We start from the raw sequence: 133,655 nt of genomic DNA, 5'->3' as shown, positions 1-133,655 counted from the left end.
AGGTCTTTCATATGTACTGTAATTTACTTATTGTTGGATATTTTGGAAATCTCTGTCTTTTCCTTTGTTGTGTGTGTGCTATTGTAAATAACTGCTATGATGACTATCCTGTGCTTATCTCTGGATGTATCCACTGGCTACATTTAGAAACTTGGAAACACTACAGCATTAAAGGATATACAGGTTACCCCAAACCAGCCTCCTGAAATGCTGGTTATCATCTCACCTGGGGTGCATTTGAAGGTCCTACCATTGGGTACTGTCATGAAAAAAAATCTTTACCCAAAATTTTATAATTGGAAAAAAAAATGCAACTTTGTTTTATTTTGCATTTCTTTGGTTAACAGTAAGATTGAATAAATATTTTCACATCTCTTCATCAAAAATAAATAAATAGCGTGCATGGGTAGTTCAATGGTAGAATGCTCGCCTTCCATGCAAGACACCCGGGTTCAATTCCCGGACCATGCATCTAAAATAAACAAACAAACAAACCAAAACCTGTTAAGGGCTGGCCTGAGAAAAGCCCAGGGAGCAACCTTGCGCTGTTTCCGTCACACTGCCCCAGGAGAGGGCAACTTCCTCCCTGAAACTCCGATGGTAATAATAGCTAACACTTACACTTTTTTTTTTAACACTTTAGTATTATTTCATTTAATCCTATAACAGCCTCATGAAATGGGTCCTATTATGATCCTCATTTTACAGCAGAGGAAACTGAGGATCAGAGAGGGTAAGCAACTTGCCCAAGGTCATGCAGGAAGAACACAAGAAAAAGTCAAATTTGCAAAGCATCGGAGGATGTCTGGCCATTCCGGGAAAGACTTGGCTGGGAACGACTTGGCTGGGAACTGGGATGACTGCGTCCTTGCTGCTCCATTCGCAGGCTTCCCTGGCTTGTCTCTGCACGAGACCTCCCTCCGTAACCGCCATCCAGCCCTGCAGCATGTCTCCGCTTTACGGGGACAAAACGGCCACCGCCTCTGCTGCCTTCCTATGAACCGCAGGCCAAGCGGGACTCCCCTGCTGGGTGCTGGTCTCTCTCGCCCTGAGCCGGCGCCCGACCTTGGGCTTTGTCCTGGAGCGTGGGGCCCAAGTCTTTGTCATCTTGGGACCAGGAGCGCCTGGCACAGCATGGGTAGCCCTCGGGCCTCCCGCGCCCCTCACCTGCGCGCCCTCCGAGCTTTCCTAGGAGCTGTTCCCACCACCAGGTAACCCCCCCTCCTCCAGGTCTCCCTCATCATCCTCACTTTTTTCAACCGCTGTGTGGCAGGGTCACATTTCATTATTTTTCCATGTGAGTATCCCGTTTGGGCTGCACCATTTGTTGAATTTTGTTTGCTGCTTATTTGTTTGTTTGGAAAGTGATGGACCGGGAATCGATCCTGGGTCTCACGCATGTCAGGAGAGAGTTCTACCACTGAGCTACCCTGGTAACCAACCCCGGTCCTCACTTTTTTGTTTTTGCTTTTATCATGGAGAATTTCGCACAGAAGCAAAAGTAGGCAGAAAAGTACCTGTTAAAATGTACTTGGAAATTTATTGCTTTTTTTGTATGTTATATTTCACAATAAAAAAAAAGTAAAAAAAAAAAAAAAAATAGACAGAAAAGTGAACCCAAAACCCAGACCCAACAGCCATGAATTCATGGCGGTGCTATCTTACCCACAAGCACCGCCACTTCTCCAAGAACATTCTGGAGCAAATTCAGACAGCATATGATTTCACCCATAAATATTTTGGGGTTGTATCGAAAAGATAAGGACTCTTTTAAATATATATTTTAAAATACATCTGTGTTTATATATCTCTACACACACATATAATGGTAATATTGTTATATAAATATGTATTGTTTTACATATATACACTGATATATTATACATATATATGTGCATATAAAACAATATGGCCGGGCAGTGTGACGATGGCTCAGTGGCAGAGTTCTCGCCTGCCATGCCGGAGACCCGGGTTCGATTCCTGGTGACTGTCCATGCAAAAAAACCCCCCAAAAACCTGGGCCAGTATCATATTCTAAAGTATATTTAATAATAATTCTTCAGAATAATTAAATATCCAGTCAGAAAATGCCAATTCCTCTCAAATGTCATAATTTTAAAGAAGTCGGGACCTAATGAAAATCCACGTGCTACGGTGAGCTGTCTGTTAACTCTTTTTCATGCCCAGATCCACCTTCCTTTTCCTTGCTTTCCCACACAGGACACACGGTTTATTTGCTGAGGACCCTGTAGGTCCCGCAGCTGAGCCTTTGCCCTGTAGTTTTATGGGGTCCCTGTGCCCCTGTATTTCCTGGGACTTGGTGGTCGGGCCTAGAGGTTTGATTGGATTCATCCTTAAATGCCTCTTGTTCCAGAATATCCTCCAGGGCTGGGGGAGGCCTCTTTCCTTGGTGGCCCCCATGTCACTCTCCCACCCATCTCCCCCTCGACTCAGTACCCCGAGCTCTCCTCTGCCTCCGCCAGCAGGGACGAGGCACGTGCACTTCCTGGCTGGGTCCCCACACAGTGGGGTCTCAGAAGGTGTGTGGAATGAGCAAATGTCACACCCTGAGACCCAGAGAACCACCCTGCCCTTCAGCTGCCAGTGCTTGGGTTTCCAGAACACAGCCAGAGCCCAGACGGCGGGACACACCCCTCCCACGGCAGGAAGGGGGACCGCCCCAACCCTGCGCACAGCACGGGCACTATGAGAGGTGCAGCTGCTCAGGAAGGAGGGGCCCAGCCACCCAGGCGCCCAAACCTCCCCTCATCTTCCAGGGCTCTGCTCGGGGGGCCCACCCCCACGCCTTGCCACCATCCCTCACAGCTCTGGTAGACTTGCTTCTCACCTGCAGGCATCACCTGAAGCTCAGCCCAGGCCTTCTGGTCTCCTCATTTATATGCTTCCCCGTCAGGGTTTATTCCAGAGATCCTGTTGGAGACCCCCTTCCAACTCAACACGCCACGTCCCACACCAGCACCATGATGTCACAGAAGGAATGCCACGCTCCTTGGTGTGATTGCTAAGACTCTTGGCAATCCACCTTTCCCTCCTTTTCTTCTCTACACACACCCAGATCTGGGTTCGGATCCCACCCCCAGCCCCCATGAACTGGTGGTGTGGCCTGTGGCTCTGTGTTGAGTTAGCAGAGCTAAGCTGCACCACGGCACCCAGCGTGCCCTCCCTGCCTGGCTCTGGGCTGCCACTGGTCCGGGTGGCAGGAGGCGACGCTGCAGCTGGCCTTTGCTCCTGACACCCGTGCTGGGCACCAGCGCTGTGGCAACTCCTGCGTGTCGGTGCCCATCTGTGAGCTCTCCTCCTTCCGTTTGTCCAACTCCTGTCCACACGCGTATTTTAGCTCCACAGTGAATGACACCAGCTTCTCCTGCAGGTCACCTGCATCATCCAAGCTGGTGCTTGGCGGTGGCTGCCCGTTCATCCTCTAGGCCCCCAGCCCCTCCTCACTGGTTGTCTCAGCTTCCCAGGGCTGCCATAACAAGGACCCCTAAACTGGGTGGTTTAAAACAACAGAAGTTTATTGCCTCAGTTCTGGAGGCTGGGAGTCCAAAATCAAGATGCTTGCAGGGCCCTGCTTCCTCCAGAGTCCACGGGGAAGAATCATTCCTTGCCTCTCTCCTGGTTTCTGGTGGTTTGCTAGCAACCCATGGTATGCCACACGGCGTGCTCCCCTCTGTTTCTTTGTATGTTTTCAAATTTCCTTGTCTTACAAGAACACCAGTTATATTGGATTAAGGGCCCACCCTACTCCATTTTAACTTGCCTAATTCCATCTGTAATGACCCTATTTCCAAGTAAGGTCATATTCAGGAGGTATTGGGAGAGTAGGACTTCAGCATGTCTTTTTGGGGGGGACAAATCTGTAACACTGGCCCTGTTCATCCTCGCTGCCCCCCCACCCCCTTCCCCCTGGGCTGTCCGGCTGAATTTAGGCTCCAGAATCCTAGAGGGAAGCACTTACTCTTTAGGCAGCCACCCCCTACTTCCCGCAATTGTATAAATTCGATCTCTTATTCTATTATCACTCCTGGTTGTCCTGCTTCTCTGACTAAATCTGACCAATACACCTTGGGCCAGTAACTGAACTTCACTTTCCTCATCTGTGAAATGGGGACAATTCTAGTGCCAACCTCTGTAGTTGTTGTGGAGATTAAAAGGGTTAATAATATGTGGAAGGGCTTAGAGAAGGCCAAGGAGGGAATGTTGGCTATTGACATTTTTATTCCTGTGAGAAGCTCTTTGCTAAAGTTCTTGCCTGTTATGATCAATTAGTACCTTTTGCCTGGAATGTCTCCACTCTGTAAATAGCCTGTTCACCCCCTCCAAGAAGCTTTCCCTGGAATCCACCACTGGAAATTCTCCTCCCTCCTTAGAAACCCGTGTTCCTCTCTGTTTGCTTTTATCTATTCGGCCCCATTCATTAAGTCATGCATTCAGTTGACAAGTGTTTCTTGCACACCTACTATGTGTCAACACCATGTTAGGGGTTGTGGATTAAAACCAGCCCCATGCCCCTTAGCTCACAGCTTAATGAGGAAGTTGGGCCTGTAAACCACTAAAATATGATGTGATAAATGTTGTAAACAAGGGAGTCATGAACACCCAAAGGAAGGGCCATCAAACTGCAGAGGATGGAAGACAAGGGAGGCTTCCTAGCAGAAGTGACCTTAAAGAATGAAAGATGAGTCTGCGCTCCAGGGGACAAGGTAGGACAGGGTCTCCAAAGCAGAAGGAGCAGCATGTACAAGGGCTGTGTGCTTGAGCGCGCATGGCTGGACTGGGAAGAGTGAGGAGTCCAGCACATCTGGGGCTGGAGAAGGACAGGACATGCACATGACAGGACCCCAGGACCTGGGCTGGGTTGGCTTTGTCTGCTGAGCTGAGGGGCTTGCAAGCTCAGGGGAGCAGGTTCAGAGTTTTAAGCAGAAGAGCCCCTGATCTAAGGGGTGTGAACAGATCTCTTTCCAAGGGGGGCAACATCTCTGTTTCAGGGCTCTTTGGGTTCTGGCACAGAGAATGTTTTTGTCTATTTTTGGCCCTAGGGAGGATGGAAGAGCTTGGTTCCCTGGAGCCTAGAGAAGGGAAAGGAGGGAGGGAGTGACTCCCAAGCAGGAAGTGCACGGCTGGGCAGTCTTGTAACTGGAGGGGATGCTCTGGTCTGAAGAGGAGGGGGACTTTGCGTGAAGATCAGGCGGACTTGGGGCAGCAAGTGCATTTGGGGGTTGCCAGGAAGCAAGTGTCCAAATTTAGGACCTGGACACTGCAAATGTGTGTGTGTGTGGCAAGGTGTACATGTGTGTGCGGTATGGTATATACGTGTATGATAGGTGCTTGTGTATGTGGTATGATGTGCATGTGTGGTATGGTGCATATGTGTGGTATGGTGTGTGTGCATGTGTTAAATGGTGCATGTGTGTGTTGTATGATGCATGCTGTGTGGCATGGTGCTTGTGTGTATGTGGTATGGCATGTGTGTGTGTGTTGTATGGTGTGTGCATGTGTGGTATGGTGTGCATGTGTGAGGTGTGGTATGCATGTGTATGGTATGGTGCTTGTGTGTGTGTATGGTATGGTGCTTGTGTGTGTGGTAGGGTGCCTGTGTGTGTGTGGTTTGGTGTGCATGTGTTGTATGGTGTGTGCATGTGTGGTATTGTGTGTCTGTATGTGGTATGGGGTGTGTGTGGTATGGTGCATACTATGTGGCATGGTGCTTGTGTGTGTGTGGTATGGTGCGTGTGTGTGTGGCATGGTGCTTGTGTGTGTGGTATGGTGCATGTGTGTGGTATGGTGTGTGTGTGTGCTGTATGGTACGTGTGTGTGTGGCATGCTGTGTGTGTGTGTGGCATGGTGCGTGTGTGGGTAGTATGGTGTGTGTGTGTGGCATGGTGCGTGTGTGTGGCATGGTGCATGTGTGTGTGGTATGGTGTGTGTGTGGTATGTCGTGCATGCGTGTGTGCCATGATGCGTATCTGTGTGGTATGGTGAGTGTGCGGTGAATTGCACATTGGAGGAGAGCTCCACAGCTTCCTAAGGGGCAGTTTTTCCAGGGAAGTTGGAGGCGCCCCGGGGAGCCCTTCTCCCAGAAGGGGACAGGCTGGTGGGCTCCTGCGCGCCCCCTCTCCCCCGCCGTGCCCCAGCCGCAGCCAAGCATCTGCGCTGTAGGAGAGCTTAATGGCCTGGGACAGACAGGCCCACGAGCCGGGATGAGGTGGCCCCAGGGAAGAAGCGGCAGCTGGCTGAAACTTGTTTCTGCCGCCCTCATACCTCCCGGCACCCCTCAGCCCTGGATGTCTTCAGAGGTCCTGCTGGGGACGCCGACTGGGTGGTCACGTGGTGGGCGGGGCCGGCGCCACCCATGCCCCGGGAGGGCTGGGGTGGGCACCAGGCAGCAATCCCAGGCTCCAGGCTCGGAGGGAGAAAGTAGAAAACGCCGTCCTCCCTAGGGGACTAGAATCGCCTGTCCCCTCCCCAAAGCAGCCAGGAATTTCCACTCTGTCCTTCTGCTGGAAATTCAACCCTTTCTGCGCTCTCTTCTGGGAGAGCTTCATGCTGCTGGGTCCTGGGTGCCCTGCCGGGGTGGGGGTGGGGGTGGGGGGGCCAATCACCCCCAACCGCCAGCTGCAGGCACATTTTCCCCTTTCCCGGGAAGACTCTGTGTCCATCTGAGGGGTGTGACTATGAAGAGTCATGTGGCCCTGTGGGAAGTGCAGGGAAGCAGCTCACCCCTGCTCGGCCTGCGCTGGCCCAGCCGTGGGGCTGCTCCAAGGGCACAGGAGAGGCGGAAAGACGACAGAAAATGGGTGTCAGTCCTGATGTGGGTGGCAGGGAGGACGTCAGGGAAGAACATAAACAGCTCTTTCTTTGGCGTTTGGACTATCTGGTTTCAAAGTTGGCATTCTCAGGGATTGGGCAAGGCTTGTGCCAAGCCCTGGCACTCACCCCACGTTTCAAGAGGGACTCAAGGTCACCTGGGGCGGAGATGAGGCGGGGCCTGGGGAGGCGTCCTGGGAAAGTGGGAATTCAGAAGGGCGGCGCCCGTGAAACAACAGTGAGGGTGCCAGCAGGCTGGAGCCAGGGCCCTGAGGGGCTGGGAGATGGGTGACAGGAAGGATTAGGTTCCTGGGAGAGGAGAGGGGTCTGTCTGGGCAGGGAAGCGCTGGGAGGGAGCTAGCAAGGCCAGGCTGGGGCCCAGGAACCACGCCAATCTGTGCTGGAGGAGGCGCCCGAGTGCGGCCCACAAACAGCCTCACACCCAGCGCCAAGCTCCTTTTAGCTTCAAACAGCTGTGAGGCTTCCTCGAGGCCCTGAGAGCTAGGCCTCTGCAGCAGCTCAAGGGGAAAGCTGAGCTGCTGAGAGAGAATGGACGGGCTCCCAAGAGGTGGAGAGCAATTGCTTCCACACAGCCAGTGGCCTGGCCACCTCTCCCAAGACCCACCCCCATTCTTCCCTCTTTCCCCATATCATAGCGTACCTTCCCCCACTGCCCCATCTCCCCGCCTGCCAGTCCACCACTCACAGCCTCTCTTTGACACTAAGCTCCTCTTTTACATATTTCTAGGAGAGCTGTGATAAAACCAACCACAGGTAGGTCCACTAAAGCCCAGTCCTCCCAGAAAAGAGCCGCAGGATTCCTTCCTTGTGTTCCACCAGGTTTCTTCCTTCTTCCCAAATAGCCCCTGGGCTACGGGTTGGGAAAATAGGATAAAGGACCCTCAAACCTTCCCTGAGGCCTTAGTCTTTACGAGAGCCTGAGAGACTCAGGCTTATTTGTCTCTGTCCCCAGAAATTAGCACAGTAGCTGCAGGCCCTCCACAAATCTTCCCTGCAGAGGGAGCATTCTGAGATGTAGGAAGTGCTGCCCTTCCTCAGTTTCATTTTCGGTCACCTTCTCCACTCGGACCACCATCGGGCCCCGTCCCTGCCTCCACCCCACCCCCACGGGGACCTGCCCTGGGAGCCGGCACAGGCCCTTCGGTTTTCCACTTTTCTCGAGGCTCAGTGCTCCAATGTGAGGGAGCCCGTCTTCTCGTCACAACTGCATTCTCCTGCAGGGTAAACTAGGAAGAAGGCTGGCTGAAAGTTTGCTACTCTAGCCTCAGTTTCTCCATTCGTTTTGAGTGTCGCCTTCCTCTGGTCTACCTAAGTTTATGTTTCACTTGGAGTCATAGCCGACAGCCTACAAGGCCCAACACCCTGACCTCATTTCCACCACTCTCCCCCTCACTCAGGACTGGGCACTCTGGCCTCCTTTCTGCCCTCCAACCTGCCAGAAAAACTCCCACATCGAGGGTGTGCCTTCCACCCGGAACTCCTCCTCCGACGTCTGCACGGCTCACTCTCTCTGCTCTTTCAGATCTTTACTTAAATGGCACCATCAGTGAGGCCCTCCCACACCCCCACATCCTCCCCAGATTGCAGGATCACTACACATTTCCAGTTGCCTTCCCTGTTTTGTTTTCTCACTCATCACATTTTGGGGGGGGCATGCATGGTTCAGGAATCAAACCTGGGTCTTCTGCATGAAAGGCAAGCATTCCACCACTGAGCCACCTGTGCACCCACTTTTTAATATACTGATTTACTTTATTTATTTATTTTTTACATGGGCAGGCACCGGGAATCGAACCCGGGTCCTCGGGCATGGCAGGCAAGCACTCTTACCTGCTGAGCCACGGTGGCCCGCCCCTGATTTACTTTTTATGTTTATTGCCTGTTCCCACCCTCTCCACTAGAACGTCAGCTCCGCAAGACAGGTGTTTTTGTCTATTTTGTTTATAGCTATATCTCCAGTATCTACCAGGGTGCTGGGCACATAGCATTTGTTGAAGGGATCAAGAGGAATTTGTGCTTCCTGTCCCTTCTGAGCCCTCACCAGGAGCAGGAGCTCCAGCATGCCCAGCTTCGCTGCATAACCGAGACTCCTTTGCCTCTGGCCCCTGTTGGAACCCCCAGGTCCAAGCCTCCTGGATGGTGCAGCATCTCCCTAGCCCTGGCAGCCATGCTTTCCTTACAGCCTTGTTCATTTATTAAAAGTAGAGTGATAGGTCCCAAGAGGGGCTTGGGATTTTCCTTTATGGAACTTATTCCTGCAAAGGACAGACTAAGCCTACTTAAAATTAGGCCTAAGAGTCACCCCCAGAGAACCTCTTTTGTTGCTTAGATGTGGCCTCTCTCTCTCTAAGCCAACATGGCAAATGAACTCACTGACCCCCCCATCCCCTTCCCCACCCTGCTACGTGGGACACGACTCCCAGGGGTGTAAACCTCCCTGGCACGTGGAACAGAAATCCTGGGATGAGCCAGGACCTGGCATCAAGGGATTGAGGAAACCTTCTTGACCAAAAGGGGGAAGAGAGAAATGAGACAAAATAAAGTGTCAGTGGTTGAGAGATTTCAAACAGAGTCGAGAGGTTATCCTGGAGGTTACTCTTATGCATTATATAGATATCCCTTTTTAGCTTATGGTTTATTGGAGGGGCTGGAGGGAAGTACCCGAAACTGTAGAGCTGTGTTCTAGTAGCCTTGTTTCTTGAAGATGATTGTGTAAGGATGCAACTATTATAATGTGACTGTGTGATTTTGAAAACCTTCTGACTGTGTGATTTTGAAAACCTTGTGTCTGATTGCTCCTTTTATCTAGGTTATGGACCGATGACTAAAAAATGGATAAAAAATAAACAAATAATAGGATGTGGTAGTTAGAGTCAGTTGTCAACTTGGCCAGGTGAAGGCACCTGTTCTGTTGCTGTGGACATGAGCCAATGGTACATGAACCTCATCTGTTGCTGATTACATCTGCAGTCGGCTAGGAGGCATGCCTGCTGCAATGAATGACGTTTGACTTAATTGGCCGGTGCTCAAATGAGAGAGCGCAACATAGCACAGCCCAAGCAGCTCAGCATACCTCATCTCAGCACTCACAGCTCAGTCCAGGCCTTTGGAGATGCAGAAAGGAATCACCCTGGGGAAAGTTGTTGGAACCCAGAGGCCTGGAGACAAGGCCAGCAGAAATTACCATGAGCCTTCCCATGTAAGAAAGAACCTTATATGAAAGTTAGCTGCCTTTCCTCTGAAGAACTAATGAAATAAATTCCCTTTTATTAAAAGCCAGTCCGTCTCTGGTGTGTTGCATTCCAGCAGCTAGCAAACTAGAATAAGGGAGAACAAAGGTTAAAATAAATTGAGTGGACTGCAATACTAGTGGTCAATGAAAAGGAGGGGTAAAGGGTAGGGTATGTACAAGTTTTTTCTTTTTCATCTCTTTTGCAGGTGCAATCTGATGCAAATGTGCAAAAAAAATCATGGTGATGAATACACAACTATGTGATGATATTGTGAGCCATTGATTGTACACCATTGTGCTGGTTTGAAATGATGTATGTCCCCTAGAAAAGCCATGTTTTAATCAAAATCCCACTTTATAAAGATAGAATAATCCCTATTCAATACTGTATGTTTGAAACTGTAATCAGAACATCTTCTTGGATGATGTGATTTAGTCAAGAGTGGTTTTTAAAACGGTATGATTTCTAAATGTTGTGTTAATTTCTTTCTTTTTTTTTTCTTTTCTTTCTTTCCGTTAATAAAAAAATAAAAAAATTAAAAAATTAAAAAATAAAAAAGAGTGGTTTTTAAGCTGGATTAGGTGACATGTCTCCACCCATTGGGGTGGGTCTTCATAAGTCTCTGGAGTCCTATAAAGAGGAAACATTTTGGAGAATAAGAGATTCAGAGAGAGCAGAGCAGAACGACATAGTCACGAGAAGCAGAGTCCACCAGCCAGTGACCTTTGGAGATGAAAAAAGAAAATGTCTCCCGGGGAACTTCATGAAACAGGAAGCCAGGAGAAGAAGCTAGCTGATGATGCCGTGTTCACCAGGTGCGCTTCCAGATGAGAGACAAACTCTGTGTTCGCCATGTGCCCTTTGAGAGAGAAACCCTGAACTTCATCAGCCTTCTTGAGCCAAGGTATCTTTCCCTGGATGCCTTAGATTGGACACTTCTATAGACTTGTTTCAATCGGGACATTCTCTCGGCCTTAGAACTGTAAACTAGCAACTTATTAAATTCCCCTTTTTAAAAGTCATTCTGTTTCTGGTATATTGCATTCCGGCAGCTAGCAAACTAGAACAACCATATATAGAATGTTTGTATGTTGGTTTTACAATAAAAATATTTTTTAAAAAAGTAGAGTGGGAATTTACAACCTGGAGAGGTAAAAGAACTTAATATTGGATGCTACCTTCCTTGATATCTCTGTGAAAGTGTCACCTTCTTTAAAAAAAAATTATTGTGGTAATGTGAATACAACAGAAAATTTCCCATTTTAACCACTTTTAAGTACACAATTCAGTGGTATTAATTATTCATAATGTTGTGCTACAATCACCACTATTCATTGCCAAAACTTTTCCATCACCCCAAACAGAAACTCCACACCCATTAACCATTAGCCCCACATCCTCCACCCCGGATGACCTATAATCCACTTTCTGTCTCTATAAATATGCATATTCTAGTTATTTCATATAAGTGAGATCACACAATATTTGCCCCTTTGTGTCTGGCTTATTTCACTCACCATGCTGTCTTCAAGATTCATCAGTGTAGTAACATGTATCAGAATTTCATTCCTTTTTTACAGCTGAATAATATTCCATTGTACAGATACACCACATTTTCTCTATTCATTCATCTGTTGATGGATACCTGGTATATCAGTTTGTTAAAGCTGCTGGAAATGCAATATACCAGAAGTGGATTGGCTTTTATTAAGTGAATTTATTAAGTTACAAGTTTACAATTCCAAGGCCATAAAAATTTCCAAACTAAGGCATTCAGGAAAAGATACCTTGACTCAAGAAAGGGCCCATGATGTTCGAAGTTTCTCTGTCAGCTGGGAAGGCACATGGCTGGCATCTGCTGGTCCTTCGGCTTTTCACTTCAAGCAACTTCTCTGGGGATGTTTCTTTCTGCATTTCCAAACATTTGGGTCTCCTGTTGGCTCTAAAGTTTTTTCCAAAATGGTTCCCTCTTAAATGAATCCAGTAAATGCACTTTGAATGGGTGGAGACACATCTCCATGGAAACAGCCTAATCAAAAGGTCCCAACATAAACAATAATGAATCAGGATTAAAGAACGTGGCTTTTTTGGGATACAAAACAGTTTCAAACTGGCACACCTGGGTTTCTTCCACCTTTGGACTATTGTGACCAATGCTGAAATGAACATGGGTACTCTTAATATCTGTTCCTGTCCCTGCTTTCAAATTTTTGGAATATATCCTTAGAAGTGAGATTGTCTGGGCAGTGATATAGTCCAGTTCTATAGTTGAGGCTATCTTCTGTGGACTCCCCCAGCCTGGGAGAGAGCCACTCCTCAAACCCAATGCAGGCCAAACACCTCGCCCACTGCCCCGAGTATTCCATTATTTTTAGCCTGGAATGGTGGTTCCCAATCCTTGCTGTACATTGGAATCATCTTCTTCCCTAAAGTATTTTAATTCCAAGACCCCATCCCTAGAGATCCTTAGGCCCAGAGATTCTGGGCTGAAACCTGGGCTTTTTGTTTTTTGTTTTTTTTTTACATGGGCAGACACCGGGAATCGAACCCCGGGTTCTCTGGCATGGCAGGCAAGCATTCTTGCCTGCTGAGCCACCGTGGCCTGCCCTGTTTTTTTATTTTTAACTCCCTCAGTGATACTAATGTACAAGAAGGGTTGGGAAACAGAGATCTAGACAACGCCCTGGCTGGGTTACGGTGGCCCTTGGGTCCTAGAGTGAGGACACATGCCCCATGTACTCTTTTATCACAATGTCCTTGTCATGGTCAGGTTTATGTGTCAACTTGGCCAGGTGGTGGTACCTGTTTGTCTGGTTGGGCAAATGCTGGCCTGTCTGTTGCTATGAGGTCATTTCATAGAATTAAATCATGATCACATCAGCTGCATCCACAGCTGATTCCATTTGTAATCAGTCAAGGGGAGTGTCTTCTGCAATGAGTGATGCTCAATCTAATCAGTGGAAGTTTTTTAAGGATTCATAAGAGACAGGCTCTCTTCCTGCTTCAGCTGGCAAGCCTCTCCTGTGGAGTTCATCCAGACCCTCCGTCAGAATCGTCAGCTTCACAGCCTACCCTGTGGATTTTGGACTCGGCATTTCCACGGTTACATGAGACACTTTTATAAATTTTATATTTGTGAGTGTTTCCTGTTGATTCTGTTTCTCTAGAGAACCCTAACTAATACAACTTGGTACCAGGACTGGTTCTTAAGAAACAGAATCTTTTTATGAATGGTTTTCTACTCTGACTGGACTCAAAGGCATTAAGGACTCTGATTCCCATAATCAGAATGACACTCCCAATCCATGGAGTGAGTTGGCAAAAGAGATAGTCAAAATATCACCATTCGATTCTCCTAATGCTTCGCTTGTACGAAGCCAGGCTCTGGGGGATAATGTTTTTGACACCTTTACAGTGTTTTGTGGAAATAAGAGGTATAGACATGTTGGCTGGTTGTTGTTAGATACAGTAGATACATTAAAGAGTGAAAGGGATGGCTTAAGCGCCTTCCAACAGATGTAGAAGTTTCTTTGAGTATCCTGAAGGAAAATCTTATTTCCTGTAGCCGTAGACTTGAGATCTCCAAAAATCAGACTCAGAATCTTATTGTTAGAGTAGTAACTTTAAAACGTAAACTGAAATCTCAATGTTGCATGGTGTCTGCCATTAAAGTGAGGGCATTGATTGGAAAGGAGTGGGACCCTGAAAAATGGGATGGTGACATATGATTGATAATGATGTTGGGGGTGAGGTTGAAACCCTAGGTCATGCTGAGTATTCTCTAGATAACCCAGTAATAGTCTGCCCTGAGGACATATCTGCCCCACCTCCAGCCTGCCTTGAGCAGTTGGCCACCCAACCACTTTCTGAAGGGATTAGCCCTAGAGTAATTAATCCTATTTCAACAAATGAAAATGCAAATGAATGCTGAAGCAAATGGCTTGGAAGATATTTCTAATTCTTTTCATGACCCACTCCCACCACCCCTCATTTCTTCCAGAACTGTAACTAGACTAAAATCCCAACAGGCCCCTAAAGGTGAGGTACAAAATATCACACATGAGGAGGTACATTATACTCCAAAAGAACTGTGTGAGTTTTCCAATTTATATAGACAGAAATCAGGGGAATATGTGTGGCAATGGATTTTAAGGGTGTGGGATAATGGTGGGAGAAATATAAGGCTGGATCAGGCTGAATTTATTGATATGGGCCCACTAAGCAGAGATTCTGTATTCAATGTTGTAGTTTGAGGGGTTAGAAAAGGTATTAACAGTTTGTTTGGATGGTTGGTTGAAATATGGATCAAAAGGTGGTCGACATTACCTGAGGTTGAAATGCCAGAACTGCCCTGGTATAATGTAGATGAGGGAATCCAGAGGCTTAGAGATATTTGAATGTCAGAGTGGATTTATCATGCAAAGCCTGCTCATACACCCCAGGAATGTCTGAAGGATACACCTTTTACCAGAACAGTGAGAAATAAATTTGTGAGACTAGCGCCATCATTCCTGAGGAGCTCTATAGTTGCACTTCTCTGTAGGTCAGATATTACTGTAGGAACTGCTGTCCCTGAGCTGGACTCCTTAAACACAATGGAGATGACAGGATCCCGAGCTGGCAGAAGCCAGGTGGCAGCACTTAATCGCCAAAGACGGGGTAGATGAGCTATTATAATAGACAGCAAACTCAAAACAGGAGTCAAAATTATATGACTCGCAGAGATTTGTGGCATTGGCTAGTAAATCATGGGGTACCTAGAAATACAACAGAAGGACAGTTGACTAAATTCTTGTTCGAGCTGTATAAACAAAAGAGTTCTAGGTCAAGTGAACAGAAGTCTAACCTGAATTACAAAAACACAGAGTCATGGCCCTTTAATCAATTTCTAGACCTGAAGCAGTTTACAGACCCAGAGCCCTTGAATGAAGGGGAGGCCAGGTCCCTTTCGGGGAGAACCCTGTTACACTGCCACAGATTTATACTGTTAATCTTCCTCTAAGCCTTCCCCAAGGAGACCGATGGCCTTTTACCAGGGTAACTGTGCAATGGGGAAAAGGAAATGATCAGATATTTCCGGGATTATTAGACACTGGTTCAGAAGTGACATTAATTCCAGGGGACACAAAACGCCACTCTATACCACCAGTCAGAGTGGGGGTTTATGGAGGCCAGGTGATCAATGGAGTTTTCACTCAGGTCCATCTTATAGGTCCATCTGTAGTTATTTGCCCAGTTACAGAATGTATAATTGGAATAGACATACTGAACAACTGGCAGAATCCCCATGTTGGTTCTCTAACTATGTAGGGAGGGCTATTATGGTGGGAAAGGCCAAATGGAAGCCACTAGAACAGCCCCTACCTAGCAAAATAGTAAATCAGAAGCAATACAGGATTCCTGGAGGGATTGCAGAGATTACTGTCACTCTTAAAGACTTGAAGGATGCAGGGGTGGTGATTCCCACCACATCCCCATTCAACTCTCCTATTCGGCCTGTGCAGAAAACAGATGGGTCTTGAAGGATGACAGTGGATTATCACAAGCTCAACTAGGTGGTAACTCCAATTGCAGCTGCTGTTCCAGATGTGGTATCATTGCTTGAGTAAATCAATACATCCCCTGGTACCTGATATGGAGCTATTGATCTGGCAAAAGCTTTTTTCTCAATAGCTGTTAGTAAGGACCACCAGAAACAGTATGCTTTCAGCTGGCAAGATCAGCAATATACTTTCACTGTCCTACCTCAGGGATATATCAACTATCCAGCTCTATGTCATAATCTTGTCCGTAGGAACCTTGATCATTTCTTCCTCCCACAAGACATCACACTGGTCCGTTATATTATTGATACCATGTTGATTGGACCTAGTGAGCAAGAAGTAGCAACTACTCTAGACTTACTGGTAAGGCATTTGCGTGTCAGAGGATGGGAGATACATCCAACAAAAATACAGGGGCCTTCCACCTCAGTGAAATTTCTAGGTGTCCAGTGATGTGCAGCATGCCGAGATATCCCTTCTAAGGTGAAGGATACGTTGCTACATCTGGCCCCTCCTACAACCAAAAAAGAGGCACAATGCCTAGTTGGTCTCTTTTGATTTTGGATACAACATATTCCTCATTTGGGTGTGCTACTCCGGCCCATTTATCGAGTGACCAGAAAAGCTGCTAATTTTGAGTGGGGACCTGAACAAGAGGAGGCTCTGCGACAGGTCCAGGCTGCTGTGCAAGCTGCTCTGCCACTTGGGCCTTATGATCCAGCAGATCCAATGGTGCTGGAAGTGTCAGTGGCAAATAGAGATGTTGTCTGGAGCCTTTGGCAGGCCCCTATAGGAGAATCACAACGCAGACCCTTAGGATTTTGGAGCAAAGCCTTGCCATCTGCTGCAGATAACTACTCTCCTTTTGAGAAACAGCTTTTGGTCTGCTACAGGGCCTTAGTAGAGACTGAATGCTTAACCATAAGCCATAAGTTACCATGAGACCTGAGTTGCCTATCATGAGCTGGGTGTTGTCTGGCCCACCAAGCCATAAAGTTGGGCGTGTGCAGCAACACTCTATTGTAAAATGGAAATGGTATATACGAGATAGAGCCAGAGCAGGTCCTGAAGGCACAAGTAAGTTATGTGAGGAAGTGGCCCAAATGCCCATGGTCTCTGCTTCTGCCACATTACTTTCTCTTTCCCAGACCAGAGCTATGGCCTCTTGGGGAGTTCCTTACAGTAGATTGACTGAAGAAGAGAAAACTCAAGACTGATTTACATATAGTTCAGCATGATATGCAGGTACCACCCGAAATTGGACAGCTGCAGCACTACAACCCCTTTCTGGGGTGTCCCTGAAGGACAGTGGTGAGGGGAAATTCTCCCAGTGGGCAGAACTTTGAGCAGTGCACCTGGTGGTTCATTCTGCTTGGAAGGAAAACTGGCCAGAGGTGTGTTTGTATACTGACTCATGTGCTGTTACTAATGGTTTGGCTGGATGGTCAGGGGCTTGGAAAGACCATAATTGGAACATTGGTGACAAAGAGGTCTGGGGAAGAAGTATGTGGAAAGACCTTTCTGAGTGGGCTAAAAACATGAACATAATCATGTCCCATGTGAATGTGCACCAGAGGGTGACTTCAGCAGAGGAAGGTTTTAATAATCAAGTGGATAAGATGACCCGTTCTGTGGATACCCAGTCAGCCTCTTTCCCCAGCAACTCCTGTCATTGCCCAATGGGCTCATGAACAAAGTGGTCATGGTAGTAGGGATGGAGGTTATGCATGGGCTCAGCAACATGGACTTCCACTCACCAAGGCTGACTTGGCTACAGCCACTGCTGAGTGCCCAATCTGTCAGCAGTAGAGACCCACACTCAGCCCCCGATATGGTATCATTCCCCGAGGTGACCAGCCAGCTACTTGGTGGCAGGTTGATTACATTGGACCACTCCCTTCATGGAAGGGGCAGCGATTTGTTCTAATTCGAATAGACACAGACTCTGGATATGGGTTTGCCTTCCCTGCATGCAACGCTTCTGCCAAAACTACCATCCGTGGGCTTACAGAATACCTTATCCATCATCATGGTATTCCACATAGCATTGTTTCTGATGAAGGAACACACTTCACAGCAAATGAAGTGTAGAAATGGGCACATGCTCATGGAATTCTCTGTCTTACCATCTTCCCCATCATCCAGAAGCAGCTGGATTGATAGAACAGTGGAATGGCCTTTTGAAAACTCAATTACCATGCTAACTAGGTGGCAGTACCTCGAAGGGCTGGGGTAATATTCTCCAGGAAGCTGTATATGCTCTGAATCAGCGTTCGCTGTATGGTGCTGTTTCTCCCATAGCCAGGATCCATGGGTCGAGGAACCAAGGGGTGGAAATGGAAGTGGTACCACTCACTATTACCCCTAGTGATCCACTAGGAAAATTTCTGCTTCTTGTCCCTGTGTCCCTGAGCTCTGCTGGTCTACAGGTTTTAGTTCCAAAAGGGAAAGTGCTTCCACCGGGAGAAACAACAATGATTCCATTGAACTGGAATCTAAGACTACCACCTGGTCACTTTGGACTGCTCATGCCCCAGACATTATTGTCTGGGGTGACTGACCCTGACTATCAGGGACTAAAATAGGACTACAACTACACAATGGGGGTAAAGAAGCGATTTCTTGGAATACAGGAGATCCCCTAGGGTGTCTTTTAGTACTACCATGCCCGTGATTAAAATCATTGGAAAACTGCAACAACCCAAGACTGGCAGGACTACCAATGGGTCTGAAACTTCAGGAATTAAGGTTTGGGTCACCCCACCAGGCAAAGAACCATGGTCAGCTGAAGTGCTTACTGAGAGTAAAGGGAACATGGAAAGGGTACTGGAAGAAGGTAGTGATAAATATGAACTACGACCATGTGATCAGTTACAGAAATGAGGACTATAATGCTGTTTTGTTCATGTTATACTATTTAAGTTGTAAAATATCAAGTTTAAGAATGAATATTACCCAAGGACTTGCACCCTAGTCTGGAGAGATTTAATGTGTTTCCAGTTATATGCAGGACAGTTGAGTATTGTTAGGTGAAAGAAAAAAAAATGTGCATTTTATTGTTTTTTATTTAGAAATTAGATATGGTTTAAGGTGATATGTATAGCTGCCAAGTTGACAAGGGGTGGACTGTCATGGTCAGGTTCATGTGCCAACTTGGCCAAGTGGTGGTGCCTGTTTGTCTGGTTGGGCAAGTGCTGGCCTGCCTGTTGCAATGAGGACATTTCATAGAATTAAATCATGATCATGTCAGCTGCATCCACATCTGATTCCATTTGTAATCAGTCAAGGGGAGTGTCTTCTGCAATGAGTGATGCTCAATCTAATCACGGGAAGCCTTTTAAGGAGGATTCAGAAGAGAAAGGCTCTCTTCCTGCTTTGTGGAGTTTGTCCATACCCTCCATAAGAATCGTTGGCTTCACAGCCTGCCCTTTGGATTTCAGACTCTGCGTTCCCACAGTTAGTGAGACACTTTTATAAATGTTATATTTGTGAGTGTTTCCTGTTGATTCTGTTTCTCTAGAGAACCCTAACTAATACAGTTCTTTCTTCTGTGTGTTTGCCTTCATTTGTAACGTACTTCCCAACCCACCCCCCTTAAAGTTTATTTCAGATTGCTCTATTACCTCAAGTTCTCAGGAATATTAATTCTCCTATTTTGCTCATTCACTTCCATGATGGAATGTGTCCTTAAGTGGTTTGTAGTTGTTTTTATTTATTTTCTTCTTCCTTTTGACGTCCCTGAGACTCCTGGGTTGTGGAAACATAACTATAATGCAGTTTTACATTTGCTTCTGTTGGGTACCGTAGGGGCTTAACTGATTTAGGATCTATTTTTACTTTAATTTCTCTGCTTGGGGAGATTGTTCAATCATTTTAAAAATAATTTACTGAACATTCACTTTATGTATATCCCTATATTTGGTACTGTGGGAGATACAAAATAAAAGAAGACAATACAAAATGGCTGCCTTCATGGACCCACGGTCTTAAAATGCTAAACATATACAGCATATTAGGTGACCATGTGGGGTAGAGTAAAAGGCTTAAGGTGGATAAGTTCAGAAGGAAAAACTGACAGCCAGAGAGACAACTGGAGAGGAAAAACCCAGAGAAGGAAAAGGCTTTGTGTGAGGAAGTTTCAGAGTAAGGTGAGGTTACCCCCACTCCCCAACCCCCCAACCCCCCAACCCCCCAAGAAGCTGGACACCTATGGCCTGTGGGGATAGAGTTACCATGGTGCTGTGTGTTGGATGAAGCTGTGGGTGGACTTGACTGAATATTTTCAGGCCCCTACTGAGAAAGCTAAACCAGAACCCAGGTAAAAGAAGCCATGGAAAGCACGGCTGGGGGATGGAAAGGGGTGGGGAGGCTGGGAGGCTTTGAGTGATGCCTGGGCAAGCCTGGGTTAGGAAGTCTACTTTGGGGTAGGAAGAGCCGAGTGTGGGAGCGTGGGAAGAAGACTGGCAGGATTTGGATGTGGAAAGTGTACAGAGTACTTGTCAGGAGCCGCGAGGGCAAGAAGAGGCTTTTTAGAGGGCAAGGCAAGGGCGTCAGAAAGGGTGGACTGGGGAAACTTGGACTAAGACTAAAAAGGGTTAGAAGACAGATGTCTATTCTGCTAAAGAACTTTCTCACAGTGAGCTGGCAAAAGGATAAGCGCAGTCAGAGGGAACAGGTCCCCCACTGCTGTGGCCCTGCAATCTCTGGGATGCTCTATTCGTTCCTATTTAAACGGAAACTTTTATTGCGCACCCTCACAGCAGCATAGCACTGTGCCACGGGTTATTGCAGGGGACCGGGCACATTTACAAACGGGAACAGGGCTTGCTGTAGTAAGTACCCTCCTAGCACAGTCGTTATAAGGATTATATGTGAGTTAACACGCCTAAAGCACGTGGAAAAGTGGCTGGCACATAGCAAGTGCAATTTAAGGGCTAGCTATTATTATTCATTTTTAATAAACACGGATTAGACTTGGCGCCTAGCATAGTAGCTTTGTGTGCTCACAGTGAAGGACTGATTAAAAATCATTTTATAACCATGGGCTTTCGGGGAGGTTCGTAAAGGCTCAACAGGAGGGGAGGGGGGCCACAATCGCTGAGGGGGCGATTGGATCTGGCCTTGTCGAGGAGATCACAGAAAGGCTTGGCCAACAGGCCGCGGCGACTGGGGCGGGAGAACTGCGGAGAAAGCTCCTGAACATGGGGAGGGGGCTTGAAACGCCGCTGACCATATTGGGGTCTTTCGCTTCCAGAGCCGCGAGGCCCCACCTCCGCCGCTCTCCGGGACCCTCAGGGGCGCACCCGGGGTTGCGGCGGCCTCCTCAGTCCGCGATCGCGAAGCCCAGGCCGCCGGCGACCACTGACCCACCACTCACAGCCCAGCATTCGGCCAGGTCCGAGCTGGGTGGGAGACCCCATCCGGCGCGCACCACGCAGCACGCCCCTGCGCTCCCCCGCGGCCGCGAGTGGTACGCTCGGCCCCGCCCCCTGACGCCCGCCCGTCACGTGACGGGGAGTGACCTCGCCGCCCCGCGCCATGGGGGCATCGGACCCGGAAGTGGCGCCTTGGGCTCGCGGCGGTGCCGCGGGGATGGCTGGAGCCGGGGCGGGAGCTGGAGCTCGCGGCGGAGCGGCGGCGGGGGTCGAGGCCCGGGCTCGGGATCCGCCGCCCGCGCACCGCGCGCATCCGCGCCATCCTCGGCCGGCCGCACAGCCCTCAGCCCGCAGGATGGATGGCGCGTCCGGGGGCCTGGGCTCCGGAGACAACACCCCGACCACCGAAGCGCTTTTCGTGGCGCTGGGCGCGGGCGTGACGGCGCTCAGCCACCCGCTGCTCTACGTGAAGCTGCTTATCCAGGTCGGGACCAGGGACGCCGTAGGGAGGTGGGGGCCCGGGATCTGGAGGAGGATAGGATGAGGGAGTTGATGGCGACAGATTTGGGGAGAGGAGAGGGGACAGGGAGGTTGGAGGACGAAGGGATGGGAACGACAAATTTGGGAAACAAGGGAAGAAACTAGGGGTTTGGGCTTGCAGAGGGGTTTGCGGGACACGGCGGAGAGGGCGAAAGGATGGAAAAAACGGGTTTGGGGGAATGAAGGAATGGAGGCAGTAGTCTTGGGTAGAAGGGAAGCGGCAGCGGATTTGGGGTGAGCAACAGAATTGGGGGAGGGGAGCGAGAAGTTTTGGCGAATAGGGTGGGGGGAGGGTTGGTGAAGGCGAAGGATTTAGGAGGCTAGGAGCACAGATTTGGGGTAGAGGAGCATAGAGACTCTGAATTTGATAGAGATGGATTGAAAGCGGTTTTGGGAGACAAAGGAGTGAAGGCGAGGGCCAAAAATTTAGGAGGGAAGGAAGGGACATCAGATTTGAGGGAGGAGTGGACGGCAGCATTGGGTTTAATGGTGATGGCATTTGGTGCAAGATGGGGAAGGCAAGGGGTTCAGCGAGGGAGAGCTATCATTTGTAGGGTCGGGGGCACTGGATTTGATGGCGACATCGGATATGGTGGGAAGAGGGGAACAGAACGACGCATTGGGGGAGGGGAGTGGTGGCGATGCTTCTGGCGAGGGGAATGAGGAGAAGGCTTTCAGAGGTAAAGGGATGACGTATTTGGAGGAGAAAATGGAAATCAGGGTTGTGGTCCGGAGGTGGGAATGGCAGACCTTATATCTGGCGGGGCATGAGTTTGAAGGAGTATGGTAATATTGGAATTGGGCCTAAGGGGCTGTGAAACCATAAGGTGTCAGGATAGGTAGAAGCTGAGACCCAGGTAAGTATGTCTCTGTAATAGAGGGCTGCAGGGGCTCTTGGCATATTTGGTGGTGGCCAGCAGTGGACTACAGATGAAGTGGTCTACTTGAGAAAGGGAGAGATTGAGCTGGAATGGGGCTGGTGGTGGAGAGAATGCATTCAGCAGAATTAGGTGGATGTGACTGAGATGGGCACCCCTTAGATGAGGGTGTTGGGCAGGTTAGAATCTGGACTGATATCTTAAGATGTAGCCTAGAATTTTCCAGTTGAGAAGAGTGGTGAGTAGGAGGTAAAAATTGAGATGGAAACCCAACCAAGATCTGAGGTTTGAGATTTGAGTTGAATCAAGTGGGTATCAAATTTTACTGTCCTTAGAATTGGACTGAGAACTGTGGTAATACAGTTGGAATAAGAATGCCTTGAGAATGGAGTAATTGAAATCTGGGATGTGAGGAATGGAAACGATACATTTTTGGGGTGTTACCAGGAGTATGGAAGAGAACGGAAGGATTGAGGCAGGGAAATCAAGGTAACTGGTTAGAATCTAATTTTTGACTGAGATTTGGAAATGGCTCATGAACAAAGGATTAGGCCAGTACTGGTGTTTGGTTGTAATTTGAGGGTGAGGACTGTTTTACTACAGGATTAGGATTTTATTTATAGCAGTAGAGATGGTAGATTTGTGAGAGACATTGAAGTAAGCTTGGGACTGGTGGTATCTGAGATGTGACATAAGAGAGCTGAATTTTTGGCTGATGAAATAAGTTTGGGCAAGGGCTGGATTTTTAAGGTGGCAAATGGTCTATGAAGTGGAAGATGCTGGAGTGTAAGGAATGTGTGGGCTCCATGTGAGGGAGACAGGGAAGTGGCTTCATTATTTGAACGATGGTGAATTTGATTTGCAGGTTTGAGAAGAAAATTGAAATAAAAGTGGTTTGGAAAGGGGACTTAGGGAATGAGAGAGACTGATAGGTGAGAATGAGAGGGTGGGTAGGTAAGAATGGGTGAGCTCAGTTGGAGTGGCAGAGGTGGCTCATCCTATTTAAATCCAATTGGTGCTGACCGTTACAGATTTCAGGGTGAAATCTTAATGGGTATAGCTTAGGAATCAGAGTGGCATTTTGAAAAAGGCAGACCACAGTTGGGGGTATGCCAGGAGTACAGTGTAGATTTGGGGGTTGCTAGACTAATGGAATAAGAATGAAGTGCCTCAGATCAGGGCATGTGGAAATTAGGTTTAGGGAGTTGGAGATTGGAAGATACTGGACAGGGACTGCATGTGTCTGATATAGGGCTTCAGATTTGGCTGTAGTTAGGACTGGTTAACCGATGTGGGTGAGCATGATTTGGAAATAAATCATTAAAACTTGAGAGTGAGATTTGGCTAATGTACCTTCAAGATAACCTGGATAGACGCTAAGAAGATATTCTGTAGCACATAATCTAACTCAACCTGTCTGAATAGCTCATTTAAACAATTCAAACACAGGGAGCCCAGAATAAGAATGAGGGCCTTTTATTCTGTATAGCTTAATGTAATACCTGGATACGTCCCAGAGTTTACTAAGTAGATAATCAGAATGTATTGGCAAAGTCTTTTGAGGGATGGGAGAAAAATTATGGAACTATTATATTTTACCACTGGGGAAACCCTCGATATTGTGTCAAACATTCCCAAGTCAATAGACCAAGCCCTTGATCTTGAGGCTTGCTCTTGCAAAGCTTACGTATGTAGCGCAGAAGCTTATCCTACCTATAGGTATGCCTAAGAGTTACTTCTGGAGGACCTCTTTTGTTGTCCAGATGTGGCCTCTCTCCCTAAGCCTAACTCTGCAAGTGAAATCATTGCCCTCCCCCCCTACATGGGACATGACATCCAGGAGTGAAAGTCACCCTGACGGTGTGGGAGATGACTCCCAGGGATGAACTGGCCCTGGCACCATGGGATCAACAATGCCATCCTGATCAAAAGGGGGAAACTAAGTGTAACAAATAAAGTATCAATGGCTGAGAGAGTTCAGATAGAGTGAGAGGCTACTCTGGAGGTAACTATTATGTAAGCTTCAGTTAGACATTGCTACCTATCATAACTTGCCAAACCCCAACCAATATCATTCCTGCCAATCCTGAGGAACACCTAGGGTGTTATATAAGGTTCTACAAAGGTTCCATATACTAGGGTAACTTTCCAGAAGCCTACAACCTCCAGATGGGTCTTGGACCAGATAAGTCCTGAATGCACAGGGGCCAGCCTCTCCAGAACATCAACTAGTTCCATTCCCCTATCCCATATTATCGACAGCCCCTTCCAACATGAAAAAGTTAGAATGGGCATAGCCCAAATGCCTCTAAAGAGTGGGAGAAAGATCAAAGGTGATGGTAGAGTTATACAGAGAAGGTAGGGTTTAACAAATGAGTGTGATTGCTGAATCATTACATTGATATTTCTTTTGGTCTTTAGTGTCTTGGAGCAGCTAGAAGAAAAAACAAAAAATTGTGGAACTGTAACACATACTAAACTTGAAAATCTGTTCTATAACTTGTTAAAATGTATTTGGAAATTTGTTGCTTTTTTGCATATATGTTATATTTCACTCACACACATGCACACACACAAAAATTAAGAGATTTGGCAGATTTGGGAGCCACGGGGATATGGAGTGGGATATTTGGCAGAATTAAGGCTAAAATTGGAGCCCATGGGCCTCCCAAATTGGTGTGCCTAGGTTGGGTAGTACAGCAGATAAGCAGAAGCTCATATTTAGAGGTGAGGACAAAAGGGAATACTGCCTGTATTTAAGAAAACAAAATCTAAATGGCAATCAGATCGTTCAGGCTTTTAGCCCAGAAGAGAGAAGGTCTAGAAGGGAAGGGCTGGCCGTCTGGGTCAGCTGGCTCAGCCGGGTCTTCCCTCATCTCCCTTCAACCAAATTGTTTTTGTTTTTGTTTTTTAAAGAAAGTTCCCATCATGGAGGGGGGGTTTCTTAATTTACAAACAGTAATCCATCATGTAGCTCAGGATCACATCCACAAGGGGACAGCCTGAACTTTCAAAAATACTTGACTAAGGAGAAGAGTAAAGGAAATAAATCATGCTACGGAAACGAAAAACGCATACCTGGTCCAGTTTATGAAACAAGTTCCTAATCCTGCTGTTTCAGCTCCCTTCCATGTCTGCAGACCTCCGTTCCCTTCCGCATCCAATAGAGACCTGCTTTGGTCTGCTGGGCTTGGCTGGTGGCTCTGAGGCCAGAGAGTGTTGTCCAGTCCTGCCAAGGGAGTTACCCTCTTACCTGCAACCTGGGTGCTAGTCTCTTAGATCCCTTGCCTCTATGTGGTAGCAGAGTCTTTCTCCTCTTTAAGTGGCAGCATGAGAAACAGTCCTACCCTTCAAGAGAGACCCTCACCTTGTCACATGGGTATGAATGGCCTGGTCATTTACTGGTGCATGATTTTTTTTTTTTACCTTTTTAATTGTATAATATAGCATATATACAAAACAAAGAAAGAAGAAAACAGTAGTTTTCAGAACATTCTTCAACAAATTGTTACAGGACAGATCCCAGAGTTTGTCCTGGGCTGCCATACTGTCATCTCCGATTTTTCCTTCTAGCTGCTCCAGAGTATAGGAGGCTAGAAGAAATAAATATTTTTTTGTCGTCATAGTCGACTTTTTTTGTGTGAAAAATAACATATACAAAAAAACAATACATTTGAAAGCACAGCATAACAATTAGTTGTAGAAAAGACTTCAGAGTTTGGTATGGGTTATAATACCACAATTTTAGGTTTTTTCTTCTAGCTGCCCTGTGATACTGGAGACTAATAAAAGAAAATCAATTTAATGATTCAGAAATCATATTTGTTTGTTAAACCCTGCCTTCTCTGTATAACTCCCCTGGTGTGTGACTTTAACGAATACCTTATAACCAACTTCTGTACAGCAAGAATTATAATAGCTCGACAGAAATAAGGGGGCCATTCTATCACAGGGATATGAGATCACCGAGATTAGGACCCAATCGAGGATATGTTTGGGGAGCAGCTGGGGTTTGGGGTCACAGTTTGCTGTGCTTGGGAGTGGAAGGGGCAGATTTTGAGATTTCTTCTGTAGATTCAATAAGAAACTTGAGTTTGGGATAAACTTTGGAATGAGTTACTTGGAGCTGGAGCTGTCTGGAGTTTGAGCCTGAAATTTGGATGTGATGTGTTTTAATGTTGCCACACTTGGGATTGAAGTGGAAATGAAGTTTTTAATCTAGAAATGAGAATTAACTGAGATTTATTCTGAGACTAGAGTGGGGTTTGGAGTTAAAAAAAAAAAAGGTGGTGGGGGATAGGGGATTTCTAAACTAGGAATGTGTGGGATTTGAAGGTAAAAGTGGTAGGGAATGGCAGTGGCGTGGATAGTGGTGGGGTGGTATCTGGGACTAGGCCTTCTATTCATTGGGAGATTACACAATGCTGATGGTTATAGACGCCGATGGAAACTTTGGGCAAAGCATTAACAGGGATGGCATTAGAATTAGTGGGAGAGGAGTTAGAGGTCCGGGAAGGATGGGAAGCAGTGAGATTGAATCAGCAGGAGAATCTGACCTTCCTTTTGTGTTTGTTAATTCCGAAGGTGGGGCACGAGCCGATGCCCCCTACCATTGGGACCAACGTGCTGGGAAGGAAGGTCCTCTATCTGCCAAGCTTCTTCACCTACGGTGAGTCTGCTTCCCAGGCCGGAAAACCCACAGTGACTGCGCTGACGTCAGAGAAGCATTAAAGGGGCAGCAGGCGCAGCTGGCCCTGGGGAACACGTCCATTCAGCATGGCACCCGTCCAGGAGTCAGAGCAGTATAAAAGGAGGGATTTAAGAGCGTGGCCAGAGGCAGCAGGGTGTCCAACTAGGAGCAGCTGAACAGTACAGCTTCAGACCAGCTCCGCTGTCTACTGTTGCCAGCCACCTTGCCAGGCAGTGGGAGGGGACAGACAGGTGTTCGAGAGAAATGCCAGTCCAGGACACTGGTCCATGTCCCTGCCTCCCCAGGTGGTGCCTAGAACTAGGCGTGGGGGTGAGTTTCCTTTCCTTCCTGAGCATTCCGGCCTGTGACCAGCTTTTCTGCTTTCCTCCCATCCCAGTGGGAGGCCTGCCAAGGCCCTCCTGGGTTCTCTTCTTTCATGCCTCCTGGTTGTCCTGTGTCTGCTGCATTTCCCAGGCAGTGGTGCCTACTTTCTCTGGCATCATCATCAGTGGGTATAGAACAGAATATAGTGAAAGAAAGGGCGCCGTGCCCGGAATTGCTACTTCGGCTTTGGCTTACTTCTAGCCAGTCGCATGAGCTTGCTCAGAGCTCTGGCTCTGTGGTCCTTTGTCTGCGTAGTAGGGTCAGCTTCTTCACACCAAGCCCTGTCTGTAAGGCCCCCTGTCCTACTGGCTCTAACTTGCCTGCAGTTTTTTCCACCCAGAAGCCTGCCACAGTAGAGCTTTCCTTCTCCCAGCAAAATCCACCTTCCTGCCTCTGCTGTTCCTTCCCTGGCCCCCAGATGCCAGGCAGCCAGTCCTTTTCAAATCCACCATCCATTCCGTCTCCCAGTCCCCACCCTCACTGATAACTGAGATGGGGCCCTTCTTTAAATGTGCCCTTTCTCCCATCCTCGTGACCACCTGATGCTTCCCCCTCTGCTCTTATTACTGTTTTCTCAGTCTAGAATGTTTCTCTGGAGATTCATGGCTTCCCTTCCATGTCACCTTTATTCACTTCATATACGGTTGGCAGAATCAAATGTCATACTTCTCTTTTAATTTTAACCCCATCTTGTTGAGTACAGAGTCTAGAGCCAGCAGAACATATAGTTTCATGGGGAAATATGTTTGTATTTGATTTTTACTTAAAAATTTTCATCGTAGAAGAGGAGAGAGGCATAGAATTAGGAAAGTGCTTCCAACCTTGTTCGGCAGTGCTGGTGTACAAACATAACCCTGGATTTGTGGGAAAACAGATTGGAAGAATGCCAGCCGCCTTCCTTGTGGTTTCTAGGTATATGGCTGTGTGCTGGTTTGAAAGGATGCATGTACCCTAGAAAAGCCATGTTTTAATCCTAATCCCATTTTGTAAAGGCAGCTGTTTCTTCTAATCCCTATTCAGTATTTTATGTTTGAAACTGTAATTAGATCATCTCCCTGGAGATGTGATTTAATTGAGAGTGATTTTTAAGCTGGATTAGGTAGAGGCGTGTCTCCACCCATTTGGGTGGGTCTTGATTAGTTTCTGAAGTCCTGTAAAAGAGGAAACATTTTGGAGAATGAGAGAGATTTGGAGAGAGCAGAGAATGCTGCAGCACCACGAAGCAGAGCGTCCACAGTCAGCGACCTTTGGAGATGAAGAAGGAAGACGCCTCCCGGGGAGCTTCATGAAACAGGAAGCCAGGAGAGAAAGCTAGCAGATGACGCCCCGTGTTCGCCATGTGCCCTTCCAGCTGAGGGAGAAACCCTGACCGTGTTCGCCATGTGCCTTCTCACTTGAGAGAGAAACTCTGAACTTCATCGGTCTTGTTGAACCAAGGTATCTTTCCCTGGATGCCTTTGATTGGACATTTCTGTAGACTTGCTTTAATTATCTTGGCCTTAGAATTGTAAACTAGCAACTTATTAAATTCCCCCTTTTAAAAGCCATTCCGTTTCTGGTATACTGCATTCCGGCAGCTAGCAAACTAGAACAGGTTTTGGTACCGAGAGTGGGGTATGGCTGCTGTTTGCAAATATCAAAACACGTTGGAACGGCTTTTTCAGTGGGTAAGGGAAAATTCTGGAGGAGTTGTGAAGAGCTTGATAGATAAGGCCTAGAATGGTTTAAAGAGACTGTTGGTAGAAAAGTGGACTCTAAAGCTACCTATGATGAAGCTCTAGACAGAAATGAGGCATGTATTATTGCCCACTGGAAGGAGGGCAAGCCTTGTTTTAAAATGGCAGATAATCTGGCAAAATTGACTAGTGACTTTGGCTGGAAGGCAAATTTTAGAAGTCATGAATTTGGATATTTAGCAGAAGAGATTTCCAATTTAAATGTGGACAGCACAGCCTGGTTTCTCCTCACAGCTTATCATGAAATGCGACAGGAAAGAGATAAGCTGAGAACTGAACTCTTGGGTATAAAGAAACAAGAAATTGGAGATCTGGAAAATTCTGGGCCTCCAGAAAGGGAGACCCCAGAGAATAGTGCCCCATGTGAGGATTTAACCGAATATGGAACCAGCCAGCCATTTCAGAGAAAGCCAGGATCAAACATGGAATTATTCAGGAAGTATTTATGGAAACTCCTTATGTCTAATGGGCATGATCCAAGGCTACTGTGTAGAAAGCCAACGAGAGTGTTGTGGGACCTGTATAAAGAGAACCATTGCCAGTGGGGACTGAGACAGACAGAGAAGGGACACATTGGAGGAAAAATAACTTCAGAGGTAAAGCTATAGAGACTGGGGTCTGAAGTCAAGAAGCCTTGGGCCAGGAGAGTGAACCTACCCAAGTATGTGGAGGGGTTGAGTTTGCCCCAAAAGCAGAGGACGGGCCTTCCACCTTGTTGCAGTGGAACAGTCATACCGCCTCAGGCCTTGGAGAGGGCAAAGCACATTCCTTGGGGTTTGAGGAGAGCCTGGCTGCCACCACATGAAGGGGTTGAGCGTGTGCCCCAGAGATGGCAGAGAGCCTGGGTGCAGTGCTGATGCTTGGAGAGGGTGGAGCCGAGGAAAAGATGGTCTCAAAGTCCCCCGAGGTTGTATTCAGAGAGAGGCAAGCCACTGCCTAGGCCCTTGGAAAGGGTGGGACTGCTGCTTTCTAAAGCCCTGAAGATAAATGACTCTCAGACTTTGAAATCTAATGGACTTTGCCCTGCAGGTTTCTGAAACTGCTTGGGTCCAGTGACCCCTGTGTTCCTTCCTCCCTATGGAAATGGGTACATGTGTCCTATGAATGTTCCTCCTTTGTATGTTGGCAGCAGATAACTTGGTCTGAGTTTTATAGGTCCAGAGAAAATGGAGAAAATTTTGCCTTAGGACTGTCCATGCCTTTAACTAACTTTGATGAGACTTTGTACTGATTTTAATCTTCTATTAATCTTGTATTTGAAATGTTACTGGAATGGTTTAAGGTTCTCTGATATTGTTATAGAATGAATGTATTTTGTATATGGGGAAAGCATGTCTTTTTTAGCATCCACAGGGTGGAATGTGCTGGTTTGAAATGATGTATGTATCCTAGAAAAGCCATGTTTTAATCCTAATCCCATTTTGTAAAGGCAGCTGTTTCTTCTATTCCCTATTCAGTATTGTGTGTATGATACTGTAATTAGATCATCTCCCCGGAGATGTGATTTAATCAAGAGTGGTTGTTAGGTAGTGGCGTGTCTCCACCCATTTGGGTGGGTCTTGATTAGTTTCTGAAGTCCTATAAAAGAGGAAACATTTTGAAGAATGAGAGAGATTCGGAGAGAGCAGAGAATGCTGTAGCACCACGAAGCAGAGTCCACCAGCCAGTGACTTTGGGAGATGAAGAAGGAAAACGCTTCCAGGGAGCTTCATGAAACAGGAAGCCAGGAGAGGAAGCTAGCAGATGACGCTGTGTTTACCATGTATCCTTCCAGCCGAGAGAGAAACCCTGACTATGTTCACCATATGTCTTTTCACTTGAGAGATAGAGAGAGACCCTGAACTTCATCGGTCTTGTTGAACCAAGGTATCTTTCCCTAGATGCCTTTGATTGGACATTCCTGTAGACTTGCTTTAATTGGGACATTGTCTCAGCCTTAGAACTGTAAACTGGCAACTTATTAAATCCCCCTTTTTAAAAGCCGTTCTGTTTCTGGTATGCTGCATTCCGGCAGCTAGCAAACTAGAACAGGCTGCATGTGCTGTATTATGGAAGGCTTGAGGTTAGAACCCAGATTGTCTCTATTTGTGTTACATGGCTGTTCCCTAAAGGACTCAGAGTAGAGGACTCTTGACACCACCTTATTGCCTCTTGCAAAGATGAGCAGAGTTGAGAGGCATTCCCCCTACCTGCCCTGGTGGGTTTTATCTAAATGTCTAAAAGGGCATTAGACATTATCTAAATGCCCTTTCAGTCCAGATGTTGTAAGCAGATCCCCAGTGGGGGTTTCTAGACACCAGACCTGCTCTCGAGGGGGACTCAGCGGCCCACAGCCTCCCAGAACTGCTGTACGGTATCTGCTCCTCCCCATGTCATGGTGAGAAGCGACCCGAGTTGTCATAACATTCTCTTGTGTAAAGGAAAGAACTTCCCCAGAGAGTTGTCAGGGACTGCAGAAAGGCCCTAGAAGGATGGGATGGGCACCTGTCTTCAGGCACAGAGGCCCTGGCAGCCCTGGGGCCCGGGGAGCCCACAGAGGCTCTCTCTGCGGTAGCTCTCTCATTTGCTCATAATCTGTCTCTGAAATGGGGAAAGAATAGTGGTCCTTTTTTCCTTTTTTGCTGTTGGGCAACTCCGGTGTAGGAAGAGGTTAAGTATCTTGCTTAAGATCACACTCTGAGGCTTTATCCTCTTGGCTGCTGTGCCTTCTGGTTGACCAAGAGCTCTCCTCCCCTAAATAAATCTTTCCGCCTGTTCACCCCGTGAAGCAGGGGGCCTTGGCAAGGTGCCTTGCTCTATCTACCAGTGTCTCCTCCCCTCTTACTCTCCTTCTCTCTTTCCAGCTCATGCCCATCTCCGGAAACCGAATATACTGGTAACAAGTGCCCTCAGGGCCCAGTGGAAGCCCATGCCAGCAGCCACGCTACTCTGCTGGGGTGGAAGACCTGCATATTTGCTTGTTCTGCCACTGCGTGGTGCTAGAGAGCTAAAGTCATGGCTGGGAAAGGGGAACACATTGGGAGAATGTTCTGCTAGCCTCCAGGTATATAGGTTTAGGGAGATAGATTGCCTTTATGAATGTGGTTAAAAAGTTGATATTCAGTAACCAACAAAACATTCAGAAGGTCTTTTTTTTTTTAGAGATTCTCTTGAAAAAACACTGACTTAGGCAGGGTCTATGTTCCCTAGTTACTCAAGTTTTTTTCTATAAAATAGTTCATTGGTGCTTATGTTTTAATGACTGCTCCATAGACTTTTATTTTCTTTTGACCAATCAGTGCTATCGGGTGCCAGGCAGCGGCGTCCTGAGTGTGGGACAATAACCAGGTGGGGACTGTCCCTAGTGTAGCATGTTCAGGGGGTGCTCTGGAGTCTTTTCTGCTGGAACCCCCTTTCCTTCTTTCTTCCCCAAGCTGCCTGTGGACTCTATCTTTTCTTCTTTTTGTCTTTCTCCTTGAGAGGAGCTTTTTTTTTTTTTAGCAGCAGAATTGGTTTCTGAGTTGTAACAGTGAAGTTGCAAAGTTGTTAAACCATTGTTGAGTTTGCCTAGTAGATTTTTCAAAACTAAAAAAAGGAAAATATATGCACTTATTTGTCAGAAAACATCTTTTGAAGGTTTTATAAAAGAACCAGAAGCTAGGAAAGGGGATTGATGCCTGGTTGGCCCTGGACAAACGCTGTCCTCCGGGAGGAAAGTTACCCTTTACGTGAGGACAAACTGCATCTGGTGCACATCTGATCCAGGGCTGGAAGCGTCCAGGCTGGGCATGATGCGGCCCCCTCTTCTTTCTTCTAGCCAAGTACATTGTGCAAGTGGATGGGAAGATAGGACTGTTCCGCGGCCTGAGCCCCCGGCTGATGTCCAATGCCCTCTCCACCGTGACCCGGGGCAGCATGAAGAAGGTGAGCCAGGGCGAGGCCAGAGCAGTCACCGCCACCCCCCAGAGGCAGCATGTGCGCCCCAGTCCTGCTTTTCCCTTCCGTACTGCCCAGATGCCGCCCTACTCAATCGCCAGGCTGCTTGCTGACCCTGGAGGTCAAACTCTGAGCCTCCTCATTTGGGAGGGCAAGTCACACTGGGCTCTCATCCCATCATCCTTTCACTTTCTCCACTGCTGTGATACTCGGTTGGCGACTTTCCTTTCTCTCTGAGCTCCAGGTCTGGGGGCTGCTGAGGTGGGCCCAGCCGATGAGCCCTGCAGAGAACTGAGCCAGACATCTCCTTCTCTTAAGAGTTATACCCAACTCTTAAGAGTTGGGCATGACTGAACTTAGTTCTTAGCTCTCTTTTGGTTGTTTTTGTTGTTTTTTGTGGAGTGCATGGTCCAGGAATCGAACCTGGGTCTCCTGCATGGAAGGTGAGCATCCTACCACTGACCCACCCATGCACCCCCCTTCCTTTGTTTTTTGTGCATTAGGTTTTCCCTCCCGATGAGATTGAGCAGGTCTCCAACAAGGATGACATGAAGACTTCTCTGAAGAAAGTAGTGAAGGAGGTGAGCACTGGGAGTTGGCGAGGGAGTGGCCCTTGGAGAAGGAAGGGCTAGTTACATCCAATCCCTGAGTTACTGGGGGGTCGTTTGAGAGTAACAAACAGAGGTGGGTCCTTGGGCATAATTAGGTGGGTGGTAAACAGAAGGCGCCCAGCTTGGACCCTGCAGGGGCCCCCAGGATGCCTTCTCGGCCACTGTTGGGCCTAGCCCAGGACCTGGCAGCACTTTCAGGCGGAGGGTGTGTGGGGTGGGCCGCACAATGGTGCCATTCTTGGCAGACAGACCCCATGTGGGGGCTGCGGGATTCCCATTTTTTTCCCCCGTAAGAACTTGTAGTGCCCCATAAGTGCTGATGCCAGAGACAGGCTTGACCAGCTCTCCACCCTGTGCTGTCTTCCAGACCTCCTACGAGATGATGATGCAGTGTGTATCCCGCATGCTGGCCCACCCCCTGCACGGTGAGCCGCCCTGTCGGGGTCCACCCTCAGCCACGAGTCTCATGGGGGCGGGTGCTGTGTGACCCCTGATGGCCTGTAGGTGGGCAGCGGTAGAATTACCAGGTTGAGGGGGGAGTCCATTGGAACCCCACCGAGGAGAGACTGGCCAGGACTCCCATCTCCAGGGAGCTGGAACTCCTCCCAGGCAGCAGAAATGGAACCAACCCCGTTGTCCCGGCATGTGACAGGGAACCCTGAGGCCCTCCTCCTCTCCTGCCTTCTGACAGTTGCCATCTTGTGCAGTGGCCCCACGGAGCCAGCACGCCGTGGCAGGGGTGTCATGAGCTTTGGCTCACCTCCTCACCTCTGTGTGTTTTCTTTTTTCTCAGTCATCTCCATGCGCTGTATGGTCCAGTTTGTGGGACGGGAGGCCAAGTACAGGTGGGTGATTCCTCTTGGGGCTAGTGGAAGTGGCCTGTCCTCAGTCCGGGTGTGCAGGGCAGGCCGTACCCAGCTCGGTCATGGCACCTTTTTCTGACCTAAGTCCTAAGCTTCAGAAGGGTGTGATAGCAGCTTCTGTCATCCATGTCGAGGGGCATTTTCTGTTTCCCATCTCTTGTCAGGGACTGCCCTGGATGAGCCCAGAAGCCCTGTGGTGGGGGTGAGTAAAATTGAAGTCTGCTTGGATTAAGATTCCAGAGCTGATTCCACCACTCACGGTGGTCCCAGGACTGCACCCGCACCCTCCCTCACAACATACACACTCACATACACACTCTGCATCCCCTAGGCTGTACTTCCATGATTTCTCCAGGCTGTCAGTGGACCTGGTTTATATTTCTTTATGTCTTCTGCTAAGAGGCTTTCCACCCCCTGGGCTTGGGACTCACCCCTTTATTCACTCTTCCAGTTTACCGGATGCTCAGCTAGCCTCTACTGTGCCCACCGCTGAGTTGGGTGCTGTGCCCTCTGCAGCCTTCCTGTGCCAGTTATGCTCGCGCTGCCCCTCTGAGGCTCTGTCTAGGATAGGAGGCAGATTCTGGAGGCGTGGGGCCAGAGAACACACCTCTGTTACCCTTCTCTAAGATTCTCATTTCTGAGCTCACAAGGAACTTGGCTGCCGTGGTGCCTCGTTTTGGGTTCACTGATGAGAACCTGGCTCGATCCCCCAGGCTGAAAGGCAAGGTTGGGAGACGGGATGGGAGGGGTGATCTTGCAGAGAGCCGTGGGCTAAGCCACTAGTTTGGGAAGAACGGCAAAGAGGCCTGGACAAGCTGGGGTGCCCCAGATCAGTACCAGCCAGGGCTTTGGCTCCTGAGGATACCCCTTCCCCCTGAGACTTAGCAGGGTCTCCATTCAGGACAGACCAGTTGACATTTCTAGCCATAGGCCACAGAGGTTGTTTTTTATTTTTTTATGATCAACTAAACTGACCATGCAAGTTAAATTAGGTAATGTGTTAACCCAAAATATAAATTTTGCACCGAATAGGTTGTTTTTGAACCTCCTTTTTCATTTCACATGGAAGGTACCACAGCCTTACCTCTAGCACTGATACGCTGCAGCGGCCAGGGCACTAAGTCTCTGAGCTCTTAGCTGAGAAAGGCCTTTTCCCAGCTGCATCTGGGAGGTCTGATTTCTAGGACCTCCTTCTGAAGGACCCTGTGTCCCTTCTCTGTCCGCTGGCGGCGTGATTCCCTCAACTTATCAACTCTTCCTGCTCTCGCTGTGTTAGCCTTCTCTGCTGGAAGACTGTTGAGCCAGAGATAAGGCCGGAGGTAGGCAGGATAAGGTCCTTCCCCTCCTCAGCAGCCCAGGCTGGGAGGTTCATACCTAAACTTCAGATCCTACAGAAAATGGCCTGGAGACCTGCTAGGTGTTCTACCCCTGTGGATTGCTAGCTTTCTCCCAGTCTCACCAATGGTATAAATTCTCCCTCAGTCTCAAGCCAGAGTTCTCTGTTCTTCTCCACTTGGGTTCTTCCTGGTAAGAGACTCTCCCATCCCCACTCCCCCTCCCTTGCCTCTGAGCTGGCGTGGTGGGCTCTGTTCACCCCAGCTGGAGAGCTTCTGGGATGTGACTGTGTGACCTTTCCCTGTCTTGCCTTCTTCACAGTGGTGTGCTGAGCTCCATCGGGAAGATTTTCAAAGAGGAGGGGCTACTGGGATTCTTTGTGTACGTGAGTTTATACACACCCTAACCGGCCACAGGGCACGCCTACTAACAGGCACGTCCCCACCGTCTTGTGCTGCAGCTGCCTCTAGACTAACCTCAGGACTCTGAGGCCCTGCAGCCCCCACCTGAGTAGCTGCAGCCCTCTCTGTGGGGCACCAGAGCATGTCAGGGCTACTGGTCGTTGGAACCAAAGCTGCCCGTGCCCTTTTTTAGGTTTGTCCAGCACACTGGGGAAGGGCAGCTTCCCCAGGCACTGTCCATTTGCCCCAGGACTACGGGTGGGGAGAAGGGGCTGGTGTTCATGAGCTCTGGGGCACTGGGTGGTCTTTGGTTTGGAGAGGGTTCCACTTCTAAACGTGACCGAGAGACGGTGGCCTGTATTGCAGGTTGGGTGCTGGCCACTCACAGGCTCACTTCAGCCTACGTGTAGCTGGGCTTTATAGTGTTTCTGACAAATTTAACATTTAACATGTAGGCTATTTCACACAAAATCCGTATTTTTGGCTTCTCTTGAAAAAAGTGAGAAAACCTGGCCCTACTGGTCCTCTGCTCCATTGGTCAGGAGCCCCCTTCACTCCTGAGCCTCACGTGGAGCCGACTTCACGTGTAAGGAGCTCTCATAGTCCAGAGACAGTTTGGGTGCCATAAACCATAGACAACCCAGACGCCAGGCTTGCAGTGTGTTTTTTATTTGCCTTGTTAAGTCTAGGCAGTGACATATGTGGGATTGTGTACATTGTGTTCTAGACGTTGTCTGCCATGTTAACTAATACTTCCATTGTGGTCTCACAGTTGGCCAAAAATTTTAATTTATGATATCTCATCTGACTGAAAAACTGCATTGAAAAATTACTGTCTTTTATTTATGTATCTGTTTAGCTATTTTACCTATTGTTGTCAACAGGGGCCAGGGGTGGGGAGAGTAGGAGGCAATTTTGGTCCCCTAGGGGGCATTTGGTAATTTCTAGAGACATTTTTGGTTGTTACAGCTGGGGAGGTGTGCTTGCTGCTGGCTGCTAGTGGCGAGAGGCCCCGATGCTGTGAGAATCTCACGGCTCAGGGCAGCCCCTCATGGCAAAGATTGATCTGCCCAAGGTGTTAGTAATACTGGGGTCGAGAAACCTGGATTTGTTTACACACATGTAAATACATACATGAATGCCTTCGTATTTGGATATATATGTATAAACATTTGCCCTTGTCTGTATTCTGATAGGTCACACCTTAAAACACTGCAGGTTACCACCTGTGGCATTTTTTAGACCATATAGTTCTGTTTTGGTTTGAATAGGACGCCCATATAGCAGATTCTTACCCGTTAGGTTCTTTTTTTTTATCCTTCTACATGTTTTTGGAATAGGTAATTCTCAGAAACCACCAAAAGTATGTGTAAAAAGTCAGTTTCCTGAGTAGGGATTGAAAATGTGCATTCATGGAGATTCATTTCACAAATATTCTTCATAACTGTATGTGTTGCATATACTCTTTTAAACTTTTCAGATATTTTGTGATAGGATTTTTAGTGACTTGAAAATAATTCTTTCCTTCCCAGAAGACAACCATTGTCTTCCAGAGATCCTCCCGAGGCACCACATGCAATTAAAACAACACAAGTAGCACACGGGACCCTCCGGATCTGCAACTGTTTTTTTTGCCTTCAGTGCTGTATCCTGGGGAGGCTTCCATATCAGCTACACTTTTAAGTGAAAGGCCATCACTTTAAAAGTCAGCCCTCCTAGCCCATGATTGCATGGAATATCTTCATTGGAACAGTCCAGGGGTGAAGAGAACACGCAGTGAGCAGAAGTATTTCATGAGGGGTGGTTAGTTAAAGATGCCAGGAGAAAACTGCCAACATGTGGGCACTCTTTCATAATCTGCGTTTGAAAGTCCCAGGTTTGGCAACATTCACGTGTTGATGCCCAGCTTCTGTGGTTTAAACCTTCCTTGTAAGACCACAAACTAATTTGTGGCACCAGAAGTGGCAATAACACCTTCCCAGGAGAAGGAACATGGCATGCCCCTGCGGCCCCTGGAGGCTTCCTTCCTGCCCACTGTGCCCTCGGATCTGGACTTAGAACACCTCCCGCCTGGGTGTAGAGCTCCCAGGAAATGCCTCTCTCCCTCTCCTGCTCATCTTTGCTCACCTTGTTTTGTAGTGGCTTAATCCCTCACCTCCTGGGAGATGTGGTTTTCTTGTGGGGCTGTAACCTGCTGGCCCACTTCATCAATGCCTACCTGGTGGATGACAGCGTGAGTGACACCCCAGGGGGGCTGGGAAACGACCAGAATCCAGGTTCCCAGGTTGGTTGGAACAAGGACTTGTCCCTCTTTCCGTGTACTGCTGACCCCCAGGGTCTGGGGCAGATTCTTGAGGACTCTGGGATTCTGAGCACCAGGGCCTGAGGGCTGGCCAGAGCCTCTGGGGCGTAGACTGAGAAGAGGCCTTCCAGATTGATAAACAGGCCTAGGAGGAACTTATACGATGCCCATCCTTGAGCAGCTTGAGCAATAAAACACACCCCAAACCGCACAAGGCTAGTTTGAGGCAACTGGGAAATGGAGATGAATCAGCTAATAACAATCACCCTTCATCCTTTGTTTAATGTTTTAGTGCTTTTCAAAACCCTTTTGTGGAACGTTATTATATTTAATCCTCACAGCAGCCTGGTTGTGAAGGGAACAGGGCAGGTCCCGTATGGCATCCCGTATGACAGATGGAGACTGACACTCGGAGTGAGTGAGTTCTCCAGTCACACGACTGGGAATCGGCTGGGCTGGGTCCGTTGCCCTGTGCCAGGCTGAGGGCACTTCCTTGCTTGAGGATTTTTTCAGGTGATCTAGGAAATATACAGCCTCGGCTCACCCCACCTTTGCCTTAACAGCAGTCTTTCTGACCTGGTCTACACAGACCTTTCAGCAGGTTGGGTCAAGGATGGAGAGAGGCTTGGCCTTTTACAAGGTGGTTGATGAGGAAAGGCATCTAATGGGTTGGCAGGCAGAACCAAGAGAAACGTTAGGAGCAGTGGTGGGCTGCAGCTGCCTCGTAGCCAGACATGCCAGCAGCAGTGACTGCCGTCTCCAGGTGGGGCTGGTGGGCGGGGCAAGTGGGGGAGCTTTGTGTTCCATATGTGTCTGTGTCTGGGTCCCAAGCATAAAGATTCTGATTAGAGGTCTAGATGTGGAGTGTGTCTGGTGAGCCTCCCCTCCCCACCACTTCCCACCTCACCCCACCCCTAGCTGAAAGCCTCTGCCCACAGAAAAGCTGGGACTAGCCATTTGGCTTGGGTAGGTGAATCTTCCTGGTCTTCCCTTGATGCCAGTGTAAGTGGCTCTGTGGAGACTTGCCTCTGTCTGTAAATGCAGTAGCACGTGCCCCCACCTCTGCCCTTTTTCAGGGGCCTTGTGGGTGGGTCACGCACAGAGCAGGGCTGGGGCAGTGGTAGTGTCTGGGGGCTCCCAGTTGACGGGTTTCCTCTGGTTGAGGTGGACAGATGTTTGACCAGAGGCTGCTGCACTTAACCTCAGCAACAGCAGCAGTTTATTGAGAGCATTTTCAGTGTGTGGCGTAAAGCCTAAGATGAGGCTGCCAGGCCTGCCAGAGCCATCCAGGACTCAGGCAGAGGCTGAGTAAACCTCTACCCGGGGCTCCAGAGCCATCCCATCAGGTGGGGTGACCATGCCACTGGAGGTCGAGGGACAGGTACTCAGCTTTCCTACTGAGGGGCCATTTCCTGGGTAAAGTAGAATTTTAGGAGTTGCTGTCAGAAACGGGTAATAACTTGGGGAGGTGGGGGTTAGCAGGAAGCCCTGAGTTCCTCTCATTTATGCCACAGGACCAGGATTCTGACTAGTTGGGATGTCTGTCTCGTCATTCCGTAAGCCTCTATTGAGCTCTAGCCCTGGGCCAAGCACTGGGCATTGGGGCCCTTGGAGTGTGTGGGCCAGTGGAGTTACGTGCAGGCCAGCAGTCAGTGCCCCGCTGACCTGTTCTCCTTCCCCCATGCTCCTTCACTAGCCCCAGCTGGGTCACGGACCTCCCGGTCAGTCCCATTATCCCACTTCTGCCTTTGGGTCCTCCCTTTGGCTCTGACTACAAGGCCCTCAAAACCCCTAGTGGGCCTTGAAAAGGGATGCTGTGTGTGCAGTGTGTGTGTGAGGCCAGTCTAGAGGGTGCGGGGAAGGTGGTGGCGGGACGGGGCCCCTGGCCTGGTGGATGGGGCTCAGGCCCTGTGTCAGAAGTCTTCCTGAGGGGCCTGGGGCAAATAGGCCTTCATTTCTGTCTCTTCAGTTCAGTCAGGCCCTGGCCATCCGGAGCTACACCAAGTTTGTGATGGGGGTAAGTCGAGCCAACTGCCCTTCCCCCTACCTTATCAGCCTGTGTGGGGCTTGGGAGGCCAGCTGAGTGGTGGGTGGAGGCCTGGGGTAGAGTATGGGTGCCGGTGTCCCTCTCCCTGGGTTGGGACAGGATGCTGGGCTTGGCAGCACTCAGTCTCTTTGGGTTTCAGATTGCAGTGAGCATGCTGACCTACCCCTTCCTGCTGGTCGGTGATCTCATGGCTGTGAACAACTGTGGGTAGGTGTGCACCCCTCTGCTCGGCACCGAGGCTGGTGGGGGGCCTGACCTGGACTTGTGTGGGCCCTGCTCAGTGTGCATCGTGACTTCCTCTGGGATTCACTGAGCCCCTTTTGGGATGAATCTTTGGTTTCAGGATGTGGGTCGGTGACAGCGTAAGCCATTCCTTTTGGGGTCTCCTTTCTTTGGTTGATCCATCTCCCACTGTCCTCTTGGTCTGATGTATGCTCTCCTTCCTGGGCAGGCTGCAGGCTGGGCTTCCTCCTTACTCCCCAGTGTTCAAGTCCTGGATCCACTGTTGGAAGTACCTGAGTATGCAGGTAAGTGAGCACTGGAGCAAAGAGGCTTTTCCCATTTTTTCGGGAAATGGTTTCAAAGCCTCATCAGATGGAAAAATACAAGGTTTTTTTTGCAAATAAGAGATTATGCAATCTCTTAATACTGTAAGATAGATAAGAGAATATAGACTCTCAGTTCAAGGCAGTTTAAGTTTCTAGCTTACCTTCTTTCCGAAAATATTTGAGGTGAGTTAGGATCTGACATGGATTTACTTACAAATTATGCACCAGACCATGTCTGTTTTCTTCTCAAGCACTCTTAGAAGAAATATGAGGAGACTTTGGCCTATGCAGTAGATGGTAAAGCCCAAGAACTTCTTAGCCTCAAAGGAACCCCTGCTGAAAACGCAAAATCTAAGATGAATCCTGCTAAATTTCTGGACTATTAGGGCAGCTGGCCCATTGGAGGGCAGTGCATCCTCCTGCAGGACATCGTCCTGGGTCCAGGAGAGCCTGAGGCTGGAGCTGCATGCATAAGCCTGGCGAGGTACCAGTCCTGGGGTTCTTGGGTTCTGTGTCAGAGCACCCTCCTGCTGGCTAAGAGCTCTTGAGCTCAGAGGTCGGAGGCCCACACTTCTGGCCAAAGACAGATTCTTGCCCTTTCCTGGCCTTGACATGCCTCAGTAAAATGGGTCTGTGGCCTAGGGAGGAGCCAGCAGTGCTGACTGGCCTGAAAGAGGAAAGCAAGAAACAAATACAGCTCCTCCTGGCTACTCTGACTAATTCTACAAGACATCAGGTCCTCCCCATGGGGTTAGAGGAGTTTCAGGCCACTTGGGCTCTGAAGCTAGAGGGCAGCAAGTCTCTTCTTTTGGGAGCTTCCTTCTGAGTAGTTACACTGATACTGAACAGAGTATCCCAGTGGCATAAAGTGAATTGTGCCCTTCTGCTTCAGCACAAAGCAGAGTCCGTCCTTACCATTCATAATGCGAGTCTACACACACTGCCACTCCAACCCCTGTCCTGGAGTCTCTGAGCTCCTGGACCCTCCTTTGGTTTCCACTGGCCTCCCGCTGGGAAAGCATGGCCCCCCCTTTCACTGACCCTACTGTTCCTTCCAATCCAGGGCCAGCTTTTCCGTGGCTCCAGCCTGCTTTTCCGCCGCGTGTCATCAGGATCATGCTTTGCCCTCGAGTAACCTGAATCACAAAAATCACGCTGTCTCAGCCTGGCCATGTGGGTGAGACTTGATCACCTGGGGAGACCTGCAAGACAAGATTACTCTAACCCAGCAACACCTAGATGTGCCCCAGCCCAGCCGGGCTTCAGTTTCCATATTTGCCACGTGTCCAGATGTAGAGTCAGGAGTGGGGATGGGGCTGTGCCCAGTGGAGGTGGGATGAGGGTGTGGGCTTGGGGGATGGGAGCAGAATCCCCTTGCTTCCCAGACTTGCCGTGCCTGCCTTGTGCAGAGGGCTGGAGAACTGCTTGTTGGAGGCCCAGGTCAGATGGGGAAAGGCTCATAGGGTCAGATCCTAGCCCCACTCACACCCCTCAAGTCAGCCCTAGCTTGCATCTTGCAGCTCAGCTGGAAGCATCATCCCACCATGTAAATAGGGCGTGACCCTCTTTCACAAGGCCGCCATCGTGTCTAGGCCTGGGCTAGGAGGCTATTGTCAGGTTCTACCTTCGTTTTTCTCAACACTATTTTTCTGTTGCGAGGGCAGCACCTTCTTTGGAATGGGAAATCATGTAACTGCTCAAAACGTGTCCCCCTCATCTAGTGCCCACCAGTCCAGTGACAACCCTCCTTGCACAAGACCTGGTTACCTGTGCAGATGTGAATATCCAGAAGTTTTGCTGATCAGTGTCTCTAGTTTTACCCTGTTGAAAAACTTCGTAAGACTTGATCCCCTTTCCCCTCAAATAAATGTATTGGTGGTGATTTGGAGTTTTGCAGGGAGTCTCTTGTTTTTGTGGACTTGAAAATTATTTGTAGTGTTATTCTCAGTCCTTAATGTTGGTGTGAGAAGGGACTATAAAATGACAGCATTTGTCGGAATTCAGTCCTGGCAAAGGGAGACATTAAATGGCATTCTGAATTAGACAAGACTGAAATGCTAGTTAACAGCACACCTAGAGTATGGACTTATTATTAGGGAGACAATCCTTTTAAAGCCCTCCTCAGCTTCAGAAAATGTTCCACCCAGTCCCTAAATGTGGCCTCAGAACTGTTTGGTGACTTTGTCACATATTACTGGGCGTAGTGATGTCACAGCGGAAGGGGTAGAGGTGGGCTGAGCCGAAGTGCAGAGCCTTGCCTTCTCTGGAAAAGGCAGATCTCTCTCCTCTTTGCTTCTGTCTGACACTGGGTCTGTAAATAGACAAAACTTACAAATGCAGCATACTGGAGGGCTGGGGGCTTCCACCTAAGGGGGTTTGGATACCAGTTGGAAGTCCAGCTGGGCTCACCCAAGTGTCTCTGCCCATGCTGTTGGGGACCTGGCTTCTGGAGCTGGGAGCTGGGGACTGGTGACTCGGATCATTCTTCTCTCACCTGTGAAGGCCCCTGGGATGGCTTTGCAGAACTGGGTTTTCCCAGTGGCCAAATAACAGTCGACTCAAGGCCATTTCACCTTAGATATCCTTGTTCCTCAGCAGCACCGATGTGGCTGTCATGTAAATGCCTTTAATCAGGGCTGCAGAGAGCTTAGACAGTGTATGTGGCAGGAAAGGAGAGGATGTGCCAGGGTGACCAGGCCAAGCCTTCTCCTTTAAAGAAGGAAGTCCTTGGGTACCAGGCCCTACAGGGTCTTGGCTGCCTCATGGCCTGTTACCTTTCTCTAGCCCAGCGTGGATCCCCACAGCACTGACCACCATTCTGGGGTAACTTTTCTTAGATTGGTGCCAACCTCATCTGTCTTGCTTTGATTGCTTGTCCCAGATTTAGGAGCCTCCTGCCCGCCCCCCTCACCCCCCCAATTTAGGAATGCTAGCATCTCTGGAGCCTGAGCACGGCCGCAACATCTAGATGTTTGGAGAAGCTGCCTGGGATAAACAGCAGGACTGTAGGTGGGCTAGTCACCTTGGTTGGGGAGGGCAGTGCTGTTCCCAAGTAAGGTCTTGGGATTTCTGCATTTGAGAGTCTTACTACAACTCTCAGGTTGTCTTCTACACCCAAAAACTGGCCAAAAAAAAATTTTTTTTAAATAACCTTTAGTTGAATAAAGGTTAGCTTTTGGTCCTAACCAAAAAGCAAGTTTCAGTGTATATCAGATGCCCCCCTTTGTTCCCTAGAGCCTTCAGTCTTTGAGGACTGGGGCTCTGTCCACCTGCTCTCCTAATGCTTGACATGTTCCCTGTCAGCCTTGGAAATACTTGAGGTCCTCATCTGAGAGAGGAGATGGGATGGATTGGGGCAGTAGGGGAACTTAGCTGTCAGGGGTGACAGTGGAGTGGGATGGATCATCTGTCTCCCCTCCTGGGAAACCTTATTCTAATGGACAAAGCTGGGAGAGCCTCTGACAGGCCTGTTGGGACCCCCTTGAGGTGAAGCTTGAGGTGGCGGTGTGGCCTGTGCCGAACCTTTGTCACTATGCCAGTCTCTCAGTGGCCGGGAGCCATGCAATGTAGTGCTGGAGGGGACCTTCCCCACTCATCCTCGAAGTCTGTGCAAAGTACCAAATGCTCCCCTTGTTTCAACATGCTTTCTTATGGGCTCCCGCTGAAGTCCCCCTCCCCCCATTTATCATAGCCTGGCCTCTTGACTGATATGGGACATTATGACTTGCATTCCTGCTATCTCCCAAAAAGTAAATTTCTAGAGATGTTCCTGGGTCTTAGATTATTTTGTGTGGCAGGTTTCCTGAGGGATGGCTACAGGTGCTCCTGCTTTGTCTAGTCCAGCACAGTTCCCGCTTTGCCCAGAGGTCCCAGTTCCTGCTGGAGAAAACAGACCCAGCAAGGAACTGGCCTCCAGGAATGCAAGATTGTTAAACATGTGAAAATCAGTGAATGTAATACACCCTATTTGTAGAAGAAAAAAGACAGAAACCACTTGCTCATCTCAGGAGACAGAAAAAGCACTTAAAACTCAACATCCGTTCATGACAAACACTCAACACACTAAGAATAGAAGGGAGATTTTTCAATGTGATAGAAGCTTCCTACAGAAAAGCCACAGCTGACATCAGCACCTGATGGTGCAAGACTGGATGTTTCCCTTTAAGATCAGAAACAAGACAAGGATGTCCTTTTCTGTTCACTTTGGTTCAACATTGTACTAGAGAGTCTAGTCACAGGGTTAGACAGGAAAATGAAATAAGGCATCCAGATTGGAAAGGAAGAGCAAAAACCATCTCTTTTTGACATGATCTTGTAAATTGGACATCCTGAGAAATCTACTGAAAACCATCATAACTAATAAATGAATTCGGCAAAGTTGCAGGACACACAAGATCAGTATATAAAAATCAATTGTATTTCTATACAGTAATAATCAAATCAAAAATAAAATCAAGAAAAAAATCCATTTATAATAGCATCTTGAAAACAAGATACTTAGGAGTAAATTTAACAAAAGAATTGTAAAATTTATACTCTGAAAACTGCAAGACACTTTGAAAGAAGTTAGATAAACACTGATGTTCATGGCAACTCTATCCGTGGTGCTAAATGGATGGAGGTGGCTGGAGGGTACATTGAGAAGCAAAAGGGTGAACTGTGGCGTGCACTGAAATATTGTGAGACTACGGAAGGAAACAAAGTTGTGAGGCATGCAATGAAGTGACTGAAACTTGAGGACATTATGTTGAGCAAAATAAGCCAGAAATAAAGGACAAAGTTTGTATGGTCTCTCTTAGAAAATACTTGTAAGAAAATTGGGACCTAGATTATAAGCTCTTAGTAACAGTCACATTTATTCCTGAGCTTTAAGTCTTATTTCTAAATTCTGAGATGTGCTCTGTGTGTATATTCCCTGAAACTTTAGGTACCTGTGCAACACCAAGACTCAGAATTGGAGTTCTGCAGCTCTGAAAGTCAGCATTGCCCCTTACAGCAACTATTAAGGAAGCCAAAAGAGAGGTTAGACTTCAATGAGAGATAAGAACGAAAGTGATTTGGTTGGGACTAAGGTACACCAGAATACAGGGTAAAGGATGATACTGTCTTGCATTTTAGAACTTCACCTACTGTATGAGACCAAAGGAAGAGATACTTATTTTGTCCAAAACTTAAATTTTCTGTAGCACACTATCTAACTTAAGCTGTCTGGCCAGTTCATTTAAATGACCCAAACACATGGAGCCTAGAATTGGGAATGAGATGGTGTAATTATGTATATTTTAATGTAATACCCTGATACATGTCAGAGTGTGTTGGGCAGATAATAAGTATTGGCAAAGGAGTGCCAGAGTAGTTTATTGGTGGAATGCTCACCTGCCACGTGAGAGACCCAGGTTACATTTCCAGCCCATGTCCCCCTTTCCGCCCCCCCCCCCCAAATGTATTGGCAAAGTCTCTAGAGGGACTGGAGAAAAAAAATGGAATTATTAAACATCCCCATCTGGGAAGCTTCTGGTACCCTCTAACATTAGGGACTCCCAAGTTAATAAGCCAAGCCCTTGACCTTGAGGTTTGCTCTTATGAAATTTATTTCTGTAATGGGGAAGCTAAGTCTACTATAATTATGCCTAAGAGTCACTTCCACAGAACCTCTTTTGTTGTTCAAATGTGGCCTCCCTCTAAGCCCAACTCTGCAAGTAAACTCATTACTCTCCCCCCTACATGGGACATGGCATCCAGGGAGGATAAGTCTCCCTGGCAATACGGGGCATGATTTCCAGGGATGAGTCTGGCCCTGGCATTATGAGATTGACAGAGCCTACCTGACCAAAAGGGGGGAAAGAAATGTAACAAAATAAGGTATCAGTGGCTGAGAGAGTTCAAATAGAGTCCAGAGGCTATTCTGGAGGTTTCTGTTATGCAAGCTTCAACTAGATACTGCTAAGTGCTACAATTTGCCAAGCCCCAACCAACAGTATTCCTGTAAACCCTAAAGATAACCTGGGGTTCTGTCTGAGGCTCTATAAAAGTTTCACTCACTAAGTTTATTTTTTAGAAACCTAAAACCTCCAGATTATTCCTGTGCCAGTTAAGCCCTGAAACCCAGAAACACCAGTCTCTCCAAGAACATCTAGTTGCATCCGTCTTCCCCGTAATATCAACACCCCTTTTCAACATGAAGAAGTTAGAATGGTCATTGCCCAAATATCCCTGATGGTTGGGAGAAACATCAAGTGAGAGGGAGACTTGTGACAAAGGATATAGGCTCTAACAAATGATTGTGATTACTGAATCACTATATTGATATTTCTTGTTAGCCTCTAATGAATTAGAACAGCGAGAAAGAAACACTTGAAATTATGGAACTGTAACACATACCACACATTGAAATTTGCTGTACTTGTTAAACTGAACTTTAAAATTTATCACTTTTTTGTGTATATGCCATATTTCTCAACAAAAGACTTTTTTTTTTTTTTTTAAAGAAATTAGATAGGACCTTAATAAATGGAAAGATATCCCATATTCTTTGGCTGAAGACTTAATATTAAGATGACAGATTCAAAGCAATTTCTGTCAAAATCTCATCTGGCTTCTTTGCAGAAACTGATGAGCTTACACTAAATTTCTATGCAAATGCCAGGGACCCAGAAGAGCCACCCAAAAAAACCTTCAAAAAGAACAAAGTTAGAGGACTCACATTTCCTGATTTCAAAACTTACTATAAAGCTATAATAATCAAGACAGTATGGTATTGACATAAGCCCTGACATAGATCAATGGAATAGAACTGAGAATTCAGACATAAACCCTCACAATTATGGTCAATGGATTTTCAAAAAGGGTACCAAGACAATGGGGAAAGAATAGTGTTTTTAACAAATAGTTCTAAGAAAAATGGATACTCACATGCAGAAGAATGAATTTGGACACCACCTCACACCATATACAAAAATTAACTCAAAATGGAAGAAAGACCTAAATTAAACAGTTGAAATTATAAACCTCTCAGTAGAAAACATAGGGGAAATTTTCAGGACCTTCTATTTGATCACAGATTGTTATATATGATACTTGTTCTGATCTGAAACTATTATATACCCCAGAAAAGCCTTGTTCTTTTAATCCTAATTCAATTTTGTGGGGGCAGACCTGTTGTAGGGTAGGATCTTTTTTTTTTAAACTTTTTTTTTACTGTGAAATATATACACAAAAAAGCAATAAATTTCAAAGCACATTGTAACAAGTAGTTATAGAACAGATTTCAAAGTTTGGTATGGGTTACTGTTCCACACTTCCAGGTTTTTCCTTCAAGCTGCTCCAAGAACCTAGAGACTAAAAGAAATGTCAATATAATGATTCAGCAGTCATATTCAGTTGTTAATCCTATCTCCTCTGTTATAACGCCTCCTTTTATCTTTCTCCCTTTCTTTAGGAGTATTTGGGCTCTGCGTATTCTAACTTTTTCATGTTGAAAAGGGATGTTGATAATGCAGGATAGGGGAATGGAACTAGTTGGTGTTCTTGGAGAGGCTGGCACCTCTGGGTTTCAGGACTTATCTGGCCTAGAAATCATCTGGAGGTTGTAGTTTTCTGGAAAGTAATCTTAGTATGTGAAACTTTCATAGAATCTCAGATAGAACCCTAGGTATTCTTTAGGGTTAACAGGAATGATTTTTGTTGGGGTTTGGTAAACCTCGTAATTAGCAATATCTAGCTGGAGCTTGCATAAAGAGTAACCTCCAGAATAGCCTCTTGATTCTATTTGAACTCTTTTAGCCACTGATACCTTCTTTTGTTACATTTCTTTTCCCCTTTTGGTCAAGTAGGCATTGTTAATTCCATGGTGCCAGGGCTAGGTTCATTCATCGGGTGGGAGCTTTTGGTCAGGTTGTTTCAATGGAGATGTGACCTGCTCAATTGTGGGTGTGACCTTTTAATTAGATTATTTCATGGAGATGTGACCACACCCATTCAAAGTGGGTCTTAGTTAGTTTACTGGAGTCCTTTAAAAGGGAAACATTTTGGACAAAGCACAAATGCTTGGAAAACCAAAATGGATAGCAGAGAAATGAAACAAAGACACAGACTTTGTTGATGTTAAGCTAAAAGATGAAATCCAGAGTTTGCCCGGGAGAAGCCCAGAGAGGAGGCCACTGGACCAGGAGCTGAAAGCAATGAAATCCAGGAGCAAAGCTTAGCAGACATCACCACGTGACTTTCCAGGTGACAGAGAAACCCCAGAAGTGATCAGCCTTTCTAGAGTGAAGGTATACTCTTGTTGATGCTTTAATTTAGACATTTTTATGGCCTTAGGACTGTATACTTATAACTTAATACATCCCCTTTATAAAAAGCCAATCTATTTTTTGTATATTGCATTCTGGCAGCATTAACAAACCGAAACCAATTTTAGTACCAGTGAAGTGGTGTGCTGCTGTTTGCAAATACCAAACACATTGGAACAATTTTGTACATGGATAAGGGGAAGGTTCTGGAAGAATTACTATATGCTTGATAGAAAAGGCCTGAATTGCTTTGGATAGACTGTTGGAAGAAATGTGGACTCTAAAGATATCTTCTGATGAGACTTTAGACAGAAATGATGAATGTAGCATTGCAAATGGAAGAAAGGTGTTCCTTGTTTGAAAGTGGCAGAGAATTTCGCAAAATTGAGTCCTGGAGTTGGATGGAAGGTAGAATTTGAAGGCAATGAACTTGGATATCTAGCTAGGGAAATTTGCAAGCTAACTGTGGAAAATGCAGCCTTGCTACTCCTTGCAGCTTGTAGGAAAATGCAGTAGGAAAGGGATAATAACTCTTGGGTAAAAAAAAGAAACCAGAAATTGATGGTCTGGAAAATTCTGGGTTTCCAGAAAGTAAGACCCCAGAGAATGTTGCCCCATGTGAGGATTTAGCCAAACATGGAAACAGTCAGCTATTACAGGGCAAGCAAGGACTGGAGATGGAGTTATCCAGAAAGGATTTGTGGAAATTCCTATTGTCTGATGGATTTGACCCTTCTATGCTGCCTGCCAAGTAAACAAATTTTTTTGTGTGCGAGATCTGAATAAATGGAACCACTGCCAGTCTGGATTAAAAGGGACAGATTGAAGGGAAAATTATTTCAAAGGCAGACAAATGGAGGAGGCCAGTTTGGAGCCAGGAAATCTCGGGCCAGGAGAGAGGAGCCACCCATGCATGTGGGGCGGGTTAGTTTGCCCTGAAAGCAGAGGGCGGGCCTTCTGCCTCCATGCTCAGGAAGAGTTTTGGCATCCCAGGCCTAAGAGAAGGTGGGGCACATTCCCTAGGGATTGGAGTGAGCCTCGCGACTGCCTCTTAGGAATTGAGTGTGTACCCTGGAGAGGGCAGAAAATCCAGGTGCTACCCTGATGTGTGGAGAGAGTCAAGCTGAGAATAAGGTGGTCTCCCCAATGTTCCCCAATACTGCAACCCTTGTCCCAGTGTTTGAAAAGAACAGGGCCGAAGCATAAACCCTTGGAAAGGGTGGGACTGCCACTCTCTCCAGCCCCAAGGATGAATGACTTTTTGACACTGAAATCTAATGGAATTTGCCCTGCAGGTTTTTAAAACTGTTTGGGTCCAGTGACCCCTGTTTTCTTTTCAGTTTTACTCTATGGAAATGAGAATGTTTAACCTATGCCTATCCCTGCTTTGTATATTGGGAGCAGATAATTTGTTCTGAGTTTCACAGACCCATGGCCAGAGAACTTTTGCCTTAGGACAGACCATTCCTGTAACTGACTTGATGAGATTTTGTAATATTGTTACTGAAATGGTTTAAGGCTTTTGTGATATTGTGATGGAGTGAAGGTATTTTGTATATGGAAATAAAATGTCCTTTGGGGGTCCAGAGGGTGGAACGTGCTGACTCAAACTGCTGTGTACCCAGAAAAGCAGTGTTCTTTTAATCCATATCCAATTTGGGTGCAGACCTATTTTAGGGTGGGATTTTTTTATTAGGTTTTTCAATGGGGATGTGATCCACCCACTTGTGGGCATGACCTTTGTTTAGACTATTTCCATGGAGATGTGATCCCACCCATTCAAGGTGGATCTTAGTTTAGTGGGGTCCTTGAAAAGGGAGATATTTTGTAGAAGGCACAGATGTTTGGAGAACAGAGCAGAGATCAGAGAAGTGAAACCAAGACACAGATGTTTGGAGATGCTAAGTAAATGATGAAATCCAGTGGCCCAGCACGGGTTGATGGCACGGCTGCCTCACTCCCTGCCCCTCGACGCCGCTGCAGCTGCTCACTGGGCCTCCTCTCTCTGGCTCAGGAGGGTGGCGTGCCACCCATGCCCATGGGCAGCCCCAGCAGGCAGGCATGGTGGCGGTGGCGCTGTCCAGCTCCTGCACCCAGCCTGCGGTGCACCGCCACTGCAGCTGCCAGGCGTGTACGTTCAGGTTTCCCAGCACAAACATCAAGATCCTGTTCACCGACCAAAGGGAGAGACGTTTATTTGGAAACATCAGCACTACCATAGCAACAGCAGAGGTAAATAACGGGGAGAGGGATAAGAGTTAAGAGGAGGTTTAGATTTCCCATTTGGTGACAGTGTGTTTATTGGTTATCTATCTCTTGGAAACAATGAAATTACCTAAATTTCAGAATGTTGAATGACTGTGGACTTTGGGCCCTCTACATGATGCCTGATGAATGCATGTGGCTGAAGGATGCACTGACTGAGAAGTAGATTGACGAAGGCAGTGTATACATATGATTGAATGTTGTGCTGCTACATCAAGGAACACAGTCATGAGGCATGCAACAATGTGAGTGAACGTGTGGGATATTTGGTGAGGCAAAATAAACCAGAAACAAAAGGACAATTGTGGTATGGTTTCCTTTAGAAAATACTTATAAGAAAACAGGGGCCTAGACTGTACGTTTTTATAGCAGACACATTTAGTCCAGAGTGGTAATTATTATTTCTGAATTTTGAGAGACTGATTTATGTATATATATCTTGATATTTAGAGATAAGAACAAAGCCAATTAGGTCGGGGTTAAAGTAATTCAGTAATGAAAACAGTGTCTATATTTTAGAACCACACATACTCTTTGAGACCAAAGGAAGAAAGGTTTATTTGGTCTGGAACCTAAATTTTCTGTAGCACATAATCTAAATTAACCTATCTGTAGAGCTCATTTGAACAATTGAAACACAGGGAATAAGAAAGAGGTCCTTTAATCCTGTATAGCTTAATGTAATACTTCCTAGAGTAGATTAAGCAGATAATCAAAAAGTATTGGCAAAGTCCCTTGAGGGATGGGAGAAAAAATATGAAACTATTAAACTTTACCATCAGGGAATCCCCCTGATACTGTGTCACCCAAATCAATAGGCCAAACCCTTGATTTGAGGCTTACTTTTGCGAAGCTTAAATATGTAGTGGAGAAGCTTAACCTACCTATAGGTATGCCTAAGAGTTACTTCCAGAGGACCTCTTTTGTTCCTCAGATGTGGCCTCACTCTCTCTAAGCCCAACGCTGCAAGTGAAATCATCGCCCTCCCCCCTATGTAGGACATGACATCCGGGGTGAAAGTCTCCCTGGCAGCGTGGGAGATGACTCCCAGGAATGAATCCGCCCCTGATACCGTGGGATCAACAATTCTATCCTGACCAAAAGGGGAAAAAGAAGTGTAACAAAGTATCAATGGCAGAGAGTGTTCAACTAGAGCTGAGAGGCTACTCTGGAGGTCACTCTTAGACATTGCTGCTTATCATAACCCCAACCAAGACCATTCCAGCCAATCCTAAAGAACATCTAACGCAATTTATAAGATTCCACAAGGGTTTCGTGCACTAGGGTAACTTTCCAAAAAACTTACAACCTCCAGATGGGTCCCTGGTCCAGATAAGTCCTGAAACCTAGAGGGCCCAGCCTCTCCAGAACATCAGATAGTTCTATCTCCCTACCCCATATTATCAACAGCCCCTTCCAACATGAAAAAGTTAGAATGGGCATAGCCCAAATACCCCTAAAGACAGGCAGGGATAGAAAGATCAAAGGTGATGGTGGAGTTATACAGAGAAGCTAGGTTTTAACAAATGAATATGACTGCTAGTCATTAAATTGACATCTCTTTTAGTCTCCAGTATTTTAGAGCAGATAGAAGTAAAAACCTAAAATTGTGGATTTGTAACCCATGCCAAACTCTGAAATATGTTTTACAACTAATTGTGGTGCTGTGCTTTGAATGTTATTGCTTTTTTGTATATGTGTTATTTTTCACAAAAAAAGAAAAAAAAAGTGGATTGTGATGATAAAAAGTATTTATGTCTTCTGGTCTCCTATGTTCTGGAGCAACTGTAAGGAAAAATCTGAGATGATGGTATGGTAGCCCACAATAAACTCTGGGATTTGTCCTGTAACTACTCGTTGAAAGTGCTTTGAAAACTATTGCTTTTTTCTTTCTTTGCTTTGTATATGTGTTATAACTTACAATAAAAAAGTTTAAAAAAAAAGCCAATCCATTTCTGGTATATTGCATTCTGGCAGCATTAGCAAACTGAAACTACATTAAAAGGGCAACAAAATGAAAAATAGATAAATTGGCTTCAATCAAAATTTAAAACTTTTGTGCATCAAAGGACATTATCAAGAAAGTGAAAAGAAAACCTAGAGAATAGGAAAAACTAGTTGCAAAATCCTTTATCTGACAGTGACATGCTCCTTCCCACTCCCCCTCCCCGGCCTTGGCCCACTCACTGGTTGTAAAAATGGTGAAAGAAACCACTTACTATGATGTTTTGGAGGTCAAACCCAAAGCCACACAGGAAGAGCTGAAAAAGGCTTACAGGAAACTAGCCTTGAAATACCATCCTGATAAAAATCCAAATGAAGGCAAGAAGTTTAAAGAAATTTTTCAAGCTTATGAAGTGTTCTCTGATGCAAAGAAAAGAGAATTATATGACAAAGGAGGAAAACAGGCTATCAAAGATGGTAGAGCAGGTAGGGGGTTGGGATCCCCTATGGACATCTTTGATATGTTTTTTGGAGGTGGTGGAAGGATGCAGAGAGAAAGGAGAGGTAAAAATGTTGTACCTTAGCTCTCAGTTACCTTAGAAGATATATATAACAGGGACAAAACAACCAGCTCTGCAAAAGAATGTGATTTGTGACAAATGTGAAGGCTGAGGTTTTAAAATAGGAGCAGTTGAGTGCTATCCCAATTGCCAAGGTACTGGAATGCAAGTATGAATTCATCAGATAGGACCTGGAATGGTTCAGCAAATTCAGTGTGTTCATGGACTGCCAAGGCCATGGGGAGTGGACCAGTCCTAAAGATAGATGTAAAAGTTGCAGTGAAAGGAAGAAGAGAAGATTCTAGAAGCTTATATTGACAAAGGCATGAAAAATGGCCAAAAGATAACATTCCGTGGTGAAGGAGACCGAAAGACAAGACTGCATCCAGGAGATATTATCATTGTTTTAGATCAGAAGGATCACAGTGTTTTTTTTTTGTTTTTTTTTTTATTAACGGAAAAAAAAAATAAATTAACACAACATTTAGAAATCATACCATTCTACATATGCACTCAGTAATTCTTAACATCATCACATAGATGCATGATCATCGTTTCTTAGTACATTTGCATCGGTTTAGAGGAACTAGCAACACAACAGAAAAAGATACAGAATGTTAATATAGAGAAAAGAAATAAAAGTAGTAATAATAGTAAAAAAAAAAACCCTATAGCTCAGATGCAGCTTCATTCAGTGTTTTAACATGATTACTTTACAATTAGGTATTATTGTGCTGTCCATTTTTGAGTTTTTGTATCTAGTCCTGTTGCACAGTCTGTATCCCTTCAGCTTCAATTACCCATTATCTTACCCTGTTTCTAACTCCTGCTGGACTCTGTTACCAATGACATATTTCAAGTTTATTCTCGAATGTCCGTTCACATCAGTGGGACCATACAGTATTTGTCCTTTAGTTTTTGGCTGGACTCACTCGGCATAATATTCTCTAGGTCCATCCATGTTATTACATGCTTCATAAGTTTATCTTGTCTTAAAGCTGCATAATATTCCATCGTATGTATATACCACAGTTTGTTTAGCCATTCTTCTGTTGATGGACATTTTGGCTGTTTCCATCTCTTTGCAATTGTAAATAATGCTGCTATAAACATTGGTGTGCAAATGTCCGTTTGTGTCTTTGCCCTTAAGTCCTTTGAGTAGATACCTAGCAATGGTATTGCTGGGTCGTATGGCAATTCTATATTCAACTTTTTGAGGAACCGCCAAACTGCCTTCCACAGTGGTTGCACCATTTGACATTCCCACCAACAGTGGATAAGTGTGCCTCTTTCTCTGCCTCCTCTCCAGCACTTATCATTTTCTGTTTTGTTGATAATGGCCATTCTGGTGGGTGTGAGATGATATCTCATTGTGGTTTTGATTTGCATTTCTCTAATGGCCAGGGACATTGAGCATCTCTTCATGTGTCTCTTGGCCATCCGTATTTCCTCTTCTGGTAGGTGTCTGTTCAAGTCTTTTTCCCATTTTTGTAATTGGGTTGGCTGTCTTTTTGTTGTTGAGTTGAACAATCTCTTTATAAATTCTGGATACTAGACCTTTGTCTGATATGTCATTTCCAAATATTATCTCCCATTGTGTAGGCTGTCTTTCTACTTTCTTGATGAAGTTCTTTGATGCACAAAAGTGTTTAATTTTGAGGAGCTCCCATTTCTTTCTTTCTTTCTTCAGTGCTCTTGCTTTAGGTTTAAGGTCCATAAAACCGCCTCCAGTTGTAAGATTCATAAGATATCTCCCTACATTTTCCTCTAACTGTTTTATGGTCTTAGACCTAATGTTTAGATCTTTGATCCATTTTGAGTTAACTTTTGTAAAAGGTGTGAGATACGGGTCTTCTTTCATTCTTTTACATATGGATATCCAGTTGTCTAGGCACCATTTATTGAAGAGACTGTTCTGTCCCAGATGAGTTGGCTTGACTGCCTTATCAAAGATCAAATGTCCATAGATGAGAGGGTCTATATCTGAGCACTCTATTCGATTCCATTGGTCGATATATCTATCTTTATGCCAATACCATGCTGTTTTGACCACTGTGGCTTCATAATATGCCTTAAAGTCCGGCATCGCGAGACCTCCAACTTCGTTTTTTTTCCTCAAGATGTTTTTAGCAATTCAGGGCAACCTGCCCTTCCAGATAAATTTGCTTATTGGTTTTTCTAATTCTGAAAAATAAGTTGTTGGGATTTTGATTGGTATTGCATTGAATCTGTAGATCAGTTTAGGTAGGATTGACATCTTAATTATATTTAGTCTTCCAATCCATGAACACGGTATGCCCTTCCATCTATTTAGGTCTTCTGTGATTTCTTTTAGCAGTTTTTTGTAGTTTTCTTTATATAGGTTTTTTGTCTCTTTGGTTAAATTTATTCCTAGGTATTTTATTCTTTTAGTTGTGATTGTAAATGGGATTCGTTTCTTGATTTCCCCCTCAGGTTGTTCATTACTAGTGTATAGAAAAGCTACAGATTTTTGAATGTTGATCTTGTAGCCTGCTACTTTGCTGTACTCATTTATTAGCTCTAGTAATTTTGTTGTGGATTTTTCCGGGTTTTCGACGTATAGTATCATATCGTCTGCAAACAGTGATAGTTTTACTTCTTCCTTTCCAATTTTGATGCCTTGTATTTCTTTTTCTTGTCTAATTGCTCTGGCTAGAACTTCCAACACAATGTTGAATAATAGTGGTGATAGTGGACATCCTTGTCTTGTTCCTGATCTTAGGGGGAAAGTTTTCAATTTTTCCCCATTGAGGATGATATTAGCTGTGGGTTTTTCATATATTCCCTCTATCATTTTAAGGAAGTTCCCTTGTATTCCTATCTTTTGAAGTGTTTTCAACAGGAAAGTATGTTGAATCTTGTCAAATGCCTTCTCTGCATCAATTGAGATGATCATCTGATTTCTGCTTTGATTTGTTGATGTGGTGTATTACATTAATTGATTTTCTTATGTTGAACCATCCTTGCATGCCTGGGATGAATCCTACTTGGTCATGATGTATAATTATTTTAATGTGTTGTTGGATACGATTTGCTAGAATTTTATTGAGGATTTTTGCATCTGTATTCATTAGAGAGATTGGTCTGTAGTTTTCTTTTTTTGTAATATCTTTGCCTGGTTTTGGTATGAGGGTGATGTTGGCTTCATAGAATGGATTAGGTAGTTTTCCCTCCACTTCGATTTTTTTTAAGAGTTTGAGGAGAGTTGGTACTAATTCTTTCTGGAATGTTTGATAGAATTCACATGTGAAGCCGTCTGGTCCTGGACTTTTCTTTTTAGGGAGCTTTTGAATGACTAATTCAATCTCTTTACTTGTGATTGGTTTGTTGAGGTCATCTATTTCTTCTTGAGTCAAAGTTGGTTGTTCATGTCTTTCCAGGAACCCGTCCATTTCATCTAAATTGTTGTATTTATTAGCGTAAAGTTGTTCATAGTATCCTGTTATTACCTCCTTTATTTTTGTGAGGTCAGTAGTTATGTCTCCTCTTCCATCTCTGATCTTATTTATTTGCATCCTCTCTCTTCTTCTTTTTGTCAATCTTGCTAAGGGCCCATCAATCTTATTGATTTTCTCATAGAACCAACTTCTGGTCTTATTGATTTTCTCTATTGTTTTCATGTTTTCAATTTCATTTATTTCTGCTCTAATCTTTGTTATTTCTTTCCTTTTGCTTGCTTTGGGATTAGTTTGCTGTTCTTTCTCCAGTTCTTCCAAGTGGACAGTTAATTCCTGCATTTTTGCCTTTTCTTCTTTTCTGATATAGGCATTTAGGGCAATAAATTTCCCTCTTAGCACTGCCTTTGCTGCATCCCATAAGTTTTGATATGTTGTGTTTTCATTTTCATTCGCCTCTAGGTATTTACTAATTTCTCTTGCAATTTCTTCTTTGACCCACTTGTTGTTTAAAAGTGTGTTGTTGAGCCTCCATGTATTTGTGAATTTTCTGGCACTCCGCCTATTATTGATTTCCAACTTCATTCCTTTATGATCCGAGAAAGTGTTGTGTATGATTTCAATCTTTTTAAATTTGTTAAGACTTGCTTTGTGACCCAGCATATGGTCTATCTTTGAGAATGATCCATGAGCACTTGAAAAAAAGGTGTATCCTGCTGTTGTGGGATGTAATGTCCTATAAATGTCTGTTAAGTCTAGCTCCTTTATAGTAATATTCAGATTCTCTATTTCTTTATTGATCCTCTGTCTAGATGTTCTGTCCATTGATGAGAGTGGTGAATTGAAGTCTCCAACTATTATGGTATATGTGTCTATTTCCCTTTTCAGTGTTTGCAGTGTATTCCTCACGTATTTTGGGGCATTCTGGTTCAGTGCGTAAATATTTATGATTGTTATGTCTTCTTGTTTAATTGTTCCTTTTATTAGTATATAGTGTCCTTCTTTGTCTCTTTTAACTGTTTTACATTTGAAGTCTAACTTGTTGGATATTAGTATAGCCACTCCTGCTCTTTTCTGGTTGTTATTTGCATGAAATATCTTTTCCCAACCTTTCACTTTCAACCTATGTTTATCTTTGGGTCTAAGATGTGTTTCCTGTAGACAGCATATAGAAGGATCCTGTTTTTTAATCCATTCTGCCAATCTATGTCTTTTGATTGGGGAATTCAGTCCATTAACATTTAGTGTTATTACTGTTTGGATAATATTTTCCTCTACCATTTTGTCTTTTGTATTATATATATCTGACTTTCCTTCTTTCTACACTCTTCTCCATACCTCTCTCTTCTGTCTTTTCGTATCTGACTCTAGTGCTCCCTTTAGTATTTCTTGCAGAGCTGGTCTCTTGGTCACAAATTCTCTCAGTGACTTTTTGTCTGAGAATGTTTTAATTTCTCCCTCATTTTTGAAGGACAATTTTGCTGGATATAGGAGTCTTGGTTGGCAGTTTTTCTCTTTTAGTAATTTAAATATATCATCCCACTGTCTTCTAGCTTCCATGGTTTCTGCTGAGAAATCTACACATAGTCTTATTGGGTTTCCCTTGTATGTGATGGATTGTGTTTCTCTTGCTGCTTTCAAGATCCTCTCTTTCTCTTTGACCTCTGACATTCTAACTAGTAAGTGTCTTGGAGAACGCCTATTTGGGTCTAATCTCTTTGGGGTGTGCTGCACTTCTTGGATCTGTAATTTTAGGTCTTTCATAAGAGTTGGGAAATTTTCAGTGATAATTTCTTCCATTAGTTTTTCTCCTCCTTTTGCCTTCTCTTCTCCTTCTGGGACACCCACAACACGTATATTTGTGCGGTTCACATTGTCCTTGAGTTCCCTGATACCCTGTTCAAATTTTTCCATTTTTTTCCGGATAGTTTCTGTTTCTTTTTGGAATTCAGATGTTCCATCCTCCAAATCACTAATTCTATCTTCTGTCTCTTTAAATCTATCATTGTAGGTATCCATTGTTTTTTCCATCTTTTCTACTTTATCCTTCACTTCCATAAGCTCTGTGATTTGTTTTTTCAGTTTTTCTATTTCTTCTTTTTGATCAGCCCATGTCTTCTTCATGTCCTCCCTCAATTTATCGATTTCGTTTTTGAAGAGGTTTTCCATTTCTGTTCGTATGTTCAGCATTAGTTGTTTCAGCTCCTGTATCTCATTTGAACTATTGGTTTGTTCCTTTGACTGGATCATATTTTCAATTTTCTGAGCATGATCTGTTATCTTCTGCTGGCGTCTGGGCATTTAGTCAGATTTCCCTGGGTGTTAGACCCCACAGGTTGAAAGATTTTTCTGTGAAATCTCTGGGTTCTGTTTTTCTTATCCTGCCCAGTGGGTGGCGCTCGTGGCACACGTTTGTCTACGGGTTCCACCAGTGAAAGTTGCTGTGGGTCCTTTAACTTTGGAAAACTCTCGCTGTAGGGGAGGTTCGGCAGCCGAAGCATCTTGGAAGAGTGCCAGCCGGCCCGGGGGTCCGAACGTGGGGAGGGTCGCTGGCCACCACAGCACGGGAGAGCGCCCGACCGAATTTCCTAGTCGGCCTGGGGTGCCAAGCGTGGCGGGAGAGCACCAGCTGTCTCAGCCCGGGAGAGTGCACTGTTCCCAGCCGGACCGGGGAGTCATGTGTTTGGAAGGGACCCCCCGGTCACCGTTCTCTGCAGTCTGGGGATTTCCGACCCAACTCTCTCAGTTGGTCAGGGGGGCCTCGCGTGGTGGGGGCGCCAGCCGCCGCGGCCCACGGGGACCGCCTGCCCAATTCTGCCAGCTGGCCTGGGAAGGAGGAAGGGAGGGACTCCGGCCGCTTGCCGTCCCGTCCGGGAAAGCCCGCGCCCCTCGGCGATCTCACCGGAGCTGGTTCTCCCAGACAGTCAGCCGTTCCAGGATGGGGTACACCGTCCCTTTGATCTCCGTCGTGGCTCTGGGAGCTGCTCTGTATTGTCTCCACTCCCCCAGTAGCTGTTCTGGAGGAGGAAAGGTGAGGGTGGCAAGGCTGTTGAGGCCGGTGGCAGAGAAGCCGGTGAAGGCGGAAGAGGGCACGGTGGTGGTTGGAGAGCCGCCGGAGCAGGAGGGGGAAGAGGGGAGAGGAGGGCGGGCGGGCTGGCTGCTGCGGGGCTTGGGCGCCGTGCGCCGGGCCGGTGGACAAAGAGGGGAGAGGAGGGCGGGCGGGCTGGCTGCTGTGGGGCGTGGGCGCCGCGCACCGGGCCGGCGGACAAAGAGCGATCACAGTGTTTTTACATGACAAGAAGACTTCTCCATACAGCTGGTTGAAGCATTGTGTGGCTTCCAAAGTCAATACACAGTCTCGATAACCAAACCATAATCATCACCTCTTATCCAGGTCATATCTTCAAGCATGGAGATAGCAAATTTGTGCTAAATGAAGGCATGCCAATTTATCGTAGGCCATATGAAAAGGGTCACCTAATCATTGAATTTAAGGTAGACTTTCTTGACAATGGCTTTCTCTCTCCTGATAAACTGTCTTTGCGACAAACTCCTACCTCAGAAGAGAGAAGTAGAAGAAACTGATGAAATGGATCAGGTAGAACTGGTGGGCTTTGATCCCAATCAGGAAAGATGGCGCCACTACAATGGAGAAGCACAAGGATGACGAGAATCACCCCAGAGGTTGTGTTCAGTGCTAAGCCTCTTAGCTGGAGCCAGGGAATGCCACACCCTCCTGGCATCTTATATGCATTCGTGAATAAGTGAAGGACTGTAATCATAATATTCTCACTACTTGCTATTGTTTTTGTTTTAATATTCAACTATAGTAGTGTTTTAAAAGTTAAATGAAGAATAAACTCAAATATAAAACTAAAAAAAAAATCCTATGTCTGATAAGGGATTAATATCCAGAATATAAAAAGAACTCCTATGCTCAAAGACAAAAAGACAAACAACCTAATTAAAGACCATGAAAGGATTTGAATAGACATTTCTCCAAATGAAATATACAAATAGCCAACAAATACATGAAAAGACATTCAATATCATTAGCCATCAGGGAATGCAAATCAAAAGCATAATGAGCCCAGTTAAGATGGAGTTAGACTCTCCAGGTCTCTGCTCCCCTTCCCCGCCCCTCCACAGCACACACAAGCGCTGAGCAACCAGCAAGAACTGGCAGAAACATCTTTCTCAAACTACCAGAAAACATTTAAAAGATTGCATGAACAGGGGAATACCAAATCAAGGCACAGACAATTTTAAAATGGGAAGATCTGGCATTCTTGCTGGCTCCTCATCCATCCCCTCACCATATTCGCACAGAGCTGCCCCACATTCCTAGTGCAGGTCCCTGGTCCTGGTTCCTGAGAGGAATAGAGTAACCGCATGTACTGGGGGCATGTATGGCTATGTCAATTTATATGGTGGCAGTTTAAAGGATTGAACAGTGCACTCATTGTGGGCCCACTGTCCCAGAACTTGACCTGCACATGGAAGGCAGCTCAAAAAGCTTTCCTACTGAATGCTGTAGGAGAACATTAAAATTGTAGCTGCCTATGAAAAGGTTTGCTGGCTGTAGGATACACAGTTGGGTTCACAGGACCATGAGAAAACAATGTTTCCTAGGGAAGAGGGGACACTCAGATCCTTATAAATAAGGAAATTCTTAGGGTTACAGACATGCCCAGAACAAGATTCATGTACAGAAAGGACTGGGGAGGACCCTACACTTTTACCTTGAGCTATTCTCTAAATTTATTATATGGCTAACATCTGAAGAAGTGGACACATACAAGCCAATCTGCAAACACTGGGAAAGGTGTTTTCTACCTTTTTGTTGTTGTTGTTAGCTGCTGGCATTCAAGGAAATCTCTGACATGACACTCGCTGACATGGATAGCAGCTTAAGGAACAGATGCCTCAGAGTTTAAACTCCAGCAATAACACATAAAAATATCGGATGTCTAGGTTTCAACAAAAGATTACCAAACACACGAAGGAACAGGAAGTGATGGCTCAGGCAAATGAGCAGATTAAAGCATTAGAAACTATCAATGAGGAGGACTTGACCTGGGACATACCAGACAAAGACATTTAAAAAGTGGTCCTATATATGCTCAAAGAGCTAAAGGAAAACATGAATAAAGAACTAAATGTCATTAGGAAAACTATAGATTAACATGAAGACAATATTAATAAAGAGAACCATACAGAGCTGAAGACCACAGAGAGAGAGAGAGAGAGAGGGAGAGAGAGATTGAGAGAGGAAGGACATGCGGGAGGGAGGGAGGCAGGCAGGGAGGAAGGAAGTAAAAAAAAAAAAACCCAGAGTGGTTCAACAGAAGATTGGAGTTGGCAAAAGGAAGAATTAGTGAACTTGAACATAAGACAATTGGAATCATACAATCTGAGGATCAGAAAGAAGAATGAAAAAAAGTGAACAGAGCCTGAGGAACCTGTGGGACACCATCAAGCACACCAACATACACATTCTGGGAGTACCAGAAGGAGAACAAAAGGGGCAGATAGTCAAAGAAATGATGGCTGAAAACTTTCCAAATTTAACAAAAGACATGAAAATAGATATCCAAGATGCTCAACAAACACCAAACTGGATTAAACCCAAATAGATGCACACTAAAACTTATGATCAAACTGCTGAATGTCAAAAAAAGAGAATTCTGTAAGCTGCAAGAGAAGCAGCAAACTAGTGAGTCTCAATAAGATTAAATGCCAGTTCCTCATTGGAAACTATGGTGGCAAGAAGTCATTAGGATGACACATTTAAAGTCCTGAAAGGAAAAAATTGCCAACCAAGTATTCTATATTTGGCTGTTTTTGTTTTCCTGCTGCTAAAACAAATACCATACAATGGGTTGGCTTAAACAATAAGAATTTATTTGTTGATGGTTTTGAGGCAAGAAGAAGTTCCAAACCAAGGTATCGTCAAGGCAATGCTTTCTCCCAGAAGACTGTGGTATTCTGGGTCTGGCTGCCAGAGATCTTGGCCGTTGGCTTTTTGGTCACCTGGCAATACCCATGGAGGTCTCCCCTTGGAAGTCCCATTGACTTCCAGCTTCTGGCTGCTTCCTTTGGCTCTCTCTCTCTCTCTCTCTCTCTCTCTCTCTCTCTCTCTCTCTCTCTGTGTGGCCTTCCCTAATAAGTGCTATTATAAGAGCTTCAGTAAAGGATTAAGACCCATCTTGATAGAATTGGGCCTCACCTTAACTGAAGTAACCATATCAGAAGGTACTATTTACAATGGGTTCATACTCACAGGAATGAATTAAGTTTAATATGCTTTTCTGGGATACATGGCTCCAAATCATGACACTGGCAAAACTTTCTTTGAAAACTGAGAGCGAGATTAAGATATTTCCAGTTAAACAAAATCTGAGGGACTTTGTCACCACTAGACTGGCCATATAAAGGATGCTAAAGAGGGTACTTCAGGTTGAAAGGAAGGGAGAATAGACAAGAGGTTGAAGCCACATTAAGAAATAAAGATCTCCAGTGTGGGTAACAACATGGGTGAATATAAATGCCAGTACTGTGGTATTTTCAGTTTGTAACTCCATTTCTTTCTTTCTAGAGGATCTAAAAGGCAAAAGCACAAAATGTAGTGATAAATTGGGGTTTTGGACTCAGAACATATAACATTATGTGATAAGATTTACATAAAGGTGGGGGACAGAGCGGTATAGGATAATAATTTGTGTATATTATTGAAGTTAAGTTGGAATTAAAGCGAAGGAGATTGTTATAGATTTAGGATGTTAAATTTAAGTCCCATGGTAACTACAAAAAAAAAATCTGAGAATATGCAAGTTCATAGAGACAGAAATTAGAGTACAGGTTGCCAGGAGTTAGGGGGCAAGGCAATGGGGAGTTAATGCATAATGTGCATAGGGTGTCTGATTGGCGAGATGGGAAAATTTTAGTAATGGGAGATAATGAGGGTACCACAATATTGTGAGTGTTATTAATCCCATTGTTTGGTATGCTTGGGAGTGGTTGAGATGGGAAAGTCTGTTGTATTTAAGTTTCCAGAATAATAATAATAAAAAACTTATAAAGAGAGTGCGACTAAAGAGATAATGACAATCTAATGCAATACACAATCCTGGATGGGATCTAGCAAGAGAGGAAGAAAGGCTCAAAGGCTCATTACTGAACCAATGTTGGTACATTTGAAAAAATTGGAATATAGACTGCAGGCTTTACATCAATGTTGAATTTCTTGAACTTGATAACTACACTTAAGGTGGTTACATAAGTGAATATCCTTGTTAGGAAATGTACATGGCAATTTCGCATATTCAAGGAGCATGATGTATACAATCTGTACTCAAGTGTTCAGAAAATAGATTGATAAATAGATACAAACAGACAGGCAGATGGATAGGCAGAATGATATGGCAAATACAGCAAAATTTTAAAATTAGCAGATCAGGATATCTAAGGAAATGGGTGTGTATTGGAGTTCTCAGTATGGGGTTTGTATTATTTTTGCAACTGTCCCATAAGTTTGTAATCCTTTCAAAATAAAAAGTTTAAAGAAAAAAAAGATTTTAACAAACCACAATGAGAAGCTACTTTAAAGTTTAAAGAAAAAAATGATTTAAAAAACCCTTAACATGCTATTTCATACCTGTAATCATGAAGTTAGGATTTAAGAAATGATCATGATTATTGAATCATTATATAGATATTTGTTTTCACTTTCTATTATATTAAAATAGCTAGAGGGAATACCTGAAATTACTAAACTATAATCCACTTGCCTTGATCTCTGATAATGCTTGTATAATTATATAGCTTTTATCCTGTAATTGTAAAAAACCTTGTGATTGACCCTCACTTATACCCCCTTATCCTGTTTTCAACTTTAGAGTCTTATGACCACTTAAGACAGTCCCTAATGTTTATTAATGTAGGGCCTTGAGTCAGCCCAGAACTAACCCACCCCAAGTCCAAAGCTACCTTGATAGACATAGCTGGATCCAACCAACATTGACCCACATGACATGCACGGTAGCTTAAACCTTAACCTGTAGGTGACCTATCCCTTATTATAATCTTGCATATGTTCTGTGACTAAGCATGTCATCAATCTGTGTATGCTTAATAATCAGATCATCTTTAATCTCATCATCTCAAGCCATTGTGCTCATTATCCTAAAACATGCCCATCTTTTGATACTATAAAACTCCCATCTTTTGATACTATAAAACTATCAGAATTACTGTGTTTGGGAACACAGATATTTAGGCTGATAGGTCACCTGATCCCCTGCTTCACGCCTAGCAATAAAATCTCTCTGTCTTTGAAACTCCAGTGTCTCAGGAATTGGTCATTTGAGCACATCGGGCAGAGAACCCACCATTTTTTTTTTTATCAGTATCGCGCAGATAATAAGTGACAGCAAGGACATGAGACTCTCATATGCTTCTGGTGGAATATCAAGTGGTGTAGCTGCTTTGGAGATCAGCCTGGAAGTTCCTCAAAAAGTTAGAGTAATCACATGACCCAGTGATTCTATTCCTATTATCTAGTTTACTCTCAGTATACACCCAAGAGAAATGAAAGCATGCCTATACAAAAACTTATTCATGAATATTCATAGCAGCATTATTCATGATAGCCTAGAAGTGTAAACAAGCAAATGTCCATCAGTTGATGAATGGGTAAATAAAATGTGGTATATCCATACAATGGACTATTACTCAGCTATAAAAAAAGAATGAAGTACTGAGATATGTTGCAACATGGATAGACCTTGAAAACATTATGCTAAGTGAAAGAAGCTATTCACAAAAGGCAACATATTGTATGATTCCATTTAAATAAAATGTTAAGAATAGGCAAATGTATTAAGACAGAAAATAGATTAGTGGTTGTCTAGGGCTGAGTGTAGGGGTGGGGTTTGCAGGAAAATGGAGAGTGATTGCTATTGGGTACTGGTTTCTTTTCGGGATGATGGAGGTTAAGCATGGGCTCAGCAACTTGGGCCAACCTGGCTACAGCTACTGCTGAATGTCCAATCTGCCAGTAGCAGAGACCAGCAGTCAATCACTGATATGGCACCACTCCCAAAGATAATCAGCCTGTGGCCTGGTGGCAAGTTGATTACATTGCACCACTTCCATCAAGGAATGGACAGCGTTTTGTTCTAACTGGAGTTTGTCTCCAGTCACATACTCTGGATACTGGTCTGCCTTCCCTGCATGCAAGGCTTCTGCCAAAACTTCCATCTATAACTTACAGGATGCCTTATCCACTGTTGTGGTATTCCACACAGCATTGCTTCTGATTAAAAAAAAAAAAAACACTTCATGGCAAATGAAGCATGGGAATGGACACATTCATGGAATTCATTGGTCATACCATGTTCCTCATGGTGAAGCAGGTAGACTGATAGAACAGTTGAATGGCCTGTTTTTTTTTTGTATGCTGTATGGCAGGGTCACATTTCATTCTTTTTCCATGTGAGTATCCTGTTATTGCAGTATCATTTGTTGAATTTTTGTTTGTTTTTGTTGTTTGTTTGTTTTGGGAAGTGCATAGGACAGGAATCAAAGCCAGGTCTCCTGCATGACCAGTGAGAATTCTACCACTGAACTACCCTTGCACCCCCTTGAATGGCCTTTTGAAGACTCAATAATAGTGCCAACTGGGTGGGCATACTCTGTAGGGCTGGGGCAGTTGTTCTCCAGGAAACTATGTCTAAATCAACACTCTATGTTGTTACTTCTCCTGTAGCCAAGATTCACAGGTCCAGGAGTTAAGAGATGGAAATGGGAGTGGCACCTCTCACTATCATCCCTAGTGATCACCAAAAAACGTTTTTTTTTTTTGTTTTTTTTTCACATGGGCAGGCACTGGGAATCGAACCCAGGTCCTCTGGCATGGCAGGTGAACATTCTTGCCTGCTGAACCACCGTGGCCAGCCCAGAAAAAGTTTTTTTGCTTCCTGTCCCCAGAACCTTAAGCTCTGCTGGTCTACAGGTCTTAGTTCCAGAAGGAGGACTGTTTCCACCAGGAGACACAATAATTTCATTGAACTGGTAGTTAAGACTGCCACCTGGCCACTTTGGGCCCCTCATGCCTCTGAATCAATGGGCAAAAAAGAGAATTACAGTATTGGCTTTGCTGATTGATCCTGATTATTACAGGGGAAATAGGACTGCTACTGCACAGTGGAGGAAAGAAGAGTTTGTCTGGAATATAGAAGATCCCCTAGGCATCTTATTACCTGTGAGTAAAGTCAATAGAAAACTGCAACAATCCAATCCAGGCAGGACTACTAATGACCTAGAAACTTCAGGAATGAAGGTTTGGGTCACCCCACCAAGCAAAGAACCACAACAGCTGAGATGCTTGCTGAGGGTAAAGGGAGCATGGAATGGGTAGTGGAAGAAGGTGGTGATAAATGCGAACTATGACCATGAACCAGTTACAGAAATGAGGACTATAATGGTTAAGAATTTTTTTTCCTTATTTTGTTTGAATATGTTCATGTATATATACACAAAGCAAATATCTTTGTTTTTTCCCCTCTTTTATCCCCTTATCATATAACATAAGTGGTATTAACTTTAGGTCATAGTATTTTAGTTATAGGATATCAAGTCTAAGAGTGACTATTACCCAAGGACGTGCACCCTTTTCTGGGGAGTGAGTTAGTGCATTTCAGGTTGTAAACAGGACAGTTGAGAATTGTTAAGTAAAAATATGACTATTATTGTTTTTATTTAGAGATTAAGTATGGCTAAAGCATATGTGTATGGGTGTCAACTTGACAAGGGGTGGTCAATGATGGTTAATTCATGTGTCAACTTGGCCAGGTGATGGTGTCCAGTTGTTTGGTCAAGGAAGCACTGGCCTGATTGTTTCTGTGAGGATATTCTGTGGACTGAAATCATCAGTAAGTTGATTGCATCTGTGGTTGATTACATGTATAATCAACTAAAGTGGTTGCCTTCAACAATGAAGATGAAGGCCTTAAAGGGAGGATTGATGATTTCAGCGGTCAGAAGAGAGAATTTGCATCCCTACTTCAGCCAGTCAGCTTCTCCTGGGCAATTCATCAAAAAGCTTCCTATAATAAAATCTCATAATATTTACATTATATAAATATATTCTCTCAGTTCTGTTTCCCTGGAGAACCCTGACTAATACACTATATATTGTATGAGTCCATTTATATATAAAGTCCAGAACAGGGAAATCCATGGAGACAGATAATAGGTTAGTGGCTGCCTAAGGCTGTCGGTAGGCGTGGGGCTTGGAAGGAAATGGAGAGTGACTGCTAATGGGTAAAGGTTTCTTTTGCACATGACGAACATATTCTTAAAAGTAATTGTGATGGTTGCACAGCTCTGTGGATATACTAAAATTTTTAAATGTTATACTTTAAATGAGTGAACTTTTTGGTATGTGAATTTTATCTCAATAAAACTGTCACGGAAAAAACAGAGGAGAGAGTGACCTCTTTGGTTATCAGGTCAGGACCCAGTCCTGTTTGACACCCTCCTGCTTTGGCCTTGTGTTAGTTAGATTCAGTTGCCAACTTGGCCAGGTGAGCATACCTAGTCTTGTTGTTGCGGACATAAGCCAACGGCACGTGAACCTCATCTGTTGCCATCTGACTGTATCTGCAGTCAGCTAGGAGGCGTGTCTGCTGCAATGAATGACGTTTGACTTAATTGGCTGGTGCTTAAATGAGAGATTGCAACGTAGCACTGCTAAGCAGCTCGGCATTCCTCATCTCAGCACTTGCAGCTCAGCCCAGGCCTTTGGAGATGCAGAAAGAAGTCACCCCGGGGAAAGTTGTTGGAACCCAGGGGCCTGGAGAGAAGACCAGCAGAGACCATCTTGTGCCTTCCACGTAAGAAAGAACCTCAGTGGAAAGTTAGCTGCCTTTCCTCTGAAGAACCAACAAAATAAATCCCCTTTTATTAAAAGCCAATCTGTCTCTGGTGTGTTGCATTCCGGCAGCTAGCAAACTAGAACAGGCCTACAGACGGTTGCCATGCCCTTCCCTACCACCTTGATCCCAAGCTTCTCTCAGTTACCCACTGTTGCACACACATGGACACTCTCCTGGATAACACTCTGTGCTTCCCTGTGGGAGCAGTTGGAACTCCAGAACTCTTTCTCAGAACTCTCCCAAGTACCAGGTTTGGCAAAGCCATACCTGAGACACATTTCTGACCTCGTAGTCCAGATGACCCAGGTAGAAGGCACTCCTGTGAGGTCATATGCCATGCCTTGATCCTGGGCATAACTGGGAGGGTCAGGCCATCACCCTCTTTGCCTTGCCTTTGGCCCTTCCTGCTTCTGGGTATGAAGAGGAAAGTGAGACAACCCTCACTAGATGGTTGTGAGTTGGGGAGAAGGGGTGTGAAAGAGCAGGAACTGCTATAGGTTGGTAGGGGAAGAGCTGAATCTCTTCAGGGCCTCCCAAATAGCCCTCCTTTGAAGCCCCCTCACAGTACTGAGACTCTGAGAACTCTTAAGACAGGCTTTTATTCAGGAGTCAGGGGTTGCTTCCCTTCCCTGGTTCCCATTTTCCCCACCCACAGGACCCACTTAAGTGGGAACTGTCCTTCATCTGCTCCTTATAGTCCCCTTCCAAGCTATAATGGCAAGTAAGGGGAAAGGGACACTCAAGGAGATTCCCCCACCCTGAGTAGGGAGAAAAGCTGGGCAAGACACGCAGGGCTCTCTCTTCAATCCCCACATACTCTCAGAACTGAGGTGGGGAAGGGGATTGGGGCCCAGAGGGGTCCAGACCAGGCATACAGTCATCAGGCCACAGCTAGCCCGGCTTTGTGCCCCCAAGATGTCTGTAAAAGAGGCACATGCCCTGCAGCCTTTGCCTTTAAGAAGGCCTTCAGCTGAGAAGCATCTTGATTGTGGGGCTGGAGTCAGGATTGGGGAGCTGGCAGATGGACAGCTGATCTCTTCACCTTGGGAAAGCAGAAAGTACTCCTAGGGGCATGCTGGAGGGATGGCTAGAGGAAGAGGCCAAGGGACTGGAGGTAGGGGTTCTTGGGAAGCCCTGAAATACTCTGTCCCTAGGAGAATGGGCCCATGGCCACAGGGACAACTGGTGAATTGGCACATGTGGCCAAAGGAACACCTTTTAGAACAATCTATAGTCAGCTGAATGGTGGGCTTCCCCAGATGCAAAAGGAGGGAGTAGGGATCTCCTGGGGCAATGCCAGGGGTTAGCCCCACAGAGGATGCCTGAGGAGGTGAAAGGACTGTTCTGGGGTCTGGGCAGAAGCTCGGGTGATGGGAGGGTACTGGGCCACAGGGTATGATCAGTCCAGAAGCTTTGGCTTCCAACGTAGAGAAGGACAATCCAGGGTAGGCGTGAAGTCAGGGTTCTCCCATCAGGCCTTGCACTTGAGTGGAAGCCCCTTCAGAAGGCTCCAGCCAACACCAGGGGAGGTAGTAGCAACAATCCCAGGAGACAGCTCCAGACATGACCAGGGGCCAAGTTTGGCTTTAATTTGCTTGGCTTTACCTTGTTTGGCTTTACCTTGCTTGGCTTTAACTTGTTGGGCTTTAACTTGTTGGGTTTTAGAGTGGTCTTCTTTAATGGGGTCGGTTTTACAGTGCTTGGCTTTTCCTTGTTTGGCATCCCCATGCCTGGCTGGATGCCTCCTCCAATGTCTGGTTCGATGGCTGGCTTGATTCCTAAATCACTGTCTGGCTCTTCAGGGATTATTTCATCTGAGGCAAAGGAAAGGCTTTGCCTCAACTTGGAGACAACTATTCCTGACTGCCCATCTTCCCCAACAGCCATGCAAGGTGGTGGCCCAGCAGCCAGGGAGGAGGCTTCTACTCAGAAGGTACATGCTCCCACCATGCCCATACCATCCATGCTGGGGACAGGATGCTGACATTCTGAAGCCAGGAGTATGGGAAAAGTAGATGCCATAGGCCTTACCTGACAAGGATGACTGTAGGGTCAGGGTGTGCCTACCCATGGCATTAGTGGTGGCAGAGGTGTTGGGGGAGCTGGGCAGGGACCTGGAGGTGGTGTGCCCCATGTGGACCTGTGTGGCCTGTAGTTCATCTGGCTCATCCTGGGCTGGGAAGGAGGCAACTTGTAGGAGCCCCTTGCCTGTGCCTTCTCCTGGGCATGGGCTAAGGGTTCTTGAATCCCTGTCAGGGACATCTCAGGGTGCAGAGATCTCTCTGGGCTCACAGAGGGTGCTTTTGTCCTGCTGGCAACTTTGTCTGCTAATTTGGGTGTGTGTGTATGGATTGATTTGGGTATGTTAACTGGTCCCTGATCAAAGGAGAGCATGCTGTGAATGGCCAAAAGAAAGGGCCCTCAGTTATTAATAGAGATGGGGCCTCTGTTGCCATGGATGGGGATCTTTCCTAGGTAAGGAAGATGGGGCCTCAATTTCTAAAGTAAGCAGAGTTTTGGTTGCCAGAGAGGCAGGGATCTCAGTTACCAAAAGAAGGGAGCCTCAGTTGCTAGGGAAGAAGGGGCACCCTTTTTCCTAGCCCCTGAGGCTTCAGTTGCCAAGGAAGATGAGGCCTCAGTTACCAGGGAAGGCAAATCCTGAGCCTCTTCTGGGCCTCTGATGGGTTCTGATGAGACAGACAAGGCCCACCATTAGTGCTGGAAGTGGGACCTCACATCCCTCACCCCACTGCAGCCAAGGTGAGGCAACCAAATGTCCCACCAGGACACACAAACACACAGTCCCTCTAGCAAATATGGCCCTCATTGATAATAAGGACCATTTCATGTTATTGCCACGGTTGCACCTCCCAGCCACCATCCTGGTCCAAATCTTCCTCTCCCTGAGCTTGTAGTTTCCTCTTCAGAAGACTTCAGTTTCACTTCTGTTCCTAACACGCTCACCCTGCCCCTTTCCCTGGCCTTCTGAGTGTGCCCACCAACCTGGCACCGCCCTCCTCCCCAGCCTGGCCCTTCCCAGCTCACCGCCAGTCCCTGCATTGGGGAGCCACTGGACTCATTCTCTGTTCTCCTCTGGAGGGTTGAAATCTCTCCAGTTTGAATAACAGTGGGTCAAAGTGGCTGCACAAGGAGGGCAAAGGGCTGCTGAAGATACTTCCCTGCACATGCATTGCCTGGGGTCCCTGCGAGGTTAGCACACTCTGGCCAGCACCTCTGGCCTCAGCCCCCCACCCCGCCCCCTGCCCCCCACCCCAACTCACCACAAAGGTTGTTCACGCAGCGGTAGCCAGAAGGGCACTGGGAGCATGATGGCCCCACCCGGTAGGGCCACCGCCCTATCACGTTTCCCCTACAGGAGGTGAGAAGGGTGCTTGCTGGGGGACAGTCCCTGACCCAACCTGCTCTCCCCTTTCTCCCAAACATAGACCTAATCCGAAGGTGGCCCAGAGTGCCTGGGGTGTGCTGCTTACAGCAGACATCTGCCATCGGACCCCAACAGCTTTCCTGAGGCATAGGCCGGATTGGCTTCCTTCAGCTTCCTCAAGCTCTGCCCACCTCAGCCCTCCCTTGCCTCTGCCGACCTGCCAGCCCCCCCCACCTGTGGGCTCCATGGTACTTACGGGGGCTGGTAGTTGCAGACCAGGAAATACATGTTGGCCTCATTAATGACGTGCAGCTTCTTACAATAGTAAGTGGCGCAGCCAACCCTGTTGGTGTCTGCCCAGACTACCTGAAGGAGAGTAAATTGCACATTTAGAACTGTCTGGGTGTTGCGGGCCTTACCTGGTGTCTCCCCAACCCAGCCTTCCTGGATGGTAGAGGGGACGCCCAATGGCCTACAAGATTTAGGTTCCTGAGGACACAGCTTCAGGACAAAATTCCCAACGGGGTTCAGTTTGTCCTGAGCAATCTACTGTCCCTAGCCAACCACACATCTCTTCTTGGAAACTTTCTTCAGTTCAGTTCTGATATTTCCTTATAAATTCTGTTTGTAGACACTTCCTAGAGACCCTTGCATTTTAAATAAAGAATATATTCAGAGGAATTTATCTAAAATGGCAGAAGCGGCAATCTAAAGGATAGACCCCAACAACAAGAAAAGTCCAAGGAAGGAACAAAGGAAGAACTGAGGAAGTTCAAATTACCCTCCCCACCCCAAATCACTCTGCTTGTTTCTAGGTGTGGGTCTTCTTGCAGTCGGAAAAATTCTGCCATAAATATAAAACTTAAAGTCAAACCAACCTTTGTGCACTGCTATGATCTGAGACCAGCAGCCTCCCCTTCTTGTTTTTAGACCCCATCTACCCAGGAGCTGCTCATACTAGGCAGGTTTTCACTGTGAGATCTGGCTCTGGCTGTTAGTTCTGCAGGCTTCCCTAGGATTGTTTTTTTTTTCTACTGAAATTGGCTGCATGCCCCCACCGCGTACCACCACTGAGCATCTCCCAGACAGAAATGACCCCAGAGTGCAAATGCACTCAGAGTCAGGGAAAGCTGGGTTGGGGGGTGGAGCAGACACACTCCTGCTGGGCACTGACAGTGCTCCCTGGAGGGATGTGTGTGTATAGGGGTGGGGAGAGGTGAGCTGGCTGCAAAGGAAAGGGGGCAGGGGTACTGCTGGGCCCTCACAACTTTCTGATCCATGTGGGTGTTCCTGGGATTTCCTTCCCTAAAGAGTAAGACTAAAAATACTACCCAAAAGAGGTCATGGAAAATGGAATTGGTGGAAATTCCACGGGTGGGAAGATGGTGGTTTCATTCTCTTCCTTTCAGATTTTTTTATGTAATATATTGCACAACAAATAAGCATTGGGAGGAGAAAAAAGGAATTCAATATAATGAAATTTAAATGCCCCTACACACATGCACACCACATATACACATACACACATCTTATCTGAAAACCCAAACTTTCAGAATGCATTGAGAACTCAGAAAAACAAAAGGTGACTGTCAGAGGCAGCAAATGCTATCGGAAGATTCCCCAAAATCTTTATTGAGTGATTATCTTATTTTTACGCACAACTTTAAAAAGCATACTCTTGTAAGGCATGCAACTAAGTGAATGAAACTTGAGGCCAGTATGTTGAATAAAATGTCAGAAACAAAAAGACAAATATTATCATGCTTCACTCAGATGTACTAACAATACACAAATTTAGAAAATTGAAGTTGAGAGTATGGGTTATCAGTGTGGGGCCTATTCTAAAGATTTTAGATTGTAAGCTCTTAAGCAGTCACATCTATTTTGGAGTTGTAACTATTATTACTAAATTCTGAGATGCTGAGTTATTTGTGTATAACCAGGTCATTGTCTGGAACTTTGGGTGTTTATATGGCACCTGAGACTCAAAATTAGAGCTATGAAGCTATGAAAGTCAGCATTACCCCCATACAGCAACTGTTTAAAAAGTTGAAAAAGAGATCAGACTTCAACTAGAGATATAAATAAATCTGATCTGATTAGGGCTAAGGGAAAACAGAATACAGGGTAAAGAATGATATAGTCTATATTTTAAAACTTCAACTTCTGTGTGAGACCAAAGGAAGAGATGTTAATTTTTTTATTTTTTCAATTTTGATTAATAAAACCAAACAACATACAACACAAACATTCTTAACATTTCATACTTGGTGTGCAATCAATGGCTCACAATATTATCATGTAGTTGTATATCCATCACCATGATAATTTCTCAGAATATTTACATCACTCCAGGAAAAGAAATAAAAAGAAAAAACTCATACATACCATACTTTACACCCCTCCCTCTTATTGACCACTAGTATTTCCCTCTAGCCAACTTATTTTAACATTTGTTCCCCCTATTATTTATTTTCAATCCACATTTTTTACTCATCTGTCCATACCATAGATAAAAGGAGCATCAGACACAAGGTTTTCACAATCACACAGTCACATTGGGAAAGCTATATCATTATTCAATCATCTTCAAGAAACATGGCTACTGGAACACAGCTCCACATTTTCAGGCAGTTCCCTCCAGCTCTCCACTACATCTTGACTAACAAGGTGATATTTATTTAATGTGTAAGAATAACCTCCAGGATAACCTCTAGACTCTGTTTGGAATCTCTCAGCCGTTGACACTTTATTTTGTCTCATTTCACTCTTCCCACTTTTGGTTGAGAAGGTTTTCTCAATCCCCTGATGCTGAGTGTCAGCTCATTCTAGGATTTCTGTCCCACGCTGCCAGGGAGATTTACACCCCTAGGAGTCATGTCCCATGTAAAGAGGAGGAGGGCAGTGAGTTTGCTTGCCATGTTGGCTAAGAAATAGGTCACATCTGAGCAACAAGAGAGGTTCTCTGGGGGTGACTCTTAGGCCTAATTTTTAGTAGGTTTAGCCTATTCTTTGCGGGGATAAGTTTCATATGAACAAACCCCAAGATTGAAGGTTTGGCCTATTGATTTTGTTGTCCTCACTGTTTGCAAGAATATCAGACCTTCTCCAAATGGGGAAGTTGAGTTTTTCCCCTTTTTTACCATTCCCTCAAGGGGACTTACTTTTTTATTCACTGTTCAAATCACTCTGGGATTTATTGGGGCATCACTCTGGATAAACCTACAAAATCTCATACCCTACTCAAGGTTCCATGTACTTAGAGTGTTCAATTAAACTGCCCATATAAGTTATATTAGGAGAGGCAGTAGTCAAAATGTAAATTTTGTACCAAATAAACATTTTTTGCTTTAGTCTCACACATAAGTTTTAAACTATGAATTACCATCTATTTTCAACACCCTGCAATATTGACAATCCTTTGTTCTTCCTCATGCAAAAACATTTTTAAATTTGTACATTTAGTCACTATCATTGTACACTCCAGGTATTTGTATATTATACCATCTCAGTCTTTATCATCTATCTTTCCTCCTGATTTCATTTGTTTCCTCAGCCCTCCTCCCTCTACCATTCTCACATTCAGCTTCATTCAGTGTACTAACATTTTTGTATTACAGTTAGGTAGTATTGTGCTATCCACCTTTACAATCAGTCCTGTTGCCCAATCTGTATTCCTTCACCTCTAATTACCCAATATCTACCCTGATGGTCTCTGTTCTGAACTGAAATTCTCCAAGTTCATTCACTAATGTTAGTTCATATCAGTGAGACCATACAGTATTTGTCCTTTTGTTTCTGGCTCATCTCACTCAGCATAATGTCCTCAAGGTCCATCCATGTTGTTACATACTTCACAACTTTATTCTATCTTTTAGCTGCATAATATTCCATCGTATGTATATACCATAGCTTGTTTAGCCACTCGTCTGTTGATAGAGAATGCTGCTATAAACATTGGTGTGCAAATGTCCATTTGTGTCCTTTCCCTCATGTCCTCTAAGTAGATAATCTAGCAATGATATGCCGGATCATAAGGCAATTCTATAGTTAGCTTTCTGAGGAACCGCCAAACTGCCTTCCACAGCAGTTGTACCATTTGACATTCCCACCAACAATGGATAAGTGTGCCTTTCTCCACATACTCTTCAGCATTTGTTGTTTTCTGTTTTATTGATAGTGGCCATTCTGGTGGGTGTGAGATTATATCTCATTGTGATTTTGATTTGCATTTCCCTAATAGCCAGTGAAGCTGACGATCTTTTCATGTGCCGTTGGGCCATTTATATTTCCTCTCTGAGAAGTGTTTGTTCATGTCTTTTGCCCATTTTGTGATTGGGTTGTTTGTCTTTTTGTTGTTGAGTTGAACAACCTCTTTATATATTCTGGATACTAGACCTTTATCTGATATATTGTTTCCAAATATTGTCTCCCATTGTGTAGGCTGTCTTTTTACGTTCTTGACAAAGTTCATTGATGCACAAAGTGTTTAATTTTGAGGATTTCCCATTTATTTATTTCTCCAATGCTTGTGCTTTGGGTGTAAGATCTAGGAAACTGCCTCCTATTATAAGCTTTATAAGATATTTTCCTACATTTTTTTTCTAAAAGTTTTATGGTCTTAGACCTAATTTTAGGTCAATTTTTTGAAGAGTTTGAGCAGGATTGTTACTAATTCTTTCTTGAATGTTTGGTAGAATTCATATGTGAAGCCATCTAGTCCTGGACTTTTCTTTTTTGGGAGCTTTTTAATGACCAATTCAATTTCTTTACTTGTTATTGGTTTGTTGAGTTCATCTATTTCTTCAGTCAAAGTTGGTTGTTTGTACCTGACTAGAAAGTTGTCCATTTCATCTACATTGTCGAGTTTATTAGCATAAAGTTGTTCATAGTATCCTCATTACCTCCTATATTTCTGTGGGGTCAGTGATTATGTCTCCTCTTCCATTTCTGATTTTATTTATTTGCATCCTCTCTCTTCTTCTTTTTGCCGACCTTGCTAAGGGCCCATCAATCTTATTGATTTTCTCATAGAACCAACTCCTGGTTTTGTTGATTTTCTCAATTATTTTCATGTTCTCAGTTTCATTTATTTCTGCTCTAATCTTCATTATTTCTTTCCTTTTGCTTGGTTACTTTGCTGTTCTTTCTCTAGTTCTTCCAAGTGAACAGTTAATTAATCGATTTTTGCTCTTTCTTCTTTATTGATATAGGTATTTAGGGCAATAAATTTCCTCCTTAGCACTGCTTTTGCTGCATCCCATAAATTTTTTTTGTTCCCCCTATTATTTATTTTTATTCCATATTTTCTACTCTTCTGTTGATATAGTAGCTAAAAGGAGCATCAGACACAAGGTTTTCACATTCACAGAGTCTCATTGTGAAAGCTATATCATTGTTCAATCATCATCAAGAAACATGGCTACTGGAACACAGCTCTACATTTTCACGCAGTTCCCTCCAGCCTCTCCACTACATCTTGAACAACAAGGTGATATCTACTTAATGCATAAGAATAACCTCCAGGATAACCTCTCGACTCTGTTTGGACTCTCTCAGCCATTGACACTTAGTTTCATTTCACTCTTCCCCCTTTGGTCGAAAAGGTTCTCTCAATCCCTTGATGTTAATTCTCAGCTCATTCTAGGGTTTTTCTCAGTCCCTTGTGCATCCCATAAATTTTGATATGTTGTGTTTTCATTTTCATTTGCCTCGAGATATTTACTGATTTCTCTTATAACTTCTTCCTTGACCCACGGGTTGTTTAAGAGTGTTGTTGAGCCTCCATATATTTGTGAATTTTATGGCCCTCTGCCTATTATTGATTTCTAACTTCATTCCTTTATGATCTAAGAAAATGTTTTTATGATTTCAATCTTTTTAAATTTTTGAGACTTTCTTTGTGACCCAGCATATGGTCTATCCATGAGAATGATCCATGAGCACTTGAGAAAAATGTATATCTTGCTGTTGTGGGCTATAATGGTCTATAAATGTCTATTAGGTCTTATTTGTTTATTATATTATTCAAATTCTCTGTTTCTTTATTGATCCTCTGTCTAGACGTTCTGTCTATTGATAAGAGTGGGGAATTGAAGTCTACAATTATTATGGTAGATGTGTCTATTTCTCTTTTTGGTGTTTGTGTCATGTATTTTGGAGCACTCTGGCTCAGTGCATAAATATTTACGATTGTTATGTCTTTTTGTTGAATTGTTCCTTTTATTAATACATAGTGTCCTTTGTCTCTTTTAATTGTTTTACATTTGAAATCTAATTTGTTGGATATTAGTATAGTTACTCTTGCTCTTTTCTGATTGTTGTTTGCATGAAATATCTTTTCCCAACTTTTCATTTTCAACCTATGTTTATCTTTTGGTCTAAAATGTGTCTCTCATAGACAGCATACAGATGGGTCCTGTTTCTTAATCCATTCTGCCAGTCTATGTCTTTTGACTGGGGACTTTAATCTATTAACATTTAGTGTTATTGCTGTAAGGGTAGTACTTTCTTCCACCATTTTGCCTTTTGGATTTTATATGTCACATCTAATGTTTCTTCTTTTTACCTTTACTGATAGTATTCATTTCTACACTCTTCCCCATACCTCTCTCCTGTTGTGCTGGTCTGAATCTGTGGTGGACCCCAGAAAAGCCATGACCTTTAATCCTCATTCAATATTGCTGGGTGGGAGCATTTTGATTGTTTCCATGATGTGACCCATCCAGTTGTGGGTGGTAACTTTTGATTAGATGATTTCCATGGAGGTGTGTCTCCACCCACTGAAGGTGGAGTTGCTTGCTGGAATCCTTTAAAAGAGGAAACATTTTGGAGAGAGCCCCTTTTGGTAGAGCCATGTGAAAGCCAGCAGATGCTGCCATGTTTGCCATGTGCCTTTCCAGCTGAGAGAGAAACATTGAACGTTGTTGGTCTCCTTGATCCAAGGTATCTTTCCCCGGATGCCTTAAATTGGACATTTCTATAGATTGTTTTAATTGGGACATTTTCTCGGTCTTAGAACTGTAAACTAGCAATTTATTAAATTCCCCTTGTTAAAAGCCATTCCATTTCTGGTATATTGCATTCCGGCAGCTAGCAAACTAGAACATCTGTCTTTTCCTATCTGTCACTAGTGCTTCCTTTAGTATTTCTTGCAGAACTGGTCTCTTGGTCACAAATTCCCTCAGTGATTTTTTTGTCCGAAAATGTTTTAATTTCCCCTTCATTTTCGTTTTTTTTTTTTTTTTTTTTTTTTTTTTTTTTTTTTACATGAGCAGGCACTGGGAATCAAACCCGGGTCCTCTGGCATGGCAGGCGAGCATTCTTGCCTGCTGAGCCACCATGCCCCCCCCCCCCCCATTTTTGAAGGACAATTTTGCTGGATATAGAATTCTTGGTTGATAGTTTTTCTCTTTTAGTATCTTAAATATATCATACCACTGTCTTCTCGCCTCCATGGTTTCTGCTGAGAAATCTGTGCATAGCCTTATTAGGCTTCCCTTGTATGTGACGGATTGTTTCTCTCTTGCTGCTTTTAAAATTCTCTCTTTCTCTTTGACATCTGACATTCTGATTAGTAAGTGTCTTGGAGTACATCTATTTGGATCTATTCTGTTTGGGGTATGCTGCACTTCTTGGATCTATAATTTTAAGTCTTTCATAAGAGTTGGGAAATTTTCAGTGATAATTTCCTCCATTAGTTTTTCTTCTCCTTTTCCCTTCTGGGACACCTACAACACGTATACTCGTGCACTTCATGTTGTCATTCAATTCCCTGAAACCTTGCTCATGTTTTTCCATTCTTTTCCCTATATTTTCTTTAGCGTTTCAGATTTCAGATGTCCTATCCTCCAGTTCACTAATCCTATCTTCTGCCTCTTGAAATCTAACATTGTAGGTTTCCATTTTTTTTCATCTCTTCTACTATGCCTTTCATTCCCATAAGTTCTGTGATTTGTTTTTTCAGACTTTTGATTTCTTCTTTTTGTTCTTTCCTTGCCTTCTTTATATCCTCCCTCAATTCATTGATTTTTTGATGAGGTTTGTCATGTCTGTTTGGACATTCTGAATTAATTGTTTCAACTCTTGTATCTCATTTGAATTGTTGATTTGTTCCTTTAACTGGGCCATATCTTCCATTTTCCTAGTATGATTCATTATTTTTTGCTGGCATCTAGGCATTTAATTTCCTTAATTAGTTTATTCTGGAGATTGTTTTCACTTTTTTTTACCTAGGATTTTTTTTGCTGGATGATTTGTTGTCTGTCTGTTCTTTGACATTGAGTTCAGCTTATTCTAGACCACTAGCTTATGGTTTGCTTAACAGATCAGAATTTTTCAGTTCTTGTTTTCTTATTTCTTACCCTGCCTGTGTGGTGCCTTCCCCCCACCCCCACCCCCCACTTAGGAGGGTCTACTTAGGTATTATAGACCCCAGTCAGATTTTCCCAGACCAAACTGGACTCATCTCAGGAGAAAAGAGTCACCTGTGTCAGTTTTCCCTGAGGGTGAAACCCAGCGGGTTGAAAGACTTCCCTATGAAGCCTCTAGACTCTGTGTTTTTCCTATCCTGCCCAATATGTGGTGCTTGTCTGCCTGTGGGTCCCACCAGTTTAAGGTGATGTGGTACATTTAACTTCAGCAGACTCTCTCTGCTGAGGCTGTGGTTGAACAGAGGAGATGTTATAGGCTGGATTTAATCACTTCAGTTTTCCTGACTGTGGGGTCTGAATTCCTTAATGGAGGAATTCCACCTGAGCTAGGCCCCATCCCTCTCCTGGGGAAGGACCCTCCAGACAAGCTCTCAGACAAGCTTAATTACACCCTTGCCTGGGGCAGTTGGAGCCTGAGAAGCCTTGCAGTTGTATCCAAAGAGCAGTCAAGCCATAGAAACACAGCCACAAAAAAAGAAAAGAAAAAAAAGTACTTTTCAGGGCAGGACCCCTGTTCCTTGGGTTTGCCAATCAAGAGCTTAAGTTGGTCCACTGCTCTGTGTATCTCCAGTCCTATGTACCCCCTCCTTTCTTTCAGGGCCCAGACCCTTTCAGCTATTTTTTGCTGTCCGATCCAAAAAAAACCCTCTGTTTGTTTCTTTTTCTTTTTCCATCAGCCCTGTCTCTCCTGTGCAGGGACAACCTTAGCTTTTACTTGAAGTTCAGCTGAGCTGGGGATCTGTTTTTAGTAGTCAGAATTTGTTAATTAATTCTAAAAATTGGAGCTTGGTTGAGCTCAACCCCTTGCTGCTAGTAAAGTTTCCTTCCTTCACCTGGAAACCAGCCTGTGGGGGAGGGGTCTAGCCACTGTGGCTTGGGGTACTCACGGTTCTGAGTGGGATCACAACAGGTCCAGCTTGTTCAAACTGGTGTATGCTGTGTGTTCAGTCACTGATGTGGCCCCAGCAGTTGTTCTGTACTGTTCCTGGCTATTTACTAGCTGCTCTGGAGGACAAACTAAATCCCACACCTCACTAGACCACCATCTTAGTTCCCCTCCAAGAGATGTTTACTAGGTGAAAACATTTACATTTTTAGTAGCACACTATTTAATTCAACTTGTATGGTCAGTTTATTCAAACACCATAATTACATAGAATGTTTAATAGGGTGTGGTCTTGTTTGTTTGTCCAGGTTAGTAAGATGCCCCAATATATCCCAGAGTAATATGGGCAGAGAATAAAAAAGTATTTGCAAAGTCCACTTGGGGGAATGGGGAGAAAGAGGAATTATTCAACTTCAATCCTGATATTCTTCCAAGCAGTGGGGACAACCAATTTAAAAGGCCAAGCCCTTGATCTTGGGACTCACTCCTATGAAACTTATTCTTACAAAGAAGGAGCTAAACCTATGTATAATTATGCTTAAGAATCATCCACATGGAAGCTCTTTTGTTGCTCGGATGTGGCCTCTATCTCTAAGCTAATTCAGTAAGTGAACTCACTGCCATCCCCCCTACATGGGACATGACACCCAGGGGTATGAAACTCCCTGGCAATGTGGGACAGCACTCCCAGGATGAGCCAGGACCCAGCATCACAGGATTAAGAAAGACTTCTTTACCATAAGGAGGAAGAGAGAAATGAGTCAAAATAAAGTTTCATGGCTGACAGATTTCAAACAGAGTTGAGAGGTTATGCTGCAGGTTATATCTCACGCATTACATAGATATTTCCTTTTAGTTTATGGTGTCTTTGACTGGTTAGAAGGAAGTACCTGAAACAGTTGAACTGTATTCCAGTAGACTTGATTCTTGAAAATGATTGTGCAACTATATAGCTTTTACATGTGACTGTATGATTGTGAAAATCCTGTGGCTGATGCTCCTTTTATCCAGGGTATGGACGGATAAGTGAAAAAATAAGGATACAAATTAAATAAATAATAGGAGTGTAGATGATAAAAAAAAATTGGGTAGATTGCAATACTAGTGGCTAGTGGGAGGGAGGTGTAAGGGGTATGGGATGTTTGGTTTTTTAATTTTTATTTATTTTTCTGGAGTGGTTCAAATGCTCTAAAAATGATCATGGGATGAATACACAACTATGTGATGATATTGTGAGCCACTGATTGTATATTGTATGGTACGTGAAGATATTCCAATAAAAATATTTTTTTCAAAAAGAAAGAAAGAAAAATCAAACATAACAATGTAGATTTCAGAGGAATTGGTCTATTTGCTTTATCAGTTCCTACTGATGAGAAGCAGCAAATCAGGCACCATGAAAAACGACAAGAGTGACAGTGAGAGAAGAAGGAAGTTGGGGGCATTTGGCGCAGGATCACATAGCCCTGCATTACCTAGGAGGGGTAGGACAGAGGACTGCTTAGAGCCTGGTGCAGTATCGCCTACTCCAGTAACTGCTGTCCATGCAACTGGAGCTGTGACATCTAACTTTTGTCTCTTCAGTAACAGGAGACTTAGGAGGAGGGCAAAGACTGTGGTTTGTAAAGAGTAAAATGAAAATGATTTGGGCAGTTTGAGAAGCAGAATTGTTAGGAGGTCTAGATAACACATTAGTTAGTTGTTGTAAAAGATCATGTTTTATAAAGGATTTAAGGGGGCTTAAAATGCTGACTTGCCTTCCTGAATTAAGGATGCTCCTGGGACCCCTGGGTGGAGAAGAGAGGTGGCCCAGCCACCCATAGCTAGGATGGTCCTGCCACAACGTGTCGAGACCCCACTCAAGTCTCCCTCGGTTCACACTGTCCCAGGCCCTGGCCAGCCTCCAGCGCACCTGTGTGTAGTGGCCACACATCTCCCCCGGCCTGCAGGTGTTGGCGCTGAAGTTGTAGAATTCGCGCTCACGGTGCCACTCTGACACGCCCAGAGGCAGGTTTATCTCCGTACCCGTCATGGTGAACAGGTTCTCGCCACGATACCCAGGATTTGGGTTGTGGGCCCACTGGCAATGCTGTGCATAGGCCTCAGCGAATTTGGCCAGATCCTCGTCCCAGTACTGTGGGGCAGGGGAGGGAAGTGAGGTGGAGGTGAGAGAGGGAGGTGGGAGAAGAAAGTAAGGACGTCTACAGACTCTTTGGGTACCAGAGCAGAAGGTTGGCGGTATAGTGGGTGCTTCTGGAGGCAGGGAAACCTCATCCTGTGACTCTTGCCCGTGACCTGGAGCAGGTGGGCTTCTATGGGGAGGTGAGAGGATGTCACCCCAGCCTGCAAACTTAGCCAAACTTGGGACTAGTCATCAACTTTGTGGTTTCATATGTTTGCATAAACTTTCTGGGCTCTCAAAGGATGTTGGGAGGATTAAGTGAGATGATGTTTATGACTATAATTAATATTATTCCTTGTGAAAAGTGAGCAGGTTCAGTTAGACATCGCTACCTATCATAACTTGCCAAACTCTAACCAAAACCATTCCTGCCAATCCTAAAGAACACCTAGGGTAATTCTACAAAGGTCCCTGCACTAGGGTAATTTTACAGAAGCCTACAACCTACAGATGGGTCCCTGGACCAGATAAGTCCTAAAATACAGATGGTCCAGCCTCTCTAGAACATCAGCTAGTTCAATCCCCTATCCCATATTATCGACAGCCCCTTCCAACATGAAAAAGTTAGAATGGGCATAGCCTAAATACCCCTAAGGTGTGGGAGAAAAATCAGATGTGATGGTGGAGTTATACAGAGGAAGTAGGGTTTAACAAATGAGTCTGATTGCTGAATCATTATATTGATATTTCTTTTAGTCCCCAGGACCTCAGAAGAGCTAAAAGTAAAAACCCAAAATTGTGGAATTGTAACCCATACCAAACTCTGAAATCTGTTCTACAACTAATTGTTGCAATGTGCTTTGAAATTTATTGCTTTTTAGTATAAATGTTATTTTTCACAAAAAGGAAAAAAAAATAGAGGAGGAGTATAACAGAAGATAGGATTTAACAAATGCATATGACTGCTGAATCATTATGTTGATATCTTTTGATCTCCAGTGTCTTGGAGCAGCTATAAGAAAAAACGACAAATCAGGGAACAGTAACCCATACCAAACTTTAAAATCTGTTCTATAATTACTTGTTAAAATGTACTTGAAAATTTATTGCTTTTTTGTATATATGTTGTATTTCACAATAAAAAAAAACATAAAAAAAAAAAAAGTGAGCAGGGATGTCCTGGCCACTTCCCAGGGCTGCATAAACCTTCTTCTCTGAAGATCACAAGATGTTCACAGGAATGTTTAGAGGCCAGGTCCTGCCAGAACTCTTCTCTCCCTTCTCAACTCCCACTCTCTCTTTGGGATAGCTCACACTCCAGGCTTTTGCCAGTTTCAGGCTTCCCTCCCAACTGCTATTCCCAGGAACTCTCAACTATTGTCAACTGACAACCCCTTTCCCTAAGTAAAGTGTCTGTGTCTGACTCTCACTCCACAGGCAATTTTTGGAGGCTTGTTAACCCAAATAGCTTTCAAATCCCAAAAGCAGTGTTCTCCAGTGGAGACTTCATATGAGATGTTACAGGGCGGGAGGTATCTTAGGTTAGAGCTCTTCTGAGGTTCTGTCCCCAGCTGGAGGACATGCCACAGTATAGTGGAAAGCAGAGATTCCTAACAAGTCATCTGACCTAAGGACTGGATCCTATTAAACTTTGTCCTTAACCTCTCCTAGAAATGGATGGCCTGGAAGAAACCCTTGCTCCACCCTCTGGGGGCCCAGACAGCTGAGGAAGCTGATGCTACCCAAAGCACCAAGAGTTTAGGTGACCCAAAGGAGAGTGGGCATTTGGCCATATCCACTCCTGGTGAGGAGGAGTAGGAGGTGGGAGCACTGGGCTGGGACCTGCCTCACTGCCATGACCTCAAGTCAGTCATTTTTCCTTTCTGGGCATTTTTGTTCCAGATCACTAGCAGTAGTAAGAAAGGTGTAGCCTGTAGGGGAACATGAGTTATCAAGCCAGTCCTTAATTTCCACCAATGTGGATTTCATGTGTGTATTTTGATAGTGCTTTTTCAATGTTTAAAGATTTAAACATGCAAAAAATACAGAAATACTCCCTATTGTGTGTATTTTTGACATTATGTGTTTTTCTCCATTTACTATTATATCTGTGAGGTGCCTATCATGTTGCTAGGCACATGGAGCACTAATTAAGACTCCCATTTTACAGATGAGAAGTGGGGGTCAGCAAGGTTAAGGGACTTGCCCAAGATTACAGGTCTTGCAGGAGGTAAAAACAGCATATGGATTGTGTGATTCAAAGACCTCTTGGCTTCTGGTTCCTTTTCTCATTCCACCACCTTAGTACCTCTCTCCTACCCAAGGCTGCAGGACCCATCCAACTGTTCTGCTTTATCTTCCTATCTTCTTGGAGAACTCCTGAAAGACTGTTCCTACCAAGGCATTAAGAATTTGCTGTCTTTCCCCTCCCAGGGGCACATGCATTTTAGGAAGTGCTGGGGATGGAGGTGAGTCATTGGAGGGGGAAGCAGGACATCCAGGCCTACCTCTACTAGCTGCATAAGCACGGGCATGGCCCTCTGAGCCTCAGTCTCCTCATCTGTATAATGGTGCTGCTTATGAGCAAATGTCAATATATAAATAGTGTGAGGGACTCTCTGTTACTGAGCAGTGGGGTAAGTCTCTTAGAGCTTGAGCAAGGGTGGGGAGAAGTGATAGGTGGGGATCCCTGCCCTTCATCCCCTTCAATCTCAGCATGCAACTGTACCCAGCTGCACTCACCATTTTCAGCATGTGCGTCGACTTCGGGAACACTTGTGAACGGTAGAGGTTGTGCTGATCCACCAACACTTTTTTATCCTCTTCACTGAGGGCATCTGTGGGGCCTGTGGTGGCCAGCAGCAGCAGCAACATCGGCAGCAGGAGGCTTTGGAAGCTGTGCATGGTGGCTAGCCTTCTCTGCTTCTTCTGTCCAGGGGTCTGGCAGTTGGATTTAAAGTCCTTCCCACACAAGCACCACCCCGGCTGGGACGGGACGGGAGGGGCTGTGTCTGGACGCCCAGCCTGGCTCTCATAATATCCTGGGGAGGGCTGGTGCCTTGGGTCCCGACCAGAGTTGAGTCCACTCCCAGCATTCATCTCTCCTCAGAGCCCTTGGCAAAGCCTCCTTTCTCTTGGTAATGGGGCTCAGGAGAAGAGCTGTGTGATTTCCACAGTCCCTCCCTTGTCGTGGACAGGTCCTTGAGGGGAAGAATCAAAGGCATCGATAGAACAACTGGTTGCAAGCATATTACAACTACTGGGTGCTGAGGACAGATAAAAGGAAAGAAACCTTACACACAGAGCACTGGGCCAAGATGAGGAGGCTTTGGGTGGCTGATAGAGTGAAGGAAGAAGGCAGGGTGTGTTTGAATGAATGTTGAGCCCAACCTAAGGCTGGATCCTGGTTCTGTCCTTAGGTGGCTATGTTTTTAGCTGTGTTCTCAACTGTGAATAACTGACAATAATAGTACTTAACTCATAGGGCAGTACAGAAGATAAATGAGATACAACATATGTAAACCACCCAGAACAGTACCTGGCACATAGTAGTGCTCATAACACCACTACCCATGTGACATGCTCTTAGCTGGCTCCTGATCTAATGGTGAGGCACGGCCCATGCTTATATAGGAGGGGCTCAAGTTTTTCCCATTCTAGCTCTATTGTGGAGTAAAGCTTTTCACTACGAAGAGAATTTTCAGCTTTTGTGTGCCCTCTGTGAATGCATGTGCCTGTGGTGCCCAGGTAGGTAGTGCATGCCTTTATGAGGCATGAAGCTGGAACTTTGAGTTCGGTACACTTGAGGTCAGCTGAGATCCTTGAAGATGGCACCCTCAGTGAACCTAAAAAAACATTCACCGGGCGGGCCGCGGTGGCTCAGCGGGCAAAGTGCTTGCCTGCTATGCCGGAGGACCTCGGTTCGATTCCCGGCCCCAGCCCATGTAACAAAAACGGAGAAACAGAATACAATAAAACAAGAAAATGTTTAAAAATGTTTCCCTTTCTTCCTTCCTTCCTTCCTTCTATCCTTCCTTCCTTCTCTCTGTCTTTCCTTAAAAAAAAAAAATAAATAAATAAAAAAAAAAAAACATTCACCCACCAGCTTTGGAAGATGGCAAGAGAGCTTGTCCCTGTTAGGTCTCTGGGTGAAAACAAAAGCAAAAGCAAAACAACTTGGGAAATCCTAAGTTGGTCCAGAGTGGGGTGAGTAAGATTGTGGAGGGGATCTTGGCAGAGAGAAAGGCAAAATCTTGTCTGGACTAGTGCATTTCCTAATATAACTTATGTAGACAGCTTAATTGAACACCATAACTACATGGAACCTTGAGTAGGACATGAGATTTTGTTGGTTTATCCAGAGTGATGCCCCGATAAATCCCAGAGTGATTTGAACAGTGAATAAAAAAGCATTTGCAAAGTCCCCGTCAGGGAAAGGAGAGAAAAGGGGAAAATTCAACTTCTACCAGTTCAATTCTTGATATTCTTGCAAGCAGTGCAGACAAACAAAGCTATAGGCTGAGCCCCCAATCTTGGGGTTTGTTCATATGAAATTTAACCCCACAACGGATAGGTCAAGACTACTTAAAATTAGGCCTAAGAGCCACCCCCAATAGAACCTCTTTTGTTGCTCAGATGTGGCCTCTCTCTCCCCAGCCAACACAACAAGCAAACTCACCACCCTCCCCCTGTCTACATGGAACATGACTCCCAGGAGTGTGGACCTTCCTGGCAACCTGGGACAGAAATCCTAGAATGAACTGAGACTCAGCATCAAGGGATTGAGAAAACCTTCTCAACCAAAAGGGAGAAGAGAGAAATGAGACAAAATAAAGTGTCAACGACTGAGAGATTCCAAACAGAGTCAAAAGGTTATCCTGGGAGTTATTCTTACACATTAAATAGGTATCACCTTGTTAGTCAGGATGTAATGAAGAGGCTGGAGGGATCTGCCTGAAAATGTGGAGCTATGTTCCAGTAGCCATGTTTCTTGAAGATGATTGTATAATGATATAGCTTTCACAATGTGACTGTGTGATTGTGAAAACCTCGTGTCTGATGCTTCTTTTATCTACCTTATCTACAGACAAGTAAAACATATGGAATAAAAATAAATAATAGGGGAAACAAATGTTAAAATAAATTTAGATTGAAATGCTAGTGATCAATGAAAGGGAGGGATAAGTGATATGGTATGTATGAATTTTTTTGTTTTCTTTTTATTTATTTTTCTGAATAGATGTAAATGTTCTAAGAAATGATCATGATGATGAATATGCAACTATGAAATGATATTGTGAATTACTGATTATATATGTAGAACGGAATGATCAAAAGTTAAGAATGTTTGCGTTTGTTTGTTGTTATATATTTTTTAAAAATTTAAAAATTAATTAAAAAAAATCCTATCTGGAGGGAGCTTTCATGATCCAGGGTACTCGGCCCATCCATGGGAAAAGTACTCCTGGTTTTAGCTCAGAATCCGAAATTACAAAACATGTACAACACACAGAACACAACATAAACAGGAGGATTTCTGTCCTCAAAATGAGATAGAACAAAACAATCTCTAAAAGAGTTTCAAATAATTATATTCAAAATGAATGAGGAAATAATTGGATAGCTGAAAAAGGGAGAACAAAGATTTAGTGGATAGAGCAGAATAGGTTGTGTTAGAAAATATAAGAATGTAGTCTTCTGTGAAGAGAGGAGAATTTACTGGGAACAGGAGAAAAGAGGAGAGAAACAGATTAGATATACAGCACAGACCACTAAACAGTTGTCATAGGATGTTTAGCTGGTGAAGCTGTAAAATGGATCTTTCTTCTGTGAACAGGAGACCTCAGACTGTGCCTACCAACTTGAGCTTGAGAAAGAAATAAGGAGATGTAGAAGAAAACAGAGACCTCCCTGGGAATTAACACAGTTTAGACCTGGCCTGGTTGGACTCAGGATTGGAAGCACAGGGTTTTCAGATGCTTCTTGGGTGGGACCAGGCACGGGCACCATAGACTGACCTAGTGAGGTCATCTCTGTGTTCTCTGCCTCCAATCAGGCCCCTCTCCAACAAGGAAAAAAGCTCTGTAGGTTCAGCCGAATGGGCAGCATCCATTCATTCATTCAACAAAGATGTACAGAGTTTCTCCATTGTGCTAAATGCTGTATTAGGTGGACATGGCAGACTGGGTCAGCATAGTCATGGAGCAGCTGGTTCAGTTGCACAAGACCCACCAGGAAACACATACAACATTATGAGTAAGAGTGTGCGATTTACCAGCTGTGGTAAATCTTGGCTAAGATATTTCCCTGCACTCTGCCTCAGTTTCCTCCTCTGTAAATTAAGCCTAGAACCTGCTTCATAGTTTGATTGTGAGCATTAGTTAGGAGACAGATAGGGCTTGGATTAATATCTAAAATACAGTAAGTGATCACTGTGTTAGTAAGAATTAATCCAATTATTCCTATTATTATTACACTTGGGGGGGTTTGCAGGGCTTTGAGTTGTAGAAGAGAAAGAAATACAGCTGTTGGCCTGGTGTTACCGCTGGGGAGGTATACTCTTCACATGGGGAGTTTGAAACTTGAAGGAGAGGATGCAAAAACCCTTCTGAAGGGCAGGAGTGCTGGTGTGAGCAGGCAAAGTGTAATGGGTTGAATTGTGTCCCCCAAAAAGACATGTTCAAGACCTAATCGCCCATGGTGATGAATACACAACTGTGTGATGATATTGTGAGCCATTGATTGTATACTTTCGATGGACTGTATGTGCGTGAAGATATCCCAATAAATATTTTTCAATAGACCTAATTCTCGTTCTCCTGAATGTGATCCCACTTGAAATTAGGATCTTTGACGATGTTATTATCTAACATGAGGCTAAATGGGATCACAATGGCCCCTAATAAGGAGAGGAAGTTTGGACAAAGAAAAGAGAGAAGAGAGCCCTATGACAGAGGGCAGAGACTGAGTGATGCCACAAGTCAAACAACACCCTGACTGCCGGCAAGCCGCCACCATCTTCCTAGAGACTTCAGAGGGAGCACAGCTGTGCCAACACCTTGATTTTGGACGTCTAGCCTCCAGAACTGTGAGAGAATGAATGTCTGTTGTCTTCAGCCACTTGGTCTGCGGTACTGTGTTATGGCAGCCCTAGGAAACTAAGACAGGAGGCCTCCTGGCAGGGCAGAGAGGGAGGAGCCTGGCTTGTCTGAGAGGGAGGATGAGATGGGAAGGAAGACTGGGAGGCTGCTCAGAGTCAGCCTGCACGTTCTAGGACGAAGTACAGGCGCTGACAGCAGAATGCCACCAAAAGCAACGCTCCGCGTGTGTGCATTCCTATGTGCATCCCAGAGCCATTTCCACTTGGCTGATCTATCTCATTTACTCCTCATGACAAGCCTCTGAGATGAGTCTCACTATCACTCCACACAAGGTAACTGAGGATCAGAGAGTTACAGTGATTTCCCCAATGTCGCCCAGCTGGTAGTGGCAGAGCTGGCCGGGCAGCAAACACCATTTATTTAAGAAGCACTTATCTGGTGCTTACTTTGGGGCAGACACCTTTCCAAGCAATTTCTGTGCATCAACTTAAAACACCTCAATCAGACAAGAAACTGAGGCCCAGGCAGGTTAAGAAAATTGCCTGTGATCACACAGCTAGTAAGTCTCAGAGACAGGATTCAAACCCAGGCCTCCCTGCTCCAGAGGAAGCCCTCTCTTGACCCACCCCCAGAGGCCTGTTTGGGGAGGACAGCTGCCTGCACAAGGAAGGGTGCCTGGCGGCTGGTCCTGGAACCCCCACTAGACAGACCAGTGGCAGAGGCTAGCAGCGAGGGATTGGTGCTCCTAGACAGAGGCAGTTGGACAGGTAAGATGGAACCAGAGAAAAGGCCAAGGCAGATACAGGCCTTCAGGTCTGCCCTGGGCCAGCCTCCATCCCATCCCCACCTTCTCTAAACCCACCCATAGCCTTCTTCCCAGTTCCCACCTCTCCCCACATTGCTCAAATTTACTGACCCAAGTTGTTTTCCCTCGTTGTCCCAGCTTACAGAACCCAGTCCAGACAGGGGAATACAGTCTGTAACTGGGTGGTGGCAGGGGAGGGTTCTGGATAGGGGGAGGGGGCCAGAGCTGTGCTGTAATTTACTCAGGCAATTCCCAGGTTTAGACAATAAATAGATTTTCGGTCTTTTGGGGATCTTACAGACAACTCTGAATCACTCACTTTTGAGACAAGGTTTTTTTTCTTGTATGTTGACTATTCTTTGGTAAGTTCTGATTCTCACCATTGTAGCTCGGATTGCTCTTTTGGCCACATTCTGTGTTCTCACGGAAACCAAAGGTCACTAGGCACAGAATTCAAACCACACTAGCAGCTGGGCTTCCCCAGTCGTGGTCACTTGCTGGTATAACAATAGTGGCATCTTTAAGGAATTTGCTTTAGTTCCACCTCAGTGAACTCCATACCAAGGGCTGCAGAATATAGTTTTTAATTTAAATTTAAAATTTAAAGGAAGGCAAATGCCGCAGATGGCATCAGAGAACAATGCCCAAGGTTTACAGATGGAAGCCAGTCTATGCACATGCTGAAAGCAGGCAATTCTGAGCCACGTTGGTCACAGAGATGAAGTCAGCAGCCCCTCTTCCCCTCACCACAATCTGACTATTGCCTGGGAACTGCTTCCTGGTTGTTCAGACCTTCAGTCTTTTCCAGGCAACAGTGCCCACTGTGTCTCTTTTACTTTGCCCCTCTCTCCTCCTGAATCAATGTATCCCCTCTCATCTAGTTTAAATGTAAAATGAAGGCTAAACAGCTATGAGAATCACGGTTTCAGAGCAGAAGTAAACGCATAAACTTTGACAAAATCAAAACAGGTATAATTAATAGAAATTGGGAACTAGAGGAAAACTTAGGTAGGAGAAAGATTAGGTCATAGGAAAACGAAAGCACAGTTCAAGGCTCTCATCGTAAGAGGCTTGAATTGTGCCTTCTAAAAAGGACTCTTAAAAAACCCTCTAGTTTTTAGTTTTTTTCATAATCTTATTTCAGAGAGATCTTTTGTGAACTAATTTTTTTATTGTGGGGGAGGAGAAGAAATGCATACTTCAGTTTCTTTTCTCTCCATTTAATTCATGTAAAATTAGATTTAGCACTTTAATTTTTAAAATAGTATAACTCTATGGTTCCATTTTAATAAAAGTATTTCTGACTTGCCTCCTAGCTAGAAATATCCTAAAGATGTCTGGGTGGAAGCTTTCAGAAAATCACTCAAACTGTCTGAAATTCTTTATAGTAAGAACATAATATTTTCATGAAAACAATAGTCATCATTCTAAAAAATTAAGATTGATGAAATATCTGTCTTGAACATGGTGTCTAGGGGCTTGTCAGTTTGATTTATTTAAAAAGACTAAAGGATATAGGTAGGTCATGTTGGAGGAATGTGCAGTAATAAACTGGAATTCAAACTGAGCAAAAAATGACATGTTGAAGTTCAAAAATATTATCATGGAATAGGAATTACAACTTCTAATTAAAAACAGCTTAGTCGTTTCAGGGCAGGACCTGTCCAGAAGCTGTGGCTTCTCTCTTAGAGCAAGACAATCCAGGGTGGGCATGAGGTCAGGGTTCCCCCACCAGGCCTTGCCTTTGAGTGGAAGCCCCTTCAGAAGTTTCCAGCCAACATGAGGGGAGGAAGGAGCAGCAGTCCCAGGAAAGTGCTCCAGACATGACCAGGGGCCAAATTTGGCCTTAATTTGCTTGGCTTTGCCTTGCTTGGCTTTACCTTGCTTGGCTTTACCTTGCTTGGCTTTAACTTGTCAGGCTTTACAATGTTGGGTTTTACCATGGTCGTCTTTACTGTGGTTGTCTTTTCCGTGGTCGTACTTTCCGTGGTCGTACTTTCCGTGGTCGTCTTCTTTGTGGTTGTCGTTACCATGGTCGTCGTTACTGTGGTTGGCTTTACCGTGGTCGTCGTTACTGTGGTTGGCTTTACCGTGGTCGTCGTTACTGTGGTTGGCTTTACCGTGGTCGTCGTTACTGTGGTTGGCTTTACCGTGGTCGTCGTTACTGTGGTTGGCTTTACCGTGGTCGTCGTTACTGTGGTTGGCTTTACCGTGGTCGTCGTTACTGTGGTTGGCTTTACCGTGGTCGTCGTTACTGTGGTTGGCTTTACCGTGGTCGTCGTTACTGTAGTAGCCTTTTCCTTGCTGGACTGGATGTCTGCTTCGATGTCTGGTTCGATGACTGGCTTGATTCCTAAATCAATGCCTGGCTCTTCAGGGATCGGTTCATCTGCGGCAAAGAACAAGCTTTGTCTCAGCCTGGAGACAATTATTCCTGACTGCCCATCTTCCCCAACAGCCATGCAAGGTGGTGGCCCAGCAGCCAGGGAGGAGGCGTCTACTCAGAAGGTACATGCTCCCACCATGCCCACACCATCCATGCTGGGGACAGGATGCTGACATTCTGAAGCCAGGTGGGTGAGGAAGGTGCATGCCACAGGCCTTACTTGGCAAGGATGACTGTAGGGTCAGGGTGTGCCCACCTGGGGCATTAATAGTGACAGAGGTGTTGGGGGATCTGGGCAGGGACCTGGAGGTGGTGTGCCCCATGTGGACCTGTGTGGCCTTTAGTTCATTTGGCTCATCCTGGGGCTGGAAAAACTGAGGCTAAGACCTCACCAGAAGGAGGCAATTTGTAGGTGTCCCTGGTCTGTGCCTTCTCCTGGGCATGGGGTAAGGGTTCCTGAATTCCTGTCAGGAACATCTCAGGTTGCAAAAATCTCTCTGGGTTCAACAGAGAGTGCTTTTGTCCTGCTGGCTACTTTGCTAATTTAGGTGTGTGTGTGTGTGTGTGTGTGTGTGTGTGTGTGTGTGTGTGTGTATTGATTTGGGGATGTTAACTGGTCCTTGATTGAAGGAGAGCAGGCTATGAATTGCCAAAAGGAAGGTATTTCAGTTGTTAAGAAAGATAGGGCCTTGGATGGGGGATCTTTCCTAGGTAAGGAAGATGGGGCCTCAATTTCTAAGATAAACAGAGTCTTAGTTGCCAGAGAGGCAGGGATCTCAGTTACCAAAAAGGAGGGCACCTCAGTTACTAGGAAAGAAGGGGCACCCTTTTTCCTAGCCCCTGAGGCTTCAGTTGCCAAAGAGGATGAGGCATCAGTTACCAAGGAAGGCAAATCCTGAACCTCTTCCGGGCCTCTGATGGGTTCTGATGAGACAGACAAGGCCCACCATTAGTGCTGGAAGTGGGACCTCACATCCCTCACCCCACTGCAGCGACCAGTGTCCCACCAGGACATGCAAACACACAGTCCCTCTAGCAAATATGGCCCTCACTGATGATAAGGACCATTTCATGTTATTGACATGGTTGCACCTCCCAGCCACCATCCTGGTCCAAACCTTCCTCTCCCTGAGCTTGCAGTTTCCTCTTCAGAAGACTTCTCCCATTACATTCCTGTTCTTAACACACTCAACACATCACTGGCCCTGCCATACCCCCACTCCCACCTGCAACCCCATACCTTCTGAGCCTGCCCACCAACCTGGTTCCACTCTTCCCTCCAGCCTGGTCCTTTCTAGCTCGCAGCCAAACCCTGTGCTTAGGAGCATGGGACTCATTCTATACCCTTTCCTTGGAGAGTCGAAATCTCAGTTTGAATGACAGAGTGTGAAAGTGGCTGTGCAAGGAGGGCAAAAGGGCTTGGGAGCTGGGGTGGGGTTGCTGAGGACCCTTCTCTGCCTATATACGACTCGGGATATCCGCAAGTTTCAGCAGACTCCAGCAGGCATCCCTGACCTTGGCCCACCACTGCCCCCTAACCCCTGCTCCGCACCCCAACTCACCACAGAGGTTGCTCTCACAGCTATCGATAGAGGGGCATAGGGAACACGATGGCCCTTCTTGATAGGGTCTCTTCCCTTTCTTGTTTCCCCTGCAGGAAGACAGGAGGGCGCTGGGGGAGAGTCCCTGACCCACCCTGCCCCCCTTTCATCCAAACACAGACCTAGTCCGAAGGCGACCCAGAGTCCAAGCAGCAGACATCTGCCATCATAGCCCCCATAGTTCCCCAGAGGCTTAGGTCGGGGATTGTCCCCCTTTAGCTTCCTTAAACTCTGCCCACCTGTCACCTCCCACCTCCAGGGCTCCATGGTACTTACGCAGCTAGGTAGTTGCAGACCAGCAAATACACTTTGTCCTCATTTTTGACTTGCAGTTTCTCACAGTAGTGCATGCCACAGCCAATCTTGTTACTCTGTGCCCAGACCATCTAAAGGGGAGCAAATCCCATATGTTGGATTGGCCTGGTGGGACAGGTCCTACCTGGTGTCTCCCTTCCCAGTCTTCCTGGATGAGGAGAGGGGACGCCTTATAGCCTGCAAGATTTAGGTTCCTGAGGACACAGCTTCAGGACAAAACTCCCAATGGGTGTAGTTTGTCCTGAGCAGTCTACTGTCCCTAGGCAACCACATATCACTCCATCTTGGAACCTTCCCTCAATTCAGATGTGACATTCCCTCATAAATTTTATTTGTGGATACTTCTTAGAGGCCCCTGCATTTTTAAAAAGGATATATTTAAAGGAATTAATCTAATATGGCAGAATTGGCTGTCTAAAGGATAGACCTCGGCAACAAGAAAAGTCTAAGTAAGGGATTACAGAAACCATTGAGGAAATTCAAGCCCCCCACCCCTTGCCCCAGTCACAAGTGAGCAGAGGCTTGCTCTGCTTGTTTCTAGGTGTGGGTCTTCCTGCAGCCAGAAAAATTCTTAATTATAAACTTTAAAGTCAAACCAACCTTTTTGTGCTGCCATGAGCTGAGACTAGCAGCCTCTTCTTCTTATTTTTAGATCCTGTCTACCCAGGAGCTACTCAAACTAGGCAGGTTTTTGCTGTGAGATCTAGTTCTAGCTGTTACTTCTGCAGGCTCCTCCAGGATTGGGGTTTTTCTGCTGAAACTGGCTGTGTGCACCCCCCTCACGTACCACCACTGAGCATCTCCCAGCCAGAAATGACCCTAGAGTATATGTGCACTCAGGGTCAGGGAAAGCTGGGGTGGGGGTGGAGCAGACACACTCCTGCTGGGCACTGATAGTGCTCCCTGGAGGAAGATGCATGTGTGTATGGAGGTGGGGAAAGGTGAGCTGGGTTCAAAGGAAAGGGGGCAGGGGATGCTGCTGGGCCCTCACAACTTTCTGATTTACGTGGATTCCTTCCCTAAAGAAGGATTTCCTTCCCTAAAGAGTAAGACTAAGAATACTACCCAAAAGGGGCCATGGAAAATGGAATTGGTGGAGATGAGTGGGAAGATGGTGGTTTCATTCTTTTCCTTTCAGACTTTTGTTACGTAATATTTTGTACAAAATGGTTTTTTGGGGGGGGTGCATGGTCCAGGAATCGAACCCAGTATCTCCCGCAAGAAAGGCGGGCATTCTAACCACTGAACTACCCGTGTACCCACAAAAAAATACTTGTTAAAGAAAAAAAAAATTAGAAAAAAAAAGAATTCAATAACACTGTTAATCTTCCTACACACACACACACGTATCTTATCTAAATACCCAAATATTCAGAATGCATTGAGATTCCAGAAAAAGTCACTGTGAGAGGCAGTAAATGCTATCAGAAGGCTCCCTGGAACCTTCACTCAGTGACTATCTTATTTTATAAACAGTTTTAAAAAGCAAACACAACAGGGGGTGCAAGGGTAGTTCAGCGGTAGAATTTTCACCTGCTATGCAGGAGACTTGGGTTTGATTCTCGGCCCATGTACTTCCCAAAAAGCAAAGAAGAAAGAAAACAAACAAAAAATTCAAAAAATGGTGCTGCAATAATGGGATACTTACATGGAAGAAGAATGAAATGTGACCCCAACCATGCAGTGTAAGAAAAAAAAAAAAGCAAGCACAACAATGCAGGTTTCAAAGCGATGGGTCTTTTTGCTTTATCAGTCCCTGCAGATTAGAAGTAGCAAATCAGGCACCATGAGAAATGACAACACAGTGACAGTGAGAGAAGAAGGAAGTTGGGGGCATTTGGCGCAGGATCACATAGCCCTGTAGCTATGCGATTGCTTAGGCTGGGAGGGGTAGGACAGAGGACTGCTTAGAGCCCGGTGCAGTATTGCCTACTCCAGTAACTGCCGTCCATGCAACTGGAGCTGTGACATCTAACTTCTGACTCTTCAGTAACAGGAGACTTAGAAGGAGGGCAAAGACTGTGGTTTTTTAAAGAGTAAAATGAAAATTATTTGGGCAGTTTGAGAAGCAGAATCCTAGAGACCTAGACAATACGTTAGTTAGTGGCTGTTAAAGAATGAGTTTTATAAAGGATTTAAGGGGACGTAGAGGGCTGACTTGCCTTCCTGAATTGAGGATGCTCCCGGGACCCCCAGATGAGACCCTGCTCAGCTCTCCCTCGGGGCACACTGGCCCAGGCCCCGCCCAGCCTCCAGCGCACCTGTGTGTAGTGATGGCACGTCCTCTTTGGCTTGCAGGTGTTGGTGGTGAAGTTGTAGAAATAACGCTCGTGGTGCCACTCCCACGTGGGCCTCGGCAAATTCATCTCCAAACCAGGCAAAGAATATAGGCTCTCGCCACGCTCCCCACGATTCGGGTTGGGGGCCCACTTGCAATTTTGTGCATAGGCCTCAGCGAATTTGGCCAGATCCTCATCCCAGTACTGTGGGGCAGGGGAGGGAAGTGAGGTAGAGGCCAGAGAGTGGTGGGAGAAGAAGGTGAGGATGCCCACAGATTCTGTGGGGACCAGAGCAGGAGTTTGGAAGTATGGTAGGCATATCTGGAGGCAGGGGAATCCCCTCATCTCCATGACTCTTGCCTGTGACCTGGAACTGGTGGGCTTCTATGGGGAGGTGGGTGGATGCCACTGCAGGCTCATGAAATTAGCCAAACTTGGAACCATTCATCAGCTGGGTGGTTTCACATGTTTGTGTAAACTTTTTGGACTCTCAAAGGATGTTAGGAAGATTAAATGAGATGATGTTTGTGTCTGTAATTAATATTGTTCATTGTAAAAAGTAAGCAAGGATGTCCTGGTTACCTCTCAGGGCTGCCCGAACCTGCTCTGAGATAAAAGATATTCAAAATCTTTTGAACATCTTTTAGAGGCCGGATAGTTTATTCAGCTGGTTCCTTCCTACACTCCATAAGTCTGACCTGGAGGGCCAGCACTCTTCTCTTCCCTCTCAACTCCCACTCTCCCCGTGGGACAGCCAGGCCTCCATGCTTTTACCAGCTTCTAGACTTCCCTCCCAAGTGCCATTTTCAAGTGCTCTCACTATTATCAACTGACAACACCTGCTCTCAAGAAAAGTGTCTCTGTGTGTTCACTGAGCATATTATTATCATTATTATTTACATGGGCAGGCACTGGGAATCGAATGTGGGTTTCTGGCATGGCAGGCAAGAATTCTACAGCTGAGCCACTGTTGCCTGAGCATATTATTTTGGGGGGCCTGGAAATCCAAAGAGCTGTCAAATCCTAAAAGCGATGCTCTCCAGTGCAGACTTCAGGTGAGATGTTGAGGGGTGCCGGGGATTTTAGGTTAAAGCTCTTCTGAGGTTCTGTTCCCATTTGGGAGAACAAGCCAAAGTGTGGGTGGAAAGCAGAGATTACTAACAAGTCATTTGACCTAAGGACTGGAGAAGGAGGCCTAGATCCTACTAAACTTTGTCCTTGGCTTCTTCTAGAAAATAATGGCCTGGCAGAAACTCCTGCTCTACTATCTGGGGGCCCAATCAACTGCAGAATCTGATATTACCTAATAAGCCAAGAGTTTGGGTGACCCAGAGGAGAGTGAGCATTTGGCCACATCCATTCTTGGGGAGGAGGAGTCAGGGGTGGGAGCACTAGCTGGCACCTGCCCCACAGACCTTAAGTCAGTCCCTTTCCTTTTCTGGGCATTTTTGTTCCAAATCACCAGCCTCTAAGGTTCTCTCAAACTCTGCCTGTAGTGGGAAAGGTGTAGCCTGCGGCAGTCCAGTACCAGGGTGATCGGGTTGTTTGGGATGTCCTGTGGGGCTCCAGGCTAGACTGAAGCTCCTTCAGGGGAGGACAGTGATGTATCCCCACTGTCTAACTCAGAGTTGGCACATAATAGGGGCTCCACAGATTTTTGTCAATATTGATGACTGAAACGGGCCCTTGCTTAAAGCATCAGCCCTCTAGAGCTGAGTTGTATTTTCCATTCTGAAAATTAGGGAGTCATCTAATGGGGTCTCAAGACTTTTCAGTTTTCCAAACCCCCTTGGAGTTGCAAGAATTGCTGCAGCCATTCACAATGGCCACATGGTCACCATCTGAAAGCTAGTTCTTTGTTCATTCATTCATTCAAAAGTCCTACATTCATTCAACAGTCCTAGGCACTGTGCCAGCCCTAGGGTAGCAGCAAGGATCAAGAGGTCCAAGTTCACATTGTCATAAACAGTTAATTGGGCCACCATGTGGTAAATAAATCAACAGATATGTAGCGGGTACTGGGGGGAACCAAATAGCGCTTGGTGGTGGGAAAGAGACATTAAGCTGAGTCTTCAAAGATGAGGTATTAGACAGTTGGAGGGGGAAAGGCACCCTGAGCAGAAGGCACAACATGAACAAAGGAATGGAGAATAGAACCAACATTTTGTTGGGGAGAAAGACAACCTAGTTAGATTACTGAGGGATAAAGGTGAATAGAAGAGAAAGCCAGAGAGGGGTCAAAGCACATGGAGTCTTCTCAGGTAGCAGCTAGAGCTTTATCCTAAGACAGTGGAGAGCTAGTGGGAGCCACTGAAGGGTTTTGAGCAGAATCAGGCCCAAATCTTAGATTAGCCATTCTGGCAGCAGGGGCCACAGACTGGAGGAACAGGTAGAGACTGTCCAGGAGTCCCTGGGAAGAGAAATGAAAGACTGAACCATGGTCATGTCAAAGAGAAGGAGGATAGAGTAGGTTCAAAGAAAATAGAACCTTCTTAGTGGTAAAGTGGTGATGATTGCATATGAAGGCTGAAGGAAAGGGAAATTCAGTGATAACTCCCACCTGCCCCACCCTGGATCCATTCCCTTTTGTTAATTAAACATTTACTGGGCACTTAACTATGTGCCAGGCACTGATCTGAATGCTTTTCACATATTTGCTCATTGAATCTTTATAACAACCTCACAAGGCAGTTGTTCTATTATCATTATTCCCATTTTATAGATGAGGAAATTGAGGCACAGAGAGGCTAAGTAACTTAGTCAAAGTCACACTGCAAATAAATAGTAAAACGAAGATTTGAACCCAGACCATCTGGCTCCAGAGCCTCTACCCTTAATCACTACTAAGGCCCAGCTCAAGTCCTGCCCCAAATTCACCCTGACTGTGGTGTTCCAGCTCAGTCTTACCTTTACCTCTCCTCTGATCACTTCCCATCTGGCAGCAGCCCTGGCCTGCAGGAGACCCTCATTGTCTGAACTGAATCCAAAGTATTGCCTCATCTGTGAGGTCCATTTCTGCCTGCAGGCAGGCTTTGACCCAGCTCTCAGCCAACATGACTGGAAGACATCATACAGATGGGGAAGCTGAGACCCAGTAAGGAGTCCTAGGCTTCGCTGGCTGCTGTTGGCAGAGCATATACCAGAATCCAGGGTTCCTGAGTTGTTGCATATAATTCCTGGTTACCAAGGACAGCTGGGGCTGTGAAAGGTGATACTGTGTTCTTTTTCACTGTTATCCTTGTCTAATCCTGGAGGCAGGGATTGCCAGCCCTGTGTTATAGATCGGGACATGGAGCCTCCTGAAGATCCTGGGCCTCACCCAGAGTCGCTTAGTTAGATTGACAGACCAGAGGTTAGCACTTGGGTTTTGGTCCTAAGGCTCAATGCTCTGTTATCTAGTGAGACATTGAAATTGGGCACCAGGCAAGGGGAACTGGATGCTGCCCACCATTTTTCCCAGCCACAGGACAGTGGCTAGGGGAATGGACTAGTCCAGCCCTCAGGGAGGGGAGGAAGGGACGAACATCAATCCTGGACACAAGCATCCCTGAATCTGATAATATTTTACCAGTGCATTTGAAGCCACCCCCACCTTCAAATACCTCTCCCACCCAGACAGAGGTGGCCTCTGCTCCAAATCTGCGTACTTTACCATGTGTGCATGGGTTTCTTATCAGTATATTGAGAGTGCTTTTCGCATTTTTAAAGATTTCCTGTAAATATACCCTATTGTGTGTATATTTTGAGACTGTATATTTTCTCCATTTAGTATTATATCTGTGATAGGCAATTCATGTTGATACACATGTAGCTCTAATTAAGACTCCCATTTTACAGGTGAGAAGTGAGGGTCAGCAAGGTTAAGGAACTTGCCCAAGATTACAGTTCTTGTAGAAATGCAAGACAGCATATGGATTGTGAGATTCAGAGACCTCTCAGCTTCTGGTTCCTGTTCTCACCTCACCTTCTTATTACCTCTCTCCTACCTAAGGCTCTGGACCCATCCTATTGCCGTGCTTTCTCTTCTCATCTCCTTGGAGAGCATCTGAAAGACTGTTTCTGCCAAGGCATTAAAAACTTGGAGTTTCCCCCCCAGGGGAACATGCATTTTAGGAAGTGCTGGGAAATAGGGTGGGTCATTAGAAGGGGATACTAGGGCTTCTAGACCACCTCTACTATTTGCATAAATCCAGGCAAGTCCCCCTGAGCCTCAGTTTCCTCATCTGCACAATGGGGCTGTATTTGTGGGTAAATGTCAGGAACTGTCTGGTACTGTGCAGAGGAATGACTTTCTTAAAGCTTTAGCATAGGTGGAGAGGAGGGATTGGTAGGGTGTTGCCCTTCACCCCCATGACAGTTTGAAACTGTTCTGTACCCCAGTAAAGCCATGTTCTTTAACCCTAATTCAGTATTGTAGGGTGGGACTTTTGATTAGGTGGTTTCCATGGAGATGCATCTCTACCCATTCAAACTGGGTCACTTACTAGAGTCTTTAAGAGCCAACCATTTTGGAAAACACTTCAGAACCCACACAGAGACCTTTTGAGATACAGGAAGAAAATGCCTCCGATGAAGCTGTTTGAAAGGAGAAGACAGGAGAGAAAGCTCGTAGATGACACCATGTGCCTTCCCAGTTGACAGAGAAACCCCAAATGTCATCAGCCGTTTTTTGTCAAGGGCTCTTTCTCTGGATGCCTTAGTTTGGACATTTCTGTGGCCTTAGAACTATAAACTTGTAACTTATTAAATGCCTTTTATAAAATGCAACATATTTTTGGTATATTACATTTCCAGTAGCATTACCAACGAAAACACCCCCCTTCAGCCTCGACATGCAACTATATACAGCTGTACTCACCATTTTTTGCATATTGGCGGCAGTCGGGGTTACCCGTGAACGGTAGAAGTTGTGCATGTCGACCAACACTAGTTTCTGCTCATATCTGAGGGCATCTGTGGGGCCTGTGGTGGCCACCAGCAGCAGCAATATCAGTAGAAGAAGACTTCGGAAGCTGTGCATGGTGGCTAGCCCCCTCTGCTTCTCCTGTTCAGGGGCCTGGCAGTTGGATTTAAAGTCCTTCCCACACAAGCACCACCCAGGCTGGGCCAGGAAGGGAGGGGCTGTGCCTGGAGACCCAACCTGGCTCAGACAATGTCCTGGGGAGGGCTGGTGCCTTGGGTCCTGACCAGAGTTGAGTCCACTCCTGGCATTCATCTCCTCACAGAGTCTTTGGCAAAGCCTCCTTTCTCTCGGTGATGGGGGCTCAGGAGAAGAGCTGTGTGATTTCCACAGTCCCTCCTTTGTCATGGACAGGTCCTTGAGAGGCAGAATCATAGGCCATAGCCTTGGCAGAACAACAACTGGTTGCTCGCAGTTCACACTTAACTGTGTGCTGAGGACAAATAAAAGGAAAGAAACCACACGGGCCTTACCCATGGAGCACCGGGCCAAGATGAGGAGGCTTTGGGTGGCTTGTAGAGGGAAGGAAAAAGGCAAGATATGTTTGCTAATAAGTTGGGCCCAACCTAAGTGTAATCCTGGCTCTGTCCTTAGGTAGCTGTGTTTTTATCTATTTTCTCAACTGTGAATAATTGACACTAATAGTACTTATCTCATAGGGCTGTACAGAGGATTAAAGGAGATATACGTAAAGTATCCAGGACTACCTAGCACAAGTGCTAATAACAGCAATCAACCACTACTACCCATGTGCATGCTCTTGGCTGGCTCCTGACCCAATGGTGAGGCAGCGCTCCTGCTTATGGTGGAGGGGCTGAGGTGTTTCCCACTCTAGCTGTATTCTGGAGTAGACCTTTTCACTATGAACAAAAATTTCAGCTTCTGTGTGCCCTCTGTGAATGCTTGTGCATGGTTGGTGCCTGGGCATGTACCAAGACAATGAATGGCCTTCATGAGGTATGAAGCTGAAAACCTTGAGTTTGGTACACTTGAGCTCGTCACTGAAGATGGCACTCTCAGTGAACCTAGAAAAAAAAATCCACCCACCAGCTTTGGAAGATGGCAAGTAGACTTGTCCCTGTTAGGTCTCTGGGTGAAAACAAAAGAAAAACAAAAACAACTTGGGAAATCTTAAGTCGGTCCAGAGTGGAGTGAGTTGGGTGGTGGTGGAGAGAATCTTGGCAGAGAGAAAGGTAAAATCCTGTCTGGAAGGAGCTTTCATGATTCAGGCTACTTGGCCCACCCATGAGAAAAAGGCTCCTGGCTTCAGTTCACAATCAAAAGTTACAAAATATATTAAAAAAACTGAAATCGATGCAAATGTACTAAGAAATGATGATCATACATCTATGTGATGATACTAAGAATTACTGAGTGCATTTGTAGAATGGAATGATTTCTAAATGTTGTGTTAATTTCTTTTCTTTTTTTTGATTAATAAAAAAAAAAAAACTGGGCTATTATGTGAAACATACAATACACACCATAAATTGGAGGACTTCTGGCCCTAAAACTAGACAGAATAGACAATCTCTAAAAGAGTTTCAAATAATTATGTTGAAAATGAATAAGAAAATAATTAAATAATTGGGTATCTGAAAAGGGGAGAAGAAAGACTTAGGACACAGAGCACAATAAGATGTGGGAGCGGATAGAGGAGTGAAGGGAAATGAGTCAGTGGACAGAGGAGAGGCTACTGTGGAAAAATGGGAAAGAGGAGAGAAAACAGATTAGACATACAGCACAGACTACTAAACAGTTGTCATAGGGTGTTCAGCTGGTGAAGTTGTAAGATGGATCTCTTTCCTTTGTGGACAGGAGACCTCAGAGTTTGCCTACCAACTTGAGTTTGAGAGAGAAATGAGACATAGAAGGAAACGGAGATCTTCCTGGGAATGAACACACTTTAAACCTGGCCTGGCTGGCCTCAGGAGTGGAAGCACATGGTTCTCAGATGGATCCTGGGCAGGACTAGGCACGGGCACAATAGATTGTCCTAGTGTGGTCATCTCTGTGTTCTCTGCCTCTAATCATGCCCCTCTCCTGCAAGGAAAAAGAGCTTTGTAGGCTCAGCCAAATGGGCAGCATTCATTCAACAAAGATTTACAGTTTCTCCATTGTGCCAGATGCTGTACTAGGTGGAAACGACATACTGGGTCTCCATAGTCATGGAGCAGCTGGTTCAGTTGCATGAGACCCACCAGGAAACACATACATTATGAAAAAGAGTGTGCGATTTACCAGTTGGGTGGCCATGGGCAAGTTATTCCCCTGCTCTCTGCCTCAGCTTCCTTCTCTGTAAATTAGGCCTAGAACTTGCTTCAGAGGATGACTGTGAACATTATAGTAGTTAGTAGACAGATAGGGCTTGAAATAATACCTAGCACATAGTAAGTGATCACTGTGTTAGCCAGAATTAATCCATTTATTCCTATTAGGAAGTTTTGCAGGGCTTCGAGTTGAAAGAAGGGGAAGAACTACAGCCCTTGGCCTCACGTTACTCCTGGGGAGGAACAGTCTGGTTGGGGGACCGAAGTTAGAATGCAAGGATGCACACACCCCCTCTGAGGGGCAGAAGTGCTGGCGTGGGCAGTGCCAGGGATGTGAATAGGTGAGGTACTATGGGTTAAATTGCATCCACCAAAAACATATGTTCAAGACCTAACCACATTCTCTTGAATGTGATGCCACTTGAAAATAGGATCTTTGATGATGTTATTATCTAACATGAGGCTAAATGGGATCATAATGGCCCCTAATAAGGAGAGGAAGTTTGGACAAAGAAAAGAGAGAAGAGAGCCCTATGACAGAGGGCAGAGACTGAGTGATGCCACAAGTCAAACAATACCCTGACTGCCGGCAAGCCGCCACCATCTTCCTAGAGACTTCAGAGGGAGCACAGCTGTGCCAACACCTTGATTTTGGACGTCTAGCCTCCAGAACTGTGAGAAAATGAATGTCTGTTGTCTTCAGCCACTTGGTCTGCGGTACTGTGTTACGGCAGCCCTAGGAAACTAAGACAGGAGGCCTCCTGGCAGGGCAGAGAGGGAGGAGCCTGGCTTGTCTGAGAGGGAGGATGAGATGGGAAGGAAGACTGGGAGGCTGCTCAGAGTCAGCCTGCACGTTCTAGGACGAAGTACAGGCGCTGACAGCAGAATGCCACCAAAAGCAACGCTCCGCGTGTGTGCATTCCTATGTGCATCCCAGAGCCATTTCCACTTGGCTGATCTATCTCATTTACTCCTCATGACAAGCCTCTGAGATGAGTCTCACTATCACTCCACACAAGGTAACTGAGGATCAGAGAGTTACAGTGATTTCCCCCATGTCGCCCAGCTGGTAGTGGCAGAGCTGGCCGGGCAGCAAACACCATTTATTTAAGAAGCACTTATCTGGTGCTTACTTTGGGGCAGACACCTTTCCAAGCAATTTCTGTGCATCAACTTACTAAACACTTCAATGAGACAAGAAACTGAGGCCCAGGCAGGTTAAGAAAATTGCCTGTGATCACACAGCTAGTAAGTTTCAGAGACAGGATTCAAACCCAGGCCTCCCTGCTCCAGAAGAAGCCCTCTCTTGACCCACCCCCAGAGGCCTGTTTGGGGAGGACAGCTGCCTGCACAAGGAAGGGTGCCTGGTGGCTGGTCCTGGAACCCACACTAGACAGACCAGTGGCAGAGGCTAGCAGCGAGGGATTGGTGCTCCTAGACAGAGGCAGTTGGACAGGTAAGATGGAACCAGAGAAAAGGCCAAGGCAGATACAGGCCTTCAGGTCTGCCCTGGGCCAGCCCCCATCCCATCCCCACCTTCTCTAAACCCACCATAGCCTTCTTCCCAGTTCCCACCTCTCCCCACATTGCTCAAATTTACTGACCCAAGTTGTTTTCCCTCGTTGTCCCAGCTTACAGAACCCAGTCCAGACAGGGGAATACAGTCTGTAACTGGGTGGTGGCAGGGGAGGGTTCTGGATAGGGGGAGGGGGCCAGAGCTGTGCTGTAATTTACTCAGGCAATTCCCAGGTTTAGACAATAAATAGATTTTCGGTCTTTTGGGGATCTTACAGACAACTCTGAATCACTCACTTTTGAGACAAGGTTTTTTTTCTTGTATGTTGACTATTCTTTGGTAAGTTCTGATTCTCACCATTGTAGCTCGGATTGCTCTTTTGGCCACATTCTGTGTTCTCACGGAAACCAAAGGTCACTAGGCACAGAATTCAAACCACACTAGCAGCTGGGCTTCCCCAGTCGGGGTCACTTGCTGGTATAACAATAGTGGCATCTTTAAGGAATTTGCTTTAGTTCCACCTCAGTGAACTCCATACCAAGGGTTGCAGAATACAATTTTTAATTTAAATTTAAAATTTAAAGGAAGGCAAATGCCTCATATGGCATCAGAGAACAATGCCCAAGGTTTACAGATGGAAGCCAGTCTATGCAAATGCTGAAAGCAGGCAATTCTGAGTCAGGTTAGTCACAGAGATGAAAACGGCAGTCCTCCACTCCTCACACCCATTCAGTTTATGTGTCTTCCCCTACCATGATCTGACTATTGCCTGGGAACTGCTTCCTGGTTGTTCAGACCTTCTGTCTTTCTCAGGTAGCAGTGCCTACCCTGCCTGCTTTACTTTGCCCCTCTCTCCTCCTGAATCAATGTATCCCCTCTCATCTGGTTTAAATGTAAAACAAAGGCTAAACAGCTGTGAGAATCACAGTTTCAGAGCAGAAGGAATTGCATAAACTTTGATAATATCAAAACAGGTATAATTCATAGAAATTGGGAAATAGAAAAAAAGATGAGGTAGGAGAAAGAGTGAGCTATTTCTCATCTTCAGGGCCTTGAATCGTGCCTTTTAAAAAGGACTTGTAATTTAAAAACCTCTAATTTTTAGTCTTTCTCATAATCTCAATTTCAGAGAGATCAGAACTAACTTTTTTTGTGGGGGGGGGGGAAGAAATGTGTATTTCAGTTTGTTTTTCCTCTATTAAATTTACCTAAAATCAGATTAAGTTTTTATTTTTAAAATAGCATAATTCTATGGTCCCATTTAAATAAAAGTATTTCTACCTTGCCTTCTAGCTAGAAATATCCTAGAGGTGTCTTGGCAGAAGTTTTCAGAAAATCACTCAAATGGTCTTCAATTCTTTATAGTAAGAACCTAACATTTTTTGGGGGGTAGGGTTGGGAGTGCATGGTCTGGCAACTGAACCCAGTCTCCCGCATGGAAGGCAAGCATTCTACCACTGAGCCACCCATGCACCCAGAACATAACATTTTTACTAAAATAACAGTCATCATTCTAAAAAATTAAGATTGATGAAATATCTGATTCCAACATGGTGTCTAGGGGCTTGTCAGTTTGATTTATTTAAAAAGACTAAAGGATATAGGTCATGTTGGAGAGTGTGCAGTAATAAACTGGATTTCAAACTGAGTAAAAAATGATATGTTGAAGTTCAAAACTATTATGGGATAGGGATTACAACTTCTAATTAAAAACAGCTTAGTCGTTTCAGGGCAGGACCTGTCCAGAAGCTGTGGCTTCTCTCTTAGAGCAAGACAGTCCAGGGTGGGCATGAGGTCAGGGTTCCCCCACCAGGCCTTGCCTTTGAGTGGAAGCCCGTTCAGAAGTTTCCAGCCAATATGAGGGGAGGAAGGAGCAGCAGTCCCAGGAAAGTGCTCCAGACATGACTAGGTGCAGAGTTCGGCCTTAATTTGCTTGGTTTTACCTTGGCTGGCTTTACCTTGCTTGGGTTTAACTTGTTAGGTTTTAACTTGTTGGGTTTTACCATGGTTGTCTTTACTGTTGTTGTCTTTACCCTAGTTGGTTTTTCCGTGGTTGGCCTTAGAGTGGTTGTTTTTATTGTCTTTACCACGGCCGGTTTTTCCATGGTTGGCATTATTGTGGTCAGCTTTATGTTGCTTGGCCTTCCCTTGTCTGGCTTCCCCATGCCCGGCTGGATGCCTGCTCCGATGCTTGGTTCCATGACTGGCTTAATTCCTAAATCAATGCCTGGCTCTTCAGGGATTGTTTCATCTGCGACAAAGGACAGGTCTTGCCTTAGCCTGGAGACAATTATTCCTGACTGCCCATCTTCCCCATCAGCCATGCAAGGTGGTGGCCCAGCAGCCAAGGAGGAGGCTTCTACTCAGAAGGTACATGCTCCCACCATGCCCATACCATCCATGCTGGGGACAGGATGCTGACATTCTGAAGCCAGGTGGGTGGGGAAGGTGCATGGCACAGGCCTTACCTGGCAAGGATGACTGTAGGGTCAGGGTGTGCCCACCCATGGCATTAGTGGTGGCAGAGATGTTGGGGGATCTGGGCAGGGACCTGGAGGTGGTGTGCCCCATATGAACCCGTGTGGCCTGTAGTTCATCTGGCTCATCCTGGGCTGGAAAAACTGAGGCCAAGACCTCACCAGAAGATGGCAACTTGTGGGAGCCCCTTGCCTGTGCCTTCTCCTGGGCACGGGGTAAGGGTTCTTGAATCCCTGTCAGGGGCATCTCAGGGTGCAGAGATCTTTCTGGGCTCACAGAGGGTGCTTTTGTCCTGCTGGCTACTTTGTCTACAAATTTAGGTGTGTGTGTGTGTATTGATTTGGGGATATTAACTGGTCCCTGATCGAAGGAGAGCATGCTGTAAATTGTCAAAGAGGAAGGGACTTCAGTTGTTAATAAAGATGGGGCCTCTGTTGCCATGGATGGGGGATCTTTCCTAGGTAAGGAAGATGGGGCCTCAATTTCTAAGGTAGGCAGAGCCTTGGTTGCCAGGGAGGTAGGGACCTCAGTTACCAAAAAGGAGGGAGCCTCAGTTGCTAGGGAAGAAGGAGTATCCTTTTTCCTAGCCCCTGAGGCTTCAGTTGCCAAGGAAGATGAGGCCTCAGTTACCAGGGAAGGCAAATCCTGAGCCTCTTCTGGGCCTCTGATGGGTTCTGATGAGACAGACAAGGCCCACCATTAGTGCTGGAGGTGGGACCTCACATCCCTCACCCCACTGCAGCCAAGGTGAGGCAACCAAATGTCCCACCAGGACACACAAACACACAGTCCCTCTAGCAAATATGGCCCTCATTGATAATAAGGACCATTTCATGTTATTGACATGGTTGCACCTCCCAGCCACCATCCTGGTCCAAATCTTCCTCTCCCTGAGCTTGCAGTTTCCTCTTCAGAAGATTTCTCCAGTTTCACTTCTGTTCTTAACACACTCAGCATGTCACTGGCCCTGCTCCTTTCCCTGGGTTGAGCACACCCACCGATCTAGCTCCACCCGCCTCCCCAGCCTGGCCTTTACCAGCTGGTGCCAGTTCCTGCATAGGAGCCACTGGACACGTTCTCTATTCTCCTCTGAAGGGTTGAAATCTCTCCAGTTTAAATGACAGGGGGTCAAAGTGGCTGCACAAGGAGGGCAAAGGGGCTGCTGAGGACCCTTCTTTGCCTACGCACCACCCGGGATCCCTGCAAGACTCAGTACACTCCACCCAGCATCCCTAATCTCAGCCCCTCACCCTGCACCCCACCCCTGACTCCAACTCACCACAGAGGCTGTTCACGCAGCGGTAGTCAGAGGGGCACTGGGAGCACGATGGCCCCACCCGGTAGGGCCACCGCCCTCTCATGTTACCCCTGCAGAAGGTGAGGAGGGCTCTGGGAAGAGTTCCTGACCCACCCCACCCTCCCCTTTCTCCCAAACACAGACCTAATCTGAAGGTGGCCCAGAGTGCCTGGGTCTGCTGCTTACAGTAGACATCTGCCACTGGACCCCAACAGCTTTCCCGAGGCATAGGCCAGATTGGCCTCCTTCATGTTCCTCAAGCTCTGCCCACCTGCCACCTCCCATCCACAGGTCTGGTTTGTACTCACGGGGGGTGGTAATTGCAGACCAGCAAATATACGTTGACCTCATTAAGGACATGCAGTTTCTCACAGAAATAAGTGCCGCAGCCAACCCTGTTGGAGTCTGCCCAGACTACCTGAAGGAGAGCAAACCCCATACTTTGGATCAGCTTGGGTGGCATGGGCCCTCTCCGGGGTCTTCTCTCCCAGCCTCCCTGGGTGGGTAGAGGGGTCACCCAATAGCCTGTAGGATTAAGGTTCCTGAGCATACAGCTTCAGGACAAAATTCCCAACAGAGGTAGGTTTGTACTGAACAATCTAGTGTCCTTAGCCAACCACACATCTCTCCCTCTTGGAAACTTCCCTCAGTTCAGTTGTGATATTCTGTAATGAATTCTTGTGGACTATTCCTAGAGGCTCTTGCATTTTAAACAAATGTTCAAAGGCATGATGTAAATATTTAAAAGAATTACTCTAAAATGGCAGGATTGCCTATTTCAAATGGTAGACCCCTGTAACAAGAAAAGTCCAAGCAAGGGAACAAAGGAAGCATTGGGAAATTCAAACAGCACCCCCACCCCCACCACCACACACATACACCTTGGGCACAATGATAAGTGAGCAGAGGCTTGCTCTGCTTGTTTCTAGGTATGGGTCTTCTTGCCGCCAGAAAAATTCTGAAGTATAACCTTTAATTACTTAAAGGTTAAAACAAACTTTTGTGCTGCTATAAGCTGAGACTAGCAACCTCCCCTTCTTATTTTTAGACCCCATCTATCCAGGAGCTACTCAAACTAAGCAGGTTTTTGCTGTGAAATCTGGTTCTAGCTGTTAGTTCTGCAGGCTCCCCAGGATTGGGGTCTTTCTGCTGAAACTGGCAAAGTGCCCCCACTACCACCAATGAGCACCTCCAGACAGAAATGTACATGTGCACTCAGGGTCAGGGAAAGCTGGGGATGGGGTAGGGCAGACACACTCCTGCTGGGCACTGACAGCATTCCCTGGAGGAAGATGTGTGTGTATGGGGGTAGGGAAAGCTGGGTGCAAAGGAAAGGGGGCAGGGGGTGCTGCTGGGCCTTTACAACTTTCTGATCTGCATGGGTGTTGCTGGGATTTCCTTCCCTAAAGAGTAAGACTAAAAATACTACCCAAAAGACGCCAGGGAAAATGGAATTGGTGGAGATGGGTGGGAAGATGGTGGTTTCATTCTTTTCCTTTCAGATTTTTGTTGTGTAATATTTTGTACAACAAATATTTGTTAAAGAAAAAAAATAATTGGAGGAAAAAAAACTCAATAACACTGTTAATCGTCCTACACACACATTCACACACATACATCTTATCTGAAAACTCAAAATTTCAGAATGTGTTGAGAAGAGGGAAAAACAGAAGGTGACTGTGAGAGGCAGCAAAGGCTGTCAGAAGGCTCCCTGACACCTTTACTCAGTGACTATCTTATTTTATACATAGTTTTAAAAAGCAAATCAATAAATGAAATCAGAAAGATAGACAATAAAGATTGAGATGATATAATCTAGGAATGCCTTGAGTATATAATGATAGTGATTAAATGCACAAATTTAAAAAATGATTTTGCATGAGGAAGAACAAAGGAATGTCATTACTGCAGGGTGCTGAAAATAGATGGTAATTAATATTTTAAAATTTCAACTTATGTGTGAGAGTAAAGCAAAAAATGTATATTTCGTACAAAATTTATATTTTGACTAGTGCATCTCCTAATATATGTAGATAGCTGGTTGAACAACATAAGTACATGGAACCTTGGGTAGGACATGAGATTTTGTTGGTTTGTCCAGAGTGATCCCCCGATGAATCCCAGAATGATTTGATCAGTTACTGGAAAAGTATTTGCAAGCCCCCTTCGGGGAATGGTGAGAGTGGGGAGAAATTCAACCTCCCCAAGTTGAATTCTTGATATTCTCACAAGCAGTGTGGACAACCAAAGCTATAGGCTGAGCCCCCAGTCTTGGGGTTTGTTCACATGAAAGAAACTTAAACCCACAAAAGATAGGTCAAGTCTACTTAAAATTTAGGCCTAAGAGTCACCCCCAAGAGAGCCTCTTTTGTTGCTCAGATGTGGCCTTTCTCTCCAGCCAATATGATGAGCATTCTCACCACCCTCCCCCTCTCTGCGTGGGACATGACTCCCAGGGGTGTGGACCTTCCTGGCAACGTGGGACAAAGATCCTGGAATGAGCTGAGACTCAGCATCAAAGGACTGAGAAAAACCCTAGAATGAGCTGAGAATTAACATCAAGAGACTGAGAGAACCTTCTCGATCAAAAGGGGGAAGAGTAAAATGAGGCAAAGTGTCAATGGCTGAGAGATTCCAAACAGAGTCGAGAGGTTATCCTGTAGGTTATTCTTACGCATTAAGTAGATATCACCTTGTTGTTCAAGATGTAGTGGAGAGGCTGGAGGGAATTGCCTGAAAATATAGTGCTGTGTTCCAGTAGCCATGTTTCCTGATGATGATTGAACAATGATATAGCTTTCACAATGAGACTCTGTGAATGTGAAAACCTTATGTCTGATGCTCCTTTTAGCTACTATATCAACAGAAGAGTAGAACATATGGAATAAAAATAAATAACAGGGGTAACAGATGTTAAAATAAATTCAGTTTGAAATAGTGGTAGGTGAAGGCGAGGGGTAAGGGGTACAGTACGTATAGTTTTTTTTTTCTATTATCGTTTTATTTCTTTTTCTGTTGTCTTTTTATTTCTTTTTCTAAATCGATACAAATGTACTAAGAAATGATGAATATGCAACTATGTGATGATATTAAGAATTACTGATTGTATATGTAGAATGGGATGATTTCTAAATGTTTTGTTAATTTTTTTAATTAATAAAAAAAGATTGAGATGGTATAATCTAGGAATGCCTAGAGTATATAATGATAGTGATTAAATGCACAAATTTAAAAAATGATTTTGCATGAGGAAGAACAAAGGAATGTCATTACTGCAGGGTGCTGAAAATAGATGGTAATTAATATTTTAAAATTTCAACTTATGTGTGAGAGTAAAGCAAAAAATGTTTATTTTATACAAAATTTATATTTTGACTAGTGCATCTCCTAATATAACGTATGTAGATAGCTGGTTGAACAACATAAGTACATGGAACCTTGGGTAGGACATGAGATTTTGTTGGTTTGTCCAGAGTGATGCCCCAATGAATCCCAGAGTGATTTGATCAGTGAGTGGAAAAGTATTTGCAAAGTCCCCTTTGGGGAATGGTGAGAATGGGGGAAAATTCAACCTCCCCAAGTTGAACTCTTGATATTCTCACAAGCAGTGTGGACAACCAAAGCTATAGGCTAAGCCCCCAGTCTTGGGGTTTGTTCATATGAAACTTAACCTCACAAAGGATAGGTTAAGCCTACTTAAAATTAGGCCTAAGAGTCACCCCCAAGAGAACCTCTTTTGTTGCTCAGATGTGGCCTCTCTCTCCAGCCAACACAACAAGCAAACTTACCACCTTCCCCCTGTCTACGTGGGACATGACTCTCAGGGGTGTGGACCTTCCTGGCAATGTGGGACAGAAATCCTAGAATGAGCTGAGATTCAGCATTAAGGGATTGAGAAAATCCCTAGAATGAGCTGAGACTCAGCATCAAGGGATTGAGAAATCCTCCTCAACCAAAAGGGGGAAGAGTGAAATGAGACAAAGTGTCAATGGCTGAGAGATTCCAAACAGAGTAAGGAGGTTATCCCCGAGGTTATTCTTACGCATTAAGTAGATACCACCTTGTTATTCAAGATGTAATGGAGAGGCTGGAGGGAACTGCCTGAAAAGGTAGAGCTGTGTTCCAGTAGCCATGTTCCTTGAAGATGATTGTATAATGATATAGCTTTCACAATGTGACTGTGTGATTGTGAAAACCTTGTGTCTGATGCTCCTTTTATCTACCTTGTCAACAGATGAGTAGAACATATGGAATAAAAATAAATAATAGGGGGAACAAATGTTAAAATAAATTTAGTCTCAAATGCTAGTGATCAGTGAAAGGGAGGGGTAAGGGGTATGATATGTATAATTTTTTTTTCTGTTTTCGTTTTTCTTTTTCTGAATAGATGCAAATGTTCTAAGAAATGATCATATGATGAATATGCAACTATGCGATGATATTGTGAATTACTGATTATATATGTAGAATTGAATGATCAAAACAGGAATGTTCGCGTTTATTTGATGTTTTTTTGTATTAAAAAAAATTAAAAAAAAAAAAAAAAACCAAATGCAACAATGCAGATTTCAAAGGAATGGGTCTTTTTGCTTTATCAGTCCCTACAGATGAGAAGCAGCAAATCAGGCACCATGAGAAATGACAACAGAGTGACAGTGAGAGAAGAAGGAAGTTGGAGGCATTTGGTGCAGGATCACATAGCCCTGCATTACCTAGGCTGGGAGGGGTAGGACAGAGGACTGCTTAGAGCCCGGTGCAGTATCGCCTACTCCAGTAACTGCCATCTGTGCAACTGGAGCTGTGACATCTAACTTCTGTCTCTTCAGTAACAGGAGACTTAGAAGGAAGACAAAGACTGTGGTTTTTTAAAGAGTAAAATGAAAATTATTTGGGCAGTTTGAAAATCAAATTCTTCAGAGGCCTAGACAACACATTAGTTAGTTGCTGCAAAAAGAATTTATAAAGGATTTAAGGGGGCTTAGAGTGCTGATTCGCCTTCCTGAATTAAGGATGCTCCCGGGACCCCCAGGTGGAGAAGAGAGATGGCCCAGCCACTCATTCCCAGGGTGGTCCTGCCCCAATACAGCAAGACTGTGCTCAACTCCCCTTCGGGGCACACTGGCCCAGGCTCTGCCCAGCCTCCCCGCACCTGTGTGTAGTGGCCGCAAACCTTCCCTGGCTTGCAGGTGTTGGCGGTGAAGTTGTAGACATTGTGCTCGCTGTGCCACTCCGATACTCCCAGAGGCAGGTCTATAGAACTGCCTGTCATCGCGAACAGGTTCTCGCCGCGCCACCCGCGATTTGGGTTGTGGGCCCACTGGCAATGCCGTGCGTAGGCCTCAGCGAATTTGGCCAGATCCTCGTCCCAGTACTGTGGGGCAGGGGAGGCAAGTAGGTGGAGGTGAGAGAAGAAAGAAAGTGAGGATGTAACCGAGAAATCAGGAGTCAAGGGATGATTTTGATTGCTGAATCATTACATAGATACTCCTTTTTGCTTTCTGGTGTATTTGAGTAGACAGAGGGAACTACCTGAAACCTCTAAATTGTAATTCAGCTCCTTTGATCTCTGGTAAGGATTGTGTAGCTCTTATCAACTGCCCCTGCAATTTTGAAAACCTTGTGACTAACCTTCATTTGTACCCATTTAGCCAATTTTTCAACTTTAGAGGCTTGTAGTCGCTAAAGAGAACCCCTAATGTTTATTAATGAAGGGTCTTGGGTCAGCTCAGAACTAACCCACCCCAAGTCCAAAATTATCTTGAGAACCGAGACTGGATCTAACCAAAGTGGGCCTACCTGACATGCACAGTAGCTTAGACTTCAACCTACAAATCACCTATGCCTCATTCTGCCACTTTTTTACATAGGTTCTGTGACTAAGCATGTAATCAATTTGTGCATGTTCAATAATTAGATAACCTCTAATTACAAGCATCTGGGGCCACTGTGCTCATTATCCTAAACCCTGCCCATTCTTTTCTTTAATAAAACTATCATAACTACTATAGGTTGGGGTGACAGATTTTGAGCCAATAGGCCAACTGCTCTCCTACAAAGCACCTCGGTAATAAACTCTTTGTCTCTTTGAAACCTTGGTGTCTCAGGAATTGGTTATTGACCATGTTGGGCAAAAGAATCCATGGACTCTGTCCGGTAACAAGGATGCCCACAGATTCTGTGGGGCCAGAGCAGATGGTTGGATGTATGGTAAGCACTTCTGGAGGCAGGGGAACCCCCTCTCCCAGTGACTCTTGCCTGTGACCTGGAGCAGGTTGGCTTCTATGGGAAGGTGAGTGGATTCCACCCCAGGCCCATGGACTTAGCCAAACGTGGGACCATTCATCAGCTGTGAGGTTTCACATATTTGCATAACCTTTCTGGACTCTCAAACAATGTTGGGAAGATTAAAAGAAATCATGTCTATGACTGTAATTAATATAGCTCCTTATAAAGGTGAGCAGGGATGTCCTGGCCACCTTCCAGGGCTGCCTGAACCTGCTCTGAAGATCACAAGATGTTCAGAGGGATGTTTAGAGGCTGGGTTGTTTATTCAGCTGGTTTCCTTCCTCACCCCACAAGGCTAACTTGGGGGCCAGAACACTTCTTTCCTTCCTTCTTTTTTTTAATGTTTTCTAAATTGTGACATAAATACATACTCAAAGAAAGGAAAGAAAAAGCAATAATTTTCAAAGTATACTTCAAATAGTAGTTATAGAACAGATTTCAGAGTTTGTCATGGACTACCATTTCACTACTTCAGATTTTTCCTTTTAGCTACTCCGAAACACTGGAGGTTAGAAGAAATATCAATATTCTAATTCAGCGTGATACTCCTTTGTTAAACCCAATTTGCTGTGTTATATAATTCCTCCTCTTCCTTTGATCCTTCTCCCAATCTATTGGGATCTTTAGGCAATGCCTGTTCTTTTTCATGTTGAGAAGGGGTGTCGACACTGAAACAGTGTCGAAATTAGTTTGAAATTAGTTGATAATCCTGGAGAAGCTGGTCCCTCCGGGTTACAGGATTTATCTGGCCTAGGGACCCTCTAGAAATTATAGGTTCCAGGAAAGCAAATTTGGTGCATGAAATTTTAATAGAGTCTCAGTTTGAGCCCTAGATGTTCTTAAGAGTTAACAGGAGTGATGTTGGTTGGGGATTAGCAAACCATGGCAATTAGCATTGTCTAACTGAAGCTTGCATAAGAATAGCCTCCAGAATAGCCTCTTGACTCTACTTGATCTCTCTTAGCCACTGATACCTTATTTTATTACACTCCTTTCCCCCTTATGGTCAGGAAGGCATTTGTCAATCCCCTGGTGCCAGGGCCAGACTCATGCCTGGGAGTCACGCCCCACACTGTCAGACTTTCACCCATGTATGCCAGTTCCAGGTAGTAGGAAGGGTAATGATTTTCCTGGCAGAGTTGGGTTTAGAGAGCGAGAGAGATTGAGAGAGAGGCAGTCCACATCTGAGCAACAAAAGAGGTTCCCTGGAAGCAACTCTTAGGCCTCATTATAGGTAGTCTTAGCTTCTCCACTACAGAAGTAAGTTTCAAAAGGGCAAGCCTCAATATCAAGGAGTCGTCTCTCCCTAAGCCAACTCAGCAGATGAACTCATTGGCCTCCCCCTATGTGGAACATTATCCAGGTGTGTATATCTCCCTAGCATCATGGGGCAGGACTCCCAGGATGAGGTGGGACCTGGCATCATGGGACTGAGGATGCCTTCTTGAAACAAGGGGGAAGAGAGAAATGAGACAGTTTCAGCAGCTGAGAGATTTCAAATAGAATTGAGAAGTTACCCTGGAGGTTATTCTTACTCATCATACAGATAGTCCTTTTTAGATTAAATATATAATCAAGGATTTGGCCTATCTTTTTTTTTTGAAGTCCTCAGTGGTTGAGAGGGTATCCAAGGTTTCCCAGATGGGAAAGTTTAATAGTTTCATATTTTATTTCTTCTCTTTGGATCATCAAGGGACGCTATTGATACTTTTTTATTATCAGCCTACCATCATTTGAAATATACCTGGGTATCATTACATTAAGCTATACAGAATTACAAGGCCTTGTGCCTATTCTGGACTCCAGGAGTTTGGGTCATTTAAATGAGCTATCCAGACAGGGTGATTTAGATAGTGTGTTACCAAAAATTTAGATGCTAGACATAATAAAACTGTCTGCGTTTAGTCTCACACAGTAGGTGAAGGTCCAGAGCATATACACTCTCCTCTTTTACCCTGTATACTGATTTACCTTAGTCCCAGCCATATTGGCTCAGTTTTCATCTGAGGTCTTTCTCTCCCTTTTTAACTCCCACTCTCCAATGGGATAGCCCAGCCTCCATATTTTTACCAGCTTCCAGGCTTCCCTCCCAAGTGGCATTCCCAAGTGCTCTCAAGTATTGTCCACTGACATCACCTGTCCCCAAGAAAAACGTCTCTGAATGATGATCAATGAGCAGGCTATTTTTGGAGGCTTGGTAACTCAAACAGCTGTAAAATCCCAAAAGAAGTGTTTTCCCATGGGGACTTCAGTGAGACACTGGGGGATGGGGAATATTTTAGGTTAGAGCTCTTCTGAGGTTTTGTCCTCAACTGGGAGGACAGGCCAGAGTGTGGTGGAAAGGAGAGATTACTAACAAGTCATCTGAACCAAGGACTGGAGAAGGAGGCCTGGATCCTATTAAACTTGGTCCTAAACATTTCCTAGAAATGGATGGCCTGGCAGAAACCCTTGCTCCACCCTCTGGGAGCCCAGACAGCTGAGAAAGCTGATATTACCTTATACATGAAAAGACTGGGCCACTCAGAGGAGAGGGGGCACTAGGCCATATCCACTTCTGGGGAGAAGGAGTGGTAGTTGGGAGCACTGTGCTGGAATCTGCCCCACTGCCATGACCTCAGGTCAGTTTCCTTCCTTTTCTGAGCATTTTTGTTCCAAATAACTGGCCCCCAAGGTTCTCTCAAACTCTGCCTGTTGTGGGAAGGTATAGCCTGTTGGGGACAAGGATCAGGGTGCCTGGGATGCCCTGCAAGATCCCAGGCTAGACTGAAGCTCCTTCAGGGGAGGACAGTGATGTATCTCCACTGTCTGACTCAGTGTTGACACATAGTAGGGGCTCTACAGATATTTGTCAATAATTGATGACTGAGACAGGACCTTGCTTAAAGCATCATCCCTGTAGAGCTGAGTTGCATTTTCCATTCTGACTAGAAGCCTGAAGTACCACCATCAGAGAGTCATTTAATGGAATCGCAAGGCTTTTCAGTTTTCCAAGCCCCCTTGGAGTTGCAAGAATTGCTGCAGCCATTCACAATGGCCACATGGTCACCATCTGAAAGCTAGTTCTTTGTTCATTCATTCATTCAAAAGTCCTACATTCATTCAACAGTCCTAGGCACTGTGCCAGCCCTAGGGTAGCAGCAAGGATCAAGAGGTCCAAGTTCACATTGTCATAAACAGTTAATTGGGCCACCATGTGGTAAATAAATCAACAGATATGTAGCGGGTACTGGGGGGAACCAAATAGCGCTTGGTGGTGGGAAAGAGACATTAAGCTGAGTCTTCAAAGATGAGGTATTAGACAGTTGGAGGGGGAAAGGCACCCTGAGCAGAAGGCACAACATGAACAAAGGAATGGAGAATAGAACCAACATTTTGTTGGGGAGAAAGACAACCTAGTTAGATTACTGAGGGATAAAGGTGAATAGAAGAGAAAGCCAGAGAGGGGTCAAAGCACATGGAGTCTTCTCAGGTAGCAGCTAGAGCTTTATCCTAAGACAGTGGAGAGCTAGTGGGAGCCACTGAAGGGTTTTGAGCAGAATCAGGCCCAAATCTTAGATTAGCCATTCTGGCAGCAGGGGCCACAGACTGGAGGAACAGGTAGAGACTGTCCAGGAGTCCCTGGGAAGAGAAATGAAAGACTGAACCATGGTCATGTCAAAGAGAAGGAGGATAGAGTAGGTTCAAAGAAAATAGAACCTTCTTAGTGGTAAAGTGGTGATGATTGCATATGAAGGCTGAAGGAAAGGGAAATTCAGTGATAACTCCCACCTGCCCCACCCTGGATCCATTCCCTTTTGTTAATTAAACATTTACTGGGCACTTAACTATGTGCCAGGCACTGATCTGAATGCTTTTCACATATTTGCTCATTGAATCTTTACAACCACCCCACAAGGTAGTTTTCTATTATCATTATTTCCATTTTACAGATGAGGAAATTGAGGCACAGAGGCTAAGTAACTTAGTCAAAGTCACACCGCAAATAAATAGCAAAACGAAGATTTTAACCAAGATCATCTGGCTCCAGAGTCTCTACCCTTAATCACTACTGAGGTCCAGCTCAAGTCTTGCTCCAAATTTACCCTGACTGTGGTGTCTCAGTTCAGTCTTACCTTTACCTCTCCTCTGATCACTTCCCATGTGGCAGCAGACTTGGCCTGCAGGAGACCCTCATTGTCTGAAATGAACCCAAAGTATTGCCTCATCTATGAGGTCCATTTCTGTCTGCAGGCTGGCTTTGACCCAGCTCTCAGCCTGTGCAGCCCTTAGCCTCAGCCAGCATGACCTGAGGGCTAAAACGATCATATAGATGGAGGAGCTGAGACCCAGCTCAATGAAGTCCTAGGCTTCATTGGTTGCTGTTGGCAGAGCATTTACCAGAATCCAGGGTTCCTAATTTCTTATCTATAATTCCTGGTTGCCAAGGGCGGTGGGGCTGTGAAAGGTGATGCTGTGATCTTTTTCATATGTTATCTTTGTCTGACCCTCAACTCAAGGCAGGGATTGCCAGCCCCATATTATCAGGAAACAGAGGCTCTTGAAGATCACAGGCCTCACCCAGAGTCACTTAGCCAGATGACAGAGGAGAGGTTAAAACTTGGGTCTTGGTTCTGAAACTTGGTGCTCTGTTACCCAATGAGACGTTGGACTTGGGCACCAGTCAAGGGTAACTGGATGCTGCTCACCAGTCTCCCTGGTCACTGGACAGTGACTGGGGGGAATGGACCAGTCCAGCCCTGAGGGAGGGGAGGAAGGGACAAACTTTAACCCTGAGCACAAACATCCCTGGACCCACCACCCACTTTAGTAATATTTTACTACGCATTTGAAGCCAAATACCTCTCCCACTCTGATAGAGGTGACCTCTGCTCCAAATCTGTGTACTTTAGCATGTTGTGCATGGGTTCATCAATATATAGATAGTGCTTTTTTACATGTTTTAAGATTTCTTGTAAATATACCTTATTGTGTGTATTTTTGAGATTATGTATTTTTCTCCATTTACTATTATATCTGTGAGGTGCCTTTCCATGTTGACACACATGTAGCACTAATTAAGACTCCCATTTTACAGATGAGAAGTGGGGGTCAGCAAGGTTAAGGGACTTACCCAAGATTACAGGTCTTGCAGGAGGTAAAAACAGCATATGGATTGTGTGATTCAAAGACCTCTTGGCTTCTGGTTCCTTTTCTCATTCCACCACCTTAGTACCTCTCTCCTACCCAAGGCTCCAGGACCCATCCAACTGTTCTGCTTTATCTTCCTATCTTCTTGGAGAACTCCTGAAAGACTGTTCCTACCAAGGCATTAAGAATTTGCTGTCTTTCCCCTCCCAGGGGCACATGCATTTTAGGAAGTGCTGGGGATGGAGGTGAGTCATTGGAGGGGGAAGCAGGACATCCAGGCCTACCTCTACTAGCTGCATAAGCATGGGCATGGCCCTCTGAGCCTCAGTTTCCTCATCTGTATAATGGTGCTGCTTATGAGCAAATGTCAATATATAAATAGTGTGAGGGACTCTCTGTTACTGAGCAGTGGGGTAAGTCTCTTAGAGCTTGAGCAAGGGTGGGGAGAAGTGATAGGTGGGATCCCTGCCCTTCATCCCCTTCAATCTCAGCATGCAACTGTACCCAGCTGCACTCACCATTTTCAGCATGTGCGTCGACTTCGGGAACACTTGTGAACGGTAGAGGTTGTGCTGATCCACCAACACTTTTTTATCCTCTTCACTGAGGGCATCTGTGGGGCCTGTGGTGGCCAGCAGCAGCAGCAACATCGGCAGCAGGAGGCTTTGGAAGCTGTGCATGGTGGCTAGCCTTCTCTGCTTCTTCTGTCCAGGGGTCTGGCAGTTGGATTTAAAGTCCTTCCCACACAAGCACCACCCCGGCTGGGACGGGACGGGAGGGGCTGTGTCTGGACGCCCAGCCTGGCTCTCATAATATCCTGGGGAGGGCTGGTGCCTTGGGTCCCGACCAGAGTTGAGTCCACTCCCAGCATTCATCTCCCCTCAGAGCCCTTGGCAAAGCCTCCTTTCTCTTGGTAATGGAGCTCAGGAGAAGAGCTGTGTGATTTCCACAGTCCCTCCCTTGTCGTGGACAGGTCCTTGAGGGGAAGAATCAAAGGCATCGATAGAACAACTGGTTGCAAGCATATTACAACTACTGGGTGCTGAGGACAGATAAAAGGAAAGAAACCTTACACACAGAGCACTGGGCCAAGATGAGGAGGCTTTGGGTGGCTGATAGAGTGAAGGAAGAAGGCAGGGTGTGTTTGAATGAATGTTGAGCCCAACCTAAGGCTGGATCCTGGTTCTGTCCTTAGGTGGCTATGTTTTTTTAGGTGGCTATGTTTTTAGCTGTGTTCTCAACTGTGAATAACTGACAATAATAGTACTTAACTCATAGGGCGGTACAGAAGATAAATGAGATACAACATATGTAAACCACCCAGAACAGTACCTGGCACATAGTAGTGCTCATAACACCACTACCCATGTGACATGCTCTTAGCTGGCTCCTGATCTAATGGTGAGGCACGGCCCATGCTTATATAGGAGGGGCTCAAGTTTTTCCCACTCTAGCTCTATTCTGGAGTAAAGCTTTTCACTACGAAGAGAATTTTCAGCTTTTGTGTGCCCTCTGTGAATGCATGTGCCTGTGGTGCCCAGGTAGGTAGTGCATGCCTTTATGAGGCATGAAGCTGGAACTTTGAGTTCGGTACACTTGAGGTCAGCTGAGATCCTTGAAGATGGCACCCTCAGTGAACCTAAAAAAACATTCACCCACCAGCTTTGGAAGATGGCAAGAGAGCTTGTCCCTGTTAGGTCTCTGGGTGAAAACAGAAGCAAAAACAAAAACAATTTGGGAAATCCTAAGTTGGTCCAGAGTGGGGTGAGTTAGGTGGTGGAGAGAATCTTGGCAGAGAGAAAGGCAAAATCCTGTCTGGAGGTAGCTTTCGTGACCCAGGGTACTCGGCCCACCCATGAGAAAAATGCTCCTGGTTTCAGCTCACATTCAGAAAATACAAAACATATAAGGAACTGACCACTATGTGCAATACACAGCACACACCATAAATCAGAAGACTTTTGTCCCTAAAATGAGACAGAATAGATGATTTCTAAAGGAGTTTCAAATAATTACATTCAAAATGATTAAGGAAATAATTGGGTAACTGAAAATGGGAGAACAAAGATTTAGGGGACAGAGCAGAATAGGGTGTGGAGGAGAATAGAAGAATGCAGGGAAATGGGCCAGTCTGGAAGCATGGGGAAAGAGGAGAGAAAACTGAGAGAGACCAGATTAGACCTACAGCCCAGACCATTGAACAGTCGTCACAGGGTGTTTAGCTAGTGAAGCTGTAAGATGGATCTCTTTTCTTTGTGGACATAACTCAGAGAGTGTCTACCAAGTTGAGCTTGAGAAAAATAAGGAGATGTAGAAGAAAACAGAGACTTCCCTGGGAATTAACACACTTCAGACCTGGCCTGGCTGGACTCAGGAGTGGAAGCACACACTGATTCTGGGTGGGATCAGGCACGGGCACCACAGACTGCCCTAGTGTGGTCATCTCTGTGTCCTCTGCCTCCAATCATGACCCTCTCCAGCAGAGAAAAAGAGCTTTGTAGGCGCAGCTGAATGGGCAGCATCCATTCATTCACTCAACAAAGATTTACAGAGTTTCTCCATTGCGCCAGATGCTGTACTAGGTGGACAAGACAGACTGGGTTTCTGTAGTCATGGAACAGCCGGTTTAACGTTGCACGGAACCCACCAGGAAACACAGCCTTGTGAATAAAAGTATGCTGGCCCTGAAGCAAACACCATTTATTTAAGAAGCACTTTATCTGGTGCTTATTTTTTGGCAGACACCGTTCTATGCAGTTTCTTTTTATCAACTTACTTAACTTCTCCATGAGATGGATACTATTAAATTCTTGCTTTTACAAATTAAGAACGTGAGTCCCAGAGAGGTTATGAAATTTCCCATGATCATACAAAAAGTTAATAAGTCTGAGTCAGGATTTGAACCAGGCATTCCTGCTCCAGAGAAAGCCCCCTTTTGCCCCACCCCAGAGGCCCGTTTGAGGGGGACAGCTGCTTGCACAGGCAAGAGTGCCTGATGGCTGGTCCTGAACCCATACTGGACAATTCAGTGGCAGAGGCCAGCAGCAAGGGATTGGTGCTCCTAGGCAGGGACAGTTGGACAGGTGAGATGGAACCAGGAATAAGGCTAAAGCAGATACAAATCTTCTGGTCTGCCCTGAGCCCGCCCCCATCCCACCTCCAGCCTTCTCTAATCCCACCCACCTGGGAATGTGTGGCGACACATTGTTTAAATTTACTCACCCAAGTTGTTTTCCCTGTGTCCCAGCCTGTAGAACCCAGTTCAGACAGGTAACAACTGCCTGTAACTGGGTGGGGGCAGGGGAGGGTTCTGGAGTAGTGTTGGGGTGGGGGCCACAGCTGCGCTGTAATTTACTCAGTCAATTCCCAAGTCTAGACAATAGGTTATTGGCCATTTGGGGTCTTACAGAAAACTCTGAATCACTCACCTTTGAGACAAGGCTTTTTCTTGTACGTTGAATATTCTTTTGATAGTTCCGATTCTCACCATTGTAGCTCAGCTTGCTCTTTTGGCCACATTCTGTGTTCTCATGGAACCAAAAGGTCACCGGGCACTGAATTCAAACCACCCTAGCAGCTGGGCTTTCCCAGTCCTGGCTACTTGATGGAATAACAATAATGGCATCATTAAGAAATTTGCTTTAGTTTCATCACAGTGAACTACAAACCAAGAGTAATTTTTAATTTAAATTTAAAGGAAAGACAAGTGCCTCAGATGGCATCAGAGAGCAATGTCCAAGGTTTACAGATGGAAGCCAGTCTATACAAATGCGGAAAGCAGGCAATTCTGAGTCAGGTTGGTTACAGATATGAAAACGGCAGTCCTCCACTCCTCACAGCCATTCAATTTACGCCTCTTCCCTTGCACCTGGATCTGACCATTGCCTGGGAACTTCTTGGGTTTTCAGACCTTCTTTCTCAGGTAGCTGTGCCTACCCTGTCTCTTTTACTTTGTTCCCCTCTTCTCCTGAATTACAGTATCCCCTCTCATCTGGTTTAAATGTAAAATGAAGGCTAAATAGGTGTGAGAACCACGGTTTCAGAACAGAAGGAAATACATAAACTTTGACAATATCAAAACAGGTATAATTCGTAGAAATCGGGAAGTAGAGGAAAAGATGAGGTGGGAGAAAGAATGAGCTATTTCTCATTTTCAGGGCCTTGAACCATGCTTTCTTAAAAGGACTCTTACTAAAAAAAACCTCTAGTTTCTTTGTCTTTTTCATAATCCTAATTTCAGAGATCTTTTTTGAACTAATTTTTTTGGAGCAGAAGGGAGGAAATGCCTACTTCAGTTTTTTCTCTGTTAAATTAACCTAAAATGAGATTTAGTACTTTTATTTTTAAAATAGCATAATTCTATGGTCCCATTTTAATAAAAGTTATTCTACCTTGCTTCCTAGCTAGAAATATCCTAGAGACGTCTGGGTGGAAGTTTTCAGAATCACTCAAACTGTCTTCAATTCTTTATAGTAAGAACATAAATTTTTTATGAAAATGTCATTATTCTAAAAAATTAAGATTGGTGAAATATCTGTCTTCAACATGGTGTCCAGGGGCTTGTCAGTTTGATTTATTTAAAAAGACTAAAGGATATAGGTCATGTTGGAGGAATGTGCAGTAATAAACCAGAATTCAAACAGCAAAAAGCGACATGTTGAAGTTCAAAAATATTATCATGGGATTGGAATTACAACTTCTAATTAAAAACAGCTGAGTCTTTTCCAGGAATTATGGCGGGGCGGCGAAGGTAAGGAGTGGAATCACGAAGTGATGTGACTAGACTTCGGCTTTAGAAAGCTCCCTGTGGCAGCTTTGTGGACAGTGAATTGGGATGGTGGGACCTGTATGGAGCAGCCATTTAGGAGGCTGTCGGCAGAGCCCGGGAGTGAAAGAGCAAGGTTCCAGGCTGAGGCAGCAGCAGATAAGAAACAAGGAGGCAGTTCTCTAATGCTTGCTCCTGATCAGAAGTAGAGGCTGAGGGAAAAGGGAGGAGCCCAGGATTGATGCCAAGCTTTATGTCCTGGGGAACAGGGCAGGTGATGCTGCCATTCACTACAATTAAGCTCACAGGATGAGCCAGGAGGCCGGGGGGGAAACAGTGGGTTCATATGTTAGCTACTACTCGGAGAGGCAGACAAGATGGAACTAGAGGTGTGAGAGATTTCTTGTGAAAAATGCCTGGGAAATTCCTATTCCTAAGCGAGGAAATAGGAAGCAGGAAAGGAAAACTCTCTGACCATGATCTAGGCCGGATGCCTGTTACAGGAGAGAAGGGAGGGAGGAGGACTGACTGGGTAGAAGTCTCCAGTTGCAGTGAATGAACCTCTGAGAAAGTCTCCTCAGACTGAAGTTTCCCTGATGGGGCAGGAATAGCCAAGCTCTATATGCTGCCTACTCAGCCCTGGGATGGGAACAGCTGGGAGGGTCTGGCCTTAGTGTGAATGGAACAGATTGCCGAGGGGCTTAGGGAAGGCTCTCTCTTGAGGGGAGATCTGCGTGGCACATCCCCAAGGTTGCCACAGTTGTTTTGGACCTGGTGGATCTGAGGCGCTTCAGGAGAGCTGGGTAAAGATGGCCTCCTGACACTTGGATATATACAGGACCAGAGCTCAGGGAGAAGTGTGCGCTGGGCACACCTGTCCACGGGCAGAAGATGAAGCAGAGTTGAGACCATCCAGGGAGAATGTGTGAATGAGAAAAGAGGAATACCCAAGCTGGAAATGTAGGGGAAACCAACAGACAGAAGTGGAAGGGAGTGGTTCCGGTAAGGAGAGGGTAGTACCACAGCAGCCCCGGGAGGGGGGCATTTTCCACAAGTCAGTGCAAATGTATAGAGGTATCGCGAACTAAGAGAACTGAAAACAGCCCTCTTTGCCACCTTTTTACATGGAAGCAATCTCACTTTGTATTGTTGAAATCCTGAGAATTGAAAATTCATGGGATCAGCTAATTAGAAGCCATGTGGGGAAAGGGGCTGGGGTGGGGTGAACATAAGTGAGTGTAAGGCTGGGTGAGAATGTTAGAGAAAACCAAGGTTGGGTGGAAGAAGTGGCCATAAGGTCCACAGAAGACTGACACTGCAGGCCTGTCCCATACTAGGATGTGGCTAGTAGTCTCCTGAGGTAAGAGAGAAGAGAAAATTGGAAATTAAACAACGACACCAAATACAGGAAAGGTATCAACCAACATAGATGCTTTTAATTACAAAAAGTAAAAACTTTCTTTACATAAAACTTGAATTTACACACATTCTTTACACGGTGGAAGTCTTTACAAGTTCGTAGTACATGAAGTCACTGTCGATGTCCTGCTCTGAGCATATTTGAACGGCTTAGATGAATCAGAGCATGTGTGGTTGGAACAACTGTCTGATCAGCATGTCTGTTTCCCTCTAGTCACTGGGATTCTCAGGCCCCAAACTCTGGTTCTCTCCAACGAACTAGAGTCATCCCAGGAGCCTGCCCCTGATGAAGGCGGTGGAGAGACTGAACACCAAGTTCTTGGCTTACTTGTGCCTTTCTAGTCTTTCCCTCCCCCAACCCTGTGTCTGTTACTGACCCTTCCCTGGGAGGGCGGAAGGAAAAAAAAAAGACCATTGCCATCATTTTTGAGTGTTAAACAATGGGGAGGAACTTGGAAGGAGAGAGTCGCCTATGAGAAGGAGGATGGGGCTCTGTGGGAGTGTCATGTGTTTGTTTCTTTCTGTCACCAATTCTTATGGGTTGAGAGTTTGATCCTGAAAGAATTTAAAGTTCTCTCAGGAACTACAGTGTGAGGACAGGGCACTAAGCTGAGAGTAAAGGTGACTTCACACAATGATATCATCTAACCCCAGAGTGGTTGTGAGGATTAATAAGACAAAGTAGATGCCCCAACTCTCCAATTTTTGCTTGAAATTAAAACTACATTGGGTGCTTACAGCTGTGGCTCCTTCTTCAGCTGACTGCTGACTTGTCCGAAGCACCAAGTTAGGGAGGGACGGTCCTGTTCCATTTCTACCACAGCTTGACTGTTCCAGGGCTCCACTGAGCATTATGTAACATACTATTCTGAAAAAGCCTGGACATTTCATGGTCTCCAGAGAGAAAAATGATAGATGTGCAAAGCTCTAATGCCTAAATTATGCAGGGCAGGGAAACCAGACACTAAGGAAGCTGGGCAATAGACAAGCTGGCTGGAGGATCTCAAAACAAGGTCAGGGTTTAAGCCACAGTACATCCAAAGTGGGTGGAGTTGGACGTAGTGCACGAGAGAAAACACCTGTCAATCTTTCCTGAAACTTCTGTGGAACAGACTGCTGGATAACAGGAGGCCAGGGGTGAGGAGGGCAGGGAGATTTGTAATGATGGTGATACAGCACATCTCCAGAGCTTCCCATTTTTCCTTTGCTAGCAGACTGTCCCCAGAAGCACCTTCACCTTTCCAGCCTCCTGGCCTTTACATGCATCAGCTCAGTACAGCTGTGAAGATCCAAATACAATCTTCATTACAGAAGCCACTAGTTAGTGAACAAACCCTCATTCCAAACTATATTAATGACTGAGGCCATCACCTGCAGCTAAGTAACTTGAGATGTTTCAAAATAATTGTTCCTACACTGAGTCCTATGCTGGATTTTGGAAGAAGGAAATGGAAAACCGGGAACTGAAAAACAAGTGATGTAAACTCCAAGGGGAGTCACAACTAGAACCTCTGGTCACACATCTGGAAACATGTGGTGATGGGAAAATGGCTGGATAGTTGTGTTCCAGCTACACATACTCTTCAAAAGTTTTCAAATGGGGAGGGAAAAGTGAAAGATGTTTACTAAAGTCATATGGTTAGATTTCCTCTTCCATTTCTGTCCAAAATTGTTTTGAAAACAAATGCTGGTGAGTTCCTGGCTTGCCGATTCTTATCCCTAGGATCTCCCACCCTAGTAGGGCACACCCAAGTCAATTAAATGCACATCTTTGTTATGGGCCCTACATTGTGCAGGGAAATAACAGGCTCTGAGGACTCGAACCAGAGGACCTGAGTTTGAGTTCCAACCACTTACCTAATGGCAGTTAGCTCTTTTAAGCCTGTTCCTTTGCTAGTAAAATGAAGATCTAATAATATCTACTTTACAGGACTGAATGAAGATTAAAGGAGATAATATATAACAAGATGCTTTGTAAGTCGGAAATGACAGGACAAATGTTATTATTATTCCTTTCCCTGAGAAAATGAACCAAAATCTGTACATTTGATAGCCTGTCTCTTTTGAAAAACCAGAATAGGTATAGTATCTATTCAATACTTGACTATTGGAAAGTTTGGGACATTTGGACAAAAGTACTTCAGACTGGAGCCAAAGCAGCCACTCTCTTCAGAGAGCTGATCTCTGGGGATGGAGTCTTTGCTCCAAGAACCTATAGAGTGAACCTAATCCATTTTGCAGAAGTTAACACCATGTCACTTCTTGGTAAATACTCAACAAACTCGTGAGCAAGGCCCTGTTATTCTGTTTTTATTGTGGTGGTAGAGGTGGGGAGTTGGTCAGGGAGTCCCACCATCCCTTCCTCACATTGCCTTCACATCTCAATGACCCTCTTTCTCAACCAGGTCATGCAAGCAGAGGGACTTTGCTGCTTTTATCTAGGGGCTGAGGGCCAGGCAAGTAGGGGAAATCCTGCACCAACTGCCACACAAAGCGTGGGATAATTAGTAAGGGGCTGGCGACCCCAAGCCACTCTTGCAGGACTAGTCAGTGTCAGGTTGTGCTCATCAGAATTATCTTGAAAAGAAGGTGATTTATGTCTGGCTATCCACTAAATAAGAGCAAGAAAATCCACCTGGGAGACTTTCTCCTCTAACATATACCTACATTCAAGTCTGAACTGGATAGATTTTAAATTAAATGAGGAGCTTATGCACAAAAGTCTCTACTTATCTGTTCCTATAGGCATTATTTGTAGAATTGCAAAACTGCTCACAGTTTAGGGAATTTCTCTGAGGATGCCTTGGAACTCAGACACACACAAACTTGGTTTTTTTTTTTTTTTTAGTTTTTCAAGTTTTGAACTGAAGTGGGTATTTGATGGACCTTTAAGTTGTAAAAAGCAGGAATGAAATGGGGAACACAGGGTAAAAACAAAGCAGAAATCTCAATAATCTAAGCAGTCGCTTTGCTTCTAAGGAAAAAGCTCTTTTATTAACTCAAAAGGCCTAAATTAAGAAAACTCTGAGAGGCCTCTAAATAACTTGCTTATGCGTATCTTTCCTCATGTGCAGCAGGATCAAGGACACTGCAGGAGGCTCTAAAAGCTTGCACAAAGCTGGCCTCCAAATGATCCCTATGATTCAAAATCTTTTAAATCCTAATTGCTTATCAGCATGACCTTCATATACACAAAAAGCTTTGCTTTTCCCATATTGATCCACACAAGGGGCTGATTCTTTTAATGAAAAATTCCCTCAGGTACATTTCACCCGAGTTTGATTCAAGCCCATGGAGGACGTTCTAAGCGTTTCCAAATGAGTTCCTAACTCCAAGTTCTGTGAACTCTGTCCTTTATAATACACAGACACAGGCCATTCAAGTGCTCAATGATCCCCCACCCATAGCTGCTCCTAAGATGCGCAGAGAACAGAGGGCCTGGAAGACAATGGACAGGGACTTCTCAGAGGGTGAAATGGATGCCTCAACGGGTCACAATCACCTTCCTTTCCACTGACTACTCTAGTCTGTTACTCTGACATAGAAATGGACTATATCCATTTGATTCCTGCCATTCAGAAGGAAAGGCTGGTGTGGTTTGCTTTTTTCTCATCTTGGAAATGGCATGGCATGTGGACAGGGATCTAAGAGTGTCAATAAAGGAATAATAAAGGAAATGGGAACAAAAAAAGAATGTCCTTATTTATACCATTTGATTAATATATACTAAAGGATTTGGGGAAAACAATGAACATAAGGAATCATGCAGTCAAAAGAATACTACTTTATACTGATACAAAAAATAAAAAGACCTCATCTTGTTTCCCAGTACAAACAGAAATTATTTTAAGACAAAGCATCACATACTCGCACATCCTGCTGGCAAACTCTTCCTGTCTGGAGTTCCTCCCTCAACCACATTACAACATCAGCTTGACACATCTGCAAAACATCTTCCCTGCAAAAATTCTGACCCTAAAGATCAAACCCAGCGAGATACCCTCTCCCCAAACCAGCCACTCTAACTCATTCTCCTCTGAAGACACTTGGAGAAGGTAGCCCAGTCAACAGAAGTGCCACCTCAGCAGTAAAGGGTTCCTGCCTGGCCCGGGAAGGTAGGGGATCAGGAGCCAAACTTCTGAGAAACCTATCAGATAGTCAAGGGAGAAGTGGGGTGAGGTGAGACACAAGAATCTGATAGAATGGAGGAAAGGAACTTTCATTTCAAATTATGATCCAACTCCAGCCTGCCATCACTGAGACTCTAAGAGCCATGGGCACTGAGAAAGAAGTGCACTTTTCCAAGTGCAATTCAGATTATTTAATCTTTTTTCACCGGTTCTAGGTTCCATTCTACAATGATTTCTTTAATCAGTCATGGCTTTCCAAAAAAGAAAAGAATGATGTGGCCAGGAGGACAAGGGACAAATAAAGGGATGGTTCTGAAGTCAGGACCTGCTGGCTGACATCTCTAGAGCCAGGGACCTTCAGAGGGGACCATGCCCATGCCAATGAGGGAAGGCATCAGCTCTGTTCCCTGCTGGAGGGGCAGCCTCAAA

The 133,655-nt window shown here is 45.2% G+C and overlaps 4 protein-coding genes and 1 pseudogene across 8 annotated transcripts; 2 read left to right on the top strand and 3 right to left on the bottom strand.

Annotated features, from left to right (window-relative positions):
- The first annotated feature begins 21,138 nt into the window (after window positions 1-21,138).
- MTCH1 (mitochondrial carrier 1) lies at window positions 21,139-43,138 on the top strand. 2 transcript variants are annotated; one of them, XM_077161647.1, is made up of 12 exons: window positions 21,139-21,484; window positions 27,003-27,087; window positions 33,025-33,131; window positions 33,647-33,724; window positions 34,122-34,179; window positions 34,548-34,599; window positions 36,274-36,333; window positions 38,493-38,586; window positions 40,625-40,672; window positions 40,842-40,909; window positions 41,154-41,229; window positions 42,314-43,138. In XM_077161647.1, exons 1-12 carry the CDS (start codon window positions 21,164-21,166, stop codon window positions 42,383-42,385), a joined length of 1,119 nt encoding a protein of 372 aa, XP_077017762.1. In that variant the 5' UTR covers window positions 21,139-21,163; the 3' UTR covers window positions 42,386-43,138. The 2 variants fall into 2 exon arrangements, with proteins under 2 accessions (XP_077017762.1, XP_077017761.1); XM_077161646.1 differs by having other exon boundaries at window positions 38,493-38,637.
- A 115-nt stretch (window positions 43,139-43,253) lies between these two features.
- LOC143684573 (dnaJ homolog subfamily A member 1-like) lies at window positions 43,254-61,566 on the top strand (annotated as a pseudogene).
- Window positions 61,567-70,103: 8,537 nt separating this feature from the next.
- LOC143684570 (peptidase inhibitor 16-like) lies at window positions 70,104-93,492 on the bottom strand. The gene is given in 11 exon segments (XM_077161645.1): window positions 70,104-71,488; window positions 71,490-71,846; window positions 71,849-72,085; window positions 72,088-72,129; window positions 72,132-72,221; window positions 72,224-72,352; window positions 72,947-73,035; window positions 73,307-73,416; window positions 84,281-84,502; window positions 87,233-87,690; window positions 92,715-93,492. Coding segments are annotated over 10 exon segments (1,761 nt in total). The 5' UTR covers window positions 87,395-87,690; window positions 92,715-93,492; the 3' UTR covers window positions 70,104-71,165.
- Window positions 93,493-93,599: 107 nt separating this feature from the next.
- LOC143684567 (uncharacterized) lies at window positions 93,600-109,249 on the bottom strand. The gene is made up of 6 exons (XM_077161642.1): window positions 108,019-109,249; window positions 103,835-104,369; window positions 98,959-99,180; window positions 96,659-96,768; window positions 96,344-96,432; window positions 93,600-94,784 (listed from the first exon to the last, which is right to left on the bottom strand). Exons 2-6 carry the CDS (start codon window positions 104,309-104,311, stop codon window positions 94,156-94,158), a joined length of 1,527 nt encoding a protein of 508 aa, XP_077017757.1. The 5' UTR covers window positions 104,312-104,369; window positions 108,019-109,249; the 3' UTR covers window positions 93,600-94,155.
- Window positions 109,250-109,359: 110 nt separating this feature from the next.
- On the bottom strand, window positions 109,360-132,737 carry LOC143684566 (peptidase inhibitor 16-like). 4 transcript variants are annotated; one of them, XM_077161638.1, is made up of 7 exons: window positions 126,135-132,737; window positions 123,431-123,888; window positions 116,647-116,868; window positions 111,806-111,915; window positions 111,480-111,568; window positions 110,191-110,874; window positions 109,360-109,973 (listed from the first exon to the last, which is right to left on the bottom strand). In XM_077161638.1, the coding sequence occupies exons 2-7, from the start codon at window positions 123,785-123,787 to the stop codon at window positions 109,561-109,563; spliced, it is 1,875 nt and encodes a 624-aa protein (XP_077017753.1). In that variant the 5' UTR covers window positions 123,788-123,888; window positions 126,135-132,737; the 3' UTR covers window positions 109,360-109,560. The 4 variants fall into 4 exon arrangements, with proteins under 4 accessions (XP_077017753.1, XP_077017752.1, XP_077017756.1 ...); XM_077161637.1 differs by having other exon boundaries at window positions 126,341-132,737; XM_077161641.1 differs by lacking the exon at window positions 110,191-110,874 and having other exon boundaries at window positions 126,341-127,892.
- Between the last annotated feature and the right edge of the window lie 918 nt (window positions 132,738-133,655).

The sequence above is a fragment of the Tamandua tetradactyla genome, chromosome 5, assembly GCF_023851605.1.
Source record: "Tamandua tetradactyla isolate mTamTet1 chromosome 5, mTamTet1.pri, whole genome shotgun sequence".
NCBI classification, from domain to species: Eukaryota; Metazoa; Chordata; class Mammalia; order Pilosa; family Myrmecophagidae; genus Tamandua; species Tamandua tetradactyla.
Note: the sequence above shows the minus strand (reverse complement) of the source record. Positions and strands in the feature narration are given on the sequence as shown.

Coding starts and splice junctions, on each gene's coding strand:
- MTCH1 (XM_077161646.1), top strand. CDS start 21,164: ATGGGGGCATCGGACCCGGAAGTGGCGCCTTGGGCTCGCGGCGGTGCC. Junction 34,600..36,273: donor GGACGGGAGGCCAAGTACAG/GTGGGTGATTCC, acceptor CCTTCTTCACAG/TGGTGTGCTGAGCTCCATCG. Junction 38,638..40,624: donor ACCAGAATCCAGGTTCCCAG/GTTGGTTGGAAC, acceptor CTGTCTCTTCAG/TTCAGTCAGGCCCTGGCCAT.
- LOC143684567 (XM_077161642.1), bottom strand. CDS start 104,311: ATGATTCTGCCTCTCAAGGACCTGTCCATGACAAAGGAGGGACTGTGG. Junction 99,181..103,834: donor CCGCCAATATGCAAAAAATG/GTGAGTACAGCT, acceptor CCTGCCCCACAG/TACTGGGATGAGGATCTGGC. Junction 94,785..96,343: donor CTGTGAGAGCAACCTCTGTG/GTGAGTTGGGGT, acceptor TCTTTGCCGCAG/ATGAACCGATCCCTGAAGAG.
- LOC143684566 (XM_077161638.1), bottom strand. CDS start 123,787: ATGAATGCTGGGAGTGGACTCAACTCTGGTCGGGACCCAAGGCACCAG. Junction 116,869..123,430: donor CGACGCACATGCTGAAAATG/GTGAGTGCAGCT, acceptor CCTGCCCCACAG/TACTGGGACGAGGATCTGGC. Junction 111,569..111,805: donor GTCTGCAATTACCACCCCCC/GTGAGTACAAAC, acceptor CACCTTCTGCAG/GGGTAACATGAGAGGGCGGT.